This window comes from Lontra canadensis, unplaced genomic scaffold (assembly GCF_010015895.1).
Source record: "Lontra canadensis isolate GAN:19392208 unplaced genomic scaffold, GSC_riverotter_1.0 scaffold117, whole genome shotgun sequence".
NCBI lineage: Eukaryota > Metazoa > Chordata > Mammalia > Carnivora > Mustelidae > Lontra > Lontra canadensis.
This window is the reverse complement of record NW_022631111.1, coordinates 2091463-2234809: the sequence shown is the minus strand read 5'-3', so window position 1 is coordinate 2234809 and position 143347 is coordinate 2091463. Positions and strand designations below refer to the sequence as shown.

At 45.9% G+C, this 143347-nt stretch overlaps 2 protein-coding genes, 1 non-coding gene and 2 pseudogenes across 4 annotated transcripts; 1 reads left to right on the top strand and 4 right to left on the bottom strand.

Moving 5' to 3' along the window:
• Positions 1–35456: 35456 nt before the first annotated feature.
• On the top strand, positions 35457–38346 carry LOC116857080 (annotated as a pseudogene).
• A 3901-nt stretch (positions 38347–42247) lies between these two features.
• Positions 42248–45914, bottom strand: TMEM177 (transmembrane protein 177). The gene is made up of 2 exons (XM_032840909.1): positions 45877–45914; positions 42248–44331 (listed from the first exon to the last, which is right to left on the bottom strand). The coding sequence occupies exon 2, from the start codon at positions 44307–44309 to the stop codon at positions 43374–43376; it is 936 nt and encodes a 311-aa protein (XP_032696800.1). The 5' UTR covers positions 44310–44331; positions 45877–45914; the 3' UTR covers positions 42248–43373.
• A 4297-nt stretch (positions 45915–50211) lies between these two features.
• Positions 50212–50315, bottom strand: LOC116857089 (annotated as a pseudogene).
• Positions 50316–61332: 11017 nt separating this feature from the next.
• CFAP221 (cilia and flagella associated protein 221) lies at positions 61333–141135 on the bottom strand. Of its 2 annotated transcripts, XM_032840912.1 has the most exons (24): positions 141015–141135; positions 139313–139498; positions 137023–137123; positions 130090–130176; positions 129871–129969; positions 128143–128243; positions 114466–114569; positions 100538–100697; positions 97295–97415; positions 97099–97210; positions 96792–96900; positions 94408–94495; positions 90314–90403; positions 89036–89134; positions 85648–85753; positions 83464–83597; positions 81232–81312; positions 80553–80660; positions 80110–80241; positions 72204–72362; positions 70779–70870; positions 65818–65910; positions 63367–63462; positions 61333–61557 (listed from the first exon to the last, which is right to left on the bottom strand). In XM_032840912.1, the coding sequence occupies exons 2-24, from the start codon at positions 139449–139451 to the stop codon at positions 61449–61451; spliced, it is 2520 nt and encodes an 839-aa protein (XP_032696803.1). In that variant the 5' UTR covers positions 139452–139498; positions 141015–141135; the 3' UTR covers positions 61333–61448. The 2 variants fall into 2 exon arrangements, with proteins under 2 accessions (XP_032696803.1, XP_032696804.1); XM_032840913.1 differs by lacking the exons at positions 137023–137123; positions 139313–139498; positions 141015–141135 and having other exon boundaries at positions 129871–129914; positions 130090–130169.
• LOC116857097 lies at positions 75787–75893 on the bottom strand. Its single transcript, XR_004380694.1, has one exon. It is a non-coding gene; the product is annotated as a U6 spliceosomal RNA (small nuclear RNA).
• Positions 141136–143347: the final 2212 nt, after the last annotated feature.

Below are 143347 nucleotides of genomic sequence, written 5' to 3'. Positions count from 1 at the left end.
CTCTCCCTCCCACTCCGCCTGCTTGTGTTCCCTCTTTCCCTGTGTCTCTCTCTGCCAAATAAATAAATAAAGTCTTCAAAAAAAAAAATAAAAAGAAGAAGTTGGGTTTAGGGGTACCTGGGTGGCTCATTGGTTAAATGTCCGACTCTTGATTTGGGCTCAGGTCATGATCTCAAGGTCATAAGTTTGAGACCCACCTTGGACTCCACACTCAGCATGGAGTCTGCTTGAGATTCTCCCCTTCCTCTGCCTCTTCCTTTGTCCCCACTCTTTCTCTTTCTTTCATAATAAATAAATAAAATCTTAAAAAAAATAAAAAAAGAAGTTGGACTTAAACCAATCAAGCAGTGACAGTCTCCTGGTGACTCTCTCAGATCTAGTCTGATATAAATGGGCACACTAGGATTGAAGGAAAGATGATCTAGTCTATGTCTGGGGGATAATTTTCTCCCTCCTTGCTAGAAATAAACTAGTAAGTATATTGATATTGGCAGTCTTTTTGTGACTCTGGGGGGAGGCTGACTATCTTGATACCAACGGTTCTGACATCAGCTTGTGTACTGCAGTATAATCCCCCAGATAGAAATACAAATCCCACCTGGAGTCAGTGGGGACTGCCTGTGGACCTCAAAAGTTAAAAAAGCACAGTTCCCGGGATACCTGGGTGGCTCAGTGGTTTAAGCCTCTGCCTTCAGCTCAGGTCATGATCTCAGTCCTGGGATCAAGCCCCACATCGGGCTCTCTGATCAGTGGGGAGCCTGCCTCTCCCTCTCTCTCTGCCTGTCTCTCTGCCTACTTGTGATTTCTGTCTGTCAAATAAATAAATAAAATCTTAAAAAAAAAAAAGCACAGTTCCCTGCAAGACTTTCTGCACTTCAGATGCCCGCTGCAAGTGGGGTCCCAGCCATTTGCATTTCTGACCAACTGGCTATAGATCTGAGGGTTCCCATGACACCCCTCAGTTTTAATAATTTGCTAGAATGACTCATAGAAGTCAGGAAAGCCCTATCCTTATGATTACAGTTTGATTACAGAAAGGATAAAAATCAGGAACTTGGGATAAGGTCTGGGAGGGTCCCAAATATGGAGGACCTGTCCCCCCTCCCCCCATGGAATCAGAGTGCGTCACTCTCCTTGCACATCAGTGCATTCACCAACAAGGCAGTTCCGCTGAACTTGAACTTGAACTTCAGCATCTGGAGTTTTTACTGGGGTTTCATTCCATAGGTTTCATTCCATATTAAACATTGGCCACATGATTGAATTCAGTCTTCAACTCCCCTCCCCTCCTTGGAAGTGGGGCCGGCTCAAAACCCTAACTCAGCCCCCATCCTGGGCCACCTTGTTGGCCTAAACTCAGGTGTGATCCCAGGCGCTTATGAAAGACAAAGACAATCCTATCACCCAAGAAATCACAACCCTTTTAGAAGGCCTGTGCCAGACAAGACAAAAAAAAAAAAAATAAAAGAAGAAGAAGAAGAAGAAGAAGAAGAAGAAGAAAAAGAAGAAAAAGAAGAAAAAGAAGGAGAAGGAGAAGGAGAAGGAGGCCTGTGCCAGGAACCTAGGACAAAAAACAGATGAATTCTTTTTTTTTTTTTTTTTAAGATTTTATTTATTTATTTGACAGACAGATCACAAGTAGGCAGAGAGGCAGGCAGAGAGAGAGGAGGAGGCAGGCTCCCTGCTAAGCAAAGAATTCGATGTGGGACTCGATTCCAGGACCCTGGGATCATGACCTGAGCTGAAGGCAGAGGCTTAACCCACTGAGCCACCCAGGCGCCCCAGACTAGATGAATTCTTGGTTATATGCTACTCACCTTCAGACAAACCTCTTGGAGGAGAGCATTGAGAGCAGACTAGGAGAGGCACAAAGCCAGAGCTCTGGTTAAACTACATTTGGAGTCCACCATGATTTGGATTCTATGAAATATGAGTTAGCGCCTTTCTCACAATTTTAGGCAGTATCAGTTGTTTTTGTCACCTGTAGCTAATTGATCTTGTATTCCTTATTACACTCTCAACTGGAGCAAACAGAAAACCCATCTAAAAATAATGTCTACAATACAACTTTTATTATTCCATATAATGAAAAATCTCCAAGCTAAACCCTTGGAAAGGTTTTTTTTTTTTTTAAGTTTATTTATTTATTTATGTAATCTCTGCGTCCAACATGGGGCTCAAACTCATGACCCTGAGATCAAGAGTCCCGAGCTTGTCCAACTGAGCCAGCCAAGTGCCCCTAGAGTTTTCATTTTAACTATGGGCTGGTATTATTAAGTGAGATGTGTGAGGTACTTGCCTTGGATGTAAAATTTAAGGGGATGGGAAAAATTTGGTAATAAAAATAAATAGTATTTCATGCAATATATTTTTTAAAGATTTTATTTATTTATTTGACAGACAGAGATCACAAGCAGGCAGAGAGGCAGGCAGAGAGAGAGGAGGAAGCAAGCTCCCTGCAGAGCAGAGAGCCCAATGTGGGGTTCGATTCCAGGACCCTGGGATATGACCTGAGCCGAAAGCAGAGGCTTTAACCCACTGAGCCACCCAGGTGCCCTTTCATGCAATATTTTTAAAAAATGAAAATTAACAGACACATTCATGATGGACAAAATATCAAACTTTTAAATAAAAGTGGGATCAGAATTACTGATTTTTTCTTTTGCCTCAGGCTTCCTTGTTGCTTAGCTTGGTATTGATACTTTCCTATCTATTTCACAGTTTGATATTTTGTTCATTGTGGGTTTTTAAAAAGATTTTATTTATTTATTTGAGAGAGAGAAAGAGAGAGTGTGTGCAAGCGGGGGAGAGGTGAGAGGGAGAAGCAGGCTCCTCGCTGAGCATGGAGCCCAATGCAGGGATGGATCCCAGGACCTGGAGATCATGACCTGAGCTGAAAGCAGATGCTTAACCCACTGAGGCACCCAGATGCCCCTCATTGTGGTTTTCTTTTCCCCAAAGATTTTATTTATTTTATTCAAGAGAGAGAGAGCAGAAGAAGGGGGAGAGGCTGAGGGAGAAGGAGAAGCAGGCTCTCCTCTGAGCAGGGAGCCCAATGTGGGACTCGATCCCAGGACCCAGAGATCATGACCTGAGCTGAAGGTAGAGGCTTAAATGACTGAGCCACCCAGGCACCCCTCATTGTAGATATTTTGCATTAACTTTCATTTTCAAAATATTGCATTAAACATTATTCATCCTGACTGCTGAGATTTCTGATACCCCCTTAAATTTTGTACCTCAGGTCAATGTTTCACTCACCTCACCCTTATCCCAGCCCTATTGTCACTATTTCATCCTTGGAAGTTGATTTTATTTATTTATTTATTTATTTATTTATTAAAAGATTTTATTTATTTATTTGACAGACAGAGAGATCATAAGTAGGCAGAGGCTTTAACCCACTGAACCACCCAGGCACCCCGAAGTTGATTTTAGATCTCAGATATTTCCTTCCTTGTTACAGAGCAACTGCTCCAATTCCGAGAACAACAACATCAAACAAAAACAGAATGTTTCTGTCTGTGCATCTTTTTCAGAGAAAGAATTTTCCCAGACGCCTCCAGCAGTCTTTTCCTATTGGTTAGAATGGTACCACATGACCACATCCAAACCAATCACTAACAGGGCTGTGGAAAGCCCATGTTCGGCTTAGAGAAATTGCCGCCTGGTGCTGCAGAGTGTCATGGTCCCTGAGCACATGGCCTTGCAGAAGCTAGATGCCCAATCAAGCTCCAGGCTTGACCTCAAAGAATACATACTGTGTTACTTAGCTCCGACTGCGGTAACAAAATCCCACAGACTGGCTGGCTTAAACAACAGAAATTAATTTTCTCACGGTTCTGGAAACTGGAAGTCTAATATCGAGGCTCTGGCTGATTCGGTTTCTCAAGGAGCTCTCTTTCTAGCTTTTGGACAGCTACCTTCTTTCTGTGTCATCCTGTGGTCTTTCCTAAGTGTGCTGCTGGAGAGGAAGAGGGAAATCTCTCAGGTCTCTTCTTACAAGGACATGGATCCTATGGGACCAGAGCCCCGCCCATATGACGTCATTTAACCTTAAGTACACCCTGGAGACTCCATCTCCAAATGCAGCCATGCTGGAGGTTAGAGTTTCAACATACTAATTTGAGGGAGACAACGTTCAATCCATAACAGGTACTATATGAAGTCCAAACACAAGCCTCACTAACTTACGGTGTTAGAAGTCAGGAGAGGTGTCGCCTTTGTTATTATCATGGGGGCAGGGAAGGGAGTAGTGATCAGAGAGGCACAAGGCAGCTTCTGGGACCCAACTTACGTTCCATTTCTTAATATGGATTTCAGTTACACGGGCATGGGGCCATCAGGCTGTAGGCTGTGGTTTCTGCATTTTTCTGCATGTGGATTACAGCAGTGCTTCCCGAAGTGTGGTCCTGGGCCAAGCAGCATCCCCATCACCTGGGAGCTTGTGAGAACTGCAGAATCTCATGTTCCACCTACTGAATCAGAAACTGTATTTTAATAAGACTGCTGGCCAATGCACTCATGCTCTGAAGTTTGGGAGAACGATATTAAACGTCAGTTTTAAAACTTCTTGCTTAAAAGTTTTGGTTTCGGCTCAGGTCATGGTCTCATGGGTTGTGGGATCGAGCTCCATGTCCCTCTCTTTGCTTAGTGGGGAGTCTGTGTGAATGATTCTCTCCCTCTGCCCCTCCTTAAGCTTACTCCCTTTCTCTAAAAATGAATGGATAGATATTAGAAAAAAATACTTTTTTTTTTTAACAGAAAATACAAGAGCTTTGCCAGCAATGAGGAAGGTGGGGGAGAGTGGACTCGGGCAAAAAACAAACAGCGATGGCCTTCTGTCCGATACACATGCTCTCAGGCTAAATGATAAAGTTATTATGGCCATGAGCTGCGCCTGGCTCCTTTCTGCCCCTTCACAGCGCTGACCAAGTGGAAATTACCCTTCCCTATTCAGTGACAATTGTTCCTACTATTTCTCTCCCTAGCTGTATCTATTTTTCACTTCCCTTCTGTCTTAGTCTATTCGCTGCTATAACAAAAAGACCTCAGATGTGATGATTTAAACAGCCTACATTTATTTCTTACAGTTCTGGAGGCTAAAGTCCAAGACGCAGGTGCTGGCAGACTGTGTGTCTAATGAGTGCCTGCTTCCTGATTCATAAAGGGCCATCCTCTCCCTATGTCCTCACGTGGTGGAAGGGCAAGCTAGCTCTATGCGGGTCCCTATTACAAGGACACTAATCCCATTCATGAGGGCTCTCCCCTCATGACCTAATCACTGCCACATGCCCCCCCCCTTAATACCATCACATTGGGGATTAGGTTTCAACATGTGGATTTGGGGGGTGGGCGGGGAACGCAGACACATTCAGCCCATAACCCCTTCCTCGTCCTTTCACAATCAGTTTTTCTGTACCCTTTCGGGAGCTCAGACAGCAACCGGAGACTGAAGACATCTTGGATGTGGACCTGGTCTTATGGCAAGGATAGTGTGAAAGTGGGGAGTCAGAAGGCAATTCCTTTGAAATGTGACTCCCATTCCTTCAATAATAGCAAAGAACTCTCCAGAGACTTTGGAGAACTGGTAAGAAAATCTTATCCTTCTCTTTAAAAAAAAAAAAAAGAATGGGGCACCTGGGTGGCTCAGTCCGCTCAAGTCATGATCCCGGGGTCCTGGGATCAAGCCCGCATCGGGCTCCCTGCTCAGCAGGGAGTCTGCTTCTCCCTCTCTCTCTGCCTACTGCTCTGCCTACTTGTGCTCTCTCTCTCTCTCTCTCTCTCTGTCAAATAAATAAATAAATAAATAATCTTTAAAAAAAATAATAATCTTAAAAAAAAATCGTGCTCTCCGTGAGAAACATGGAAGCCAAAGACTCCAGGTAACCAGTCCTATGGACTGTAACCAAACCCTCACCCACCTCGGCAGAAGTCATCAGATTGAAAACAGAGCCCTGGTCCCTGGTTGAATGGCTCATCTCAGGGCCAGCTGCAGGGGAGGGGTGTCCCTGGAGGGGTGTGTGTGCCACACATGGCTAAATCTTTCACTCACACAAATGGTGGGGTGGGTTTAACCACTCAAAATCTACATTCACCTAACTGGGTCCCGAAACGCTACTTTGTAAGGGATGTTGGTTCTGTAAAAATATATGTTTTGCCAGAAGGAACATAAACTGGGATTCTAAACTCCAGAAACATGGGCATTTTAGGAACTGCACAGTTTATTCCTTTTGCTCTGATTAAGGATAAAAATGCTGCATATGAAAAAAAAAATTCTGCGTTCTGACTCCTGCCTATGATTTGAGCTCTCTCAGATCCATCTGAGACAACCTCTCCCCATGTTGGTGCTAGAGTCCCTGGCCACAGCCAAAGGAAATACTCAGATTTTGCCAGGCAGGCAGGAACACAGAAAGAGGCATCTAGTAATTTGTATCAGGCATGTCCTCCTTTTAAAGTCTTAGGTCGGAGGCAAAGGTCTACACTGGGGCCACAGGGAGAGGTTCCAGACAAAAAGGAGTATCATCAGTGGAGGCCCACATAAAGGTTCTGGAGTAACTCAGGACTACTTCAGGGAGGTGGCACGGCACCACCAGACCCCCAATAATGATGAGCAACAGTGTCCCCATGGACATGTGACTTGTGTGGCCACATAGCACCCCGGGCTCAGAGCAGCCCTGTCACTGTCTCAAAACTCTTCATGAATTTGAACAAAGGGCCCCATATTTTCCTTTTGCACTGGGCTGTACACATTATGTAGTCCGTCTGGAATATGACAATGGCCAGCAAGGGGAGCTGTCTTATGCCTCCTTACCCTGAGGTCAAAGTGTCCCATAAAGAACCCAGTTCAACTTGTCCTGTGTCTTCCTATCTCCAGAACCCACTGCCTTCTTGTTCTCCAGCTCACTGCTTCTTGCCATCTCTGGGTCTTGTTTCTAATTTCTGCTTTACATCCCTATGTATTTTGTTCCTGCTGCTGCTGCTGTAACAAATTACGGTACAACTGGCTGCTTAAATAACATGAATTTATTATCTTACAGTTCTGCAGGTTAGAAATCCCATGCGGGTCTCACCGGGTTAAAATTCAAGTGTCTTCTTGATACTATGAAAGGAGAATCCATCCATTTCTTGTGTTTCCCAACGAACTTCTTGAGGCCCCCTTTTTTTCTGACTGACAGAGCCTCTCTCCATCTTCAAAGCCAGCACCGGTGGTTGGAGTCCCTCTGTCATTGCAACACCCTGGCCTCCCTTCTCCACTTTCAAGGACCCTTGGGATTCCAGTGGGCCCTCCTGCACAATCCCTCTATTTTAATGTCAGTTGATGAGTGACCTTAATTCCCCTTTGCCATGCAACCCAATGCACTCATGGTTCTGGGTCTTAGGATGTGGACATCTGGTCACTCTTCTGCCTACATCACTATCTTTATCCTTCTTTCTCCAGCCTGGGGTCCCAGTTTATCTTGTCCCTAGATGTGCCTTTTTTTTTTTTTTTAAGCGCCTTCATCTAGCCATAAAGAGGAATAGATGCAATAAGGAAGGGGAGAGAAAGAAAGGGGGCATGGAGGGAAAGGAATAGGTAAACATTCTAGTAGTCTCTCAACTTGTGATTTCACATTTTCCAATTTTTTCACCACCTCTCTTCTTTTCTTTAAAGTAGGTTCCAAATCAGACCAGGGGGCTTGAACTCATAACCCTGAGATTGAGAGTCATATGCCCTACTGACTGAGACAGCCAAGGAACACATCACCTCTGTTGTCTTTTAAATACTGCCATGCCTGATACGTTGGAAGATCAGTACAACGTTAAAGTTTGGGGGGAAAATTACTTTGAGAAAGTGGTAGGAATTCTATCCATTGAGCTGGCACAGTTAAGACCCTAAAAAAGGTCTTTTTTTTTTTAAGATTTTATTTATTTATTTGAGAGAGAGAGAGAGCAAGAGAGAGAGCATGAGTGAGAGAGAGAACATGAGTGGGGTGGGGGCAGAGGAAGAAGCAGACTCCCCTCGGAGCAGGGAGCCTGATGTGGGGCTCAATGCAGGGCTCGATCCTGGGACTCTGGGATCATGACCTGAGATGAAGGCAGACACTTAGTGCACTGAGCCCCCTAGGCACCCCTAAAAAAGGCCTTTTAGAAGGAGGTTATAAGAGAGACCCTTGATTCACTGCATTGCCCTTTCCACTTCTGGATATGAAATCTATCCTCTGGACCAGATGGATGGTCCAAGACCCTCATGTTTCCCTGGAAAGTCTTGATTCCATCCCTCCTTTCAAGGGCAGGACCTCCCTTCCTTTGGGGGGGTGGGGGGGAACTCCAGGGTAGGTATGAATCGGCCCCCCATGCCTTCCTTGTACTGCATCCTTCCCCAGCTGGTTTTTGAGCGTTGCAAACAAGAACTCTTGGGCAGATTGCAGAAAGAGGATCCTGGCTTGGAATGCATTGCCAGCTGGTCTCGTACCCACATCTTTTCAGTAAATTTCTCTCAAGCATATGTACACATACAAATACGCCTTCTGTTGAAGGCAATGAAATAATCTCTCACTGTGGAGTCTGGAAAAAATATGCTGAACCATGAAACTGAAGCCGTGCTTTTGGTCTGGGCATGTTTTTTTCATGGGGTAAAGACCGTCACCACCGTCTCTGAGCAATGTAGGACGCGTAGATATTCTGCAAATTGGTGGGACCCCTGGAGGTGTCCTTTTGAATGTGGATGTCCCTCCTGGGCCATGCTCATCACCTTCCCTGGCACCCTGCCTCCCCCAGCTAAGGAGGTCCCACAGTCAGCCCTGGCACTGTCCCCTTTCCCTACCTTCACAGCACAGACCATTGCTAGAAATCACCATACAGGTGTGTTTATGTGTGGTCTGTCTCTGCATAGGAATGCACATACCACCATCTGCTTTGTTCACAGATGAATCCCCAGTACTGAGATCTAGATGCTTGGTCCATACCGTCTTTGTTCTGGCTCATCAGTTATTTGAGCCTGTCCTGCCCACAGGGAGACCACCAGCTGGTCCACTTGGGTTACCCCACCCCTCCGGCCCGGGCAGTGGCTTCTGACCCATCAGCTTCTCCTCTTGGGAATCTGACCTAAGACACTGGGAAAGGCTTTGTCAGTTAGAGCTCACTCCATGGGAGACCTGGGGCAAGGCTAACTCCCAGGGAAGCAGCGGAAGCTGGTGCTGCCAGGGGTGGGAGCCAACAAGGAGGAAGCCGAGAGTCTGCCCCAAGGGCGCGTGCAGTCCAGACAGAGACAACAAGCCACAAGAGCCTCCAAGAACTCCACTCCATGGGCGCTCGCAAAGGAGTCCGCTCTGGGCTGGGGGGAACACAGAGGAGCAAACCGCTCTCCACTCTGGGGCAGTCCAGGCTGGCTGCCAGAAGAGAGGCACTTGGATAGAAACTTGAATGATGGGGTGCCTGGGTGGCTCAGTCGTTAAGCATCTGCCTTCAGCTCGGGTCCTGATCCCAGGGTCCTGGGATAGAGCCCTGCATTGGGGTCCCTGGTTGGTGGGAAGCCTGCTTCTCCCTCTCCCATTTCCCCCTGCTTGTGTTCCTGTCTTTCTCTGTCAAATAAATAAATAAGAACTTTAAACGAAAAAGAAAGAAAGAAAGAAGCAAACAAACAAACAAACTTGGAGAATGAATGGGAGTTTGCCAGGAGCAAGGGGATTTGTGCAAAGGAATCTGGGTTCAAATCTTACCACTACCACTGTGCGAGACCCTTGCTCTTGGTTTCTTGCTCTACAGAAGGGTGGTAACAGCCTCCATGCTGCAGGCTTATAGAATTTCAAGTATGGTTCTGGGAGTTCAGTTGCAGGTAGCTCTCATTCAAGTGTCCCGGGGCCCACACTTCCTATCTTCTCTTTGCCCTCATTCTCTCCCTATTGCCTGGTCTGGCTTCAAACCTTCCTCCTGCTCCCAAGCTTGGGCCTGTGTCAGTTTCACAGTTAAACCCTCAAGGTCTCGCCCAAGGCCCTACCTGGACTCTCACCCAACATGACCCTTGACTAGTAGCCTCAGCTTGCCTTATCACCTGGACCTGGATCTTAAAACATTTTTTTGGTAAGATTTTATTTATTTATTTGCCAGAGAGAGAGAGAGAGCGAGCACACAAGCAGGGGTGAGCAGCAGGCAGAGGCAGAAGCAGGCTCCCGCTGAGCAGAGAGCCCGATGCAAGACTCGATCCCAGCACCCTGGGATCATGATGGGAGCCGAAGGCAGACACTTAACCGACTGAGCCACCCAGGCGCCCCTGGACCTGGATCTTTGTTTGCTGTGCCCCACCTGGCTGTTGGCATGTTTTGTGCAGCTCTACCTATCCCCTGGCTTCCCAACCCCGCTTTGCTGCAGCACATTCGAGTCCCCGAGCAGCCTGGGTCTGAGGAACAGGGTGGAGAAGCAGACCGAAGAAGTGAACATTCAAGTGGCATCCCATGATAAAAGCTTCAGCTGCCAGTTTTGCTACTTTGGGGAAGTCACCCACACTGTGTCCCCAACGTCCTTTCCCCCTCTAGTTCTCTCAGGGCTCTGGAAGGAGGATTCATGACCTCATGTCTCAGAAATGCTTTGAAGATGAGAAGCACTGAGCATTTTCCCAACAGCCCTCAATTTACTTTTTCAGCATTCTCTCTGGGTTGTCAAGCCTTTGTAGTTATTTTTATAAATAGCAATCGCTGGCTGCTTCCATTTTTACCCAGGAAACTCCACCTCCAGCTGGAACTGGCTACCATCCTACAGCACATCAGCCATGGGACTGGATTTGCCCCCATTTCTCCTGCCAACGCCTTCTTTCCATATCTCTTCCACTCCTTCAGACTCCCCCTTCTCTGTCTCTTGTGTGTTTCCAACATCACCGGTCTCCCTGTGACTAAGCTGCTGGTCTACCCCAATTACTCCCCTCTCCATGCAAAGCTCAACTTCTCCCGTAGGGCACCCAACATCCTCCATGATCTAAGAGTGGCTCACCTACTCGGCCACACCTCTTGCCTTGTCCCCCACCAGACCCCCTGAGCTCCCCTGCTCTTCTCCCAAGCTCCAGGCTCAGTCACACCCCCGACAGAGAGAGAAGCCAGTTCACAGAAAAAAAGAAAGGCTGGTGGCAGGCCTGCCCCAGCATGGAAGGACAGTGGGCTCCTTGACTGATCGATGTACATTGTGTAATGAAACATTTAAACCCTACAAAAATAGAGGATAATAGAAGGAAACATCTGGCTTATGAATGAAATGCTACCTTTATGTCTAGGAACTTTTTTTTTTTTTTTTAAATTTCCAGCTTTCCCCACCAGAGAAAACTTCAGTTTTAAACTTGGTGTTGGTATTTCTAGGAAAATCTTTATGCTTTGGTTAGATATGTGTGTATATATATCTAAATAATATATAGTATTGTTTTGTGTGCTTTCAGACTTCATATCAGTATTACCTTACTGTGGGTATCCTTACGAGATTTACCTAGTGATATTTTAGTTGCATATCCAACAAGCTAACTCTTGCTTTCTTGCTGATTCAAGTTCATCACCATCCTAACAGTGGTCATGTCAGGGGTCAGAGCGGCTTCAGCTGCAGAGGACTATTTTATCATTGACATTCTTCAGAATACCAGCATATATGCTGGTAATGAAAGCTGACTGACTTTGACTGCTGTCTCAGTTCAGCTCAGGCCGCAGCAACAAAATACCATAGACCGGGTGGCTTCAGCAACAGATAATTATTATTCATGGTGCTGGAGGCTGGAAGTCCAAGATCAAGGTGCTGACAGTTTTGGTTCCTGGTGAGAGTCATCAGCTGTCTTGCAGATGGCGCCTTCTAGCTGTCTCCTCACGTGGCAGAGACAGAGAGAGAGAGAGAGAGATGGGACAGCTCTCTGATGTCTCTTCTTAAAAGGGCACTAATCCCATACTGGAGGCCCATCAAAACCCAATTTCCTCTGGGACGCCTGGGTGGCTCAGTTGATTAGGCGTCTGCTTTTGGCTCAGGTCATGGTCTCAGTGTCCTCGTATTAAGCCCCTCCTTGGGCTCCCTGCTCAGTGGAGAGTCTGCTTCTCCCTCCCGCTCTGCTCCCCATATTCTCTCTCTCTCTCTCTCTCTCAAATAAAGGCATCAAGTCTTTAAAACAAAAACAAACAAACAAACAAAAACACCTACATACCTCCCAAAGGCCCCACCTCCAAATCTCCAATACCAGCACATTGGGAATCAAACATATGAATCTGGGAGGGGGATACAATTCAGTCCGTAGAAAATGGTGTTATTGTTTGTTTTGCAGTTCTCTATAGACAATGTGCCCCTTCTTGCCTGCACCCAGGCAGATTATTGCCCCACTCCTGCCCCTCTGCGTGCCACCATGCATGATACCAACACGTTCCCCTTTAAAAACCTTAGGAAAGGTTTTTAAAGAACATGTTTAAAGAGCACATGACTTCCCCTGCTCTGCTCTGCCCCCCATCACTCCCCTATAAGATCTGCCCCAGCGTAAGCCTTGGCTTCCAAGGCTCTCTTCTCCTTGAGCATCATCTGGGTTTCCGCCTCCTTCCTCAGGATCTGGTGAGCACCTCTTGGTCTTTCAAAGGCCAGCTCCAGCTTCCCCTTCTCTGCAGCATCTTTCCATGTGTCTCCAGCGCAAGGGAGTTCTACCCTTGTTAGAACCACTCCTGGTAGCGTGTCCCGTACTCCATCTCCAGGAGGTGAACATATTTTGGAGTCAGACAAACCCAGTTCCCAAATCAGCTAGCGGCTGTTTAGCAAATGACTTCTCTGAGCCTCAGATCCCTCACCTGTAAGATGAGGGAGGATGATGGCCATGTCAAAGGAGAGTGGTGAGGATTTAAGTAAATGAGATATCATATTGTTCAGTGCCAAAATTGGAAGGCGGGTTGAGGGAAGCGGGAAGGCATGACAAGAACGTCAAAAGCCCTATTTGTAATCAGTCTTGGCCCCAACCAGGTGAAAGCTGATAAAACTCAAGATATGAACCGGGTGAGGGATTGCCTTTGCAGATCGAAATGAAACTGTCAGGGGGCGTCAAGAGGGCCGTGGGGACACCAGCTTCTCCTAGGGGCTAGGCCACACCTAGGGTGCAGACACATGGCAACTGAACTTTGATGACTGTCAGCCCATCATTTACGTACGTATGTAACTCAAAAGTAAGACAACCGTTTCTTTGAAAAAATCACTGGTAATCCAGATTCCTCCCGTCATGCTCCTCCTCAATGAACGCTCATTCCATAGCCACTGTTCAAAGAATGCCCCTGGTTCCCTCCCCAGTTTGATGGCATAAGGCTTGATCTCCTTGCTAAAAAATAATATTTATGTCTTACCTTTGCTCAGTCTTTTCGTATGTTATGTGTTATTCTCACAACAGATCCATGCCGGGGTTTCTGTGTCATAGCTTGTTTGTTAGACCTGGATGGTGTAGGACAGCAAGCGTGCACTTCCTTCTGACGGGCCTGAGGTTGACTGTCAGGTGTCTGGACCAGGTGGGATTCAGGTGTGGATACTTATCCTTGGCTCGGCACTCAGGGCCGATACTACCCCTTGGGTTGATGTCCACTCCAGAACACTCTGCTCCTCCTTGGGCCAGTGGGTATCTGGGGCCAGTTCTTCTCATGGTGTGTATCAGGAGCATGAGCAGAAGCGTGTGATGCCTCTTCGGGGCTTGGGTCGGTGGCTGCCATTCTGTTGCTGTGTTCTACGTTCCATGGGACAAACAAATCTGAGTTCTCTTAGTCAGCTCGGGCCACCCTGACAAAACACCACAGATCAGTGGCTTAAACAACAGAAATTCCTTTCCTTGCGGTTCTAGATGCTGGACATCCAAGATCAAAGTGTCAGCAGGCTTGGTTTCTCCTTGGCTTGCAGATGGCCTCCTTCTCTCTCTGTCCTTACGTGGTCTTTCCTCTCTGCAGCTTTTCAATCCATGGAGGAAGCTGTCCTAAGGAAAAAAAAAAAAAAAAAAAAAAAAGCCGAGCCATATTTCAGATCTCAGGGGACAAGAAAATCCAAGCCTTGCTCCAGGAGCATCAGCATCCCAGGATGTGCATGTTTCTGCCCAGAAGAGCAGCTTGCTTTCTGAAAGCTGCTGTTCCATTCCACATTTTATGGACTGCCTGTGCGCCAGGGGCATTAGGAATATTAGCCCAATGACCAGCTACCAGCATGACGGCATCATTACCCTCATCTTAACAGATGAGAAAACAGATTCGGTTGAAGCAAACTGACTTCACAGTTGCGACCCTGTGGGGCACAAACATGAAATGGGTTTTTTTTTTTCCTCCAAATCTTTTAAAGATGGAGTATAGCGAATCTCCTTTCATAATCTTCAGTAAAATCTTGGGCTGATCCCATACTCATAGCTTTTGGGTTGCTTTCATGTACTAAAAATATCCTCCCATCTTGTCTCGTTCCTTTAAAAAAAAAATCTTAAATTTTGGTGCTGATGTAATGCTCCCTGCCTGTCCCTGTCCCAGCACCTGCTGGCCTGCAGGGGGGAGGCTGGGAGTGCAGGGGTTGGGAGTGGGGGGCTGCTTTTCACACCTCTCCTCACTCCCCACCCAACATTGGGGACTTGGAGAAGGGGTGGGGAGCAAGGATAAGAGTCTTTCTGCTTCACTGGGCCTCGAGTGTAACCTCTACTTCTGTGGCTTTTGTGGCTTCTCTATTGCTATTCTCAGGATGGCAGGGGTCCAACAGTCATGTCTCAAGAGGAGTAACCGTGGGCCCCTCCCTCTGCCTCTCCTCAGCTCTCTGACAGCTGGAGTCCCTTTGCCTGGGGTTGGCTTTCTTAGGAGAAGTGCTGGTAGGGAAGCCCAAGGAACCCAGTGTCCCAACGAAATTCACGGACCCCTCTTGGGCACACAAGCCACTGCACTGTGGCCTCTCCATCTTGCCGCCAAGCCTCTCTCCAACCCAGGAATGTGCTTCTTGCAGGCACCCCCTCCCCTAATCTCGAAGGGCAATTCTGTCTCTGTGCCTCCCTGGACTGAGGAGAGGAGAGCAGAATATTCCCCAGCATAGTGCTGGGGAATCTTGTGATCGCTCACACCGTCTGAGGTCGCGGGAGGGCTCAGGTGTGGCTGGGTCCGGCGGGGCTGAATTGGAACGTTTAATCCTGTTCAGTGTCCTGTATTTATTTTTATTGCGGTGAAATTCACAGAACATTGACCATTTTAAAAGTGAAGAATTCAGTGGCATTTAGTACCCTCAGAATGTTATGCAACCATCATATAGATCTGGTTTCCAAACATTTACACCACACCAGAAGGAAATGCTATCCCACTAACGGATTACTCCCCATTCCTCCTTTTCCCAGCCCCTGACAGCCGCCAATGTGCCTTCTGTTTCTGTGGTTTTACAGGTAGAGTGTGAATTTTTAAAAAAGATTTTATTTCTTTATTTTTGCGAGACACAGAGAGAGAGAGAGAGAGAAAGAGAGTGAGTTGTGGGGGAGAGGCAGAGGGAGAAACAGACTCCTGGCTGAGGAGGGAACCAGACTCAGGGCTTGATCCCAGGATCCTGGGAGTATGACCAGAGCTAAAGGCAGACACTTAACTGACGGAGCCACTTAGGTGCCCAGGTATAATGTATTTTGACATCTTCTGGGGACTGCTTTCCCAGAGATTAGCTGGCTGACTCCAGTAGCCACTGCTAGAAGGCTCCTGGCACCCAATGGATCAGACTACCTGAAAATTCAAAGACATGGTGGTATGGGGGGCAGTATTTTTAGCCAATCATTTGCCTCCAACAACCATCTCTAAGGGGTCACAACTGCTCTCACCTCAAGTAGTTAAAAGGCAGATCCGTAGCTGAAAAGATCTGTTAGGCAACAGCCATTCTGCGAGCATTTTCTGTGTTTGACACACGGCGTTCAATGCCATCAGAAAATGGAAAGGCTGAGGTGTGTGGTCCCTGCACCTCAGTTTCCTCATCTGTGAATTCAGTGACGTACTACTGACGCAAGTCGTAAAGCTATAAAAAGGAAAAACCAAGGCTTAGATAAGATGACCTTTAAGATCCCTGTGTGGCTGAAAGTCACTAAGAGGTTTAGGTTTTCTCTCCATCTGGTTTTATACACTGTTAGGGAAACAAAACAAACAAATGTAGAGACTGTTAAAACGAGTCAAGGACCAAGCTGAGTCATAGGACTTCAACTCTGGTGGTAGTCCAGAGGGCAGAGAGGGTCTGTCCCTGGGAGAGAAGGGGGACAGTTTGTATAGGGGGTCTGTGAGAAGCAGGCACAAACAAGGCGAGGCAGGGGCTCAGTGCGGCCGTGCTAGCCATCACCGGTGTGTGCATGTCTGTGTGCGCGTGTGTATGTGTGTGTGTGACACCTTGTGAGAGGACTGTTCAAGCTTAAAAGACACTCAGGGAAACAAAAGACACTCAGGAAACATACCAACCAAATGCAATGTGTGGACCTTGCTTAAATCCTAATTCGAACAAACCGACTGTGAAATAGACATCTTTGAAACAACTGGGAGAATTTGAATTTGAATTGGGCGTTAGATGACCAGAAGGAAATTTTGCTCATTTTGTTAGGGATGCTAATGTGTGAACATAACATGGGAATGATTTAAATATGCTTGTTATAGCCTTAATTTTTTGGAGATACATCCTGAAATCATTTAGCAACATCAGGATGTCCGGGTCCCCCCCCAACCCATAAACATAAAAATAGATGACGGAAGTATGGCAGATTGCTAATCATTGTTAAATGTACGTGATGGGGGCAGGGTGGTTCCCGGGTGCCTCAGTCATTTAAGTGTCCACATCTCAGGTCAGGATCCCAGGATCCTGGGATGGAGCCCTGCATCGGCTCTCTGCGCAGCAAGGAGTCTGCTTCTCCCTCAACCTTTCTCCCTGCTCATGCTGTCTCTCTCTCTCTCTCTCTCAAATAAATAAAATCTTTAAACTAACTAACTAAATAAATGTACATGATGGGTGTTTGGTGTTTACTGTACAGCTTCTCTAAGTTGAGATCTAACCAGGAGGCAAACAGCCCCTGAGCCTTTAAGGCACAGAGACTCGAGGCCAACTACTGGTTACACAGGAGCTGGGAGACTGGGGAGGCCAGCTGAGCACCCAGAGATTAGAGTCAGCCACCACCAGCCCTGGGTTGGAGGGACAAGACGAGAGGGTGCTCTCATGGGGAGCTGCTTAGCAAAGTAGAAACCCCAGCAGGCCTTTTGTGGGGGAAGGGCAAGGGAGCCACGGAGTAGCCCCACCTGCTGTGAGGACACTCTCCAAGGTAGAAAGGGAGAGACAAACCCTGATTCTCCCTTCCATCCATGTTCCAGCCTCCTGCAGGGGCTCCCTCTCAGTCAAGCCTACTGTGCCACCAAATGAAGTCCCTGGGGTTCAGCCCCCTGCAGCACAGAGAAGAGTAGGGTCAGCACAAGGGGCATGGGTCTGAGGGCAGACAGCTCAAGGGCCCCCACATTGTTCTCTCTATGTCTGTGCATGTTTTGAAAAACAGAAGGAAAGAAGACCTCTAGCCTAAAACATTGCTTGCACAATGACAGCTCATAAAGACCCCTTGCTATCCTGCCAGAGCTCTGCACAGCAGGGCTCTTGGGGAAGAAGAGCCATTAGTTCCATTTTAAGGCATCTCCCAGTTGCTCAGATGATGCCATTCCAGGAAATAAACTGAGCGTATTGACAAAGAACCCAGAAGGAATCAACTGTTGTCACTGCAAAAACCATTGATGTTGAGGAGCCATGAAGATTTGGCCTACAGTAACCCTGCTGGTGACCCCACAGTAACCCTGCTGGTGACCTACCCCAAATACATTTCCCATCTTTCCGCTAATAGGACGTTGATTTTGTTCCTGCTGGCATTGGGCCCCCTAATTAATTTCTCCAGTTCTCTTGGAGTTACTGCTAACTATGTGATTACATTCTGGCCAATACGATGGAGGTGGAAGTTCTTGGGGAGGGTGATCCTTCCAGAATAAAAGGGCAAGTCTCTTTGCTCTGTCTGCCTCTTCTTGTGTGAAATATGCATGCAATGCCTGGTGATGTTGCAGCAGTCTTGTGACCATGAGGACTAAAGTTAGATGTTGGAGGAACAGCTGCACCAGCCCTGGACTGCCCCGGCTTCTTGTTAGATGCTTAGAAGAAATCCCTCCTCCTCAAGTCACTGTTTGCTGGGTCTTGTGTGACTTGCAGTGGAATACATACCTTAACTCAAAGCAAAGAAATATGCTTTTACTCAACAAAAGTGAATGAGTTGGTTACCAAGGCAGAGGCTAGCAGCATTATCTCTATGTATAACATCAGGCACACAGCAGAAGCTCAAGAAATATATGCTGGTAAGTGCCATATATGCCACTTTATCAAAGGGGTGACAGTCTGTCCCCTATGCCATACCTTGTTGGTGCCGATACATGGGTGGGTCAGTGTGGACAATGAGTGGCCGCCTGAGTGGCAAATCTGAAGAGTATAAAGGCTTCTAGAGGTGATGCACTTCTTCCATCACCTCAAAGGAAGCCGGTGGCAGACATCCAGGAAACCTGATGTTACAACAGTGATCTGGACACAAGGAATTTCTTCCTGAACATTCTGGGAGAAAGGCAAATAGTGTATATGTAAGGAAAATATATGTGTGCTCATCGCCCAACAGATAACAGGACTCTGAGAGGATAGGTGTGGTACACATACCCTAAGGTGACCCCTCCAGGAATCACACTCTGTATAGTCCCCACCCTCTCCCAGTGGAACCTGAGACTTGCTTCTGAACAGTAGGAATACGGCAATGTGGTGGACAGTCACTCCTTTGACAAAGTTACATTATATGGTGAAGGTGATCATACACACACACACACACACACACACACACACACACACGGCCCTGAGCAGACCGGTGTGAGAGAGAGATTCTTTCGTGCTGACTTTGAAGGTGGAGGAAGGGAGCCACTTCTCGAGGAACTGTGGCCGGCCTCCAAGAGCTGAGAGGGGCTCTTTCCGACAGCCTGCCGCAAAACGAGGACCTAAATCTATGACTAAGGAGACGTGATTCTGCCAACAATCTGAATGAGTCTGTGAGATCTCCAGGATGGGCAACAGTGCACGCCCAGGCTCTGAGGCCGCACCAGCAGAGCCTCCAGATAAGAAAGCAGCCCACCAGCTCCTCAGGCGCAACCTGTCAGTCCCCTCCCTGCAGACCCAGCTAGTCTGGGCCCAGAAACTCTGAGATAATAAATGTGTACTGTTTTAGGCTACTAAGTTTTGGGGGGAATTTCTTACACAGAAATAAACAACTAATACGCGGGGATAGAGAATAAAAATTCTTGGGTCAAAGAGTGGAAGCTGGGAAGAGTCTTCCCGGGACCCAGCTTGGGGAGGGAGATCTCGGAAGAAGTCTCCCTTGTTCCTTCGCTGATTTGTCGACTCCTCCTTGAGGGCCATTGCTAAGCTCCAGGCACTAGGTGACAATAGGAAGCTGTTGTGTCTCCCGTCCCATTTCTTCTTCCCCACACAGTCCCAGCATCGAATGCCCCCTCTCCACGTGGCGGAAAGGATAAAACGGGGACTCCATGTGTTCGGTTCCCATGACGACCTGGGCGCAGGGCCAGACCCTTCACATACACTGACTCATCGATCATCACAGCGCCTCTTAAGATAGGCATTAATATAATCACTCTACAGATTAAAAACGCTGAGGTCACACCGTGTAGTGCCGGGAGTCCAAGAACGTGAGTTGGCTCCTCCCATTCTAAGTTGGGTTGGAATTTGCTGCAGGGAAAAATCAGGTCATCTGAGCGCCTGTGGCCTACTTTATCAAGCAGCCTCCTCTTCCTCCTCCTCCTCCTGCCCTTCTTCTCAGAAGCACATTCTTAAAGAGTTACAGTATTCTGCATTAAAAAAACTACAATCTGGGAGTCGCTTTGTGGAAATAAGCTAAAATGGAATAAATATCTCGTGGGCCCTCTTCACTTTTTTCTTTGTCAGCACATTCTTCCCTGTCCGTAAAGACATTATTAGAATGTTCCCTCAAATGCTTTCTAAATTTGAATCTGGTGTCAACCCTTCTCTCCACTGCATTCCACCACATTGCTGTGAGCGCTCCGTGAAACAAGAGGGTAAAGCCCTGGGCCCCCTTTTTTTTTTTTTCTTTCTTTTTTTTTGTACAAAGCTTCCTATTCTCTTTTCACTTAACCTGTGTATTAGTCAGGATGCTGGCAGGAAACAGCATTCACGCTGATGGTTCAAATGAAAAGCCATTTAGTGAGGGATGATTTACAGAGGGTGTGGGAACTGGCCAAAGATGCTGAGACATCCAGGAACCGGCCAGAGCAGGAAGCCCTTCTCGCCTTCAGAGCCCAAAGGGAGAGCAGAGAAATTGATGGGAAGAGAGAGTCCAGACAGCCCAGAGAGTGCTGCATTCTTAGAGGTGACTGACCAGTAGGAGCTATAGTCCTAGAGGAGCAGAGGCGGGAGAACGGGGAAGACACATCACAGCGTGTCTCTCCTCCTGCCCTTCCATCTCCTGTTCGCATCCTTGCATTGGCCGAACCCACCCTGCGCCAGAGGGCAAGGGAACAGGGACACGTCCTGGGGTGCAGAGTGAGGCAGAAAATGATTCTGGAAAGAATGGAATTCTGGAAAGGTTCTGGAAAATGGAGAAGAACTAGCATATTGTATTATGAGCACTATCCCATGTCATTAAATATCCCTTGAAGACTATTTTTTTTTTTTTAAACAGGCTCCAGGTCCAGCATGGAGCCCAACATAGGGCTCAAACTCATGACCCTGAGATCATGACCTGAGCTGAGATCAAGAGTCAGACACCGAGGCCCCTGGGTGGCTCAGTAGGTTTAAGTGTCTGCCTTCAGCTCAGGTCAAGATGAGTCCTGCATTGCATTGCATTGGGCTCCCTGCTCAGTGGGAAGTCTGCTGCTCCCTCTGCCCCTCCCCCTGCACATTTTCTCTTTCTCTCTCTCTCTCAAATAAATAAATAAAACCTTAAAAAAAAAAAAGTTGGTCACTTAACCCGCTGAGCCACCCAGGTGCTCCTGAAGACAGTGTTCCTAATGGCTACATTATAGTTCATCATTGGGTGAGTCTATAATTTATTATTAGTAGTTATTAATATTAGTAGTAGTAGGGGCACCTGGCTGGCTCTGTCTGTAGAGCATATAACTCTTGATATCGGGGGTAGCGAATTCAACTCCCATGTTGCACATAGAACCCACTTAAAAAAAAATTAGTAATGGAAGTAATAGCAGCAGTAAATTGGAGGGTACTAAGAGTGGTCTCTGTCCATTAACAGCAATGGTGTCTTTGCTCATTATTATGTTTCCATTTTCCATACCTTCCATTTTAAGTGACATAATTCATGGAGGTGTCTCCACAGCTGGAAGGCTTGCAGCCTAGGTGAGAAACACCAGCCCAGCCTCCCACCCCAGAAACCACCTTGGGCCAGCAAGATCTGACCTTTCTTTGCCCAGTTGCGTGCACGTGGGAAGGCTTGGTGGTGCTGGTGGAGGGGGGGGGGGCACCTGAAAGCACTGTTCTTCAGAAATTGCAGGGTTGAGGGAGGATGGATGGATGCCCAGGGGTGGTTTGGACGCCCACAAAGGATCCCACTCCCTAGAAGACAATTAAATGCTGGGACACTACCACATTGGCTTTCCACCCACCCTTCTCCTCCTGGGCCTTGGGCTGTGGCCAGCTTGCTCCCCCTGCTGGCCAGCCAGGGCATCTAACAAGTAATGGTGGCCAGCCGGATTTCGGCTGGTCCTGTGCATTAGCCTCCCTGGGCATAGTCAGCAGTTTGTACCCAGGCTCCACAACCAGCCCCCTTGAAAAGTTCGCATGGGATTTTGAGCATCTGGGGTATGTTTGGACCCACTTTCCTAGAACAGAGAGTTGTCTTAGCTACAACAGGATATCTTGGACACTGGTGGAAATTTAAATTGGCACACATAGGGAGAAGTTTCAATTTTTTGACTCAACCTCCCCTCCACCAGGAAGCCTTCCATGACCACACCCACCAATCCCCCAGTGTAATCCGTACACTTCTTTCCCCTTTCTCAGGTAACATTTTTGTTTGCATCTGACTCAGGTGAACAAGAAAAGTTATTTTATTTTACTCTGATGTTTTACATTTCTCTGGAAGTCCAGTTTCTCCAAGAGATTGCAGTAACTTGATTTCGATCACTTCAGGGTGTTGAAAGGAAAACCACAGGTCCAAAATTGTGTCACCTGGGCCAGACCAAGTCACCAAACCAGGCTTAAGACCTAAACTGATTGCAGTTTCAAACTATTCCAGAAACTAAGTTTGAAACTTTCAATCAGGAATTTTCTAATGAGGTAATCGGCACAAGAAGAACTCCCCTCCCCTACCTCCCACTTCCTTCCCCCTAAGGGAAAATGACCTAGCCAGAAACAATCCTTCCTTTTGCTAAGAACGTTCTTGCCCCACCCTCCTTCCTATAAAAACCTCCCATTTTGTACAGCTTCTTGGAGTTCCCCTCTATGTGCTAGATGGGGTCATGCCTCTTTGTTTAATAAAGCCAATTAGAACTTAAAATGTACTTGATTGAGCTTTGGGGTTTTTTTGTTTTGTTTTGTTTGTTTTTAGATTTTATTTATTTATTTGAGAGACACAGAGCACGATTGGGGGGAGGGGCAGAGGGAGAAGCAGGCTGAGCTCCCACTGAGCAGGGAGCCCCAGGACCCTGAGATCATGACTTGAGCCCAAGTCAGACGCTTGACCGACTGAGCCACCTATGTGCCCTGAGCTTTGTTTTTTGAATACAGGTTTCTCTCTGTCCTAGAGGGAGGTGGAGGGAAGAGGGAACGCTTCTGTGGCTGAGGCCTTAGGGGACAGGGAGCTACCAGGCTTCTTGGTCTGTGGGCACTGGATTTTCTGAAAGAACAGCTAAGGAAAAGATAAAGCTAAGCTCTTTGCAATTTATCCCCTCCCCCCACTGGTGCCTCCCAGGGAAATGACAGCCAGGTCCCCCCTGCTCTCACATCCTGTCACCCCACCTGGTCCTGCCACACGCCAGGGTATCCCCTCAGGAAGCAGGGCCCTGCACATCTATCTCTTACCTCCTCCCCTACAATTCGTCCCCTTGACCCCTCCTCTTGCCCACCCCAGGGACTCTAAGCTAGGGCAGGAAACCTTGTTCTCCTTCCCCAGCGGTTTACTCCCTGGTCTTTTGTCCAAGCCCTTAGTGATTCTCTGCCCTTAGTGGTCTGGGAGGCCTTTTGAAAACAAAAGCCAGGAAGTGACCGCTTTTATTCTGCCCTCTCTGCTCGCACACACTTTCCTCTTCCCAGAAGGGAGGATCCCAGCTTAAAGGAAGAGGTGAAAAGAAGGCGGGGAAAAGGGGGTGGGGAATGTTGGAGAAACCACCTAATGTTTCAAAAACATCATGCCAGCCCGCCTTCTGGCACTTGATCTGGCCTCACCTGTCCTCACCCATTATGTCCCTGGGGAAAGGGGATTGCACAGGGTCTGCTGTCTCAGGTAGAGGGGGCCAGAAGCCCTTGTATGTCCAGCACAGGCCCGGCCTGCAGACCCTCAGTCTGTCATCTGTGAAGTGCCTGTCATTGGGGAAGATCTTCAGGAGGCCAGAAAAAGTGAAGAAGGGAAGCAGAAGGGGCTCCACGCTAGAAATGCTCTGTCTCCGATGCTTTCCTGCTGGGCCCCACTGACTCATGTTCCACATTTTGCTTCTGAATAAGCCAAGAACTATGTTCCCACTTCAGCATGGAAGCAGGAAAGTGAATCACTCTGATTGCGGTCCTAGGCCTCAAACACCTGCTAACACTCAAGATGAACCAGATCCCAGACATGTCCCGGGACGTTAGCTTCAAATAAATTGGCTGTTGTTGGCATCAACACCCCCACAGCGAGGGGAAACCAGACTTCATGGTGGTAATTTTTTTTTTTTTTTTTTTTTTTTTTTAGGAGAGAGAGAGCTGGAGTGAGCCTGCACGTCCAAGCTGGGGGGAGAGGCAAAGGCAGAAGGAGAGAGAATCTCAAGCAGACTCCAGGCCCAGCATGGGGCCCCAAAACAGAGATCCATCTCACAACCCTGAGATCAGAACTTGAGCTGAAATCAAGAATCTGACACTTAACTTAACCCACTGAGACACCCAGGCGCTGCAACCTTTGGTAATTTGTGGAGTAACACCTGAACTTGTCTTTGATTGGACCTACCCTGGGTTCCTGAAGGAACACAGACCCTAGACTTGTTGTAATATAAATCCATAGCCCCAAGCGGTGACAAGACTCATTAATCTGTTCTAAGTCTCCCAGACACTCTATCTGTTCTTCTCTACCTGTCACACAATTCAATAAACTCTGTTTTCTGTTTTGATTTCCATTCTGTGTGAGGCCAAGGACTCTCTCGGCTGGTCCTGTGGGACCCTCCCTGGGGCTCTTAGACCCAGCCTGACTGCATCAGTTTAAATGTCCGGGGAAGTCTTGGGGTCCCAACACACGGGAACTGAAGACTGCATGCTTCACGCCTTGAAAGTCTGCAGATTCTCACTGTGTCTGGCTCTCTCTTTTCCTGCCCTCCTTCCCTGGCCCGATGATGATGCGAGAAAAATGCTCTAAAGTCTTGATATACAAGGGAAGCCTTTCTAGCTTTCCTTCTAAGTTCACAAGACTGTACATAAACTTTGTTCAAACCCCAAAGCCTGATTTATGGCCCACCGGGCACGTGTCATGCATCTGATTTGGGAATGAGTAGCCTTAAGAAAAATGTTCTTGTCCTTGAGATACCCATCAATGCTCCTACTTCCTGCATTCTTTTATGACCAAACTCTCGATCCCTGCCTCTATGTGACTCTGTAATCTCTCGAGCTTTTACAAGTTGTACAAAGTATAGAATCCTGTCATAACTCTTCTTTCTCTGGAGTCTGTCCTTTCCTGATGAAGAACCTGTTTCCCGGGGAAGCTGTTTTGACTCGGGCTTCCATAGAACAATCTTTCTGACTTTTAGAGATTCTCAAAGGTTTGTTCATTTTGCCTCAACAATGCACACCGGCTTCCCGCCCCCATCGGCTTCCCGCCCCCATCTCCTGTTTCATTTCCACCCCTGGCTCCTCTCCACCCTGAAGTCCGGGTTCCCCTTGCTGTTCGAGCAGAATTTCCTGAGTTCTGCGCACCAGCGGCAATCATGGGAGATGCTTGCAGACAGGGGAGTGAGGTAGACTTGTTAGGAGGAGAAAGAAGGAAACCAGGAAATCACCTGACAGATGATCCAACAAAATGACAGCAGAAACCAGTGGGGGGTTGGGGGGAAGGGGAGTGGGAGGTGTGGGGATGGGGATGGGGGATGGGAGGCTGAAGGTGCACAGATAGGGGAGAGGAGCCAGTGTGTGGAATCAGGCTGGGTTTCCCCACAGAGTTTCAGGGTCTGTAGGAGCCATGCAGAGAAGGTTGTGGATGTTTCAGGGGAAAAGGACGGCTTGTGCAAATATCTGGAGGTGAGAAAGAAAGACGCTTCTAGTTCCAGACAGTTGGATCCCTGAAGCGAGGTGTTAGGGGAGGCATGGAGCTGAGGCAGAGGAAAAATCTCAACCTTCCTTCACAAGACCCTACACAATCTAGCCCTTTCCCCCTCCTATTTTCTCTCCCGCTTCTCCCTCCTCCCTAAGCCTGCTCCTACCACGAATATGCAGGGTTCGCTCCTGCTGGGGGGCCTTTGCCCTTGTCCTTCCCTCAGCCCGGAAAGATCCTTCTTACATTCCCCCTCCTCATTTTGTTTGGGCCTTTGCTCCAAGGTCACCTTCTCGTGTTAGGCCTCCCGGGGCCACCCTATCTGGGAAAGCACCTGTTCCCCCAACCCAGCCTCTCCCATCCCTGGTCCCACAGCAGCCCTGATCACTGTCTTGTAGGCTCTATAATGACTTCTTTCTCATTTCTTGTCTGTGTCCCTCAGTAGAATATAAAGGCAGGGATGGTATCCATTTCTGCGTTTCCAGTGCCTGGAACAGAGCCTGGCACATAGTGGGTATTCAGTAAACGTGTGCTGACGAATAGCTGATGGTAATGGTGTGCCCCTCCCCCCACCTCCGTGGTCACCATGAGGTCAGAGATGATACTAGCCATCTATGGTCTCCCCAGGTCCCATCCTACTGGGACAGGCAGAACCCTCAACACTGAACTCTGCAGCTGTCTGCCCGTCCACTGTTCCCAGGATTTGGTCCCTCTGGTTGCATTTAATCTATGAGCACTCATTTCTGCCCATGTGCTCTCAGACAGCTGGGATATCTGGACAAAACCCCCGCCTGGGCTGCCCAGCCTCACTCGGCCATTTATTCCCTGCAGGCTTCCTTGGCTGGGGCCTGTAGGGTGAGTGGAGGCCAAAGAAAGGATGTGCTCTAGGCCTCCAGCCCCTCTCCCTGATCCTGTCCTAGCCCTCCAGGCCTGAGCCTGGCCCCAGCCTTAGAGGTCAGAGGCTGGAACATTCCAAGGTTTCCAGCGAAGCTGGGGCCCTCCAGGAAGGCTGTGAGTGCTTAGCCAGTCCTTCCCTTTCTGAAGCCAGGAGGCTGAGCTTCCTGAGGAGGTACACAGGTTGGGGGCAAAGCCAAGACTCAAAACAACATGCACTGCCCAAGGTCTTTCCGCTTTTTTGTTATACTGCCTGTAAACCCTGCAAACCCCCACTCTTCTGAAGGAAGACAGGACAACTTATGAATGTGAAGTTCAAAACACAATATATATGATAGTTCGTAAACTGATTAATGTATCTTAGAAATCTAGACTTTTCCCCAGAGCCTTGCCGGTGACTGTGTATACAGCGGTGCTCAGTTGATGCTTCTGGTTTGGGTTGCTGCTGTCAGGCCTACAGGGTCTTCCCTTCCAGTGCTTCCTCCCTTCTCCCCTCCTTCCCCCACCCGCCCCCTCCCTATTCTATGTGAGCCCCGCCCCCCACACAGAGGTGTTCAGTCAGGTGGCCAGAATGCATGATGGGAGATACTGCCCTGCCTGCCAGGCATTCACAGCGCAGTTGGGAGAGCCTGACAAGGAAGCAGACGCAAGGCTCCGTGTGAAGAGTGCACCCAGGAGCCCGCCAGGCTGCCATGGGAACAGAGGGGGGTTTATAACCACAAGAATGAAAACAGCTCCTTGAATCTGTGGGTTGCTTTCAGCTTTTCAAAGAGCTGGGTGTGAAGGGAAGCGGGGGGAATGAAGACATGGAGCTCCCCCCCACTTCCTGCTTTGTTTGGAGCCTGTGGACTGTCCCCTCTGTTGAGCTTCTGCTCTTTCCATGGGGGGTGGCGGGGGAAGAAGGAAGACACACAGAGCTCGCTCAACCCTAACACAAGGCATTAGTAGCAGCTCTGTGTTAGCAAGATCATTTCTTTTCATTTCCACACCATCCTTTCTTGATGTTTGTTTTTCAGAAAGGCATCGCTGAGGCTGGAAAGGCCTGAGCGGGAAGAATTGGCAGGACCACTTCCAGCAAGCAGAATTCTCACCTCCTGCTAATGAGCCCCTCCACAACCCGCTTCTAGTTGAGTGCCCAGATTAGGTGACTTGTCTAAGCAGAGTGAGTTTAACCCTTGTGGTGGCTCATCTCGTCAGTGTGGCATAGCAGCAGGAAGGGGTTAAGTCGTGGGGTTGGAATAAATAACCCCAAATCTGGGCCTTAAAACCATGCAGGTTTCCTTTTTGCTCTCATTACATGTCCATCCGGGGTGGGTGGGGTCTGTGTCCCACGCTGTCCTCACTCAGGGACACAACATCTGGAGGCTGGCTGGGGAAGGAAAGATGGAGACACCTTGGATCTCAAATGCTTTCACATGTAAGTGACCCTGATCACCTATCGAAGCCACTGGACACGGTGGGTCATGGGGTCAGGGCTACGTTCAACGTGGGAGCGTTGGGACAGAACCCAGTCGACAGCTGCACAAGTGACCAAGAGCCTAACCCACTCACAGCACAGACTCCATCACTGTTAATCTCTGAGGGTCTCCTGGTTCTTCAGCTTTCACTGTGGACTCTTGTCTTGCACCCCTTGGATAGGTTTAACTATCCAAGAGATAATGTGATGGAGCAGTGAATTAACATCATCTTTATTTAGGACAGACTTCCAAATGTTTCCTGGGGCGTGGGGTGTGTGTGTATGTGTGTGTGTATGTGTGTTGGGGTGGGTATGGTATGTGTCTGTGTGATGGGTGAGGGTTTGGGTTGTGTGTGTGTGTGTCTGGGTTATGTGTGTGTTGTGTGAGGATTTGTGATGTGTGTGGGTGTGTCTGGGTGTATGTGTGTGGTGTGTGAGGATTTGGGGTTTGTGTGTGCATTCCTGGGTGTATGTGTTGGATGTGTGAGGATTTGGGGGGGTGCCTGTCTGGTGTGTAGTGGTGAGGGTTTGGTGTGTGTGTGCTCTGTGGTGAGGTGGGTATGACATGTGTTGGTGTGTGTGATGTGTGATGTGTGTGTGTATGTGTGTCCTCTGTGGCTCCAGCCACAGACAGAGGTCAGGTGAGGGGACACATGGTTCCTGCAGGATCCCTTTGCCTCAGGAATGGCTGAGACCATTTTCCTCAGAAGGGGAAGCAAGCCCTGGGAAGGGCCCACTCCTCAGGTATCAAAGAACATCAACCTAAATTTTGGCTCACCCAGGGCGCTCCTCCCACTTTGGGGTCCACACAAATCACCACCAGGAGAAGCTGGTGACGAATGGAGCTTCTTGCGTCCCATTGGCGGACTGTCTAGTCGGCCAGTGCTCAGGGAGGCCTGGGGATCTGCATTTCATGAGCACCTCAGGCGCTTGAGAAGCTTCCCTTTTGAAAGCAGATTTAATTTCATTCCACCTGGAGGAAGTTTTACCAAGAGCCCACTTTTCAGGAGACGCCTCGGGCCAGCATCAGATCCCCCCAGGACAGAGCCGTGAGTCAGTGACCAAAACGTTCCAGTCAGGGCTCCAGGGTGCCCCGCATGCTTCAAATCCCTCACCAAGAACCCCCCAGCAGGGAGTGGGGCTTCCTGGCATCTCCAGGAGGCTCTGCTGCTTCCCAAAAGGGTGCTGCCGTCCCGGATGTAAACACCCCCTCACCCCCCCCGCACCCCCCAAACTCCCCGTGATCCCTACTTCCCCAGTGAGGCTACAGCTTTGGTAGAGAGCCCTGCACAGTGCTCCAGGGATCCCATCCTGGCCCCACCAGCAATCACTGGGTGTCATGGGCAAGTTACATACCCTCTCTGGGCGGCAGCTTCCCAGCTGGGCCCGAGAAAAAATACCTGCCTTCCTTTCTTTAAGGGGTTTTGTGGGAATTTAAGGGGATCGCATGAGCTGATAAGAGGCAACAACATGGCCCAGAGCAGCAGTTCGCACATGGTAACTCTACTACTGTTCCATGGGGGCGCTTCCCTGTGGGGCTGGGCAGAACTAGGCAAGGGGAAGACTCCTTTTGAGGGGCCTGGGGAAACATGGGAGCTCTGTCCACCTGGGTAGGCACCGAAAGCCAACCGTGCTCACTCTGCTGAGGTGGCCCGGGGTCGGGCCAGTCAGGGGGACACGGGCCTGGTCCTCTCATGAGGGGCCACGAGCCTGTGGCTGTGACACCACAGTGGCTTCTTCCTGAGGCCGCAGGGCCTTCGGCTTGCTGGGCCTCCATCACTGTCTCTAGGCCTCCCGCCTGCCCTTCCCCTGGGCTGTCTTCCGCAGGTTAATGGAACCCCTGAATGATTGAGCGAGCCTCCCCTTGCTCGACTGAAGATCTTCTTGCGAGGCAAAACAAAGTTGATTTCTACGTATGCCAGCATTTTCCCCGGCAGCTGCTGCGGGCGTTGGCAACAGACGGTCCTGACATTCGTTTGGCTGGCACGCAGGGCCTTGGGTATGGGATCCAAAATGGGTCGCACAGGAGTTGGGAGGTGGAAGAAGCTGTGGGGTGGCCATTGGAAGGAGGCACCGTTGGGCCAGGGCCGGGATGGGGCAGCTGGGGCCCGACTGCCTGTGGGGCCTCCCAGAGCCTCACTTGTCTGCAGCCTGGGACAGCCACACGTTCCACACATTCGCCCTCTGAGCCCAGACCTCTGGGCTGGGATACCTTTCCTCTCCAGGGACCAGCGCCAGACAGTCAACGTGTCAGCCAGCCAGGATCAGAATCTGGGGATGGAGGCCTGAGGGTAGCCCCAGCTGTTGTCAGGAGCCATGTCAGAAGGGGCTGGGGGCCCCTCTTGAGGTGACCTATCCAGGGGACAGGGGACAGGACTGAGAAGTTTGGGCTGAGCTGTGGTTCCCAGGCCAGGGCCTCCGGGGTCTCCTCACTCGTCACGCTCCTTCCTTCCCCTCACTCCTCAGTCATGTCCTCGCCAAACACTATCTGAACACTGACTCTCGGATATAGGAATAAGGAGGTGGGGACAGCCTCAGAGAGGTCCCAGGCTGATAGGGGAGTCAGACACATGAGTAAGACCGGGCCGGAGGTCAGAGGACGCTGTGGAGGGCAATACTGTCACAGTGCCCAATGTGGGCACTGTGCAAAGTGCTTTACAGATATCAACTTAAGATTCTTTTTTTTTTTTTTTTCAACTTAAGGTTCTTAAAACAACCCTAGAAAGCAGACATTGTCATATTTCCCATTTCCAGACTGGAGAAACTGAGGTACGGAGAAGGTGAATGACATGCTCAGGAGAGTAAGTTGTAGAGCCAGGGTATTTTTTCTTTTTTAAAGATTTTATTTATTTATTTGCAGGAGAGAGAGAGAGTGAGCAAGAGAGAGCAAGAAAGCACAAATAGGGGAAGTCGCAGGGGAAGAGGGAGAAACAGACTCCCCACTGAGCCCTGCGGGGCTCAATCCCAGGACCCTGCCTGGAATCATGACCTGAGGCGAAGGCAGAAGCTTGACCCACTGAGCCACCCAGACGCCCCTACAGCCAGGTTCTGAAGCCAAAGGCTGCCTGGAGAGGCACCCACAGATTTGCCCCCTGGCCATGAGCCTCCCACTGGACCTGGGTCTCCCGGGACCCTGATTCAGCATCTCTCCTGCCTCCACCAATCAGCAGAGACATGCATGCTTCAGGACTGCAGCAGGGCTGCCCCCAACCAGTGGGGACCAGAAGGAGTCTCCCAGTCAGCGGGGGTTTACTCTGAAGAGGAGCAGCTCATTGGTCTGAAGCCCCGGAGCCCAGGTAAGGGAGGGAGAAAGCTATAGTGAAGAGAGTTGTGACCTTGGGCTTTTCACATGTGGATGCCCTTAGGGAAAATTCAACCCTGACATTGATTGGAGGTCGTGGAAACTGGAGCTAGCTGGTGAGCAGACGATGTCCACCTGATTGTGACCTGTCCATGCCCGGCCAGCTGCTCAGTGTCCAGGCATCAGACTCTGGCAGGACTTGTCTGTGATGACAACAGTAAAGTCCAGAACCAGAGAGGATCTCGTTAGAAAGCAATGAGATGCTGCCGTGTGCTGTGTGGATGCCCATTCCCTGTATCCTTCCATGTGGGCTCTGGCTCCATAGTCTGTTCCTTTGGCACAGGTCCCAGGGGATTGCCCTCCACCCCCTGGCCAAGCCTGCAGGGCCCAGCAGCCCACTCTCTCGGCCATCCCGTGCAGCAGGCAGGGGGAGGCCCCAGGGATCCGGATTGGAAGAAGTCTGGAGCTGGGGTCTTTGAGTCCAGGTGACTCCAGGCCGTGCAAGGGCTCAGTGTGTGCTCCCCAAGCCTGCTGGAGCTGAGCGTGGCTGAGAGTGCACGGAGGAGAGGGCTGAGGCAGAGACATAGCTGAGGAAGGACTGGGCAGCATCCCGCCTCTGGACCCCAGCTGCTCACCTCCCTTGGCCTTCACCCTGAACAACCTGTGGATGGTTTAGAGAACACTGTTGAGGTCTCTTTACGCATGCTGCCTCAGTCTGGGAGTTCTCAAGCATCCCATGGGCTGCCAGGCTTCCATCGCAGCCACCACCGCCAAAACTCTTTCCAGGGAGGTGGAGTCAGTAAGGGAGGAGGGACATCCCCGGAGACAGGAGGAGAATGGGACTCAGCGCCTGCCAGCCCCGCAGCAGAGACAGGAAAGGCAAAGGGTACACCGCAGACATCCAGCTGCCAAGCGGGAACCAGGGGACATTCCCAACCCTTGAGCCCTGACATTCGTCTCTTACACCCCTAGACCCAGCCTGCCACCAAATTGCATCAATACTCCCTCCTAGATGTAGTCTTGAGTTTTGCTTCTTCCCATCCCCACGGCCACCGCCCAGTTCAGGGCACCACCGTCTCTGTCTGTCTGGAGAACCACGGTCTGAAGCAAGATTCTGAGCCTCACGCGAATCAGAGCTTACAGGGGAACCCAGAAGTTTGAACCCTGCCTTTGGGTTAGTATCACCTAGGTACCCTCCAGTTAAATATAGGCGTTCAGAAACAGGTTCCCGTCTAGAAGCTGCTTTTGAATTCTGTTATGCTGAAATACAAGAAGTAACAATGACAGCAGCGAGTAAGGTCCCAGAGATCATTAGGTCAAGCGAGACCAATGATGAGCTCTGCATAATTTTCTTGTAATGAAGTGAGGCGATGGGAAGAAGGGATTGGGTTACCTACCGGCGTGTGTGTGTGTGCATGCAGGTTCGTGCGGCATGCACACAAGTGTGTAATCCACTCCTTTTTCTTTGAAACTCCGAAGATTAAAATAGTTTCTTTGACACTCTTAAGATTAAACTACATGTTGCAGTGATAGATTTTTTTTTTTTAATATTTGGGAACTCAAAAATCCTCTAGGCTTTCCATCCTTTTAAAAAAGTTTATTTATTTGTTTATTTATTTATTTAAAGTAATCTCTACGCCCAGTATGGGGCTTGAACTCATGACCCTGAGGTCAAGAGCCTCACGCTCTTTGACTGGACCAGCCAGGTGCTCCCAAGGCTCACCATCTACATTTATGCTTGAGATATTATGTGCCGTATTTGCCTTGAAATCTTCGATTATCAGGAGTTTGATTAAAATTCTGAAGAAAAAATCCATTTTCTTCTGCTCTCTCTCGATGTCTTAATCTCAGTTCCTAAAACAGAGTGTGTTGACAGCATAGTTGTCTAAATGCTGCAAATCTGCAGCCATTTTCACTTCCAGGAGGTTTGAATAAGGGATTGTTTCCCCCATGTTCAAATAGTTCCTTCTTCTGTAGAAAGTTCGTTTTTAGGTTGATGTCTGAGGGATGCGCTATCATAACTCAGGTTAACAATTCCTTGTTCTATCAGCTGTCCGTTGGCAGACAATAGTAGTAAAGACATTCAAGATGCAGCGAGCTTGTAAAGTACTATTTTCTAGAAGAAATAGGAGGCATTTTCATCTTTATTATTGTACTTTTGATTAGGCAGTTTGATGATATAAAAGTTTATGTCCCCTATAAATCTAGTCAGAAATCATTTTTTTTTTTTTTTTCTGTTGGTTAAGCTGAATAGCTTCTAGTAGGATAGAGTACTGGGTACAAAGTAAGATAAAAGACTACAATAAAATGCTAGCTCTTTTTTTTTTTTTTTTAAGATTTATTTATTTATTTATTTATTTGACAAACGGAGATCACACATAGGCAGAGAGGCAGGCAGAAAGAGAGGAGGAAGCAGGTTCCCCACAGAGCAGAGAGCCTGATTGGGGCTTGATCCCAGGTCTTTGGGATCATGACCAGAGCGTAAGGCAGAGGCTTAACTCACTGAGCCACCCAGGTGCCCCTAAAATGCTAGCTTGTAAAAGAAAACTGGTTTAGGGGCATCTGGGAGGCTCAGTCGGTTAAGCATCTGTCTTCCACTCAGGTCATGATCCCAGGGTCCTGGGATCAAGCCCTGCATCCGGCTCCCTGCTCAGCAGGGAGTCTGTTTCTCCCTCTCCCTCTGCTGCTCCCCCTGCTTGTGCTCTCTCTCCCTCTCTTCTCTCTGTGTCAAATAAATAAAATCTTTTAAAAAAAGAAAGAAAACTGGTTCACGCACTAAATATTTTGTGCCTTGGTCTGACATTAACGTGATGTATCTTTATTATTTTTATTTTGTAAAGATTTTTTTATTTATTTGACAGAGAGAGAGAGAGAGAGAGACAGTGAGAGAGAGAATACAAGCAGGGTAAGCAGGAGAGGGAAAAGCAGGCTTCTTGTGGAGCAGAGAACCTGATGTGGGGCTCCATTCTAGGATGCTGGGATCATGACCTGAGCCAAAGGCAGATGCTTAATGACTGAGCCACCCAGGCAGTCCCATGATGTGTCTTTAAAATGACAAAAAGAACCAGCGTGGAATCACAGAATCACATCACATTTTCCATCATTTTCTGTTACATCAGACTGCTAATTGTCTTTTAAGAAGTTTGATTGAATCACTGTCTACATTTACTGTCACAGGTGACAGTCTGTCATTGTTAGAGATTTCAATAATTAAAATAGGAAACAGAAGCTTACATTTGTTTTTTGTTCCTCTTTTAAGTGGGCTCCAGAGTGGGGCTGGAACTCACAACCCTGAGATCAAGATCAGAGCTGAGATCAAGAGTCTGACATGCAACATACTAAGCCACCCAGGCGCCCCAAGTAATTTTCTTTATAAAAATTATGTTCCTTGGAACCATGTTGTGATGGTTTTTGTGTCCTTTATACGCTGGCCGTCTGAACCTGAGTACGGCTGAGGGGATCTTTTCTAATTACACGAAGGTACTTCTTTCCTCTGTGCTGGGACCTGACCCGGGACAAGTCTGTACGACGCACTATGTAAGTGGAGGACAAGCCAACTGCAAACTGACTAAATGTGCGCATCTCTTCAGGACAGTCATATGATTTCAAAGTTTGTTTTGAAATCTGCAAGCATCGAGTGTCAGTCGGAACGGAAGACGAGGCATTAATGAACGTTGACTCGCATGCTTTATGCATACTGCCTTTTTAGATTTTTCCATTCTCTGCTATTTTTACCATACTGTTGCATTTACATTTCCTACACACTAACTTGGTGTGATTAAATAAAATTGCGCCACACGTCTGAAAAGCCGAGGGGTCAGCAGGCGGGTCCTTGCGCCTTCACTGCCTCGGTCCCACCGTTTACTTGTCAGACGGTCTCTTCTGCAGGACTGTGGGCTCCCCAGATCCTCACAGTGCACCTGACCGAGTGACTAACCTTGCTAGTTCAGGTCCTCTGGGGAATAGACAAAGAGGCAGAATTGGGGGGAAACGCCTGTGAAGGGCATAGGGGGGTGGGCATAGAAGCTGGGGAGAGGCTTTGAGCCACTTTGCAGGTCTAACACCTGTAAAGGAGCGGGGAATGGAGGAGGACTGGGTCTCAGACTTCAGAGCAGCTCTAAGAAAGACCTGCCCCGGCCCCAGGGGAGTCCTGGAGCCACGGTCACCCATCGGAGGAGTCACCCAAGTCACTGGACTGGGCCTGCCATAGTAGTGCCACCAGTCCCGCCACAGGCTGAAAGCAGCCCACGAGGCATGGCCTCAGTGAGAACGTGGCTGTGGATCTAGAGAAACAACAGCTGCGGCTGTCAGTCAAGTCTGCTCCCTGCAGATCTGAGAGGCACATTTTCATGACGGCCGTGGCAACTGACAGACAGAAGGTTGGCCACACCCCAAGGACACAGAGCCAAGAGCTCTGATGCCAGGATCTGTCACCTTGACACAGGGAGAGAGAGCAGGTCCATGGGCCCCTCTGAGTAAGCCTTCATGCATTGAGTAAATACATACAGCAGGCAGTCCTTACCTATACTGAATGCAGAGTCATTCAAAATTCCACCCGAACAGGTTTACTTTCTTATTTATTTTATTTTTTAAAGATTGTATTTAATTGAGGGAGGGAGAGAGAGAGAGAGAGAGAGAGAGAACAAGCAGAGGGGAGGAACGCAGGGAGAGGGAGAAGCAGACTTCTCCCGAGCAGGTAGCCTGATTCAGGGCTCGATTCCGGGGTCCTGGGATCGTCACCTGAACTGAAGGCAGACGCCCAACCGACTGAGCCACCCAGGCACCCCCAGATTTACTTTCAAGTTTGTGAATTTCCTTCCAGGTCTTACCATGGTTACATTCTTGCTATCACCATACAAGTAGTACTTCACATTTTCTCAAGGTTTGATATTCATAACTAATATGTCTACATTTCTCTGCGAATCTTCGTAATTACACTTTTTAGTGTCCAAAGAATATTCAACAGATGGGTGTACTACAATTTCCTAGGTCCTTGCTGTACAACATTTCCCTTATTTTGATGTTTTTTTAAAAAATTACCACAGTGAATGTTGTTATGTACATCTTTGGGCATGTACTATTTGGTTTCTGTTGGGTTATAGCTCTAGGATAAATTTTTAGGTTTCAAGTTACTAGATCAGAAGATCAAGTTTTGTGACTGTATCAAGTTTTGCCAAATGGCTTTCTGAAGACATTACGTCCATTAATCCTGTACATTAGTTATCTATCACTGCACAAAAAATTACTGTAAAACTAAGTGGTTAATACAGCCCACATTTATTGTCTCACTGCTTCCGTGTGGGTCATGGATCCAAGCATAAGCTGTGTGTGTTGCTTCATGGTCTGTCACAGGCTACAGTCAAGGTGCAGTCTCTGAGGTTATGGTCTCTTCTGAATGCTTGGCTGGGGATGGATTATCTTCCAAGCTCACTTGGTTGTTGTCAGGATTCGGGTCCCTATGGGCTGTTGGACTGAGGGCCTCATGTCTTAACCAGCTATTGGTCAGAGGCTGCCCTTAGTTCCTTGCCATGTGGCAACTTGCTTTATCAAAGCATGCATCTGAGAAAACAATAGCGTCTGCTAGCAAGACAGAAGTCACATTTTGTAACCTAATCATGGAAGTGACGGCACCTTAATGTTGCTGTATTCTCTTGTTTTGAATCAGGGGAGCAAGGGGAGAGGCTGACAGAGGTCAAGAGCACCAGGAGTGGGGGGGCACTGGGGGCCACCTTGGGAGCTGTCTATTACAAATGTCACCAAGAGCACATGCTTGTACTAATTTTACAACCACCACTCTAACACTGGTGGTTTTAATATTTTAAAATTCACGTATTTTAAAATTACCAATGTGTTAAGTGTAAATGACTATCTCCCATTTTAATGCCCTCTTCTCCTGCCTGCTATCTACCCTAGGATCACATGGGTCCTCTGCTCCAGGGGGCTGCCAAGGAATTTTCCAGTTCTCAACTGATAGCAACCAAGACAGCTAAGGAACTGCCCTAATTGGGACTTTGAGAAGCTCTCAACACAGACCTGTATTAGGCAGCAGTGAATTCCCTGGGAAGGTTCTAGTCTTAAGGAATTGCTGGTATTGGGGCAGCAACTCCAAGACCTTGAACACCCTGGCACCTGACCCACTTAAAAGCACAGAATGTAGGAACCAATTTTCTTTCTTTCTTTAAAAAAGATTTTATTTATTTGTCAGAAAGAGAAAGAGAGAGCACAGTAGAGAGAGGGACAGAGGAGAAGCAGGCTCCCAGCTGGGCAAGGAGCCTGATGGTGGGACTCAATCCCAGGACCTGAGCTGAAGGCAGACACTTAACTGACTGAGGCACCCAGGTGTCCCAGAATCTTCTTTTAAAGCTTACTATAATGGGCATCTGGGTGCCACGGTTGGGTGTCCAACTCTTGATTTTGGCTGGGGTCATGATCTCAGCGCTGTGGGATCATGGGATTGGCCCCACGTTGAGCTCTCCACTCAGCACAGAGTCTGGTTGTCCTTCTCCCTCCACCTCTGCTGGTCCCCCCACTCATACTCTCTCTCTCTAATAAATAAACAGAATATTTATTAAAAAAAAAAAACTTACCATATATACTGGGCTCCAGCTTCCCATCAGCAGAGGGCAAGGCGGTGTGGATAGCAGCCCCAGCACCCTGTCCCCTGTCCCCCTCGCCTGCTGTAGCCCGATGAGTGACCCCGACGAAGATCACCAGGTGTGTGGTGGTGGGAGATGGAGCTGTATGTGAAACTTCCCTACTGATCAGCTACACAACCAATGCATTTCCTGGGGGATATATTCCCACTGTCTTTGACAACGACTCTGCCAATATTCTGGTAGATGGAAAACCGGTGAATCTGAGCTTATGGGATACAGCTGGACAAAATTAGGACAGATGAAGTCCCTTATCCTATCTGCACACAGATGTGTTCTTAATTTGCTTTTCTCTTAATTTGCAGGGAGTCCTGCATCATTTGAAAATGTTCAAGCAGAGTGGTACCCTTAAGTATGATGTCACTGTCCCAACACCCACGTCATCTTGGTGGGGACTAACCTTGATTCAAGGGCGACAAAGACACGATTGAGAATTTGCAGGGGAAGAAGATGACTCCCATCACCTACCGTGGTGTTTGACCACAGCTAAGGAGATCGGTGCTCTAAACCACTGGGGGTGCTCAGCTCTCCTGCAGTGAGGCCTCAGACAGTGTTTGATGAAGCTATGCGAGTGCTTCTCTATTGACTCCTGTCAAGAAGAGGAAGGGGGCACCTGGGTGGCTCAGTGGGTTAAGCCTCTGCCTTCAGCTCAGGTCGTGATCTCAGAGTCCTGGGATCGAGCCCCATATCCAGCTCTCTGCCCAGCAGGGAGCCTGCTTCCCCCTCGCTCTCTGCCTGCCTCTCTGCCTACTTGTGATCTCTGTCAAATAAATAAAATCTTAAAAAAAAAAAAAAAGAAGAGGAAGAGAAATTGCCTGCTGCTGTAACTGAATGGGCCCTCGGAACCTTTGTACACTTTGATCAAAAATGGTGGAGCCTTCGCCCTTGGTGCCATGTTTTTTTTGTTGGTAACAGATTTTGTTACCTTTTCCATAAAACCATTTTGAATCAATCAGTAATTTTGAGGTTTTATTTGTTTAAAATGTAAAGACTTTAAACTTACATTATATTAAAATTGAGCCCTAAAATAGCAAGCTTTCTTAAAGCCTTATTCTTTTTCTTTTAAAAAGATTTTATTTATTTATTTATTTGTCAGAGAGAGAGAGAGAGAGAGAGCACAAGCAGGGGGAGCAGCAGGCAGAGGGAGAAGCAGACTTCCCAGTGAGCAGGGAGCCCGATGCGGGACTCAATCCCTGGATCCTGGGATCATGACCCACGTGGAAGGCAGACGCTTAACTGACTGAGCCACCCAGGCATCCCTTAAAGCTTCATTTTTCAAAAGCCTCTATTCTTGCCCAGATGAAGCGTTGCCAAAATACCTTGTGAACTAAAATGCGTTGTTGTGCTGAGAACACTGAGCACTAATCCTTTCAAGACCTTTGTCTTTAAGGAGATACTGCTGACTGGGTGGCTCAGTTGGTTAAGCCGCTGCCTTCAGCCCACATCATGATCCCAGGGTGCTCGGATCGAGTCCCGAATTGGGCTCTTAGTTCAGCGGGGAGGCTTTTCCCTCTCCCTCTGCCTGCTGCATCCCCTGCTTACGTGCTCTCTGACAAATAAAATCTTAAAAAAAAAAAAAAAAGTTAGTGTATTCCCTGCTGCTGAGACTTTGAACAGACCTCTTATTCCTGGGTCCCACTGAGGAAGTATGGCTCTGGGTGTGGGTGCACAGGAGTGGGTGTGTGCTGCGTGTGACATGATCAAAGAATGAAGACAGTATTTTGACAAAATATGGAGGTTAATTTACACTACGTTGTACATGTTACAGTTAAACTAAGTAGAAGTGTCACAGGTAAAAATTTAAAAGGGTAATTTCTGTCAAATGCAGTAAATGATAAAGACAGGTCATTATTACCAAAAATAAAATAAAGCTTACTATATACTCATGTTGGGCTTTGCATTTTGCAAACTTTATTTCATTTTATCAAAACAATACCAGGAGCTACATGTTAACATCCCCATTTAATAGAAAGCTCGCGGGCAGAAATGTGGAATCACTTGTTCAAAGTCACTCTGCTAAAGTGGGAGGACCAGCATTTGACCCCACAGCTGGCTGCCGAGTCCTCTCCTGCTTCCCACGGTAACCTTGTCTTCAGCCGGGGCCCAAGGGCTCTGTAACCCATGGCGCTTCCACCCCATTCCCACCTCAGCACCAAATCAGATGGACTGGGCAGCCCCCTCCTCTTCAGCTAGCTGAAAGTGTCTCCCCTGGAAGTTCCAGAAACATCTGCTCAGTGGCCATTTTTTCCTGACAAGGGGTGAGGTCAGAAAGTCTTCTCTAACCTGCACGGAAAGTCTTCTCTAACCTGCACGGAAGAAAGGCTGTAGAGGCCACAGCACAAATTTCCACGACAAAACCCTCAGGATTAACAGGACAGTGTAAATGAAGGCCTCCCAACAGGGATCTGGAACCAGGGTGCTGACTTCAAATCCTTGTTCTGTCACTTTCAAAGCTTTATGGTTTGGGGCCCATTTCTTCACCTTTCTGTGCTCTTTCCTTGCCCGTAAAATTGAAATGACATTACCAACTACCTCTTCCAATCTGGGGCTAACTGAAAAAAGATTCTAGGAAGCTTGCAGTGTCTAGTGCACAACAGAGGTCCCGTGGGCATTACTGTAGGGCTCTAGTAGGCGGGAGGTCTTGCTGGGTGAGGACCCAAACATCTATTCCAGCCCAGCCTGGGGTATAAGCCTGCCTGGAGATGTGGGTCCCACGTGTATGCGCCGGCTATAGGCACAGCTGCACGGGGCACAGCGCTGTGGCTCCTGGACAAGGCAGTGGGGCCTGCTAGGGTCAGGAATGGGCAGAGCCAGTGATGGCATAAGACTCTGGGAACCCCTTTCCTGTGTTCCGGCTGTGTCTGCATGTGTGCGTGCATATGCAGGCACAGGGAGGGGCACGGAGAGCATTTGCGTTGCGGTAGCCCTGTCAGTTAGCCTAGTTTGGAATCCTATGGAGGACTGCTCTGGGGTGTTGGGTATCTTTGCATATTCACACTCAGAGAACTGTGAACATGTAGCTGGCGGGGGCGGGGGGGTACTCAGGAGAACAACGTTCGCCTGGGACACAGGGCAATGCTGACGACTGAGGCACGCAGCTGGCATCTGAGGAAAGATGCAACTTGTACCAGCTAACCCCCTGCCACCTAGCCCATCTGTGAAGCCATGGAGCATGTTTTTGAAGCTTTCTGGGAACAAACCGCAAATCCATGTGTGGGGGCACAGTATATCATAAAACTTGAAGGTTCCCCTTTTTCCTAAAGCTCCTTGCGGGGGGAGGCTGGTGGCCCGAGTGGGAATCTGTGCTCTACTGGAAGTGACCAGAAGTGTCCTGTGTCCCCCCACTGGAACGACAACCCCAGATCCGGGCCAGGCCCTGCCCTTGGAGAGTCCCAAGTTGGGAAGCCAGGACAAGGTCACATAGGATTCAGATGGCCTTGCCCACGTGCACAGCCAGCCGGACGGTCACGGCTCAGCCTCTAGGGTGCCAGGCCCGGCTGCTGTAGCTTCAGAGCCTTGCTCGCTTCTTCAACAATGTTATGGAAGGCCTCAGTCCAGAGCAGTAACAAGACCCACCACCCTGCCCTTGCAGACAGCATGTTTCAGTGGAGGGGAGGCTGAGTACTATCTGCCGGGTAACTTCTTTACAGTAAGCTCTGAGGGGGGCGGAGAGGTACAGGGCATGGGACAGGCACGAATGGGGAAGGTTCGGAGTCAGGTGGTTGAGTACTCCTGCTGGAGGAGCTCTGAGGACCTGAGACAAGGGCAGGGTGGGAGAGAGCAGCCCAGACCCAGGCACTGAGGAAGGAGGGGGCCAGCAGTGAAGCAACCATGGAGGTTATGGAGGTTAGGCTCCATATAGCTGGGGGGTGGGGGTGGGAGACAGGACACCAGATGGCTAGAGAGGCCATTAGGCCAGGGCTCAGAGAGGCGGCTCTAGCCAGAAAGCTACGGGACACCCGCAGAGGGTTGTCCGCAGGATGGAACCCAGTCAGAACTGCATGTCCAAGAACTGGGAGAGGTGGGGACAATGGACTGGAGGAACCACCTGGGAAACGCCTGAAGCCATCACCCTGCTCCTGCAGTACTGAAAGTCACTGGCATGGGGATTGGGGAGCAGCTGGAGCTCCTCAAATCCAGACCCCAAGCTACACTTCTCTGGCCAAGATCAGTCACACGTGGCAGCAGCACTTGGATGACAAGCCAAGGGGTCTCCTGCAGTGGCATTTCCCAGAGTGGAGACTTGCTCACCCACTCAGTAACTCATCTGTCCACCTCTGCATTCATCAAGCAAGTGCGCACTGCCATCCCGGGATCTGAGGGATGGGGTGTCTGCCCAGGCCGAACACTGGGTCCCACATGCCGGTCAAACGGAGCCAGAGCACTGACCTCCAGCCACTGTGACTGACCCAGCAGGAAGACCTGCTACCGCACCCTGCTCACTGCCTGTTCGGTCTCCGGCAGGAAGTGCGTGCCAGGGCCGAGTGGGCTTCCTGGTACTGCACTGTGCCCTTCCCTAGGAGTGGCCCCGTCTCTTCACCCTGAATTACACCGGCGCCAGGCCTGAATGCTTCCATTCTTCCGGGGAAAACACAATTGGCAATAAAAATACATGAATGGCCAAGTGAGTCTGGCTTTCTGGCCACAGCTGCTCTTACCTTCCCTGGGAAGGGGTCTCCCATCCAGGGATTAAAAGTGGGGTCTGATCTACCTGCCACCAGGAAGCCTTGAAGGAAACGAACAGAGTAAGGGTGCAGCATTCCCCTGGGCTACGGGTGTGACACTGGGCCCAGTCCATCTCACCCACCTCCACCCTGCTTCCTCCCTGCCATCCCCCTCGGAACCCCCCAGTTCCTCTCCTCTCCAGGTACTGGCCATGCTCTGGACTACATCAACAGGTGCCCTCCCTGCAAGGCCTTGGTTTTGCAATGGTTCGTTCCTTCTTCTTCCTCTGGCCAGAGTTCCTGCCAAGTCTCCCATGCCACAGGTCTTGCCAGGTTCCAGCAACGCTTTCTCTCCCTTTCAGGCCAAGGGGCTCTGTCTGAGCATGCCATCAGGCCTGGGTAAACCTGCTCTGAAATCCCACCTCAAGCTCCCTCTCCTAGCCTCTCAGGGCCATGCTAGCTTCTCACCTGGGCCTCTAAAAGCTTTACTTTCTCCAATGGTGGAAGGAAGTGAGATGAGACCACCAGGTGAACTACATGGTGGTTCTTCACTGTAGGAAAGTGTTCCCGTCCTATAAGCACTGCTGGTGGGGAGATGTGGCCTGACTCCCACAGCCTGCTGGAATTCTAAGAACAAGGAGGGACATCCCATCATTGATGGCGTGTCCTCTTGGCCAGGCCCTTTTGTTCATAGCTCACACAACCCCCAAATCCTGCCAGGTGATTTACAAATACCCCCATTTTACAGCGGAGTAAACGGAGGCTCAGATTCAAAAGGGACTCGCCCAAGGTCACTGGAATCATGGACAGGGGTAGAATCTAGGCTGTTTCGTTTCAGAGTCTCTGATTCATTTGACACTGGGTTCTGGGGCCGGAGGCACCAAGAGCCCCCAGAGTCAACAGCAGGGTGGTGTCTGCATGAGCCCCATCCATCCTTGTGATGAGACCCTCAGGAACGGCCCGCGGTGAGTGCTGCCCTCCACATCTGCAGCACGGAGTCCCGGCGGGTCGTGTAGGGTAAATGTTTGATGCGGAACCAGTGTCTGGGAACGATGTTCCCGCTGGGCGTATACAGCTTCTCTCCGTGACTGCCCAAGACACTGCGCAGGGCTACGTTGCCCGACAAAATCTTCTCATAGAACTCCACGCCCCCTCGGGCATAGGCTGCAGACAGTGCAGCTGTGCGACGGTCCAGCCAGCCTTCCAGGGCATGAGTGAGAGAGTCCGTGGAGAAGGCATAGGCCACGAAGCCCACCACTGCTGCCACCAGGTTGAAGGCCGCCCGTAAATTCATGGGGCCTCCGTAGAGCCCCAGTGCATGCTTGGCACCCACGCCCAGGGTCCAGGTTCCTGCTAGGCAAGCTGGGGCTGGCAGGGCCTGGAGGACGGCTGCACCGCTCTCCAGGTATACCACTTCCTTGGCCAAGGCAAACTTCTGGGCCTCATGGGACAGGGTCAAGGCATCTCTCAGCCGGGTGCCTGCTGGGCTTTGCCAGTTCACTCTTTGCCCGTGCACCACCACTGGGTGATCGGTGTTGGTCAATGTTCTCCCCAGGAAGGTGGCTGGGATGCCCACTACAGCCCCCGCAGGGAGTCGCGGGAAGCCAGCACTCACGGGCTGGAAGGTGAACGTGGTGAAAGCCTCGTAGCTGTGGCCTGAGGGGACCCCGATGTCCTGGAGCACCTCTTGGAAGAGTCCCCCCAGCTCTGAGGAGAGTGGGGCTGGTTGGCCCTGAGGCCAGTATCGGTACAGCCACTGGATCACGGGATCTGGGAAGAGGTGGTATGAGATCTGGGCCCCGAACAGCCCTGCACAGGAACCCACCAACAGGCCTGTCCTGTGTCTCTGCACAAATGCTGCAGCCCGCCACAGGGGACCGGCCATGAGTGCTGGCACCGTTGTATACCTAGGCCAAGAAAAAGAGAATCAGCCAACGGTTCCCTGGGTGAGCTGGCCGACTGAACATAGCCCAGGGCCACATCCTTTTGAACAGAGGCAATACAGGCAGGTGGCTAAGAGCATGAGCTCTCAAGCCAGAGTTCAAATCCAACCTCCATCTCTGTGTACCACCTTCCCCGTCGGCCAAACAGGCACCCGACAATGGCATCCTTGGGGTGGTTGTGATGAGCGTATGAATGAACGCACATAAAACAACTGGTCTGGCACAGCAGCAGACACCCCCTGTGATAATGCTGTGATTGTTACTTTTATTCCCATGGCTAGGCACGGCATGAAGTACAAACTGCCTCACTCCACTCTTCATCCCACTCTGAAGTCCTACGATCCCTAATTTATAGGTGAAACCTAAATTCAACTTATCTCCTGTACGCTAGACACAATTCTGAGAACTTTATATATACTGTCCAACAACTGAATCCTGACAACTCCATGACCTAATTATATTGCTCCTATTTTTGAACATTGGAAACTGAGGCAGAGATAGATTAATTGGACGAAACCCCAAACTAGCTAAGTGGCGAAGTTACAAGCTGAGTGGTGGCTCCCCTCCAAAGTCATATGCTGAAGTCTTAAGCCCCAGTCTCTCAGAATGTAACTGTATTTAGAAATGGGGTCTTTAAAGTGAGGTCATTAGGGTAGGTCCTAATCTAATCTGACTGGTGTCCTTAGAAGAACAGATTAGGACACAGACACTTAGAGAAGAAAGACCATGAGAGGGCACAAGCCAGAGGTGACCATCTACAAGCCATTGAGTGTGGTCTCAGGAGAAATGTCATGCTGACACTGTAATCTTGGAATTTGAGCCTCCAGATCCCGAGAAAATAAAATCCTGCCATCCAGTACTTGTCCTGACAACACTAGCTAACACAGGCACACAGGCTATCAGAGAGCTTTTCGTTTCAGAAAAAATTTTAATTCTAAATTACAAATATCTACATAAGTAGACAAAACAGCACATTAGCCAGCTTCAACTCATGGCCAATCTTGTTTCCTCTCTTCTCCCACCCACATTCCTCCTCCAACTGGCTTATTTTGAAACACATCCCGGGTGTCCTTTTATTTCATCCATAAATATTTCAGCAAAAATTCATAATTATTTTACTTTGGTTGAAGCTTACTGTCTTCCTGCCTGCTTGTGATAGCGGTTTAATTAGCACGTAGGTTGCTGCAAACAAGAACGGGGGTACCGCCTGGCCTGTTTTCACGAAAATTCCTAAAGGGGCACATCACTTGGGCCTATATTCCCAACCAAGGGACTAAAGCTAGGAAAGCAAGGGTCCTGGACAAAGTCCCGACGCCCCCAGGCCCACCAGCGCCAAGGCCCTCCTCCAGGCTGGGTGAGGAGGGGCTGCGGAAACTTCGCCGAGGGCTCCCCGTTGGGCGTCGAGCAGCTCGGTGAGCCCCGCAGCTCGACCACGAAGCTGGAGAAGACCCTGGGGAGGAGTCCCGTCCCACTTCCGCGAATCCGCGCGCGCGCGCAACCGGGACTCACCTTCTCCGCCGCAGCCTGAGCTGCCGCGACACGTGCGCGGGGCGGGTCTGGCGCAGAGCACGCCGGCCTGCGCTCTGGGGGCGGGGACTAAAGGGGGCGGGCCGGGCGCAGAGCAGCCTCCAGTGGGGGCGGGCCTCCGGGGGGCGAGCCCGGGGGTGGGGAGGGACCGTGGCACAGGGACTAGCCCGCTGGTGGCTGGTGTCGGAGCACCTTGCGGTGGGGCTGCGAACTGCCACACTCTCGCTTCAGGATGACCAAAGCGGGCTAGGGCTTCCTTGTCTGCACTCGAGAGACCGCCTTTAGGAAACAGCGTATCTGCATGGGTCAGGAGGTGGCTTACGGCTAAGCCCCCATCGGAGCCCCTGCCCACGTGACTACCGGGTCGGTGGCCTTTTTATTTTTTATTTTATTTTAAAAATTATTTATTTATTTATTTGACAGAGCGATCACAAGTAGGCAGAGAGGTAGGCAGAGAGAGAGGCAGAGAGAGAGAGTAGGAAGCAGTCTCCCTGCTGAGTAGAGAGCCTGATGCGGGGCTGGATCCGAGGACCCTGGGACCACGACCCGAGCCGAAGGCAGAGGCCCCAACCCACTGAGCCACCCAGGCGCCGCCTGTGGCCTTTTCTGTCTGGAAGCGTTCACCGCCAGTGAGCTGCTCTGAGCTTTATTTTATTACCATAGCAGCTGCCCCTCCAGTTCCTCGCAAATGATCCACACGGTACAGTCCACAGAGCAGCGACGCGCCTGTCACCTCATCTTCCTAGCAGCGCTCCAGTTAGGTCAGGGATCATCACCTTGCGGGTGGACCAAATCCAGTGCGCCACCTGTTTTTGTAAATAAAGTTTTATTGGAAGACAGTCATGCCCATTTCTTTATAGTTTCCTGTGGCTGCTTTATCCCAGAAGGGCAGAGTTGAGCAGCCAGGACAGAGACAGGCTGATACAGAAAGCCTAAAATTGTGACTATCTGGCCCTTACAGAAAAAGTCTGTGGACACATGAAGTACATTATTCCCATTTTACAGATCAAGAAGGGAGGCATTTAGTTTGAGCAGCTCATAGGCACCTAGCATGCACCTGAATGGCACAGGACTCCTGTCCCTGTACATTTCCCGTTCCATCTCCTGCCTCCATACAAATTCAGCCTAGTGGGTCTTGCTAATTCTCCCAAATGGGCCTGGCCTCTGCGTCTGACTCTCTCTTCCATCCAAGCCCTGGAGTAAGAGGGGAAAAGAACTGATCTTCTGGGTGGAAAGGTGAGACTGTGAGGGAAGATGAGATGTAAGGAGATCCAGAAGCTTGTGGGTATTGGGATGGGGCTTCCGACGTCTAGCAGGCTGTGGACCCTTGGGTCTCCAGACAAGCTACCAGCTCAGCCCTTTCCACAGGGCTCTTGACCACAAAAGAACCAGCTATAATGGTCAGTCGGAACCATACCTGATTCAAGGTGGAGAGACCTTGGGGCTGGTGTTTCCTGTCTCAGGCTTGGCTCAGCAACTCCTTCTGGAGCCATAGGTTGGTCCGGCAGAGATAACTGTGCTGACACTAGAGAAGAACCGAGATCTGGTGTGGCTGCCCCCAGATTGGGCTGGTGCTTCAGCTCAGAAGCAGTGCTCAGGGAGACTGCAGCCTAGGGAAAGAGAACTTTCTTAGGAGGCAGGGGGCTCTTGCTCTTTTGTAAAGGATGTCACCCCTCCGGATCTCAGTTTCCTCATCTCTAAAGTGAGGATAATATCGGTCTTAAGGTATCCTGTTACATCCTAATTGTGAAAGTTTTCTGGATAATCTTATCTATATAACTAAAGACAGTGAAGGGAGGCACTTCAAATCACACGTCCATGGATGGCATTTGGCGGTCTCCCTTTAATCTTGGCCCTGGAAGTCTGTCATAAAGGGGCCTGTGACCAGATGTAAATCTAGCAATGGTGAACAGCAAGGATGCTGGAGCCGGACTGCTTAGGTTAGATCTTGGCTCCATCCCCTACTAGCTGTGTGACTTTAGGCGAGTGAACCTCTTGGGGGCCCAGTGTTCTCATTAATAAATTGAGATGAGAGTGGGGTGCCTGGGTGGCTTAGTCGGTTAAGCGACTGCCTTTAGCTCAGGTCATGATCCCAGAGTCCAGGGGTTGAGTCCCGCATTGGGGCTCCCTGCTGAGTGCGGATGTGTGTGTGTGTGTCTGCTTCTCCCTCTGCCTGCTGCTCCTCCTGCTTGCGCTCTCTCTCTCTCTGTCTGACAAATAAATAAATAAAATCTTTAAAAAAAATTAGATGAGAGTACCATCTACCTACTAGGCTTATTGTGGGGATTCAATGAGTTCATGCATATATAATGCCCAGCACAGTTTAGACCATAGAGCTATTAGCTTGTATTACTGAGATCTGTTTGGGTTCTGAGACTCCACGTCTGGCTGCTCATTCATGTGTCTGTAAATAGTGCTATAACCTGCTTTCATATGTGACCTCAGCTAGATTTGGAATGTGGGATAGTCCGCAGGGCAAATGATGCGCTTTCTCTAAACAAGACAAGGGCATAAAAAAAACAATGGAAAGGAGAATGTTATAAAATAAGAGATGTGAAAGACTTAGCAGTTAAATGCAACACGTGGCTTTTGTTGGGATCCTGAACTGATAGTTGACTGTAAAAAAAGACACCTTTGAGACCACGGGGAGATCTGAATATAGATTGAGTGTCAGGTGATGTTAGTGAAGTGCTTATTTTGTTAGGTGGGATGAAACACGAAATTTACGTAAGCCAAAAAGTCCTTACAGTTAGAGATGCATAACGAAGTGTTGATAGGTGCAACGACATGAGGTCTGCTCTTTAGTTCAAAATATTACAGCCCAAACGAAACCACAAGTACCACCACAAAAACCAGGGTCTGAGAGGAAACAACATCAACAAAATGATGGTAGTTGTTGAAGCTTCCTGACGAGTTTAGGGGAGAGCTCATTATACTGTGCTCTACTTTATGTATGTTTGGAAATTTCCATAATAAATTTTTTTTTAATGTGTGTAAGGAGGTGGTGATTAGAAGGTAGGAGGCTGGAAATGGATGCTTCAGAGGTGGTATCCATATTGGTGATGGCAAGGTCAGGTGTATGAGTGTTGGAGTCAATGACTGTGATGGGGTGGCAGAGATTTCTGAGAACTGAGGCAGTGTTTGAGTCATGTTTTTAAAATTTTCCATATTTTATGAAGTTTTACAATTTGGGAGCCTTGCTAATCCTGGAAAGACTGCCTCTCCTGGGAGTAGCTATTTCCTAGAGATAACAAACGACACCCCCCACTTCTACCACAAGCATGCCTTTCATATGACAAACCAACTAATCCAGAGCCATTACCCCCGACCACCTCCTTCAGCTCTCACACGACAACCCAATATTTTCCCTGTTCTAAATAATCCCAGAGTAAGGTACTGGACAGCTAGAGGCCACCCTGTAAGACCAGAGCCTGCCAAAATTAATCAAACTATCCAATCCTAAACTTCTTCCAAACTCTCCCCCTGCCTCACCATTCCTCCCCATGGAAACCTCAACAGAGAAAGCTCTGGGCCCTGCTTTCTACTTGCTCCTCCTTCTTCCTGACTGAGCCCGGTACTTCCCCCATTGCCCCACATGGCATGGCATGTTCTCTCCTCTCGGTCAGTGTAAATAGTAAGTACTTCTTTCAGTGGCTAATTTTGACTGAGTATCTCATGTAAGTGGAAACATGCAGTATTTGTCTCTTTGTGAAGGGGAAATTTAACTTGGCATAACGTCCTTAAGTTTTGTCCATGTTAAAGCATGTGACAAGATCTCCTTTCTCTTTAAGGCTGAAAAATATTCCATTATATGTATGCACCATATTTAGTTAAATACATTCATTGGTTAATAGACATTGATTGTTTCCACCTTTTGACTGTTGTGAATAATGCTGTGATGAGTATTGGTGTACAAATTCTCTTTTTAAGACCCCACTTTCAAATCTTTTTATTTAAATTAACATATAATGTATTATTTGTTTCAAGGGTACAGGTCTTCAAATCGTTTATATGAACCCAGAAATGAATTGCTAGATGAAATGGCTTTTTTTTTTTTTTTTTTTGAGGAACCGCCATGTTGTTTCCCACAAAAGCTATACCATCTACATTCCCATCAACAGTGAGCGAGGGCTCCAATTCTTCTACATCCTCACCAACACTTGCTGTTTTCTGGGCATTTTGATAGCAGGCATCCTAATGGGTGTGAGATTGTATCTCATAGTTTTGATTTGTCCTTTCCTAATGATTAGTGATATTGAGCATCTTTTCATGTGTTTATTGGTCATTCATATATCTTCTTTGAAGAAATGTCTATTCAAGTGCTTTGTCCACATTTTGATTTGGTTGTTGTTTTGTTATTGATATTAAACTGATAAGAACAGCGACTACACTTGATCTTAACCAAAAGGCCGAGAAGCGATGTGTTTTGTTACTTTTAGGAGTTCTCAATAAACTCTGGATATTGATCCCTTATCAGATATGTGGTTTGCAAACATTTTCTCTCATTCTGTTGGTTACCTTTTTACTCTGTGGACATTGTCATTTGATGTTTTTTGAGAAGTTTTAAGATTTTCACCAAGTCCAATTTGTCTATTTTCTCTTGTTGCCTATGCCTTTGGTGTCATATCCAAAAACCATGGCCAAATCCAGCATCATGAAGCATCATGAAGCCCTATCACCATATGGCAACTATGCTTTCTTCTGGAGTTTTACATTTTTAGGTCTTACAATTATGTCTCTGATCCATTTTGAGTTAATTTTTTGTATACAGTGTTAGATAAGGGTCTAATTTCATTCTTTTGTATGTGGATATCTAGTTTGCCCAGCACCATTTGTTGAGAAAACTGTCTTGTCCTCAGCGAATGGTCTTGGCACCCGTGCCAAAAATCATTTGACTGTATATGTATGAGTTTACTTCTGGACTCTGTATTCTGTTCTATTTGTCTGCCATTATGCTAGTACCATACTGACTTGATAACTGTAGCTTTGTAGTAAGTTTTGAAATCAGGATGTGTGAGTCCTTTCACTTTGTTCATCTTTTGCAAGATTGTTTTGGCTATTTAGGGTCTCTTGAGGTTCCCTATGAATTTTAGGATGGGTTTTTTCTATTTCTGTAAAAAAAATGACATTGGGATTTTGTTAGGGATTGTATTTAATCTGTAGATTGCTTTAGATAGCACTGACATCTTAACAAGATGAAATCTTTCAATTCATGAACATGGAATGTGTTCCCATTTATTTATATCTTTTTAAATTTCTTTCAGCATTTTATAGTTTTCATTATGTCTTTCACCTTTTTAGTTAATTCCTAAGTACTTTGTTCTTTTTGTTGCTATTGTAAATGGAAGTATTTTCATAATGTCCTTTTCAGATTGTTTATTGTTAGTGCATAGCAACTGAAATTTATGTTTTGACATTGTATCCTGCTACTGTGCTAAATTCGTTTACTAACTCTGACAGGTTTATTTTTTTTTTTTTTTGGTGTGGAATCTTTAGGGTTTTTTACATATAAGATCATATCATCTATGAGCAGAGATAATTTTACTTCTTCCTTCCCAATTGGATGCTTTTTCTTTCCTTTCCTTGCCTAACTGAATTGTTCTGGATAGAACTTCTAGTACTATGTTAAAGATAGTGAAAGCAGGCATTCATGTCTTTTTCTGGATCTTAGAGGAAAAGCTTTCAGTCTCTCACCATTGAGTATGATGTTTGCTGTGGGTTTTTCATATGGCTTTTTATTACATTGAGGCAATTTACTTCTGTTCCTGGTTTGTCAAGTGAAGGAGTGCTGGCAACGCTGACTCCATCTTTGGCCTTCCATCTTGGTATAGGTGACGCCACTTGAGATAATGAGTAGCAAGCCCATTGAGCACACAGGTGGCACCACTTAGATAACTACCCTGGGACCTCACCACCAAGCCCCTCGCTTTATAAGAGCTGTGGGTTGCAGTCAGGGCCTGGCAGAGAGTGGGTGGAGAATAAAAGCTTGGAACCACCTGGACTGGTCGTGGCAGTCAGGTTTCTGGAGGCCCGTCCATAGTTACTGGCAGGTAAGTGGTATGGAGTGGCTTGCTTTGTCTTTTGTTGTTAAAAGTGCCTTCTCAGTCTAGAGGATACATTACTGACTCTCTTCCACCTTCTAATAATTGAGTGTTTTTTTCACATAAGTGTGTTAAATCTCGTCAAATTTTGCTCTGGTTGAGATGATCATTGCCTTTTTTGCTTTATTTTGTGAAATGGTGTATTATGTTGATCTATTTTTGTATGTTGAGATGTCTTTGCATTGCAGGAATAAATCCCATTCAGTCATGGTGTATAATCCTTTTAAATGTGGTGCTGAATTCGGTTTACCAGTATTTTGTTGAGGGCTTTTGCATCAGTGTTCATAAGGGATATTTGCTGAATTTTCCTTGTCGTATCTTTGTCTGGCTTTGGTATCGGGGTGAGGCTGACCCTCACAATGAGTTAGGAAGTGTTCTTCCTTCTCATTTTTTTGGCAAAAGTTTGAGAAAGATTGGTATTATCTCTTCTTTAAATATTTGGTAGGATTCACCGTTGAAACTATCAACTCTGGAACTTTTCTTTGTGGGGAGATTCAATGTCCTTACTTGGTACTGGTCTACTCAACTTCTCCATTTCTTCATGAAAAAAACTTCTGTGGGGCCTTTTGGGCATGATAGGAATACTTAAAAGTAGTTTGTGTCTTAATTATTATTGGTTAAAATAGCAAGCTTAAATATCCCATGTCTTCTAAGCCTAGAACCTCAATTTACAAATACTATCTTACTAATAAACCCAGTACTTTTTAATATATAAAATAAGAATTTTTTCTACTTGTTCTTTGATTAAGTTTCAATTAACTACAGACTTTACATATTAAATCTTCCTTAATTATACCACACCAGTCCTGTACTTAATTGATCAAATTCCCTTAGATATTTCAAAGCACATTTTCAAATTTAATTTAGCTGATTCTTTTAAATGTACTACCCCCAAAATGTAGCCTTTCAAATCTAATAAGCAAAATCTTTCTACACCCTTAAGCAACTCTTGTAAATCTAATAAAACAGTCACATAAATGTAACAGATTCTCTGACGTGTTTTAAACCTCTTAAACTGAAGTATGTAGGAAACTGTGCAATGAAACTTGTTATTACAGATGACCTGACCAGGACCAGAGTATCAATTGAGGGAGAATCTTTTGTTTACCCTGACACGACAAATGTGGTCTCCCAACCCAGGGGCACAGAACCATCCTGTCAAGTCATTCCACGCTGCCGTGTTCTCAGTTGATCTTTGAGTGGTATATTCTTGCCAAGGTCGGGCTCAGAGTGATTTCCCAGAAGATTCATCATGAGTTTGTTTTGATTAGGTTGAGTCTCTGTGTGGATAATCAGACTTTCCAAACCTATGTGTGTTTGTGCGTGTGTGTGTTCTTTTTTAAAGATTTATTTATTTAGAGGTGCCTGGGTGGCTTAGTAAATGAAGCTCAGGTCATGATCCCAGGGTCCTGGGATAGAACTCTACATCTGGCTCTCTGCTCAGCCGGATGTCTGCATCTCCCTCTCCCTCTGCCCCTCCCCCGACTTGTGCTCTTTCTCTCTCTCTCTCAAATAAATAAATAAATAAATAATAAATAAAGTCTTAAAAAAGATTTTATTTATTTATTTGAGAGAGAAAGGAGGGGCAGAGGGAGAGGGAAAGAGAATCTCAAGCAGACTCCATGCTGAGCTGGGAGCCCAGCATGGGACCTGATTCCACAACCCTGAGATCATGACCCAAGCTGAAACCAAGAGTCGGATGCTCAACCAACAGAGCCGTGTAGGCGCCCCTGCGGTTTTAAAAAATTTTTAGTAGTAAATCTTCCATAATTTTTCATTGTTTGAGTAGAATGGATGAAATTCTGAATCCCCTGCCAGGATTCCCATTAATCTTTTAGCTGTTTGACTTGCAATGATGAAATTTTGACATTGACCAAAGCTTGAATATAGTAGACACGCAATTTGGCTTTGTCAACATACTGTAAGCATCATTAAAAAGCTGTATGTGCCTTTTCTTTTTTTTTTTTCCTTTTCTTTCTTTTTTTTTTTTTTTTTTTTTAGTTGCCTCATATGGTTGTGCAGAGAACTACTGCTTTCTTTCTAATGTCATAATTGTCACAGTTTGCTCAGTGGGAGTGCTTTTAACCAGCTCCTTTATCCCTTAATTGCCCTGGATAATTTTGGAGGCAAACTTTCTGGCAACAAAGTGATGCTCCAGGGGCGCCTGGGTGGCTCAGTGGGTTAAATCCTCTGCCTTCGGCTTGGGTCATGATTCCAGGGTCCTGGGATTGAGCCCTGTGTCAGGACCTTTGCTCAGCAGGGAGCCTGCTTCCCTTCCTCTCTCTGCCTGCCTCTTTGCCTGCTTGTGATCTCTGTCTGTCAATTAAAATAAATAAAATCTTAAAAAAAAAAAGGGATGCTCCAGACCTATTTGAATTATCCTTGTTCCAAGATACAGAATCAGAAACTTTCTGAGGCTCTTTGGTTCTTGCTGGCAAATGTATTTGAGACCAAAATCCAGGTGCTCTGGACACCTGTTCCACTACTCTATTCGTTTTTTGTTTTGTTTTGTTTGTTTGTTTTTTAAAGATTTTATTCATTTATTTGAGAGAGAGAGCGAGAGCACAAGCTGGGGCACACACTAGCAGCACACAGAGGGAGAGGGAGAAGCAGACTCTCCATAAAGCAGGGAGCCAGATGCGGGACTCGATCTTATGACCCTGGGATCATGACTTGAGCCAAAGGCAGCCACTTAACCATCTGAGCCACCCAGGTGCCCCTCCACTACTCTATTTGATATTGGGGGTGGGTGGGCTACAGCACTGCAGACTACTTAAGAGACAGACCCAGAAAAAATATCATGGAATCATATTATTTTCAACTTAATGCCAACCTGGATACTTAAATACTGCTTTTTAAAAAATATTTTTTTATTTATTCAGTGGAGCAAGAGAGTGTACATTAGAGTGAGAGGGGGCAGTGGGAGAGGGAGAAGCAAGCTCCCCGCTGAACAAGGAGTCCTACACGGGGATGGATGCTAGGACCGAGGGATTAGGACCGAGGGATCAGGACCAGAGTGGAAGGCAGACGCTCAACAGACTGAGCCACCCAGGAGCCCCTTAAATATTGTTTTAATATAAAATATTTTCTTTTCAGAGGTACCAGCTTCCCTTATTGCCACACTATAAACCCATGGCTTCACTGCTTCTTGAGTTCAGTTGCTCAGGGTCTATCACTGCTGCCTGATGCCCCATTCTGTTTCATAACTATGCAGCTTCTGTCCCTACACTACGTTGTTCAATCTCTCTTTAACTTCTTGGTTCAGATTTTAGAGAGAAAGGATCAGATTAGCTCAATCTTTTTTTTTTTTTGAAGTAGGCTCATATAGTACTTGAACTCACAACCCTGAGATCAAGACCTGAGCTGAATTCAAGAGTTGGACACTTAACCAACTAATCTCTTGGGTGTCCTAGCTCAGCCTGTCTATTAATGGCAGATTATCTGTCCCTGGTCTCCTGTTGACCTACAGCCTTTGGGAAAGGTGCTTGCATGTTCTGATTGGATTCACTGTTAGTTGGAAGAGGAGGGGTGCCATGGGCTCTCCACCTTGGAAGTAAGTGGCTGCCTCCTGGATAAAGGTACCTTTAGTATGCACTCTAGAAGAAGTAGTTCTCCTTGCCTTCATAATGAATTCCTCTCCATGATGCCATTTACTGGGTGAAGGGGGAATGGTTTATAATCTGACCAGGAAAGGGAAGGTTGCAAGGTCTGGACAGAGACCCGAGATAAAGTCCTCCATCTTTGAAAGGGACGAGAGTGACCACGGAGCCAATGGGTCTATTCCCCACTTTCAAGGAGGCCCACATCGCCACCATCTCCCTCTTTTAAATATTTACCTGAGCCCATATTCCCAAACCCTGCTGGAAGAGTTAGTGTTCTTTAGTGCTCTTTAGTGTTCTTTAGTTCATCCCCTCACCAGCTGGAAGGTTTTCTTCCATGTGCAGTTCTCAGCTTAGCCAGTGGAGCATGGGACATGGATGGTAGAAGGTGGCAAGGGAAATTGAGGAAGGCAGGGAGGCAGGTAAGGACTCAGCTTCACTCCCTTGCCAAATAAATACTGAGATGCTAATAGCTAATATTTACTGTGCACTGTATCGTCAGAATCATCTCATTTAACTCCACAACCACTCTGTAAAGTTAATATTGCCATTTTCCCCATTTAATAAAGGGCAAGGAGATTGCACAAAACTTGCCATATTTGCAGAGATACACCCATATTTATCTGGGTGGGGTTAGATGAGGTTCTACATCCTTCCGATTCTGATGTTCTAGATTCAAAATTCACCTATTATCTTCAACTCCTATTTTTTCTATAGTGAATACACTGTATAAACACATGTCCATGAGAATGTAAATGGATATTAGACCCATAGTTTTCATATTTCTTTCATATTCTTGGATTCAACAAATATTTATTGAGAGCCTATATTGTGCCAAACATCTTGTTTCATGCTGGGGACACATAAATGTGGCCACTGCCCTTGTGGGGTAAATGTATTGTCTGATTTCTTTAGATCCAAACTGATTTTAGAGCTAGAAAATTTGCTAGTTTGTGCTTTTTCCATATTACATATTTTAAAGAATAATTAAGTGAAACATAAATATCATTTTTTAAAAGATTTTATTGATTTATTAGAGTGAGAGAAAGAGCACACAAGCAGGGAAGAGAGGGAGAGGGAGAGTGAAAAGCAGACTCCCCACTGAACATGGAGTCCGATGTGGGGCTTGATCCCAGGATCCCGGGATCATAACTTGAGCTGAAAGCAGACACTTAACCGTCTGAGCTATCCAGGTGCCCCTAAATATCATTATGTGACACTTAGAAACCCCAAACCTGAACATTTAAATAAAAAGGAAAGATATATAAAACTATAAAATTTCCATTTCCATTGATTTTTTTTTTTTTTTTTCCATGTGGTAGAGAGAAACATGGATTCAGAATCAGGCAGCCTGGGTTCTGCCCAAACCTGGTTCTTCTGTTAATTGGGCAAGTCCATGAACCTCTTTGGGCCTCAGTTTCCCCGTATATGTCATGAGGATAACAGCTAGTCTGTGTGTCTCAGAACATTGTGAGGATCATTGAGAAAATACTTGACAAGCTGAAAGTCCTAAAAAAGGAAGCAATTGTAATTACTTGTAAAATGAAGTAACAGTATTGAATTATCCTGAGGTTTTGTGGTTTAAAATTTCTCTGGCTTGAGAGAGAGAGAGCTGAGATAATCTGAGTGAACACAAGAGAGAAGGAGCTGGCAGGTCTTGAGAGACCACTGTTTAGCCTGAGCTCCTCACTCATGCAGCCAACCTTTGACTGTGTCCACCATCCCCATAGAACCAGGCTAACTGAGCCCACAAGGAAGCCCCCAAACTTCATGTGGTTCTGAAGCAACTTTTTCTATGGAACTGATCATAGAAGACAACACATAGAAGGCTTTCTTGCCTTTTCCCATCTAAAAGTGGTCTGAAAAAAGGAAGAAAAGCGCATACAATATTATTAAATTTTTGGAAACTGGTTTGTTTCCTGGTGGAAATCGTAGGCTACAGTGTACTGGGGAGGCGGACGAGGCCTTTCTTGAGGCATCCACCAGGTGGCGGCAGATCTCCAACACAGTCACACAGTCCTCCAGAGGGTCGTAAAATGACCCTTGGAAGGCACGGAAAGAAACGAAATAAATTGGCCCTTGTTTATAGGTGGGGGAACGGAGATGGGTGTAAATAGATGCACTGACAGGAGCCCAGGTTCAAAGCCATGTAACAAGCCCTGAGCAGCAGGAAGGTTCACATAAATATTACAGCGCTGGGCGCCCAGGAAGGAAGGGGGAAGGAGTAGGTGGAGCTAGCCGGGGGCTCCCTGAGGGCAGGCTGGACGCGTGGGACAAAGCAAGGTTGACCAAGTGGTGTTGAGACTGTGTGATGAGGGCAGCGATTCCCTGGAGCAGCAAGGCGGGGCCCCTCCCCCCTCCGTAGTGGGAGGCCATGAGGCGCGCGGAGGAAAGATTTAACCCCTACCCGAGAGGGCGCGGCGTGCGGGGCAACCCGAGGCCAGGGGGCGGGGTGGTGGGGGGAATCTGAACTGGGGCTGGAAGGCCGGAAGGGGGTGGAACAGCCCCTCAGGACCAGCGAGGGCCCAGGCGCAGGGTGTGTTCCAGCAGGCTGTGTTTGGGGAACTGCTGAGAGGCCTGAGTGAGGAGGAGGAGTGCAGGGCGGGAAAGTAAGGTTTTCAGCCCTACAGAGGTTTATGAGAATTACCGATTCATAGGATAAACCAGAAACTAAAGAGCCTGGTTACCTACAGGGTGGGTATGAACAGGGTAGTAAGATGAGGAGGGACCGGCCCTTCCCTGAGCACCTTTTTCGTGTGGCTGTGAGAACCACGGGAATGTTGTGCGAACCCTGTGCCCATCCTAAATATAAATGAATAATTAAACCCAACTAGGATGTTGGGGAACCAGAGATGGAATAGAAACAGGAACAAACGAACCTAACTGCATCCCAAATGCATGGCAGAACCACATGGACATGTATGGAGGGGAAAAAAGAGCCCTAACTTTGGAAAACTGTATTTTTATTGAACTCTATAATGCTAATGACAACAAGAAGGCAAATACTGTCATCTAGTCAAGATTTTGGGTTTCAGGCGCCTGAGTAGCTCAGTTGGTTAGGCCACTGCCTTCGGCTCAGGTCGTGATCCTGGAGTCCTGGGATGGAGTCCCATAACCGGCTTCCCCTGCTCTGTAGGGAGCCTGCTTCTGCCTCTCCCTCTGCTTCTTCCCCTGCTTGTGCTCTCTCTCTGTCAAATAAATAAATAAAATATTAAAAACAAACAAACAAACAAACTACAAAAAAAAAAAACCCCAACAACATGGGTTTCTCACGGGAGATAGGTGAACAATTGGGCCATCCCTTCACGGATGTGCTAAAAGTGAACAAATAAACACACTGTAGATAATGAGAATGGGGTTAATCACTGTGGGGGGGAGGGTTACAAAGGAGTTAAAATGAAGGCTGAAACAAACTGGTGATTAGAATCAGAAGTCTCAGAATCAATTCATGTTCTTTTTTTTATATAGTATTTTTAAAAATATTTTTATTTATCTATTTATTTGTCAGAGAGAGAGATATCACAAGTAGGCAGAGAGACAGGCAGAGAGAGAGGGAAGCAGGCTCCCTGCTGAGCAGAGAGTCCATGCGGGCTCGATCCCAGGACCCTGAGATCATGACCTGAGCCAAAGACCGGGGCTTAACCCACTGAGCCACCCAGGTGCCCCTCAATTCATGTTCTTGATAGATGTGGAGAGTGAGCTACAGAGCTATGTATGTATGTGTGTATAGTGTGGGTTGGTAAAAATACAGAGGTGTCCCAGCTCTGTCCACTGAGAGAGCCTGGAAACAGAGACCCAGGAACAATGAACACCCAGGGATTGTCTCTGAGCATCCTTCATAACAACATCAGTAAAAGGAGTTAGGGCTAGAAATAGTTGACTCCAGGGCTGAGGCCGAGAAAATATAAGATGAACCTGGAATTTTTTTTTTAAGATTTATTAATTTATTTTAAGAGAGAAAAAGAGTGCGCAGTGGTGGGGGAGGGCAGGGGTAGAGGAAGAGGGAGAAAGAATCTTAAGCAGACTCCATACCCAGTGCAGAGCCCGATGCCGGACTGGATCCCAGGACCCTGGCATCAGGACCTGAGCTGAAGGCAGAATCTATTTTTCTTTTTTAAAGATTTTATTTATTTGGCAGAGAGATAAAGCGAGAGAGGGAACACAGCAGGGGGAATGGGAGAGGGAGAAGCAAGCTTCCTGCTGAGCAAGATGTGCGATATGGGGTTTGATTCTAGAGCCCTGGGATCATGACCTGGGCAGAAGGTAGATGCTTAACGACTGAGCCACCCAGGCACCCCTACATTAGTCTTTCTTTGTAGCACTTCTCATATCCTGATTTTATACCACAAGTGTAAAATCTGGTTTTTGTTGATGGTGTGTCCCCTTTGTCACAGGGCAGGCTTGGGGTAGTATCTCTTGCTGGACCTGGATCCAGGCCCAGCTCTTGGATGGCCCTCAGCAACTCTTTTGTATTTTGTGTGTCTTGTGTGTATTTTGTGTGTACATCTTTGTGTGTGTGTGTGTGTGTGTGTGTGTGTGTGTGTGTGTGTGTGTGTGCCATACCCCAGGCCACTCTTCCCTCCTCCACCTGGAGAACCACTATTTGTCCAGCTGTGATGGCCGAGTCTCTGTCCCCACAGCAGTCCCCTCTGTCCCCCGAAAGCAGGCTGCGGGACATCGAGCTGGGGCAGTCAAAGGCCTGGACTCCTTAGCAGGTCATCAGGACCAGTCCTTTGGGCTGAGTAGGACTCCCCAGGGTGCTTGGCCTTATCCTGGAAGGAAAAAGGAACCCCTGGAAGGCGAGTGTGATCTTTCTGTTTTGGTGGGATGGGAGATACAAATTGTGACCTCTGAACAGTAAAAGTAATGTGACCTCCTTGTGTCCCTTAAGCAGATGAGGCAGGACAATTCGGTAGCTTAAGACAGGAGGAGGAGGTGGCAGTTCTGTTGTGGGTCTATTGTGGGTGATTTGAGAATGAAGTCCTCAGGCAGAGGCAGGCAGTGTCCCTGTCTCTCACTGCCCCTCCTGCCCAGCACAGCTGACGTCGCCAGAGTTCTGGGCGCCTGAAGACTCCCTCCCTGATTCTGCCCAGCCTCGAAGTCACACAGGCCTTGTGGGTTTTCACCAGCTTGACGGGTCCCCTGGCTCCTGGGACCCTTGGGATTCCCTTCCCTGGGAGGATGTGAGGACTTGAAGAGCTGGCCCGCAACAGGGGGCCTGGCACGCAGCAGACTCCAGGGAAAAAGGAACTGTCGTCCCCGTTTGGACCACACACGACTCCCACGTCACTTACTCCCTCTCCTCCTTGGGCAGCCAGCCCAGCATGCACTCGCACAGCATCTCTCCCAAGACTGCTGGGTGCTGAACGCTGTCAGCAGATTTGGCAAATACAAATGTAGGACAAGCCTGTGCCCTTGCGTAGATGCCTGGGAAGTGAGTGTCCTCACCAAGGCTGGGACGCTCAGGGGCGAGGGGCGGCTTCCATGCAGAGGTGAGAGAGCAGACTTGCTCCGCACCTGCCTTTCTCTGCCCTCTCCCTGCCCGCCTAGCCCCCCTCCCAGCACCACACTGCGTGCAGAAGGCTCTGGGGCTCTCCACATGGTGGGTGGCCTGCGGCTTGCTCTGGAAGTCTTGGTGCCAGCACTGAATTTTTGCACCAAGGAGCCTTCCAACACTGCCATCCCACTGGTGACGTCTTATCTTTCAAAAGAAAAATGATTACTTACAAATATATACATCATCCACCTTTCAATTTTATTCTCTTAGAGAGTTTAACTCCACAAATGACCGGAACGTCAATGGACACAGCGACCAGCAGAAAGCCAACGAGAGGAACTGACCTCCTGGGGGGTTTTATCCTAGAATCAGGTACGAGTTGAGAGCTTTGCCCCGTAGAATCTTCATCTCCTCCAGCACCTTTTCTCCTGGCTTCTCCATAGGCTGTGCTTGCTCTTTGATCTCTCTGTATATCAAACACCCGACAGGGACACATGAGGGCACTTGGTAGCAGCTCAGGTTGCCCACCCGTGCCCGGAAGCTGGCTCAGGGTCGTGGGCATAGTGAAGCCTGGAGGACTTTTTTTTTTTTTTTAAGATTTTATTTATCTGAGAGAGAGAGAGAGAGAGAGAGAGCACGTGCGCACGTGCGCACGACCACAAGCAGGGGGAGGGGCAGAAGGAGAGGGAGAAGCAGGCTTCCCGGTGAGCAGGGGGCCCGATTTAGGACTCGATCCCAGGACTCTGGGATCATGACCTGAGCCAAAGGCAGACGTTTAACCGATTGAGCCACCCAGGCACCCCTGAAGGACTTGTTTTATGTTTTTATATAGGATTGATATCACATATATCTATTTCAAACTATGTTTGATGATAATTTTGTTACTAGTGAAAACACTTGGCTGGTAAGTGATTCAAACCTGGCTTCTGATCTCTGCTCCATGAACTTCTTAGGGTGGCCAAGTTCCCTAACTCAGGTTCTGCTTCCAGATGGACAGACAGTGGTAGTTCCCATCTGCCAGTGTTGTCAAGAAGGTGAAATGAGAAATCACTCACATGGTGTCTTCTAAAGGTTCAGTCAGCATTTGTTGCTGCTTCATGTTTATGAATAAGGTAGGCCTGTAACAGCTCTGACTCTGAGAGTGGCTCCAGAAGTGGGGGAATCAGAGGGCGGGTTCTGCACCTGGATCAGGTGGCGGCTGATGTGGAGCCCAGCCCTTTGCTGGGTGTGGCAAGGGGGTTTCCGGTAGAATATTCCAAATATCTGGGAAGGAACTGAGGAGTGCATTTGGTTGGAAGGACAGATGTCTTAAGACTGTGAGGTCAGCTCTATGATCTGCCTAGATAGAATACAGTATAAACTGAAGTGCTTCTGGAACGTTTTCTAAACAGGGTGAAATGTAAAGTTCTGGCAAATGCCTGGCAGTTTAGAAAAAGCAGAAATACCTGAAAATGAAGAATTAAAATGTTCCCTCGGGGTGCCTGGGTGGCTCAGTTGGGTAAGCGTCTGCCTTTGGCTCAGGTCATGATCTGGGAGTTCTGGGATGGAGCCCCACGCCAGGCTCCCTGATCAGTGGAGAGCTTGCTTCTCCCGCTGTCCCTCACCTGCTAATGCTTTCTCTCTCTCTCTCTCTCTCTCACTCTCAGATAAATATACAATTTAAAAAAAAGAGAAACCAATTTTTTGAGGGATAATGATGACATGTTTGCTTAGCTCTCCGGCCCCTGAGGGAGAGGCGAAGGGAAGCACTCATGTTTGCCAAACACCCAATTCACATCAAGCAACTGGCTGGCTGTCCTTGCACTGGTGTCTCATTTACTCCTCACACTTGTGAGGCCTGTGAGGGAGACTTTATATCCTGCATGGCGCACATGAAGACACCATAACTCAGTTTACTGAGGTGTCAGGAACTTGGCTGGAGAGCTCACACGGCATAAATGGTGGGGCTGAGCCTTGGCCACAGGTTTCCTCCGGGTCCGGAGCCCGGGGTTCCTGATGCCGGATGAGACTTGTTCAGTTATCATTAACAAACAAACTCACCTCTGAAATTAGATGATAAGCAAATGGAAAAACTGGGTCCAGTTCTTAAACGTTTACCTGCCAACCACACTTGAGAGACCGTAATTGTGCATCAAATAAGATAGACACACCCCTCTCTCTTTTTTAAGCCTGAGGTATTTAGGTTCAGATGACATGACAATTCCTGTCCTTCATGTAGGGCCAATTCTATCAGAAGGCTGCCTCTTCCTAAGGAAGGCATAAAGCATCCACTTACTTCTCCTTTTTGGGGTCCTTGTGGTCCAACATAGGGAATTCTGCTTCGATCATTTCCGGAGTCAACAGAACTTCTATGTTCTGTTCGCAGAGCTCACTGAAAAGGAAGAACATGCTTAGCTGGAAAGGGTTTTCCTTCCCCAAATAAAGCAGAGAAATATTGTGATCATTTAAGAATTATGCAATTCTTTTGGCTTTCAGTGTTAGTTCTACCCACTTTTGTCGAGTCTATGTTAAAAGAAGCATAAGGCTGATAAACTGCTTTGACCAACAATTGTAGGAATCATAACCAGAGAGTAAAAAGCAATTCTTAAAGTGGGGTTGTAGAATTCATATTCTCTACAAGTGCATGTGGTATATTTACCAATACTGACAATATCTTGGACTGTAAAGAAAGCCTGAATGATTTCAATCTCTTGAAATCATTCACAGTATGTTCTCTGGCCACCATGAAATTTAAATAGAAAGTGATAGTGAAGAAGATCACTATTTTCTTCACTAAAAAACCCCCAAAGAACCTACAACTGCTTTAATATGATTTTAATATATTTAAATAATATATTTCCAAATGAACTATTGGTAAAAGAAGAAATTAAAGGGCTCGAGGTGACTTTTGTCTTGTGGTCTGCTATCTGCTGGAATGGGGGTCAGCAAGCTTTTCAGTAAAGGGCATTGTAGGTCATACAGTCTCTTTTGTAACTACTCAGCTCTGCTTTTGTAGCATGAAAGGAACCAAAAGAAATAATGCATGAATGGGTGTGGTTATGTTACAATAAAACTTTATTTACAAAAATAAGTGGCAGGCCAGAGTCAGCCATGGTCCATAGTTTGCTGACCCCTGGCCTGACCCCTTTAACCTAACCATCAGGTTAAAGCGTGGTTGCTGCATGTGTGGGTTCTAACTGGAGGAAAGTAGAGAGACCATGGAAGTGATACACTCACTCCTTCAATGGTCATGATCAGAAGTGGAATATCTCCCATCTCGCATTCCCTGGGCCAGGGCCTTGCCAAATGGGTGACTTTATTGCAAGGGAGGCTGGGAACTGTCACTACTACTTTCAACAACCCTATTACTTTAGAAAAAGAGAATGGATTTTTTGATAATGGCTCAGTTATGAGAAATGCTTCCAAGATCAACCAAGTCTTCAAGTTTAGAATTAAAAGCAGGTGCACAGGGGCGCCTGGGGGGCTAGGTTGGTTGAGCATCTGTCTTTGGCTCAGGTTGTGATCCCAGGGTCCTGGGATTAAGCCTGCCTCTCCCTCTCCCTCTGCAGCTCCCCCTGCTTGTGCTCTCACTATCTCTTTCTCTTTCTGTCAAACAAATAAAATCTTAAAAAAAAAAAAAAAAGGCAAGAACACCATTCAGCCATGATACCCTGCCTGAAGTGGCATAGCAAGGTTCCATTATGGAAAGTACCCTTGGAAGGCACAGACACTGTTCCAGTCCCCTGTGACTGAAGACTAATGATTGCTAAGCAGCCACATGTTGGTGCTTTGCGGAATCAATTTCCTGTGAGTAGTTTCCTGTCTCTAAGGTGGGGATAATAGCAAGACCTCATCGTGGGGAGTAAATGAGACTGCGGGCAAAGCCCTGTGCTGGAGTGCTTGGTAAATGTTCTGATTGTCATCAGCATCAGCATTATCTCCTGCAACTCTGACAACTTGCAGGAAATAGGTTCTACTATTATCATTTCAAAGATGGGGGAACTCGGTCACGATGGTCCCCACATCCGTGCCAAGCGGAGGAGGGGTCAGCTAAGCTGCGGCCTGCTGGGCACCACAGCCCTGCCAGACAGGACACGTTCCTCTGAACCTCACACAGACATGTACCATCCGTCCTGGCTCCAGCATCCTCGCCAGTGTCCTCACCAATGTCCTTGCGCACTGGTTCCAGGAGAAGGCGCTCTCACCTTCCCGGGTTTGGAGCTTCAAATACTCAGGTATTGCCAAGTGTCACTGCGCATGGACAAGTCTTAGCCCCGGAAAGAAACCTCAGATATTTAGGACTTCACTAATTGATGATTTACATGAACAAATGCTGAAATCGGCACAGCAACAGGAGATTCAAGGCTGTTGGACGCTCACCAGTAAAATGAAACATGAGCCCCTTGGTTTGGGGTCTATAGTTTTTTATGCCTCTCCATATCCCACCCTCTTTCAAGGACTAACCCAAGTGCACGTGACCATGAAGCCTTCCCAGCCCACTGAGCACCACCTCTGCTCTCCCCTCCCTTGAGCTCCCTCCGATCAGTGAATGTGAGGCTGCAGAGACCATCTACTCCACACCACGAACTTAGCCTGCCATCCCCTAGTTAGGGCTCTGGCTGCGTGTGTTAGCCCTAACTCATTTGGGTTGCAGACCTGGGCACTGCGTGCTCTTTTGAAATCTCTCGAAGCACCTGGCGCATTTTGGTAGAACAGACTACATTAGAAAGCAAAGGTGAGAAAATACCGTTCAGCGGTTTCCAGTCTATCTTCTTCTGGTAGGGCATCGAGAACGGCAGGGACATTTTTTGGAAGCATGACTAGGTTGAAGGAATCACAGCTGTGGAAGAACCGCACAGGCAGGGGAGGATAAATGCTCACATTCGCAGTCTTGGGATCTTTACACCATGTGCTAAAGTGCTTGTACTTTCCCACTGGGCAGGACATTCCCCTTCTGTCCCTCATTCCTGAAAACCCAGTGTTTGCCTGTGGACAAAGGCAGGGGGTGTGATAGGTACTGGTCAAACCCTAGAGGATGTGGCCAAGTAAGTCATTTTCTGGGCTTTAGGAACAGAACTTTCAAGCTGGTGGTGCCTAATATTATTTCTTGGGGGCACAGGGCAGTACTGGGACTGTTCACTTTTCTTAATAGTTTCCCCTCAACTTTACAGTCTTCCTTAGTTGTTCCATTCCATTTCAAACCTTCCTCCCCACCCCCTGATATATGATTTGGTATTATAGATTTAGAGCTTTCTATAAAATCCTGAGAATAGAGCACATTAAGATAATTAAAATAGGTAGAAAAAATATTAGTTTAGAAATTGGCAGCAAACTTCTGTTTCAAGATGGTAGAACAGATTTGCTTTTTTTGGTCTCAACTACTTAAAAACTTCTATTTTTTTAAATTTTATTTATTGGTTTTTAATTTTTTAGAGAGCGAGAGAGAGCATGAGCCGGGAGGGGCAGAGGGAGAGCAAGAGAGGGAATCTTAAGCAGTCTCCATGCTCAGCGCAGAGCTCCATCCCATGACCCTGACATCATGACTTGAGCGGAAATCAAGAGTCAGATGCTTGTCCAACTGAGCCACCCAGGTGCCCCCACTTATGACGTTTTAAAGGAATAAAAAATTGAACATATGACAAGAAGAGGAGAAAAAACCTACATGGATAAGAGTTTTCAACAGTTTTCTGGACTAAATTTTGGAAGCTGGGGAGAGTGTTGTCTCATGAAGAAGAGTACATAGTGACAGACAGTAGAACACATAGGAAGGAAATGGAGCTTCCCCCAGATCCTAGAAAGATTGTGAGTGGAGGCTAAGGCAGGAGGCAGATGCAGAAAACAAGGGGTTTTGGCTTGTGCACATATATCTTTGATGGGGCACCTGGGTGGCTGAGTCAGTTAGGCATTGGCCTTTGGCTCAGGTCATGATCCCAGGGTCCTGGGATCAAGTTCCACCTCCGATCCCTGCTCAGCAGAGAGTCCACTTGTCCCTGTTCCCTCTGCCCCCACCCACCCGCCCCCAGCTCGGGCTCTCTCTTGCTTACTCTCTCTCAAAAAAATAAAATCTTAAAAAAAAAGAAAGCATGTTATTGTTCTACCTATTATTTAAAAAAAGATTATATCAATAACAGAAGGGAGGGAAACCCCCAAATTGAAAGCAAACTGAAGCAAATATTTCACATGAATTCCATAATCATGGTGGAAGGAAAGAAAGAGAGAAAGAGGAAGAGAAGGAGAAAGAAAGAAAGGAAGGAAGGAAAGGGAGGGAGGGAGGAAGGAAAGAAAGAACAAGGGAAAAAAAGCATTAATCCAAGAAACTTATAAATACTGTATTTGACTATATAATCATAGTTTTGGTGGGATGTACAATAAACTTGGGGGAACCTACAAACAAACCTGACCTCTATTTATCATGCTTGTTCATTAACATGGCTATAGGTGAGACAACTGTGAAACTATTTTGGACTTCTATGAAATTGATTAATGAGTAAATGCGTTAGGAGCCAGGGATCTCACAGTGGAAGAAGGGACATACAAACACAGAATGGAGGAAAGCAGGCAGTAGCTTTACGGATGCAGGGTAGAACTGTAAGCACCGGTGTGAATTCATCATTTCTGAAATGTGTGTATGTGTGCTTATGTGTGTGTGTGTGTGTCTATGTGTGTGTGTGTCTGGCTGGTCTGCTGGGGAAGCCAAGAAACAAGCCACCCAGTAGCAATGTGTCCACCTTGTATCCAGCTTTTGGTTTTCATACCATTCTTCCCGAAAGGGAACCTGACAAAGCATGCGGGTCCTACCTGCAAAGCCCACTGCTGCTTTAGAGTGGGGTGGTCCGGGGCATTCCTGCCCAGCAGAGGTACTAAGAAGTGGAGAGCCCAGACCACTCCCCAGAGAGCAGACTAGTCTGGGAAGGGAGCCTGGCCGCAGCCACGTCTTTTTCATGAGACCAAATTAATCCAAGTTTTAAAATCTGAGCCCACGTTCCTCGTACTTTTGCATGTGTGTTAATACGTTCTGAAATTGAAACGGTGGAGACCGTAGATGTTGGTCGGACACTTCGTGTTGCTTTCCTTGGTTTTAAAGCTTTTCTTGGCAAAGCAAAACTCTGATGGCCCTAAAATGGTTCTCAAAATTCTTCTGGGCAACACTGTATGTTAATTAATTGAATTTACATAAAGGAAAATTTAAAAAATTCTCCTGGACGTTTCACTCGTCTATAAAATCTGAAAGCCGGGGCACTACTGGATTAGATAATGTCTTCGGCTGCTGCTGATTTGCAAGATTTTTATGAAGGTCCTAGAGAAACTCAAAAAGTTCTCACTGAGTTTTTTAAAGAGCAAAAAAGCCAAGTGAGCTGTTTTGATTATTATGAATTCAAAAGTGACTTGGAATAAACAAATAGTAAATAACTCTATCGTGTGGTTTGACAGCAAACAGATATTCTCGGGGCAAAGGAAACATCTCATAAGTAATAGGTAATTTATTCAAGCCAGAGGACTGCAAGGTTGAAGTATCATTAATGGATTTGTAGGAACTTAAGAAAGAATACCATTCTTATTTTGTAACTGCTTTTAAAAATAAAAACAGGGTCTAGAAGCTTACATCCTGGTAATCTATGAGAAGGAAATGTAGAATCCTCTCTCGATTTTATCATGTTATGCAATTACGGGTTATCTTGAAATGAATTGGCCCAACAGAGCGCTCAGGCACAGAAGTTGAAAGTAACAGCTCCTAGTTGGAGCGTTTTCTTTAATTCATGTAGAATTCATGTTTAATTCATGGTTAATTGAAGCCCAAGGTAACTGCTGCTGACTGCTTTTTGAAAAGAACAGCCTCAGGAGATTTTTCCAAGGACATAGCTTGGGAAAAAAAGAGGACCTTTCCCCCCCTTAATTCTTGAGAGCTGTGCGTGCCAACAGCTGGTGGCAACTTTTGGCCATTTATCCATTTGTCATTTTGCTTTTTCAGTCTCTTGACCTTACCCCACAGCCAGCTCTGTCTGGTTTATGGGGCTGAAGCGTCCTCACCCCACTGCCTAAGCAGGCCGGGTGGCAGACTACCGCCATCTGGTGGCAGCAGAACCACCGCAATGCTTAGTGGCCGGGGGTTGGGGTGGGGGCAGCCATGGCTGTCCCAGCTTCGCAGACCAGAAAGGTGCTGTTCAAAGGGCTTCAGTGATAAGTGACTCGCCCAAGGACCCAGAGCGGGGGACGCCGCTCATGAGGAACAGAGGCAGTCTCCCAGGCCCTCCAACGTGTTCATTCTCTCTACCGTGCCACTATCTTCCCTGATTCTAGAGCTTTCGGATTTTAGGACTGTGCTCAAGTGAAGAACAAAGATGCCGAGCTTCTTCTAGGTGGCTCCAGGAGGGATGAAGCAGGGATGGAACCCACAGAAAGGGAACTCCCGTTTTTCTGAGCTCCTGCCAGGTCCCAAACACCCCCGGGGAGCGGGGGGAGGCGCTTTTTGCTTGTCTCTTGTTAAATCTCCAGGCGGAGGACAGTAGCTGAGAAGCAGTAAGGAAATAACCCAAAAGCAACGGCCCCTGGCAGGGCATAGGGAAGGGAGGCTGAATGTTGCTTAATTCAGGGGGAGCTTTTCTCTGACAATGAGGGAAGAAGTAAAATTCAGTGTTCTCGAGTCACAAACGTGCTTTCAGCGATGCCCCTCAAATTCCCCGGGGGTGGGGGTGAGGGATAGATGGGTAGTGTATATAGGGTCACACACGGGACACCCAGTGAGCTCTTTCATTCCTACTAAAATGAGAATGTCCATCCCCTTGTTTTAATGGCCAAGAGGACTGGGAGAAGAGGCCAAGGAGTGGGGCTGATGTCACATAGCTCCCGCAGGGTTGGGCACTCTGGGGAGAGAGGGGCTTGAGTTCCTGCCTCAGAGGATCCAGGAGATGCTGGTGGGAGTGGGGGTTCCTGCTGATCCCATAGGGGCAGAGCTCATGTTTCCTTGGGGTGCGCCTCATTTTGGTTCAAAGGACCTGAAGGAAAGGTGACTGCCGATGGCCACTGTTTTGGATACGAATCACCTCCACACACCAATAACCTGTTTAACTATGTTGGTAAGGACAACAGACCAAAGAAGCAAATTCAGAGGCTCGGGAGTGGGTTACTGACTGGCCAGAGTCCTAAAGAAAAGGCCTCAGACTCCTTGTTTGAGATCCGAGGGCTCTGAAGAGGAGCTAAATGAGCAAACTAGCAAAAATGTGTTTACTCTACATTCCTTCTTTCTTTGCTCCACCAATATGCTCATTGGTCTGTTTCTGCCCCTGAGCTCCGTCTGTGTATGATGGTAGCTGGGGCCTCCCAGGAACGGTAGGCTGAGGCGGAGAGAGAAGGAACTCCCCTGAAGGTGTATATGGAGGGCGCAGAAGGCTAATTTTGGCAATTCAAGAACATTAAAAATTGACCATGACTATTTCAGTTGAATTATATGGATTGGTGGTCCACGTTTACTGAAACAGGGATGATCAGCCGCTTGTGACATTCATTCTTTTAAGAAGTAGATCTCAATGAAGAGAATTCAGAATGTGTGAGTCTGGGATGAATTATCGTGTTTCTCCACCTAGCGAACTTCCCTAAAACCCTAAAAGTAGAATTTGAGACCATATTGGCAGTTAACTTTGAAGATCACAGCCTCTGTAATCTGTGGTGCCAAGAGACCTCCAGGAGACGGACAGATGAGCTGTGGCTTACCTCTGGGCTGTCTCGGTCTTCGAGGTTTCGGGCAGGGAGGAGAGGGCCAGGGGCTGGAACTTCTTCCAATGCATTATCCCAGGAATAATGTCCTGTAGGAAAAGCCGGGCACAGGGTCCCACATGTAAGGGTACTGTTTGGTGCAGTCAAGTCTAGGAAGGACTTTTGTTTCATTCAGTGGGCTTTTTGGCAGTCTTCAAAGCTGAGCTCCAAAATGTATACCTTCCTTAAGTTCAACTGTTCTTCTGAGGCTTAAAGACGACTTCCCTAGCAGAAGACATTAAGCAATGGGAACTAAAGTAGGGATGAAGGAGAGATTTTCCTCCCCCTGATTCATCAGGCACACAAAGAAATGGGGCCTGGTGATGGAAAACATATCGGGCCTTACAATCTGTTTTGTGAACGCGATGCTAGAGTGATATTCAAAGCGATGTTCGCTCATCAGATGGCATTCCTGGCAGGGCCCAGTGCCTGCAAATGCACAGACATGCAAGGGAGGGCGCTGTCAGGGGACCACCAGCTGGGCGGGGGGTGGGGGGCACCGCCAGACAGGAACTGGTGGGAAGTGAGTCTGGAAAGACAGGCAGGGCACAAAGGGCCTGTGGGCCAAGCTGATGAGTTTGGAGCCAGCTCCATCGGGCTGCGGGACCTACTGAGGGTTTTTAAACTGGAAGATGATGAGACCTGCTTTGTGTCAAGGGAGGGCTTCAGCGGGGGGGGGGCACTGCACAGTGGGGTGAAGCAGGAGATTCACCTGCTGTGGAGGGCAGACTCGGGGATCCTGTGATGGGTGGAAATGGGGAATGAAAGAGAGGGAGGGATCCCAGGGATGTGGGTCCCGGCACAAGAACATGTAGTTCAGAAAGGCGAGTGGGTAGCCGAGGAAGAGGAGGCGGAATGAGGTGTGGTCAGCAGAAGCAGGGCAGAGAGAATGACCTGTTAGGGACTTGGTGAGTTTGCAGGGCCTGAGGGCCACCCCTAAGAGAGGTCTCTGGCCGTTCAGATCAGGCCAGTTATCTAAAGGGAGAAGGAATTCTCTGGAACCTCTCCCAGACTGTGCATTGGTCCCATCACCAGCTTGTCCATTCTGATGTTACGCTTGTTGGAGCCGAAGAAAAAGGAGATGAGACCATGGGGTTTCACCTGGCACGTGACCATTTTTTTTTAACATGGTGGGAACAGGACTAAAATGAGTATCAGGCACAGCTTTCAAGGGCAAAAGAGAAGAAGAAGGTTGAAAGAAGGGCCACGTGCTGCCTGTACAGGGGATACGGACAGGACGAGAGCAGAGCCGAGGCTGGTGGTATGAAAGGGTACCATTCTTGTTCTGTGACTGGCTGCAGACCTTCCCCCCAACTCCAGCTGCGCCCACCCATGCTTGTCCGCCCGCCCCTCCCCACAGCCCAGGGCCAGCTCTGCCATTACCGTGTGATGGAGAAATTGCTTTTGGGTGAGAGGAATGCTGGAGCCCCTGTGGGACTCCCTGACGAACTTGTACTTGGGGTGAGGGCACAGATGGTAATCTATCAAGGTTTCTGCATAGGTCAGAGGGTGCTTCACAGCAAATAGTCCTGGGTTGGGATTCTGTAGGAGAGAGAGAAAGAGAAAAAAAAAAAATTTTTCTCTTTTGTTTACAGGTTTCTAAGCCCAGCCAAGCCAGGCAGGCGACAGCAAATGTCGTCTGTGGCTCCCGCTAGCACTAACACTCTGGGTCCCTGTCAGCTTGTCTGGGAAAGAGCTGCAGCTGAAGAGAGCGTTTTTCAAACTGGACAGCAGTCACGGTCGTTCATAAATGTCACTCTCCTGCTTTAAGAGTCTCAGCACATGCCACGTGGATTTACGAAGTTCCCATGGAAACAAATACTGCTGAAGTGAGGGCTTAAAACCGCTTAAAGTTCTGTATTTATTTCTACATTTGATGAATTAGGGGACTTTATTAACTAAGCAAACTAGTTTTAAACAGCAAAGAAGCTTCTGGTTTTGGAAAACAAAAATAGCTTCTTAAAAACTACAGACAAGACGAAGAAGAGGGTGACATTTGATGATCAGGAAATGTCAACATTTAATGTTGTTTGGGTAATGTTTTTAATTCAGGAAGGCTCTATTTGGATGCAGTATCTGGTTTTATGGGAGAGCCTGTTTTATCCTAATTTCCCAACAGAACTGACGGAGAACCAGAGCGACTACATCAAAATATGAAAATAGAGAGTCTTTTAATGTCCCTTCTGGGGTTAGTCCAGCAAACCCCACTCTTGTCCCACACAGACCCACTAAGTTGGCATTTTGTTCTCTTTGTTCATTTGTATGATTTTTAAAGGCTTTTTTAAAAAACAACAACAACAACAACAAAACTCCACATGGTTTATAGAAACCCCATCTCACTGCCAAGAGAAAAATGTCTCCCACAATGAAGAAAATGCAGCTAGACTTGGCAGGAGCACTATAGCAATGGAGAAATGAGCAAAGCCCTCAGGGAGGACTTGCACTTGGTAGAAGAGTTACAGTCCACACACACACACACACACATGTTTGACGGCAGCAGATTCTTTTGGGGTTCCTCAAAGCACTGTGTGTGGTGGGGACTGAGACAGAGGAGAATGTAAACATTGCATTCTACCCCTTGGAGCTCAAGGGAAGACCCTTTGCCCAGATCGGGGCTGGAGGGTGGGAAGGGAGCCAGGCGAAAGGTGGGGGCCCTAGGGGAACCAAGCAGGGGAGGTCTGAGAAGATACAGGAAGGTGGGTGAGGAGGAAGGAGGGCAGGGAGGGTGTGACGGGGAGAAGGGAGGAGACATTTCCCATTCCAGTGTATTACAGAAGGAGAACCCAAGGACAGAAGACAGAGCAAGCCCTCCCCACCCTCCCTGGGAAGACCAGGTCCTCTACATAATTATAGCAGAAAGATGTCCAGAAGTAGAGAAAGGAGACCTTTGGCCTCCCCCAGCCAGGAAGTGGGGGAGACTGGCAGGACTGAAGAAGGGAAAAAGGAGCACAGCTCCACTTCCTGGGTAAGGGGAGTGACTGGAATGTAATGTATCTGATAATTGCTGACTCCCACTGCCAGGAGTCACACCCCCCCTTACCCCAACATATGAAAGGCCAATCAGGAATGTGCCTAGGAAGGGAACTGGGGCAGGAGCACCTGAGACTCCAGCTGGCCAGAGTCACTGTGAGACCAGGAGACAGTATGATGGGGGAGGGACTGGCTGCACCCTATTTGGATGGTGATGGGGGTAAGAGGCACAACACCAGGGAGGGGGAGTGAGTTGTGTGGCTTGCAGAAGTGTCTCCTATGCAGAGGGTGTACAAGGGTGCTGTGTGACCAGCTCTCTCGCTCTGTCTTGGGCCAAGTGTATCGATGAAATATTTTTGGAAATGACAGTATTACTGTTTTTAGTAGCTGTTATACCTCGGATTCCCTTGGGTGGCCATGGCTGCCAGAGTAAGTGGTCTGAGTGGTCATCCCATAAGGTTTTTAATTTTTCTCAAACTAATGCATGCATGTGGTAGTGACTCAGGCTGGAAGGATCTGGAAAGATGAAAAGCAATGGGGCTCCTCCTTCTTATCCCCAGGCACATATCCCAGAGGCCATTTCTTTCCATTATTTCTGAGTTTAGTGTCTCTGATGGTCACTACTCTAAAACATGATGCTTATTCTTCCATTTCTCTATTTTCAACCTCAGACAGACGGTATCCATTGACTCATTCCTATGCAAGGTAAGGATTTAGTTCATGTACACAAATGCTCCTTCCAAACTTCCTCCTTCCAATTTTGAAAATCACAACATTTTTAGTTCTGCTGTGAGTTATCTTTGTGACTTGAAATAATGCACTACTACCCCTATTTCTTGCTTCATCATCTTTAGTTGAGTATTTCAACTCCTCCCCATCATATGAAATGAAAACATGACCATTCCCAGGCTTTCTTATACCTTTCCCTGCTCTTCCACAATTTTGCTTTTGTGTTACGGAGATTGTTAGCATTTGCATTCTGGAACCACAACCAAGACCTCATGCTTTGTTCATAAGTTGTCTTTGAGAGTTGGAAACTGGTCAACGGGTTTTATTTTGTCTTAACTATGTAAATATGCTTCTTTACCAGGCCAAGCAGCAGCTCAGATTAGTTTTTTGTGAAGGTTCAATATCAGGTCACTCATGGAGAAGTGTTTTAGTAGCAAGGCTAAATGGATTCTATTTTTTTCTTTTATTTGCCATTAACCCTTTTTTGTTTGTCTGTTTGTTTATTTAGAGGGGTGGTGGAACAGAGGGAGAGGGAGAGAGAGAATCTTAGGCAGGCTCCATGCTGGGTCAGCGTGGGGCTCAATCTCACAACCCTGAGATCATGACCTGAGCTGAAATCAGGAGGCTTAATCAACTGAGCTCCCCTATGATTAACTCTTAAAAATCATACCAAATTTTAGTTTGGTTTAGATTGGTTTCCTATTCGGAACACATACCAATTTTTAGTTGAATTTCTCCCTCTAGAGTTTATAATGGCCTTTTCTTTTGCTTGGATGATGAACCTTTATAAAATTCTTGAATATTTCCATCCTCTCAACTGCACTATTAGTGTGTGGAGTCTACCCTTCCCTCCAAATCTCTCTCCCAGAGCTCTTTACCTTTCTTCCTCTAGGCTGAATTCAGGAATATCGTTCCAAGACTTCACTATAATGCTTTTCCAGTTCTGACTGGTATTTCTCTCCCTTTGTTTTTCTTTCTTTTCTTAGGATTTCCAAATTCCTCCTTTTCTATAGATACAATAATTTTGTTTGCAAATAAAGATAGTTTTTCTTCTTCCTCTCAAATCTAGATGTCTTATATATTTTTTTCTTACCTTGTTACACTGACTATAGTTACAATCTTAATAGAATTAGTAAAAACAGACATCCTTGCCTTATTCCTGATTTTAGGGGGAAAGCATTCAGTCGATTACCATTCAGTATGATGTCAGCTCCAGGTTTGTTTGGTTGGTTAAATACATTTATTGTACATAAATTTATTGCAAACTAAAAATATGGAATGCTTCAAGAATTTGTGTGTCACCCTTGTGCAGGGGCCATGCTAATTATCTCTGTATCATTCCACTTTAAGTATATGTGCTGCTGAAGTGAGGACAGCTCCAGGTTTTTAATAGATGCTCTTTATCAGGTAGAGAAAATTCCCTTCTGTACCTCAACTGCTGACAGCATTTATCAGGAATGACAGATTACTTCTATTTTCTGTTGAGATGATCATATGGTTTTTCTTTTTGAGTCTGTTAATGTGGTGAGGTACACTGAATTTTGAGTGTTAAACTAATCTCATGCTCCTGGCATAGGTTCCTATTTGTTCCTGATACATTATTCTTTTTGTATGATGAATATGATGAATAGGATTTGTTAATATCTATCTATCTATCTATCTATCTATCTATCTATCTATCTATCTATCATCTATCTCTATGCTCACAAATCATGAAGGATACTTGGTCTATCCTTTTCTTTTCCTGTAATGTCTCTCTCTGGCTTTGGCATTAGAGTGACTTCTGATAATTCTGACTTCTAGAATGAGTTGGTAAGTAATCTCTTCCATCTTCTGGAAGAGTTTTTGTAGATTTGGTGTTATTTCTTCCTTAAATAGATTGCAGAATTCCCCAGTGAAGGCATCTGCTCCTGGAGTTTTCTTTGTGGGAAGTTTTATTTTATTTTATTTTATTTTATTTTATTTTATTTTTTATAAACATATAATACATTTTTATCCCCAGGGGTACAGGTCTGTGAATCGCCAGGTTTACATACTTCACAGCACTCACCATAGCACATACCCTCCCCAATGTCCATAAGCCCACCGCCCTTCTCCCAAACCCCCTCCCCCCCGCAACCCTCAGTTTGTTTTGTGAGATTAAGAGTCACTTATGGTTTGTCTCCCTCCCAATCCCATCTTGTTTCATTTATTCTTCTCCTACCCCCTTAACCCCCCATGTTGCATCTCCACTTCCTCATATCAGGGAGATCATATGATAGTTGTCTTTCTCTGATTGACTTATTTCGCTAAGCATGATACCCTCTAGTTCCATCCACATCGTCGCAAATGGTAAGATTTCATTTCTTTTGATGGCTGCATAGTATTCCATTGTGTATATATACCACATCTTCTTTATCCATTCATCTGTTGATGGACATCTAGGTACTTTTTTAACCACAAATTCAATTTTAAAACAGATATAGAGATAGTAGAGTCATCTACCTCTTCTTGAATAAGATTTAAAAGTTTGTGCCTTTTAAGGAATTTGTTCTTTTAACTTGTTGAACGTACTTGAATATTAACTTATTATCTTTTTGATATTTATAGAATCTGCAGTGATGATAACTCTTTCCTGGTATTTGTAATTCATGTCTTTTACCTTTTTTTTTTTTTTAAAGATTTTTATTTATTTATTTGACAGACAGAGATCACAAGTAGGCAGGGAGGCAGGCAGAAAGAGATTGGAGGAAGCAGGCTCCCCACTGAGCAGAGAGCCTGATGCGGGGCTTGATTCCCTAACCCACTGAGCCACCCAGGTGCCCCTGTCTTTTACCTTTTATCCCCCAACTAGTTACATCAGGTTTATTCATTTTATTGATTTTTCTCAAAGAAACAGTTTTTCTTTATTGTTTTTCTTTTCTTTTTCTTTAGTTTCAATCTAATCTTTATTGTTTCCCTTCCCTGCTTAGTTTGGGCTTCATCTACTCTTCTTTTTTGAGTTTAAAGGGATAGCCGAGGACATTAAGTCCCATCCTTACTTTCAAATATAGGTATATAGCATTATAAATTTCCCATTAAATTTTTTGTGCTTTCATTTCCATTAAGAAAAAATACCTTCCAATTTTTCTTTTGATTTCTTCTTTGGACTAGACTTTGACTTTCTTCTTTGGCTGTTTTGAAGTATTTAATTCAGCTTCCAAATTTGGGGGGGGTTTCTAGATATCTTTATGCTATTCATTTCTGATTAAATTTCTTCAAAGCCAGAAAAAATACTTCATATGATCTGAATATTTTCAATTTTATTGAGCCTTGTTTTATGGCCCTGAATATGGTCTATCGTGGCAAACCTGTGTATACTTAAAGAGAATCTGCATTCTGGGAGCACCTGGGTGGCTCAGGGGTTTGGGTATCTGTCTTCGGCTCAGGTCATGATCTCAGGATCCTGGGATCGAGCCCTGTCTAGGGCTCCCCTGTTCAGTGAGTAGGGGAGTCTACATCTCCATTTCCCTCTGCTGCTCCCCCTGCTTGTGTGCTCTTTCTCGCAAATAAGTAAATAAAATCTTTAAAAAAAAAAAAGAATCTGCATTCTGTTGGTTTTGGGTAGAGTGTTCTAGCAATGCCAATTAGGTCAAGTCAATTGATAATGGTATTTAAAACTTTTATATCCTTACTCTTTTCTATTTACTTTTTCTATCAATTATTGAGGGGGAGGTATTGAAATCAACTATCATTGTGGATTTTTGTGTTTTTTTTTTGAAGTTCAACTAATTTTTGTTTCATGTATTTTGAAACTATTAGTGGATAAATTAGGTGGATTATTAGGTGGAATTGTTGTGTCCCTTTGATGAACTGCCCCTAACCTTAGGTTTTTAAACCTTAGCCATGCTCTCAGTGTTTGTGGAATTAATGAATTAATAAATAACTACTGATATTTTCCAAGGAAGGATGAGTGTGACTGGAAAATTCCTGTAACTCCTCTAGACCTGTTTCCTCACTTTTAGAATGGGGAGGGGATGGTAATGGTGAATCTGGGGGATTCACAAAAGGTTGAAGAGTGTTTTTCAAACCTTGCTGTGGGGAACCCCACAGTTTTGCAGGGACACCCTCCTCAGGAGAACCCCCTACTCACTGCTATTCCCAGCCAGTAAGCAAGACTCTAGGTATATTACATATTGACTTTCTATGTCAAGTTTCAGCTGATTCGAGGGCTCTGGCACTAAATGAAGTTCGAAAAGCCTTAAGTTAAACATCCTGTGGGTTATCCCAGCTCCAAGACTCTGAGTCTCTGAGGACCACTCCCTTAGCCAAGGAGAATCTATGAAAAAATGCTCCATAATGACCAAAGCCAACATCACAGATCTCAGGAGGAAAGCAGCACAATTCAGAGGAAGAGCCCCTGAGCCAGTCAACCAGCAAACAGGCAGCTTTCTGTCTACTAGCTCAGAGCTCTCCCACTGACTGGCCAAGAGACCCTGGGTGTGACTATCAGCATCTCTGCCCACATTACAGATACAGATTCTCATTTGGAGATTCTCAAAAGGAGACTTTCTTAATCAGTATCTAAGGTTCTTAATTGTGTGTATGTATGTGTGTCTGTCTTTAAAAATGCAGACCAGAACCTGGGCAACTACTGTGGCATTTCACTGATTAGCCCATTGTTACAAAGAACCTCATCAGATGCCCTGTCTGGGTTCCATTCATTTAGGACTTGGGTAGCAGGAACTATAAGGGTGGGAGTGGGGACCCCATGAGGGCAGACAGGAAGAAGTGAGGGCCTGGGGAAGGAGGGAAGCGCACCAAGTTCAGCAGAGACTTATGCAGGGGTGCAGACAAGGGGGGTGGTTATGTTGTTGGCCTCCCATATGCTTGGACTTAATTTGGAAGAAAATGGGGAGTCAGTGAAGAATGCGGAGCAGGACAGTGGCATGGTTAGGATATGCTACAGGGAAGTTAATTAAGTGTGGCCACAGAAACAAAGTGGAACCGACAAATCTGGGAATCAGAGGCGCAAGTATGGAAGGGGAGCGCTGCCCAAGGATGGAATAAGGAACCGATTAAGCTCTGACTGATAAGGTTTAGGCTGATTTTACTTTCTCTTTCTGTTGTGTTTTGTTTTTGTTTGTTTCTTCTTTTTTTAACACTATATATATGTGTATATATATACACACACATATATATAATAATTTGTAATAATAATATATAATTATAATTTGTAATTATATTATACAATATATTATATAAACATAAATATAAAAATATATAATATAAAATTATGATTTAATATATATTAAAGTTTCTAATGTATGTAGTTCAGATAGCTTCAGATATACACACACACATATCATATGTATAATTATATGAAATTAGAAAGGACCATAAAACTATTGCCATAAACATAAATAAATGCTGGAATTGTTAAAAGGACAGAAACACTGATATTCTCCACATGATAAATGCTGGCAAGCAACTCCAAAGGTGAGATACCATTTCACACTTGTAACTCCAAAGACAGAAAAATATTGCTAACTAATGCTTCTGTTTTCTCATAAAGTAAGTCTTGAGATAGACGCACATAGAACACGAGAGACTTCTGCCAGTTGTCACTTACAAAAATATAAAGCGGGTCATAATTTGGAGACACGGCTAAGGCCTCTGGTGGTTTCATGCCCAAGACTGAGGTTTTGCCAGGAAGCTGAGGTGCGGCATCCTGCTTGGGTAGGGTAATGATTGTGGCTTCATCCTGTGAAGGGACCAAGTGGTGTGTTAGCCTTCTTTTTTTTTTTTTTTTTTTTTTTAAGATTTTATTTATTTATTTGGCAGAGAGAGAGATCATAAGGAGGCAGAGAGGCAGGCAGAGAGAGAGGGGGAAGCAGGCTCCCTGCTGAGCAGAGAGCCCAATGTGGGGCTCCATCCCAAGACTCTGAGACCAGGACCTGAGCTGATGGCAGAGGCTTAACCCACTGAGCCTCCCAGGAGCCCCGGTGTGTTGGTCTTGATGCCAGGACAAGAAGGGAAGTGTGAGAGCAATTCTTAAAGGGGGAGATGTGTTACCTCGGCCCCTTGCTTCAGAGCTCGGGCAAGCTTTTGAGGTTTGTAGCTTGTTGACGACTTCTGGACACAGAAAGGCTGATAGCCTTTAATTTTGTACAGCTGAGGAACCTGAGGTCAAAGAAGACAACTGATAGAATGTTCTTAAATACCGTCACTGATTAAAGGGATCTAATTCCCAATAAGCATACGTTGGAGTTTCCTGAAGGGAGAAGTCCCAGTCCCGCCCCGGGGCCCTGCTCTGGGTCCCCGAATAAATGCTGGGCATTTGCAGTAACTCTCCTCTACCACAGGGCTTACCTGTGGAAATACACTGAACACTGGTTGGTAGATTTGAAATATTTACATTTTCAAAGCTGGGAGTAGCTATACGTCAAGGAAGGCCAACTAACTTTTGTTCACTTCATCTTGTGTTCCCTGAAGTTTCTAACACATGTTGTTCGGATAGTTTCGCGAATGCATAATATATCGTATATCCACAGAGTAAAGATCCTGGTTTCCAGAAACCACATATGTTATACCTTGCACATACCGTAAAATAGCAGCAGAAGAATACACACAGAATGCTATGGTGTATAATCTACAACAGAACAAAACTAATAAAATGGTACAATTCAAGTTCAAGAATATTTTGTTCATGTCACAAGAAACTTATTAACTGATACCGTATGGCGGGTCTGACCTGCAGACTGAAGAAGGAAAAACTCTGCTTGATTTGAGTTTCTTGAGATTTAATTGGAACTGGTCCAAGGCCATCAGGAGCCTAAAATGTGGGAATTCAAAAACATTGACACATGATCAACACCGAGCAAAAGTCGCTGTGCTTCTGCTGAGAAACATTTGGCAAACTTTCCATGACCTCAGTTCCACCCGATGTGTGGGGCAGGGAGGCTGTGCTGACCAACCTCTCCTCCTTATCTCGCAGTGTATGGAATCCTTTTTTATTTTCTACTGTTGTGGTTGCTGCCATGTGTCACCCAGAATCCTCTGCGGGCTTCAAAGGATTCTGGAGTCCTTTGACAGAAACAACTCTTAAGGGTCAGCCCTTTTCAGGAGCTGCCTTGGCTGAAGGGAGCTGCCTCCCTCAAGGTCGTGTGCCCCTCCTAGGGCAGCCTGCCACCAACCACAAGTTGAAACAAAGGTAGAAATGCCAGGTCCTCTCCCCCGATTCCAGCTTCGGGGCTCCTCATGAGTCCAGCTGAGGCCTTAGTCCAGGATGGCTGCTCTCCTTCTCCCTGTCCAACCCAAGTCCCTTCCATGGGGGTTCATCTCCAAAGCACTACTTTCCCGCATGATGTCTACCTCGGTCCCCCAGAGAACCTGGAACAGCGCCTGACATACTACGGACCCCTCAATAAATACTGTATTTTGCCTAATCTATCATCATTAAATTAATATGATGCATTGCTAATACACATTGCTTATATGACATTTATTGATTTCAAAGCTGCTAAATATAAAAAGAATTGATGAAATAAAGTATAGAATGAATTACAAAATTCTTTATAGACAGGAGTGCCGAGTGTTCCATCTTTCATCAACCACAAGCCACAGAAGTCTTTGTAGAACAAACTAAGGCAACAAATGAATGTGTAAGATGGGAACTACTCAAAAATAATGAGACAGGCTACACAACACAGTGATCTACTCATCACTATCATCCTTTCCGCCCTGTCAGTTGTTATTATTATTTAGAGAGCGAGAGAAAGTGTGCTTGTGAGTGGGGAAGGAGAGGGGCAGAGGCAGAGGCAGAGGCAGAAAATCTTTTTTTTGAAGATGTATTTGTTTTAGAGAGAGAGTGAGTGGTGGTGGTGGAGCGGAGTAGCAGAGGGAGAGGGAAAGAAGCAGACTCACTGCTGAGCACAGAGCCCCGCATGGTATTCAATCTCATGACCCTGAGATCATGATCAGAACCAAAAGCAAGAGTCGGGACACTTAACTGACTAAGCCACCCAGGCGCCCCTCCACCCCACTAATTATTAAGTGTGTTTATCCATGCTTGAGAATCACAGATTTATTATTTCCTAGGAACTACACAGTCTGATGTCTTAGGTCATTTGATGATCTAATGAAGAAAACCCATGGAATTTCTAAAGTTGGTCCTGCAGTTCTCGAGTAGATTAACTTGTGATATGTAACATACAATGTAGGATGTGCATGGCAAGTTTATTCTTTGAAACGAAAAAATTAATTTGCCTGTGTGCTTTTTTTTTTTTTTTTTTTGAGAGGGAGAGCATAAGATGGGAGGGTCAGATGGAGAAGCAGACTCCCTGCCAAGCAGGGAGCCAGATGCGGTACTTGACCCTCGGATGCCAGGATCAGGACCTGAGCCAGAGGCAGTCGCTTAACTGACTGAGCCACCCAGGCGCCCCGCGTGTGTGCTTTCAACATCAATTTAAACATGCTGTTTATTGCTAACTACATGAGCTTAGGAAACATTTTATTACCAGCCATGTGGACATGGCTTGTGTCTCCGTTTCTTCCTCATCAGTAAGGTGATAAACCTATTGCATAAATTTGCTGAAGAGTAAATGCACTGATACAAGTGCACTTCAGATACTTTCCATCCGCCCAAAAAGCAGAAGGGTCCAGCTGAGCAGAGCCCACTTCCCTAGGCCGGGCCCTCCCGGATTCTCCATCTGCCCCTTTGCTCTCACGCCCAGTTCTTGGGCTGTCAGGAGGGGCTTTTGATGGGTTCCAGGCTGGAAGGCATCCAGCCCAGGTTACCACGGAGCTCGGCACAGGTAAATCTAGACGATCTCAGGTTTCCCAGTGATCGCAAGTCCCTGGGCACAGGTGTCCCAGGGAGCCTCTCAGGAGGAAGCAAAGGGACAGAGCCTGAGGTAGGTCTTGCCACCATCTAACAAGCCTCTGATCATGCCCGGCCCCCAGCCCACAGCCTAATGGCACCCACCAACTCGTTGGAGCTCTGAGGAGGACTGTAGGACGGAAAGGCGAAGGGCAGCACTTCCTTGGGGGATACAGAGAAACGGCTGGAATAATTATCTTGACTGATCTGATCCAGGAGGAATCTGGAGGCATTCTTGTCTGGGGGAACAGAAGAGCATTTGGGGGAAGTTCTTACAGTGTTTTTATATGAAACCACCGTCTTCAGTTTCTGCCATACACTCGGTGGGCACTTGTCACATGCCAGCTTGGAAAGAATATATATGTCTATGGGCATCCGGGCCCAGTTCTAATTTTCTTTTGTTCTTTACCCCACCCCTTCTCCTTTTTAAAGCTTTATTTTTTACTTTCAAAAAAACTACAACTCCCCGTGAAAGGCTCTCTAACGAATCTTCTTTGTCCTTATCAGTCAAGAAAAAGATTGCATTAAAAAACACATGAAGACATTTTACAGGGGTCCATACATAATTCACAGATGAATTTTACAATATTTTAAACAAGTGTTTCTTCATTAGAAACATCAATACTGGATGTAATAATAACATAGGAGAAATTTTTTGAAAGTATAATTAAAGAGCGAAAAAAAAAGGTTATGAGAAACAAAATACACATCTGGATCTTGAAGGGGAGGAAGATGAGGAGCGGGTGCTCAGGACCTGAGCCTGGGCCACCAGAGCTCCTTCTTCCCTTGGGGCCTTGGGGGTCTTGGGCCCAGCCATCATTAGGGGCACTGTCTGAGGTGAGGAGGGACAGGGTCCTGCTGGATGCCATGCCCAGCGGCTGTCAAGTGTGTCTGCAGGCAAGGGCTGGACAGACTCCAGGTCCTCTGCAGGAACCCAAGTCCCACACCTGCTGTCCCCCAACCCACCCCTTTGGAAGACCCTCCTGTGGTGAATCCCCGCCCTCCCCTTTTTGTGATGAATAGTGAGTCCTTGCCTCTGATGATGGATTCAATAAACAGCCTGGGTCAGGCCAAAAAAAAAGGGCAGGGGGAAAGGGATTAAAATGCAATAAAATGTTTTGGAAAAAAAAATCCATCTAGGTCTTGAGGGAGAGGAAGACTGAAGAGTCAGGTTTGGGGGCTCCCACTAGGGAGGGCAGGCAGGGTTTGGAAGGATTGGGGCCTGCCCATGTATCTGCAGATGAGCCTTGGGGAAGAGAAGATGATGATGGGAGCCCAAAAGCCACTGAGAGTGTTCTTCCAATAGCCTGGTCAACCCAGGCATCCAAGGACTGGAATTCCTTCAAGTTAGCAAAGATTGTATGAGGTCAAAAGCTTTATGTGCGAGGCAGCTGGGTGGCTCAGTCAGCTGAGCAGCCAACTCTTGATCTCAGGGTTGTGAGTTCAAACACTGTGTTGGGCTCCATGCTGGGCATGGAGTCTATTTGAAAAAAAAAAAAAAAAAAAAAAAGCTTTATGTGCAAATGCTAGGTTGTGACAACACTAGATATAGCCAGTCAGTTAACAAGTATGAATGTTGACCATCCTGGTCTCTCTGGTAACAGGAGAGAACTGAGGGCACAAAACAAGAGGTCAAACCATGGCCAGACTCCACAGATGTCACAACTTGGCTGGGTCGGCCAGTCTGGCTAACTCTCACTTGGGTAGGCATTTCAGCCAAACCTGGCCTGGAGGTCTGATTTATGTCCTGGGTAGGCCTGATGGTCACCCTCCCCCAAAAATGTCCACATTCCGTCCCTTGCAGCTATAACTCTGTCACCTTCCTTGCCAAAAGGGACTTTGCCGGTATGATTAAGTTAAGTATCTGAAGATGGGGAGAGTGTCCTGGGTAGTCCAGGTGGCCCAGTGTTGTCACAGGACAGATATGAGGAGGAGGCAGGAGGGCCAAAGTCAGGAGAGGTGATGTGACAACTGAAGCAGGGTGCAGAGTGATGTGGAAAGGCCTGGAACAGACTCTTCACTGGAAATTCCAGAAGAAGCCAGCCCAGCTGACACGTTGGTTTTCAGACTTCTGACCTCCAGCAATGTGAGATAATACATCTGTGTTGTTTAAAGCCATTTAGGTTTGTGGTGATTCATTACTGTGGCCATTAAAAAAACAAAAACAAAAACCTAATGGATGTGATTTACAAAAATATTTTACCTCCGCCCAGCTAACACCTTATACAGGATGTCATGCGCAGAAGCCCTAGGGTCGAAGCTTTGCTGCACTTGGCAGCTGTGTTCTACCTGTTATTACTGACTGTCTTCCTTGGCTCAGTTTTCTGCGTATGTTCTCTTTGTCCATGTTATGAATAGCACTCAGCATACTGATTAATCTTCTGTGAATCATGACCTGGAATTAGAAGGGATGATTTCAAAGTATGCACTCATTTTGCCTTTCAATTTGATTCCCTTTCCTCAACCACATCTAAGTGCTGAGGCCCACGCTCTAAGTCAGAATTCACAGGGATCGTGGGCGCACTGCCCTAGGTAGAGGCCACGGGGACTTCAAGGTCTTGGCCATGCTGACTTGCCTGAATACAAAAAAGAGAAGACTATGTTGTCATCTGGCCTTGTTCCGCCCAATTTATGAGCCCTGTTCTTCTATTTCCAGAGTGGAAAGAACGACCAGCTCCATGCTGCTGCTTTTCAGTGTATCTGAATAGCAATGCTTCCGCCGTGTTATTTTCGGAGCAGAGGGACCAAATAAATGGGTGGTTCTGGGGGAACTGGGCTGTGGATTATGGGCAATGCTAACTGTCTACCATGTGCTTTGCACTCAGAGCGCGTGCTACGGAGGGGTCTGGTGCCCGTGCTCTGAGCTGTGGCCAAAGGGACCATTCCTTCCATGATTAATAGCCCTTTCCATCCCATAAGGGGCTCTCATTTAACAAATTAATAGTATGACGTGCTGATGCCCTGGTCAGTTCTGTTCAAGGCTTATCAGATGCGGTTGTTCCTGCTTGCACCCAACTGACATTCTAACTGTGTGTGTGTGTGTGTGTATGTGTGCGTGTGTGTGCACGCGCGTGCTCACATACCCGAGGGCATGATGGGGGGAGGACGTGGGGAGGGGAGTGGTCTGGCCACTGCTGCAAGGGTAATGATGGAAGACCTCACTGAGAAGGTGAGGTTTGATCTAAAACTGGAATGATGAGGAGAGAATGATCTGAGGAAGAGAATTCAGAGCAGAGGAAATAGCAAAGAGGAAGATCCTGCTTCAGGAACAAATGAGACAGGTTTAAGGGACAGAGAGAAGTCCAGAGTGGCCTGTGGCCTTGAAAAAAGTTTTAGTTTCATTCCAGTTGCAATGGGAAGACTTTGGAGGGTTTTACCGGAGGAGGGGTACCCTCACCTTTTGGCTTCGGGAATACTACTGTGGCTGCTGTGGGGGAGACTGGAAGCAGGGAAGGCAGGGTGAGTCACACTGGTCTAGGCAGGGGATGACAGGGCTGTGGCTGAGTTGGAGAGGTGACAGGAAGTCATCAGGCTGGGGACGTATCTGCACCTTGATCTGACTCAGATCAAGTGAGGAGTGAGGGAAAGTGAGGAGTGAGGGGAGTGAGGGAAAGACTGAGCCATTGCTCAGAGCAAAGCACGCAACAGCTGACAATACCTTTATCACCCTGGAGGGCTCAGCCCAGAAAGGCCAGGTGGTCGCATTCATGGAGAAGCCAGCCTGGCCCGTATCGCTGCTGTTTGCCCATTGTCAACAGCTGTGTCCTCCTCCCTTGGAGCACAGCTTCGCCCTCTTTCCACCACTTCCTTCCCCACGCTGAGCTCCTTGTGGCAACCTCTGTTCTGCACATAGCAGCCCACCCAGACAGAGTCTCAGCAGGGATAGGGTCCCTCAGGACCCTGGAGGCTGGTGCGCAGGTCACTGATCAGTGAGCTCTGCCTCTGCCCTAGACTGTCCTCAGTCCAGGCTGAAAACACTGCTTGATGGAGAAAGTTTATAAACTTTTATAACATTCGCCCAGTTAATGTTCACAACAACTCCGAGACAGGTCTTACTGTGATCCTCAGTTATGGAGGAGGAGGAAGCTAATGGAGGTTATAGAACTTGTCCAAGATCAGAAAGCTCATTAGTGGCATCAAGAATTAGGGGCAGGGGATCCTGGGTGGCTCAGTCATTAAGTGGATGCTTTTGGCCTAGGTCATGATCCCAGGGTCCTGGGATCAAGCTCCGTGTCGGGCTCCCTGCTTAGTGGGAAGTCTGCTTCCTTCTCTCCCTCTGTTCTTCCCCACTGTTCACATGTATGCTTTCTCTCACATTCTCTCTCTCAAAAAAAAAGAAAAAGAATAATTAGAGGCAGGCAGCCTGGCTCCAGAGTCCAGGTCTCGAGCATGGCTCTCCCCTACTTAAGGAATGGCTCTCCTCCGCAAGGCGGCTGCACTCGAGTGGCTGGGACATGGGATCTACTAGCAGCATAAGAAGCAAGAGGCACCTTGGCTTGGTGATGGCTCGGTGGGCTCATGCTGGCCCACAGGACAAGTATGCACATGGAGGGGAGATGGAATGTCTCTTCAGGTGAAGCATGACAAGGTTTGTAGTAGAGAACGGGCTGGTGTGTTTGGGAGATGAGGACTGGGACCACACAGAGGATGGAGGTAGGGAGCGGGGTGGAGGGTGGGGCTAGGCTAGAGAGGTATGGCTGCAGCTGGACTAGGGAGTCACTGACACCTTTTTTTATTTTTTTTTATTTTTTAAATTTTTTTTTAAGACACCTTTTATTTTTTATCCCGATCACAGCAAGCCATTGGAGGCTCTAATGGGTTGGGTGGAAAGCCACCATGAGGGTGAAATGAGATGACACATCTTGAAGGGAAAGCCATAAGCCTGGATGAGACTAGATCCCACAGGAATTCGCGATTGCTCTCTCTAGAAGTAACTGATCAAAGTCCAACTGTTCTAGTGTTACCACATGACAGGGCAAGTCTACTCTTAGGTATATATCCAAGAGAACTGAAAACATGTCCACAAACGTGTACACGAATGGAATGTTCATAACATTATTATTCATAATGACCAAAAAGTGAGAATAACACAAATGTTTCAGCGGATGAAAAGATACAATATGGCGTATCTACACGATGGGATGATGGGATAGTATCCACCCATAAAAGAGAAATGAAGTACTGGTACAGGTTATCACATGATGAACTTTGAAAACCAGCTAAGTGAAAGAGCCAGTTACAAAAGGCCATGTGCCCTATGATTCTGTGTGTATGAAATGTCCGGAAAGGGTGAATCCATAGAGACAGAAAGCTGATCTCTGGTTGCCAAGGACTGGGGGATGGAGAGGGACTGCTAATGGGAACCAGGTTTCTCTTTGCAGTGATAAAAAATTATTCTAAAATTAACTGTCAAATCACTATATTTTACACCTGAAACTACTATAACATTGTATGCTAACTACACTTCAATAAAATTTTTTAAATGTTCTAAAGTTAGATCGTGGTGATGGCTGTAGAACTGTGTAAATACATTAAAACCCACCAAAATGTATACTTTACAAGAGTGAATTTTACAGGAAGTGAATTATATGTCAATAAAACTGTTAGAAAAACTCATTCGATTTTCTTGTGCTGAGGACTAAGCCAATTAAAATTTCCGTTTGGTGCTGGGACTTACCTTGCGTGCAGCTTGCTGAAAGCGCTTTTGTGCCCTGAACCTGTTGACCCAGGTATTATTAACGAGTGGATCAAAATTAGGATGGAATTCCTTGATTTTCTGTGAAAATAGAACACAGGCATATCTTAGGTTTAAATTTAACTCCAGGTAGGAGCACTTAATAAAAACATTTTATTTTATTTTATTTTTTAAGATTTTATTTATTTGTCAGAGAGAGAGGGAGAGAGAGTGAGCACAGGCAGACAGAATGGCAGACAGAGGCAGAGGGAGAGGCAGGCTCCCCGCCGAGCAAGGAGCCCCATGTGGGACTCGATCCCAGGACGCTGGGATCATGACCTGAGCCGAAGGCAGCTGCTTAACCAACTGAGCCACCCAGGCGTCCCAATAAAAACATTTTAGAGCCCGATCCTAAATCAACTTATGACTTATCTGTTCCACCATGGAATGAGCATTTATTCTACACTCCTAGTGTAACGTAGCAGTATAGGGAATACTTCTTGGGTTGGGGGCCAAAAGTGGAATTTGAGATTTGGGTTTTAATAAATTGACAGTGTAGGGGTGCCTGGGTGGCTCAGTTGGTTAAGCATCTGCCTTTGGCTCAGGACATGATCCTAGGACTGGTCCTGGATCCAGCCCCCCATCAGGCTCCCTGCTCAGCTAGGAGCCTGCTTCTCCCTCTGCCCTTCACCCTGTTCTTGTGTTCTCTCTGTCTCTCAAATTGTCTCATCGTTAAAATTAAAAATTGGGGTTTTAACCAGATACTATCACATGACAGAGGACATTCAGGGGAAGGAGCCCCTGTCCCCATTTTATGTTTGAGGAGACTGAGGTACAGAAACTAAGAGGGCTTTTCCCAGGTCCCAAATCTATAAGAGAGCTTGAGAATCTCTAACTTCTGTCCTCCTGTTGTGTATCCTTCCCACCAAGGGCAGGAGGCAAGGAACATAGGCTCAGGGACCCACCAGGAAGGACCTGCAGACAGGGGCTTAGAGAGCAAAGGGAAACAAAAAAGAAGACCAAGAAAGAGAAAGTAGAAGGGCATAAAGGAGGAGCCAAAGAATTTAATGCTGTTAATTTTAAGGGAAACATCATGATTTTTGATACTTCACTTGCAAATATATAGTAAAAAAACACTCTGAAAATATAAATTAAAATGCAAATTAAAACTTAGTAAATATCTCTTGGTAAAAGCATTTCTATAAAATTGTTTAGTGTTTTAAAAATAAGAATATAAAGGGCTATTGATAATTAGCTCCCAAATAAAGGAAAGTTACCCACTTCTTCTAGACTACGAACAACCCGTTTCTGGTGGACTTCTGTCTTGGTGCGCTGAAATTCCTCATCCAAAACAGGATCTCCTCGATCTACCTGGGTTTTTCAATCACCAAAAATATTGAAATTGAAGACAAACACACACAACTGTATATCTCTTTAAAGCTGATAGAAACCTATCAAAGGATCAGTCACAACCACACACGAAGTTCTGGCTGGGAGTGGGTGACAGAGCGTTAAAGGGCTCATTATAATCATACTCACTGTTTAAACATAGGGGGTTCTAACAGCTGAGTGGACCCAGAACTTTCTTTCCATAACCAGGGGACAGTGGCTCTGGAAATCATTTCCAAAGCATTTAAAACTCACCAGAAGGATTTTATAAGAAACCATGTAACCACGGGAGTGTAGAGATTTCATTTTAAAAAGAACTTAAAGTTTCAAGCTCCTCCTCAGAGCTGATTATCCCAGTACGGGGTTTAACAAAGGTGCCTAAGTCCTCCCCTCTCCTGGGATCTGCCCTTTCCCTGGAGTAAGTGTCTTCTCCCAGGCTGCTGCCCTTCCCCAACTCCTGCTTCCCCAGGACCCTGGAGCTCTCTGGCCCATTACCCAGGAGACATGGCACACTCCCCCAGAAACTGGCTGGCTGGGCTTGGCTTGGTGTCTGCATAAACCTGCCTCCATGGAAAAAGGGACTGTGTCCACAGCAAAAGCTTGTTAGTTTTTACCTATCTGTGGTTTTTATTACTTGTTAAATTACTTCCAGATCTAGCTTGGCTTGTATGTATGCTGTTTGTCATAATTTTTAAAGACTTAACTGGAAGCAATCTATTCCGATCACCATATTAACAGAAGAAACGAGAGTTTGTTATTGACACCAGGTGGTGAGCTGTCTAGCTCTGATTTGCACATATCAGGGAGCTGAGTCTGAGACTGAGACTATGGATGTTAGCCTCAAAAGACAGATTTTGTGGGAAGAGACCCAGACCTCCACAACCACTAAAAATAAAATAAAAAAATAAAATAAAATAAAATAAAATAGCATCTTAAAGGAGGGATTAGCAAATAGGTTGATAGCTAGAAGAGAGAGGAGGGTAAGGTCTTATATCAAGACTCTACTTATTATGATGTGTTTTGAAATTTACTGTCATCAACCATCTCCTGGGTAAAAGCCCATCATCCTGCCCACTCCCACTCCCTCCACTCCTGCCCTCCCCACACCCCCATCTCCCCTCTCAGCTCCCTTGTCTCAGCTTTCTGCCACATGGCCTGGGCCTTCAGGTGTTCCTTGCCACGGGGTCACCCGCCAGGATTCAGCTGCCTGATGAGAGCTCCCAGACACACAGAATAGGGTCCCTCAGCACTTGCTGTCAAACTATACTGGGGCTCAGGGGCCCAGTGAGTGATGTTAAGCACATGAAGTCTTCTTTCCTTCTCCCCTTGGCTACCCTTGTGACTACTAGCTCCTCTCTGCAGGCCACTCTCCAACCAGTGCTCATGGCTATCTCTGCAGCTGGCCTGGCCTCCTGGGGCACCCAGAAGGACAAGGCCACATGCAGCCTTCAACGGCCCTCTCTCGGCACGCGAGCCTGACACCATGTCCTTCCTCAAGGTCGGTCTTCCCCTCCGACCAAGGCCTCTTCCCAAATTTCTTTAGCCTTTTCCTCTGCGGTTGTTTTTTGCCTTCAGCGTACAAATGCTCTGGAGTTTTCCAACTTAGAATCCTCCTCTTTGACACCACATCCCCTTGGAATGGTCCATGCCCTGATTCTTCGCTTCTGGTCATCTCAGCTTCTCAAGAAACCAGCCAATCACTTCCCTGCATTCCTCGAGCCGTGGCCATTTGGCTTTTCATCTCCACCTCTCTCCCGGAATGGCTATCGCTATGGCAAAACAGGCCTTCTAAGTGGTCCAACACACCATGTACTTCTCGGGCCCCACCAACCTGGATCCCTCCCCGCCTGCTTTTTCAGTGTTACCCGGTTCTCCTGACCTCCCTGACCATTTCTCCTTCTGGCTCCTTCGCTATCTGCTGCTCTCCTCTCAAATCATGAGGTTCTCTGGCTTTCCCACCTGGAGCTACCAGCTTCTCGCTCCATTAACTTTCCCCAGTCTGTGGCGCTGTTCTGTGTCTACTCTCCACCTCTCTGCTGAGGTATACTTGTTCCTGTAGCCACCACCAGGATGCCCTCCAGGCCCTCCATGTGTAACGTGTCTTAAGTTGAACTTCTCTTCTGTATTTGGGATCTCATTTAAAATCGCCAGCACGCACCTAAGCGGGACGCCTATGAACCATTCGATCCCCTGCCCTTCTTTGCCCCTCAGTGACAGCACTTGGCACATTTTAAATCATCTCTTAATATTTCTGTGCCCCTTGTGGACTGTGCCTTTCTGGAGGGCAGGGACAGTGGCTCATTCACTAGCAGAGTCTTACAGACAAAGAGCACTTGTTAAACACGCTTGCAAGGCAAATACACAGTTGAGTTCCCTGGCGACCAAAGGCTGGCAATCCAGCCTTTGCTGTCACACTGCCCTGCCTGGTTGTGCCACATTTGTGTCACCTTCATCTCTAAAATGGTTATAAAGTATCATCCCGTTGTGGAGTGGACAGAACACTCAATGTTTTGTTTTTAAAATCCAATGCAGAGAAACAGAACCAGAATCAAACTAAATTTCAATGTCAATCTAATACATGCCTTCCCTAAATGCTAAGGTTTACTGATGCAATCATTTTACATTCTCTCTTGTAAAAAATAAAGAAAAGATAAATTTACTCGAGTATCTGATTTGGAATCCAATCAGAAAGAAGCTCTAGGAAGAAAAATGTATTCTGTATGAAAAATGTATTCTAGGAAGAAAAATAGATTCCTATCCAACAAGATCCATGTTTTTCCCTAATCCCTCCCACCCAGTGTGGCCACTTCGTGTAGCACTGACCATGGGAATCTCACAATCCCAAGCTTAAATATATGTGTTATGGTGGAATTATGTCCCTCCAAGGCTCATATGTTGAAATCCTAACCCGCAGTCACCTCAGAATGTGACTGTGTTTGAAGACACTGTGTTTGAAGGTGTAATCAAGTTACAAGGAGGTCACAGGGTGGGACCTACTCCAGTGTGATCGGTGTCTTCTATAAGAGGAAGTTTGGAAAGAGGAAAAAAATGTGAAGGCACAGGGAAAAGATGGTCTGTAGGTCGAGAAGAGAGATCATTCCCTCATGTCCCTTAAAAGATCACGCACCTTGACCTTGGGCTTCCAGAACAGTGAGAAAACACATTTCTGTTGCCTACACCTCCCAGTCTGGTACTTGTTACCACAGCCTGAGCAGACTAGTACAACACAGGATGGTTCCGACAGTCCTCCCAACAAAGTCCCAGCCCCTGAGACAGGAAGCCCGAGCCGAGCCTTATCTCCTCTGGCCCATGAGTGTCCTGTGCTTCAGTGACTATGGGCCTGTCCCCAGCGCCCCCCGCATCTGCTCTCAGGGAACAAGGTCTCTCACACACGGTGAGCCCAGGGATGTGGCACAGTTCCACCATTCCCGTCTCTACCCTCCCCTCCCTGAATCTGCAGGTGCCGCCTTGACAAGCCAGCCATGGCCCCCTCCCCTCAACCAGTTTGTCATTCTCTCTGCTCAGCCCCCCTTGAGGGTCTCTGGCTTAGAACTTTTTTCTGGCTCTGGCTCTGGCGTCACTCCTGGTCCCTGTCTGTGGGTCCCTCTTACTCTCGTGCTCTGCAGATCACGGGGCAGGAGTACGCCACACCCAGAACTCCAACCTGAATTTGAGGCATTGCCCTCCCTCTGAATTAAATGCCTTTGTCCTCTTTACTGCCTTTCAAAATCATACCATGTCTTGGAGGAAGCTTTTCAATTAGATGAGCTCTTTCTCCTCTCTGGCCTCTGACTCCCCACAATATTTATTAGAGGTTTCTTGTGACATCTACAGCCAACCTTGATTTATGGTTAACAATTAACTTGTCATCAGCCTCCTCGCCTCCCAACGGAACTATGTGTTCCTTCTTCCCATGTGGCCTCTTGCATATAGCAGGAATTCAAACTATTTAGCGCAATCAGTATCATTGAATTAGTGACTCTGACCTTATATTTGATGTTTTCTCTTTGCCGCTCTTCAGCAAGGTCTTTTCTAAATTTAAAAGACATATGATCTCTACCGAGGTGCACCTGCCTGGGGAGGAAACAAACAAACAAACCCAGCTACCATGGTCAGTTTGGGGGTGGAGTGTCTTTGCTATTCTCAACAACCGAAGGGGGTGTGGAGATACTGGAGGAGGGCCATGGGGGAGAGAAGTTGTAGAGACTACAGCAACAGTCTGGCCGTTTCTCCAAATGCTAAACATAAGATTTACCATATGACCCAGCAATTCCCCACCTTAGAGAACTGAAAAGATGTGTTCACACAGAAGCTTGCATGTAAATGTTCACAGCAGCCTTCTTCACAATAACCAAAAAGTGAAAACCATCCAGATGCCTGTCAACTGATAAATGAGTAAATAAAATGTAGTCAATCCATGCAATGGAACATTACACGGCCATAAAAAAGGAACAAAGTCCTGACAGATGCTATGACACAGATGAACCTCCAACCTGTGTTAAATGAAAGAAACGAGTTACAAAAGGCCCCCTATGTATGTAGGATTCCATTCACTTGAAATGTCTGGCATCAGCAAATTTATAGAGCTAGAAAGTGGACCGAGGGCAGGGAGGAGAGAGGGAATGGGGAGTGACTGCTTAATAGGTATGGGGTTTCCTTTTGGAGTGATGCAAATGTTTTAGTGTGGCATGATGGGGACTGTTGAATGAGCCTGTGAATACAATGAGAACATCTGCATTGTACATGTTAAAACGGTTAACATGGTGAATTGTGCGCTTTGTGAACTTTAGCACAGTTTAGAAAATTCTGGTATGTAACGTATTGATCACGGAGCCTGGCACATGTTCAAAATAAACAGTTGCTATGATTTTAAAAGGGGACGGGGTGTCTGGAGAACTGTTTGACGGAAGGAGCCTGGAGAGACCTGGAAGCTAAGTACAAATGGTCTGACCTTTGTTTGGATGGCGGAGTCTTCCTCTCCGAAAACCATCCAAACAGAAGCCCAGATGGAAAGGACATTATTGAGACCACTGGGTAAACGTGCAGAGAGGCTGGTGATTCTAATATTATGGTGTCAGTTTTAGATTTCTTGGAAGTGATGAGGCTACTGTTGGAGAATATCCTTGTTCTTAGGAGCCACGTGCTAACGTCTCTAAGAGCAAAGCTCCGTGATGTCTGCAACTCACTTTCAAATGCTTCAAAAGCAGGTGTGTGTGTGTGTGTGTGTGTGTGTGTGTGTGTGTAGACAGTGCAAGTGTATGTGGCATAATGTCAACAACTAGTGAACCGATGTCTAGTGTATGTGGGTGTTACTGGCAGGTTTAAATTCTTTTTCTGATAAGAAAAAGCCGGCAGAAAATAGTCAGTGAATGACAGAGCCTTCAGAACTCAATTGCACTGTGATCTCAGGCGCGCTACAAAAAAGCACCGAAGGAAGTTAAGACCCCAGTGTTGGCGGCAGTCAATGCATTACAGACTTTTTTTCCCACTTCTCTCCCCTTAAAAAATATATATGTATTTTTCAGCTTTTCTACAATGACAGTGCGGCCATTTTTTGTAACAGGGAAAGAGTATTTTAAAAAATGATCTGCAGTGACTTGGTGTACTTCGCATTTAACCAGGGCCAGACCGTGACAGAGAGGCTGCTGTGGAAGGAAAGATGCTTCTGTGAGACATGGAGGGCACTGCCCTGGGCAAGCAGGGTGGCGGGATGGGGGACGTCCATGAGGGCCTGGGAAGCTGGCGTGTGTTCTCTCCGTCTGAGAAGTATGGCTGTGGGGCATGGGCAAGTGGTCTCTCCAAGACTCTTTCTAAGGGTTTCTTTTTTAGCTCAGCTCAAGAGTTTTTAAAGTTTAGTGGGGTCTGGGCACATGGATAGTTCTGGTATGATCCGGTAAAAACCTGGGGACAGGGATGTATTTTGACCACAGAAGAACAGGACAGAAGTCTCACAGCTGAGCTCTGGAACCTCCACCCAGAGCCTCCCCCACTCCAGCCTGCACTGCTGGGATCCCCAGAGGCACCTGGGCAGACACCCCAGGGCAAAGGGGCTGAGGCAGGGAGGGGGGCGAGATTCGGGGCCCCTAAAGGAGAGAAGGATGCTGGCAGCAGTGGTCAGTAGGGAGCAGTGTCCTGGTGTCTCCCACAGTTTGCTCTGTCTCTGCCACTATCTGGTCACACTTAGAAAGAGCATGGTTTGGTCATGGTGATTTATGCTAAAGAGAAACGTCTTAGGTCCAGTAGAGGAGAGGAAATAATGAAACTTTTCGAAGGGCACAAAGCGATTACATTTCATCATGTCTCATGTATAAAAAGCCATTACTAAAAACGCTGTCCTCTCCCTTGACATAAATAACTGCTCAATATTTACCACTTAAGGTGATTTTCGATCTCTTCGTAAGTGTCCTGTCTGACTTTCTGTTCAAAGAGTGCTTCCTTCATCTGTCTTGTTTTTGAAATCTCATTGCCTTGGTCCAAAACTGAGGGCAAGAGCAAACAATGATTATGTCAGTAATCAAATCAGCATCATTTGCCGAGACAAAAACACGTTTCTAATGGCAAAACATAACAGCAACCTAACTGGGTTTTGCTGTTGTTGTTCATAAATAGTAAATATGAGGAACAATAATTCTTCCCTATTCTGCCAGTGGCTGGTTTACAACGGATCAGCTAGTTACCTTCTCTTAATTCTTTAATCTTCAGTTTTCCTGGTTCTTGGTTTAAAACAGTTGCCACGGCATGTGGATTTGATAAATCTACCGGAAATCTCAAGTTCTGATATTCAATTTCCTGAGACCAAGATCAGGAGGGATAAGTCATTATTGTGCTTTTCTGTCATTCCTTCCATCATATTGAGCATAACGCCTAGGTTACCTTAATCTTCAGAGGCTTTAGTTTTGGTGGCAGCTGCTGAAAATGTATGCGTGTCACTGCCTTTTCTGGAGGACGGTCCACTTTCTTAGAAAGAGCATTTAATCTTTCAAATTCTTCTAATCTATAGTTTAAAACAGATATTAAATTACTATATAATCCAACAACTCAAGGTTCCTACTGTTTTTTAGGATTTTGGGAACAGGAGAGGGAGAAGCAGGCTCCCCACGGAGCAGGGAGCCCGACACGAGGCTCAATCCCAGGACCCCAGGATCATGACCTGAGCCAAAGGCAGAGGTTAAACTGACGGAGCCACCCCAGGCACCCCAAGGTTCAGTAGAGGAGAGGAAATATTTTTTAAAGGCTTTTTCAGTAATGTCTCCACCCAACATGGGGCTCGAACTTACAATCTCGAGATCAAGAGTTGCATGCTCTGTGCTAACTGAGCCAGCCAGGTGTCCCACAAGGTTCCTATTTTTAGATTTCTTCTGATAATATCATGACTTTCAGTCCAGTAGTGAAAAAATCTACACTGAAAATAAATCTGTGTGCTAAAACAGTGGTCTACTAAAATGAATGCAATGTCAGTGTACCACACTATAATCATACAGGCCAAAATCGTCTACTAATGGCAGCTCCTCCTTACCTTCTCAAAGAACATAACAAGTAGATAACATGACAGGCTAGAAAATGCTCTCCTGCTCTAGTGTGATTTCTCGGCTATTGGTTTTCAATAGCTGAATCTACTACATTAAAAAAAAAGTTCTTCCACTGATGTATGTTCCTAGTAAAAGAATGACTATGCCCAAGTGACTCTGATTAATGTTTGAGATCTTTTCTGCAACTGAAAAGTCTTTGGACATATGTAGGTCCAAAGACTTTTTCTGTAGACAGGGCTACTAGCCTGCCTACAGAAGCTCCTGGAATCATATTATGGGATGTACTAGAACTACTTCATGTTTGGTGCTATGAAGCATTTCTTTAAGTGAGAATATGTGAATGCCTGTTTTGCAGGATTATGTATGTCCCTGATATTACAGAAATAAGAATACACTGACATTCATTCATTCTGATGGTCACAAACCAACTGCTGAACATCTCCTGAATGGACCCCACTGCACAACACAGGAGACATGCCAGCCATCTCAAACTTAACATCGCCTACAAAAGAGAATCCTGAAATGTCAATGGCCTGAGGGAAGTGGCCTTTGGTGACATACACATTGACCAACAGGCTGTGGTGGGCACAGTGGAGGCTCTGGGTTAGGGAGCCAGCAGGGGCCCTCCACCCATATTTCATCAGAACTTTGACATCACCTCTGCTATAAATATAGGGGAACAACAAAAAATTTTTGAAACTGTTAAAAAACAAAACAGAACAGGTTCCTTAAAGGATCTGACTGCTGACAATGGACATGAAGGGGTCTAAGAAAGTGATACATTTTCCTAAGGAGTTACTCGTGGGACCTGAGTAAGTCCCTCCCACACTTCATTCTGAAAATAACAACAAGAAGCTGCCTGTGACACTTTTCAGAGAATGCCATAGCCCGGCTAATTCTTTTCCTGCATGGAAAAAACTCATAGTTTCTAGTACTATCTGCAGTCTGGGGAGACATGCAGGTCTTGAGATGGAGTCCTTGTAAACTTCAGGAGTGCACTAAATAAGATATTAAACTCCAGCTGGGTGACCAAAAAAAAAAAAATAGTTTAGAAAGAGGGGATGGCTGCCATTTGCGTGGTGTTTCTTCCATACAACGCTCTTGTGTTTTTAAGAACACATCTGTGGGAAGCAAAAATCCCACTCAAGTGATGTCCTTAAGAAAGTCATTTGTACATCGCAGCATGTGACATGACATGGCAAATCTCATTTTCTTGGCCAGAAAATAGCAGAAAAATTACTACTGTCTTTTATTTATATCCAGTGTTACTTGTTTATTGCTGGCATGATTTTCTTTCTCCTACAGTACCTGCAGGATTTGGGTTCGGAAGGCCACCCTAACATCCTACAGTTGATTCAGGCTGCTTTGAAGTTTTCGGAAGAAGATCATGATATAAATACATAATGAGTCATGGAGTTAGTTCATGTTTTGATATAAGGATGTTACTCTACATAATAATATGCCGAATGAGGGTGCTATGTGAGGTCTATCTATGTGTGAGGGGAGAGAAGGAATGGCCAGCTATTTCTTTATCATTTTCAAAAATCTATAAGGATTTTCCAAGGTTAAGATCAAAACTGTGACAAGTTTTCCTTCAGCTTTTATAAGTATCATGCATATTGGGAAAAACTTACCATTTTAACCAGGTATGTAGGGATATAAAAATACAAACTCACATTCAAACAGAAATAGGGGTTTGGAAAAAAATTTTTATGAAGTAAAACTTAATCCCATTTCACACCTTTACGCAGACTTGAATGCTGAGGGTTCTTAAAAAACAAAACCCCAACGAAACCTCCCATGTGGCACGTTCTCATTTTTGCCCTATGCTGAAGTCACCTGTGATCCACGACTTCTTTTGGTCCCTCTGCTGGGCGCATCTTCAGAGTATGGACCATGTCCCATGGGGCTTTGCAGTGGACACCGCACACAGCAGGCCCTCAGTTCATTATAATGTTATAGTGAAATTTTGAAAATGGTTATGCTGCTCCTGTCTTATGGTTTACATTTGAAAGAGTGGGGGCACCTGGGTGGTGCAGTCAGTTAAGTGTTTGACTCTTGATTTTGGCTCAGGTCATGATCTCGGGGTCATGGGACAGAGCCCCATGTTGGGCTCTGTGCTCAGCGTGGAGTCTGCTTAAGAGTCCTCCCTTTCCCTCTGCCCTTCCCCATAGTAGGTGCTCTCTCTCTCAAATAAATAAATATTAGAAAAAAATTTGGAAGACCAAAATACATAGGGTCAGAGATATACATACATGTGATACACACATATATAATACACACATATGGTTAAAACTGGTCATATGATCAACCAGCACAGCAGCAGGGTTCAGTGAAGGCAAGTATCCCTCCATCTACCTTTTCTTGATCATCTCTTCCCTCTTGGCAGGAACAGCTACCGCCACAAGCCTAGAGCTATTCTATGCATTACTGTTACGACTTCAAAGAGTATTTTCTGAAAGTGCATCATTTTAAGTACGGTTTTTGGCATTTTGTTACAAAAGAAAGAAAGAATGGAAGACATGGAGACTCAGATCTTTTTTACAAAGTTTTAGGAAGAAACAAAGACATTCCAAAGCAACCATACGGTAAAGCCATGTTGGGACGGCACGTTCCAGTGAAGACACATTCATACGGCCGAGAGTTGAACTGTGAGATCCACAGCTGCATTTTTATCTGTGCAATCCCGTACTTGAATGGTGTGAATTTGACCGTCACGTTCACCTTCCCATTAGCCGGGATTATTCCTGAGGGGAAGGAAATGAGACAACACAATTCTTTTTCCTGCAAAGTCCCATCAAAGAGGTTGACACACAAACACACTCCTCCCCTGGTAAGTCAAATACTTCTATTATCCTTATATAGCCTTTTCATTAAACCCATGTGAATCGACTTTGCATGTTTACGTTGATCTTATTTGCCAATGGCTACGTTAATTTTTTATAATAATTATTTGACTCTCAGTTATAGAAATATATACACATCCATCAGCGTTAGTGAGTCAGACATGAACTCCTAGAACTATGATCTCTAAGCCAATTATCAGATGTCAGTGTTAACACTCTAAGCTATAAGAAAAACTAGGAACACACATAACAAGTTTATGCCCAAATAATTCAGTTCCTTACATTTGGGCGTCATTTGAATCTTTCCTTCCAATCTTTGGGATGGGCTACTGCTCTTTCTGAAGTCAAATATCCCACCATGTCTTGTTCCTCTTTTGTATCTCTGGGGTCAGTGGGGCTTGGAGCATAGTAAGTGCTCAACAAACATGGGAAGAAAAATAGAAGAGAGAAAGGAAAGGAGGGAGAGGGGGAGGCAAAGAGGAAAGATCAATGTACTAGGTAGAGGAAGGGCTACTGCTTGCTGTGATTCCCACTGAGGGCTCTTTGGTTTGCCTTCTAGATGACTTCTTAGGCCCCTGTGCATCTTTTGTTTGCATGGTCCCTATAGAAGATTTACACAATTCCCTCATAAATGCTTGGCGCTCCCTCCTTCCCATCTATGTCCTCTGAATCTTATACCACTGTCTCCCCTGTTCTCTATGCTCAACCACATGAGCCTTTTATTTGGCCATCTCAGCATTCACTAAGCATTTACTCTGTACCAGGCAACATGTTAGGCACCTGAGGAATAGGAATAAACAGAACGAAGTCCCAGATCTCACAGAGTTCACTTTCTAGCTGGGGACAGCAAGAAAGCAAACCAAAAATGATTATAAAATGTAAAATCATGTCATGAATACCAACAAGAAAAAAAAAGCAGGGTGTGGGTGAGGCAAGTGAAACGTGATGTACTATTTGAGAGAGGATGAAGAGAAGGCTTCTCTGGTGAGGAGATGTTGCAGCCAAGACCTGAAGGTGGAGAGGGGCCTAGGCACTAACTCTCCCAGACTGGGCTGCTGCTGCCTCAGGGCCTTGGCACCTGCTATTCCCCTTGGTCTGGAAAGCTCTTTCTCCAGATTTTCTTTTAGTTTCTTAATCCTACTTTCCGAAATCACTGTCTTGGCATCTGCCTTACCCTAGACTCAAATGCAGTTTTACCAGCATCCATTACAATGTTCCCAGCTCAATAAATATTTGTTGAATGAGTAAATGAAACTCCTCTTGACTCCCCATCCCCGGAAGCCTTCACTCCCCTACACTTCTGTCAGCCCTGCAGTACCCATGTGCCCCCTGAACTGTTGCCTTCTCAATTTAGAGCTCTCCCACTTGACTGCAAGACCCTAGAGCTGACACAGGGCCCCAAAGCTTGTTCACCTTCCCAGACCCCTAGGGCAGGGCTTCAGAAATAGGTATTTGCCAACTTCCTGAGAGCAGAAGTCCAAATCTTTTTCTTTTTTCTTTTTTTAAAGATTTTATTTATTTGAGAGAGCGAGCGAGCGAGCACAAGCAGGGAGGAGCTGGAGAAGCAGCGAGACGGATAAGGCTCAATCCCGGGAACCTGGGATCAGGACCTGAGCCAAAGGCAGATGCTTAACTGACCGAGCCACCGAGGCACCCGCAGAAGTCCAAATCTTGCAATGCTACCCACTAGTGACCCAAGAGCTCGCGGCAGGGGACAGCGAATCAGCAGAAGAGCTCAGTTCTGTGGGCCAGCCTAGGATCGGCGGAACAGAAACTGCTGCATACAGTTTGGGACATTGACCACACATGAGGTCAGAAAATACACTGTCTGACCTCTGGTTTGCTGGGGGGGGGGGGGGCACTTCAGACTGCGAACATTCTAGTGCTTCTGCTCCAGCTCATTAACTTAAAAAATTAACAAGCTCTGGAGCAAGGATTAATGTTTGCCTTGACCTGGATGATTTGTTTTTAAGTGCTCCCAGCCTGCAGCTAATAGCTAAAGCACACTGGAGGCGTAGCCCAGGCGACCAGGTACACCGCTTTTTCCATCAGCGCGCTCTGTTAACGGAACTTGGCGGCAGCTGTCAGAGGCTAACTGCTCTTAAAGGTGTGCCTCACAGAGGCAGATTACTGCTTGGCAAAACTAATGCTGGGAGAAGGGAGAGAAAGTGTCACATTTGAAAAGTGGGAAGGCTCCCCTGCCCCCAAATTACGACTTCCTTTCCAAAAACCCAAACCACGATTTTATGGCTTCAGTCCAGTTTTGTCTGGGGCCGATTTTGGATTGCAACCCTTAACATCAGCAGGGGTCATGTGAAGTCACAGGGCAGGGAGGCTGGCGAGGCAGAGGGAGAGAGGAAGGAAAAACAAATCAGTGAAAGCCTAAGAAAATCCTAGTCTATCGATAAAATGGGTATAGTGAAGAAAATGTAGCGACACTGAAAAATGCTATGATTAATGGTTGACTGGGAAATTCCACTGGATCTTTGCCTTGATGATAATTATGTAAAGTATGCATAAATATGGCCAGTCACCAAAAGGAGATGGAAAAATAAAAGTACGGTGTTAGGGCAGTTAGGCCCGGGGTGGGGAATCATTTTTTAAACATTTCTTCTTTTATGTTCATATGGCATCATTACAATATTGTTATACTTTTAAAATAACTTTTTCTTTGAAGTCCTCAGAAAGCACAGATCATCTTCCCTAAATTATCACAGAGCCCTATAAGCCCCATGCTTGAAGTGTTAGTAAGTACTGGTCTTAATCTTCCAGGATTTAGGGTTTTACGAGCTGAGTGTTGTTGGGTTAATTCTTAATCTCTCTAAACTTTGTGTGGGAATTTAATAGCTGTGTAGTTTAAAAATTGTCCATGAACAAGCTATCGATGATCTCAGTGTTTTGGATTCACTGGATTACAGTGGGGTTGGGGGGCTTCAAGAACGTTCCTCTCATCTGACTTACCACCACGAGTCACACACTACCCACTGGGACACTCAGAGGCCACCACCACCCCCAGGGTGTGCGGACAACACAGACCCTGACTTGTTGGGTCCTGTACGAGCTCTGTGACTTGGCTTGTTACTTTAACTGTGGCTCAGTTTTCTCATCTGCAAAATGGGACAAGGTTTAAAGAAGAAAAGAATGTACAGGTCTGGGATAATATGTACTTATTACAGAGTGTGTGTCCTATGAATGTGTCCTTCCCAATGTTTGTGCCAAGTAAAATGAGTAATAATTTATTGTGTATTATATTAGTAGTAGTATGTCAAGAAGAGGGAGCCAGCTGGCTCAGTCAGTGGAATGTGTGACTCTTGATCTCAGGGTTGTGAGTTGGAGCCCCACACTGGGCATGGAGTCTATTTAAAGAAAAAAAAAATTAAAAATCCAATGTCAGGGAAACCAGGTTAAGCATCTGGCTCTTGATTTCTGCTCAAGCTGTGATCTCAGGGTCCTAGGATGGAGCCTCACTTCAAGCCCCACATCAGGCTCTGCCTCAGTGGGGGGGTCTGCTGGAGATTCTCTCTCTCCCTCTCCCTCTGCCCCTCCCCCCCAAAAATAAATCTTGAAAAAATAAATAAAATAAAATGTCAGGAAGAGGAAATAGTTCTTGGGAAAACTTACATAGTTGACTGCGGAACAACATGAGGGTTAGAGGCAATGACCTCCTATGAAGTCGAACATCTGTATGTAACTTTTGCCTCCCCCCAAAACTTAACAATGAAAAGCCTACTGTTTATCCGAAGTCGTACCAATAACAAACAACACACATTTGTATGTACTTTCTATGTGTTATATGCTATATTCGTACCATAAAGCAAGTCAGAGAAAAGAAAATATAAAGAAAATCATAAGGAAGAGAGAATACATTTATAGTCATGCTGTACTTATTGAAAAAAATCTGAATAGAATTGGACCTGCATGACTCAAACCTGTGTTGTCAAGGGTTAGCTGCACCTGACCCATTTGAGTGTTAAAGAAGGAAGACGCAATTGCCTCATGATGCCAAGCCTCTGGGATGAGTTTCCCAAAACCAGGTGATTCTACAAGTCAAGAAACAAGGACTGAGCTGCCTCTGGGAAGGTCAGCTTTAAAATTTAAGCCATGGGGGGCCTGGGTGACTCAATCAGTTAAGCCTCTTCTTAATCTATCCCCCTCAATCCCCCAAGTCCCGTCCCCCAAATACCCCTTCCCACCTGGCTCATGAGTGCACGCATGCATGCTCTCTTTCTCAAAAAAAAAAAAAAAAAAAAGACAAAAAACTGAGTCCTCAGACTTTCTGGTAAGGGCTAAAATATGAGTCCCAAGACTTTCAGTTACCAGTTCATTTCTAGGTTTCCCTGGGAAGGACCAACTTGCTAAGCCGCAACAGATACTGACTGTTAGTTACTCCAGCACTCACTCTATTAAAGAATATATTTATGTGACAGAGAGTGTTTGCACATGCAAGAGTGGGGGGAGGGGCAGAGAACCTGCAGCAGACTCTGTGCTGAGTGCAAAGCTGACACAGGGGTGGGGAAGGGGGGTGGGTGGAGGGGGGTCCATCTCATGACATCGAGATGGTGACCAACTGAGCCAGCCAGGTGTTCCTCTCAGTGCTTAATCTTTAATTCCCTTCCCTCCAGCTAGCCTTGGTGACTGAAACCAGAAATAATTAGTAAAATGGAGTCTTTTGGGATCTCCCTTTTCCTCCCTGTCCACCAAATACCCAAAATGCAGAGACATGAGGAGCAGGAGCAGAGAGCCTGGGGGCCCTGTCTATGCTAGTGGGAAGCTGCAGAGCAAGCAGTCTGAGTAGAAGGACGCTGCGGAGAGCCAGGCTAGCCCGGCAACTCATTTTCCGTCCAGCCTGTAACCTGCTGGCCGGAAGCCGTGAGTGCCGCCCTCATGTATTACGACGCCCCTCTCCTGGGCGCTGTCCAGCAGCGCAAAGACAGCTCAGGGAGGCCAGAGAGACTGCATGGGGATGCTTCTGGCTGAATTCATGAGCTGCCTGAAGCACCTCGCACAGCACCTGCCTTCTCCCATCGCTCACAGGGACACCAGGAGCCTCCCCCTGACCACGTCCCCAGCCTCACCAACCCTTCAGCAAAGCCTGTCCATGCCACCATTTGTCATTTCCATGGCCGGCACCCATCCGGGCCAACCTGGGCTTCCTTCCTAAGGGGACAGTCAGCTCCCCGTTTGTGCTACTCCAACTCAGTCCCCCCTCAGAAGCATAATGAGGTCAAGCCACCACCCCCTGCTGAGAACCCTCTCCTGTCTCCCTCCCAGCTCAGAACCAAACCCTAACTCCTACCCTCCTCAGGTCCCTGAGGCCTCTCCAACTTGGTCTCCTTTGGGGCACGCCCTCTTCCCCTTGGGCGCACGGTCCAGACACTCTGGGCTTTGGGACTTCCCTCAAACTTGACCCCGACAAGCCTATTCCAACCTGATGGCATTGGGGACTTCCTCTGCTTGAAACCCTTTTTCCTAGCTCCTGACTGCTGGATGACAGCAATCACCTGGTCCCATCCCCCACTGTCACAACCATTTCTACCCTGGGCAATGTCCTCTCTGGGTGCCTGTGTCTCTCCGCCATACTGGGACGTCAGATCCGGGGGCAGGTCTGTTTTGCTACCCGGGCAGCCCAGCACCTATCACAGCATCTGATGGACAGCAGGCACTGAGTGCTTAGTTCTAGAATAAATGCCAATGTGGGGCCACAGGACAGGATTCAACCCAGCAGCATTTCTGGTAAAAGATGGTCAAGTGAAGCCATTTGCCCTTGACTACCCTCCTGTCAAACTCACCAAAACAAGAAAAAATTGTGCAAAATGGAAGAGAAGGAAAATCTTCTGTTAAACCAGGGAAATGACTATACTTCCAAAGCCTGAAAAAGCAGATGCTCCCCAAATACTGTACAGTAAGGTGTGGGAATGAGCAGAGAGCCAGGAAGGATTTCCCAAAGGGGAAGGGGAACAGCCATGAAAAAAAATACATCTACCTCCTCTTTGATTAAAGTGGCAAAACAGGGAATGTGGCTGGGCCCTGGAGAAGGGGGGATGAGGACAGAAGAGACCGGACCTCAGCATCCTAGAATAGCAGGGAGGGAGCTGAAGAAGTATTTACCTTGCCCTGACATTTCTATTGTCTTAGACCCAGGACCCGGAGGCTGGAGGTGACTTGATGGGGATAGAGGGGAGCAGGCAACCCCGCAATGGCAGTGCGCAGCACAGATGATCCACCTGGCTTTCGTGAGCCCAGGGCAGCACCAGGAGGTTTTCTGTCAGGATGTGGGAGCCCACGGACTGTGGCCAGACCCTGGCTTCCAATTCCAGCTCAGCCCTTGGACAACCCACTTAAACCACCCCATGCCTCGGGTTCCTCACCTGCAAAGCGGACCTACTCATAGCGTCACCTGATGAGTGTGATTGGGAGTATGATAGGAGTGGTGCTGGGGTCTGGCACAGGGTAAGGGCCACACAAGCCTTAGATACTACTATAATTATTTTCATCATCATCATTCCTTTCCCACTTTATTCTTCTTTTGGCAGCAGGCCCTACTCAAAGCTGAGTAAAATGCTGAGTAGAACCAACACAGGTATTATGCATGAAAACTGTACATTCAAGGATGAATATGCTTTGAAGAAGGAAAGGGACATAAGCAAAAGCAGGTGAAGAACACACAAGAACATCACAAGAGGGATGACCTCAGAACTCAGGTGGTTCACCAGAGTCTTAAAGAAATGACAGACAGCCTGACCCTCCCACAGCGAGAGTTACTAGGTTCAAGGAAGTGATGGTGGAACATACTAGAAGGAGATAAAGAGAGTTGGTGGGTTTGGGAGACACACAGAAAAAGGAAATGGAAGGGTCACTGAAGTAGACACTGCATGAGAAGGAACAACAACACACACACACATACACAATGTACACGCATGGACACATGGGTAGAGCCATGGCAGGAAGGAATGAGGAATCCCCACAAAATTCAATTATTTTAAGGAAGATAACAGATACCAAGGGCAAAGGGTGACCAACACGTACACATAATTTATGTTCCTGAACAAGAGAACAAAGCAAATAGACTAAAATACGTAGTTTTAATAGTTGAAAAATTTCCTAAAATAACCAAAGTCCTTTTTCTTCAGATCAAAAGGATATACCACATTCAAGGAAAACAAATGATAAAGAGAAACGCCTGGCAGATTACTTAACCTCAAGACTGAAACAAACACAAAAACAAAGAGAATCCCAAGGGCATCCAGAATTCACCTTGGGCAGGTAAAGATTCTGGCCAGCCTTTGACTTCCCAACAAATTCTCAAAGCAAGGGGCACTTGGGTAATGTCTACAAAGTTCTGAGGCCAACAGTCTTGGTAAACCAAGACTCTTCGACCCAGTCAGGTTGTCCTTCAAGATGACAGGCTGTAGAGACATGGTCAAACATGCAAGCATTCTTGGTATGTAGCCTCCAGAAACCTCTGGTATCAAGCTGCTGGTTTCACATTCCAGACAAGCCAGGGAAAGAACGGACATAAAGAACTTAGAATGGAGGAAAAGTGGATCAAAGAATGGAGGTGGACACCCGGGTTCCACTGAAATAGAAACGAAGTAACTGTGGCATTTCTGGTCACAAGACAGAATGCAAACACTATCAGCTCAGATAAGGGAAGATAAACTTACAGAAGGTGAAGCCATTAAGGAGGGAGAGAGACACAGAGCGTGGACGCTCCCTCCCACTGTCGGCACCGCCATGTTTCCGGCTGGAGTTGAAGCATGCAAGACAGTAGCTCTGACCTCTTGATGTTTTTAATACTCTTATTTGTAGCTGCAAATTTTAAGACTATCGCTTATATCAATGTAGTTCATCAACTCCTTTGGCTTCATCTGTTTGTTTTTTTCAATCAGTATCAAGTCATGAAACATATTTTTATAACATACTTCATTTTTATAAAGCCACTTCTTAAAGAAATATTTATGTTTGCTCAACCCCCTATCTTCCACACTCCTTTCCACCCAGAGCTCTTCTTTGTTTAACTCTGTTGTTACTGTTGCCTGGTCTGGGGCATATCACCCTTCCTGGACCATCCCCGTGGGGAACCCCAGAAAGGCCTGCTCTCCTGCAAGCGAAGCTGGCATTCCCTTTCAGTCTCCTGGAAGACAGGATTTTCCAGCAGGAGGAAGGGTTGGCTTAAGCCATCCCTGGCCCCTCCCTGGGCCTCGCTGGGCTAGTACCCCTGGATGGGCAGGAGAGATCCAGAGCTCAGTCTAGGTATAGGAATTGGCCTCTGGGTGAAGTTCACTGAATGCTGTTGATCAACCAAGCTCAAACCAGCCCAGACTGACAGGCCATCAAATGGTCATCTCAAACAGGAGATACCTAGGGATCCCAAAGGCAAGAAGAATATACAAGGCTGGGTGGAGAGCTCTTATTAATCTCCCTAGCTTTTCTCTCAAAAAATAGAATTTTTCTAAACTCTTGGTCTATGATACAGTTCTGTTTGTCTTCCTCTCCTCTATTTCAAGGTGTCCCCGTTTTGTTACCCTTCTAGCTTAGGGGAGGTGGGTGAGAACTCGAGTCTGGAGTCAGACAGACCCTGTTGCCTTGGGCAGGTCATCTGGCCTCCCTGAGTCTTGGCGACATTGGCAGTAAAAAATGATGCTACTATTTCCTGCCTCGTAGGGTTGTGGGGGGCAATGGGGCGGTGCTTGTCACGTGGTTAACAATTAGTAAATGGGAGTGATTCTTAGCATTATGCCCACAACTCTGTGTAGAACCACCATCACTCGTCAAGGACATACCTAATGTCCGGCAAAATGTAACATCGCTTCCAAAGTGACACAGCTGCTTCAGGGCCTGTGTGAAGAACCGCCACTTGCCTCTCTAGCTTTTCCTGCTTTCTTCAGTATGCTACTGCAAATCAGTTACATATGCCCTTAAATAAGGGGCATAAGGAACCCATTTGCATTCGGTGTATTAACTGTCCTTAAATGTTCTCACTTCCTCATTATTCAGTTTGGTGCTTTAGAAAGCCATAAAAACGTCTGATCTCTTGATTTTACTTCTCATTAGCATTCTATTCCAACCCGGCTTACGGCCTCTGGCTTTTTTCAAATTGGCAAAGACATACCTGGATGTCTCCATTTCTCTGTATAGCCATGTAATCAGCACTATTTTCTGGGATGAGGCTATCCATGATGGTCTTAGCCACCAATAAGAAACATTTTATGGGGGCCTCTTCTGTGTGCCAAAGATCCAAAGGTCATACCATCCTCCCGACAACCCTGACCTGTCCCCTGCACAGTTTGTGCTGGGGACCAGGGGTCTCCTGTCTCACCCATTCATAGGTGTATAGTGAGGCAGGGAAGAGAAGCAGGGCAAACTTCCCCATTCATATTCTTGTCTGGAAGGAAAGAGTTTGCTCATGGATGCCCAAAGGCATCTGGACCCTGTTGGTGAGGCTTATTATATGATAAAATACCTCAGTCAGGGAGGAAGGGGGCTTTGAAGAAGAAAGAGGCAAAAAAGTGGGTTAACAGTCACTTTCTTTTGAAACCTGAAGAGGTAAATGCTGGGGGGCGGGCAGCACATTGGCAGGTGTTGCAGGAGAATGAATGAATCCAACTGAGATCACATGATTGGACTAGGTCAAATCCCTATACCTCCCCCCAACCCAGAATAGGAGGTATACAAAGGTGCCTTGGACTTTGATGGGTAGGGGTCAGTGTTTACAGTGTCATAGTGCTCATCTCAGGGAAAGGGAAACTCCTTTAGTGGACCTGGGCCTACAGGTAATGCTTATAACCAAAAAGCAGTCTGGGTCCAAAGCAAGGCCACAGGTTCTAGGATTACTCCCAAATCAATATAAAATGGTCATAAATTTGCATTTCATAAGAAAATGCAAAATATAAAATTATGTATAATGGCTGATCTAGTCCTCATAATTGGGGGGATAAAAGAGAACATAAGTATTAAGACTTTCCATAAGAACTCTGGCCAATAGTCCTCAGAAACACTTAACTGGCCATTTTAGGCTACAATTTGCCATTGATATGAATTGCATGCATTCTTCTTGATGTATGTGACACCAAGCAAATGGCCAGGATCTCAAAGTGGTCAAAAGTAAACAAGTTCTACCATTTTTTTCTGGCATTTGGCTCTTCTCCAACACTAATAAAATCTTGGCCAAAGTCATGTATCACTGGCTCTTCCAAAATTATTGACAGAGCGTTCTTGATGTTTTAATTGTATATGATTTCTTGTCAGCAATATAAAGCCCAGAAAATCCTTTACTTCTTTTCCCCAATTTCAGAAAGATCTTGGCCCCATCAATGGAGCCAGCTTCTGGCAGCTCTAGGGCACACATGAATCCTAAGGATGCCCAGTGGGCAAGTGGCCTGTTGAGTTAAAGTTGGGGGTCCTATGTCAGAGTCATATCTTATAAGTGGAATTATCCTATTCAAATTTTTTCATTTGGCAAGCCTGAGCACAGAATGCCTGGAAGGCATGAATAAATGATGCTTCTAGTTCTTAGAGAAGATGTTGCTGTATAATCCTGTGGACCACGCATGTCTCCATGGCCTTTAGATAATCAGTTACTAATATTTGCCCAAAAGAGTGTCCTGCACTAAGCCTCATAAGGAGGTTGAAGGGTCCAGCCTAGGAGATCATTTTGTAAAGCCACATCAGCAAGGCCATCCACACGATGTAGAACGTTTCAAATCGTAAAGGTGGGGTCCGCAAAGTTTAAGAGCCCTGGTTTGTTCTCATTTGTTTTCATTCATTTGCTAGCTCCCTCCCTCACTCATGCTTTCGCTTGCATCAAACTCTTCTGATTTTCCTCTTGGATCACTATCCCGGACCCACTTCCCCTCAGTGTCCCCTGAAGGCCTATGTGTTCAGGGCTCAGTGCTCTGTCCACCTCTCTTGTCTAGCCACACCCACTCCCCGGGTGACCTCCTCTCTGTCTCATGGCTGTCCACTTCATTAGTACCTAGGTGACGTGGAAATTTCTGTCTCTCGCTCCCACCTCTCACCTGTCCTTGGGTTTTGAATAGGCTGTGTTTCAAAACCCTTTCAGTAGATTAATATTCTATATCTTGGGACATAGTTCTTTGTAGAATTAGGCCTTGGCCATAAGAACCTCTCACTTCCTTCCCAATTCCCCTTGCCTTTTCCTTGCCACTGACACCAGCTTCAGGCTCTCAAGACCTACATGATTTCATTCCCAACACAATGATTTCCTGGTCTCCTGCCTCTACCCGCCCCAGTCACTCCTGCACACTGCAGCAGTACTGACCTTTAAAAAAAACAGCTCCTATCACAATTGCTCAGAAATCTTGGTGGTTCCCTTCTGCCTATGGAGTTTTACAGAATTACAGACCATCAAGAGGGGCAGGATCATATAGATGAACCTAGTCTAGTGATTGCTAAACACCACTCTAAGCAATGTCCACATCAGGATCACTGGTAGGTGCTTGCTACCAGTACAGAAAACCAGACGCTTCCCAGAGCTATTAAGTGCAAATTACCAGGGATGGGTCCCTTGGCTTCATAGTTGTCATAAATGCTCAATGTCTTGGGGTACTGCCCTGCTCTAAGTCCCATCTGCTGACTCCCCTCTACAACATTCCCACCAGTCTTCAGTGATGGTGAACTAGCTACATGATAAGAGATCAATTTCCTATTTGAGCATCTCTGATGATGCACCAGGAGCTGCCAGGCCCAAGGCCATTCCTTTTTATACTACAGTGATTATTTTTTTCTTTTTAATAATTTTTTAAAAGATTTTATTTATTTATTTGAGAATGAGAGAGCGAGAGAAAGAGAGAGAGAATGAGCAGAGTGAAAGGCAGAGCAAGAAAGAAACAGGGAACTTGATGCAGGGATCGATCTTGGAACTCCGGGATCACGACCAGAACTGAAGGCAGACACTTAATTGACTGAGTCACCCAGGTGCCCCTACACCATAGTGATTCTTGTTACTGACACAGCTGGCCTGTCTCCAGTGCCTTTTTCTTCTCCCCATTCCTACACTGACTTGATGCTCTTTCCCCGGTTTATCTGGATCTGTCTTAGCACCTGGCTTTCAGGGACATTCCCAGAGGTCCAGTGTGGTCTGATGGCCCAGGGAGGGACAGGAGTCCCTCCTCTGTCTTGCCGTCATCTCTCAAGTAGAGTCTAGACTAAGATCACAGGAGCTAGTTCACTTTACCAACTTACCTCATAGGTCAAATTCTTTTTTTTTTTTTTAATATTTATTTATTTGACAGAGAGAGAGAGCCAGTGAGAAAGGAAAGACAAGCAGGGGGAGTGGGAGAGGGAGAAGCAGGCTTCCTGCCTAACAGAGAGCCTGATATGGGGCTCAGACCCAGGACCCTGGGATCATGACCTGAACGAAAGGCAGTTGCTTAATGACTGAGCCACCCAGGCGTCCCACATCATAGGTCAAATTCTTATAACCTCTTCAGAGTGAAGGTGGAAATTTAGTTTGTATTTTATGAGGCAGTGCACCAGCTTCCGAACCAGAATCACTGGTTTCAAATCCTACCTCTGCCTCTTACTCCCGAGTGTCCCTGGTGCTTCATTTCTATGTCCATAAAATGGAAATAATAATTATACCAACCTTACATGGTTGTGGTTAGATTAAATATACAGGTACTTCAACATATATCAAATATATCTATATCCGTCACCTGGAACAGTGCCTGGCACATAACAGTCACTAAGTAAGTGCTACTATTATTATTCTACAAAAAGGCCTACAGTGAGAACACCGACTATAATTAAAAGCAGAAATATAATCTTGTTTAGTATAATTTTGGTAACCACTTATTCTCTCTCCCCTTTAGAGCCTAAAAGTAATAAAGCTTCTCTCCGGAAAGAGAATCAAGTACTGTTTTTGTTTTGCTTTTTGCAATATAAATAGTAAGCTACATTGCATTTCAGAAATCTTAGAATTGCTCCTGGTTCTCTAGGAAATAATCTATATACATCTCATAATTTAGAAGTTATTCAAAATTTCTGCTTTGAACACTCATATATGAACTCAAAATCAGGAGATTAGTGGATACCCAGACATTCAAGAATAAAGCTATTTTAGGGTTCACAGCAGAACACTGTGGATGGATATTTAAAGCCCACACCCAAACATCAAAAGAGACAGAAACTGGAAGCAGTAATAGCTTTAGAGGAGATTTTTCTTTCAAAAGTTCTGAGCAGAACAAAGATCTATGCCCTTTGGGGCAGGAAAAGGCAGATTGTCCACACCATGTGTGTAGTAAATTCATGACAGCCTTCAATAACATCCCAAAAGCTTGGTAAGAGATGCAATTCCCATTTTATCTGAAATTGAGTGAAACGGATACCCCAAGGATAAACCAAGGGCCAAAATTAGAAGAGGAAAGGATTAACTTCCGATTTCAAGTTTTGATCTTGGAAGAAACTTACCTGGACACTGTTATAAATTATCTGCACAATACAAATGATCCCAAAGTGTCCTCATTCTCACGTGTCCAATCCCAATTTACAATATGTCAGACATGTCAAATCTGTTACTGTTACACATGTGAAGATACCATGTACAAGTGTAGCTTGTTCTCTTTTAGACCTTGAGACCGACTCTCCAAATCCCTTTGATCTGAGAACCCTAAGGAAATCAGAAACTTGAAATCTTGACTCTCCTTACCTGATATTGGATCAATAGTAAAGGCTTCATGAGACTGAATCAAAGTGATATGAAACTCGAAATCGACAGGGCAGCTGCACTGCAAAGGGATAACATATTTTTTGCTGTAAACAAAAAAAGGAAAAAAAGTTATCTTGATAATGAGTTCTTTTGATCGCAAGGAATAGACACTCAAGTTACATAATAAACGACCACAACAGTGAAGGCTGACACAGCAGCTAGAGTAACTCCTGGGTGCCTCCCGTCACACACATGTCCCAAACATTAACTCCTTGAATCCTGTGAGTTGGTGTTGTGATCATCCCCACTTACAGACAAGGCAAACAAAGCACCAGAAAGGGTAAGTGTCCTGCCCAAGGTGACCCAGCTAGTTCATGGCAGAAGTGGGTTTCAAGGCAGGTCAAGTGGGCCCAGTTTTCGTACTCCAAATACCTCTGTCCATGCTGCCTCTTGAGTACTGTCAGGTTCTTTCTGTGGACACCCACAGTTACAGGGAAAGGGCTTCTCTGCCACCCAATGGGCCCCAGGGAACCTAGGGAACATGGCATGAGCAGGCTTGACACAGAGAAGCCTGGGAAGCCCCAGGCCTTTATGGAGCTTGGACCTAGACGGCTTTGAAGAAACCACCCTTCCAGCTGTGTTGGACTGAAATGTGCCAGAGACTTCTTATTTGGTAAGAAGGCCAACAAGCAGCAGAGGACCCAGAAATGCTCCCTCACCAAGGACCCGGAAATGCTCCCTCACCAAGACTAGTCCGACTTCTGAGTGTGCTTGAGTTTGTCCCTTATGGTACTGCAGGAGCTACTATAGCTGGGCTGTTACTCAGAGGGCCCTGAGCTTCTCATCATGTCTTCTCCTACTATCAGGCCAAGCCCAGGTGGGCCAGAGTTTGCGGTGAGTGAGGCATGGAGAAGCTGAGCTTCTAGCACTTGGCCTCCCCACAGATATAGAGCTGGGGTGGTAGGTGATCCAGCCTCTTTCAGCAGCTGGACATTGAGCTGAGCCCTGCCCTCTATCCCTGTATTTCCTTCTGCCTCCTCCCTTCTCTACCTCGTAACTCCTGTGCCCTCACAGTCCATCTTGTCCTCCTGCCCAGCGGTTGGTCTCCACGTCTTGACCTTTCAGTGAGAGCCTTCCTGCCAACCCTTCTCCCTCCCATTTCCCAGTCTGTGTGGGAGACTGAGACTACAATCGGGCTGAGCAGAACTGTCAGGCCAGCTAGCATACTGTCTTCTGGGTGGTGCCCATCCTGACCTTGTCTGTCTCGGGGACTTTTCCCACCAGGACCTGATTCCTTACCTGTCCCACACCTGTCTACCTGGGAGACTCTGAGTCCTATGAAGGCAGAGCTGAGTCTGCTTGCTTCTCCAGCCTAATCTCAACAAAATTCCAGAACCCTGCATCTGCTGGACATTCAACAAATATTTGTTGGAACAAAGTAAAATAACTCTTTTTCCATAGTAATTCTGGGGATACGGTATAGGTCAAATGTGGTTTTAAAAATTACGCCAAGAGCATTTTTATTTGGCTTTAAATTCACTACCTTTTTAAAATTTGTGGACTATTCTGAATATAAAGAAAGAAAGATATAGAGAGTAATATAATAGAGATCCCTTTATCCACTACCAAGCTCTCAAATCTGCTTTGGGTAAACCAAAAATGTTTAAGTGTTTAAAAATGTTTATGGATAAAGAAGATATGGTCCATATATACAATGGAATATTACACAGCCATCGGAAAGGATGAATACCCAACTTTTGTATCAACATGCACAGGACTGAAGGAGATTATGCTGAGTGAAGTAAGTCAAGCAGAGAGAGGCAATCATCATATGGTTTCACTTACTTGTGGAGCATAAGGAATAACATGGAAGACATGGGGAGATGGAGAGGAGAAGTAAGTCGGGGGAAATTGGAGGGGGAGATAAACCATGAGAGACTGTGGACTCTGAGAAACAAACTGAGGGTTTTTGTGGGAGGATGGGTTAGCCTAGTGGTGGGTATTAAGGAGGGCACGTATTGCATGGAGCACTGGGTGAGGTGCATAAACAATGAATCCTGGAACACTGAAAAAATAAAATTAAATTTAAAAAATGTTTAAAATAAATGAATGAATGAATGAATGAATGTGTTAAAAGAGTTTAAAAATAAAACATTGCCGAACACTTGAAACTCCCTGTACACCTCTCCCCTTCCTCCACTTTGTCCCTCCCCAGGCTGACCCCTACCCTGTCTCCACTGTCCATCATTCCCATGCATTTTTATAATACCATTACACATGTAGGTACTGACAAAATCTATATTGTTTTCAACAATATCGTTCTAAAACTTGCTAATGTTGTTCAGTGCTATCTGTCTGATATTTATCCATGATATACAATTTTTTAAAAAGATTTTATTTATTTATATGTCAGAGAGAGACAGAGACTGAGACAGATAGAACACAAGCAGGGGGAGCAGCAGGCAGAAGGAGAAGCAGGCTCTCCAGTGAGCAAGGAGCCAGAAGTGGGACTTGATCCCAGGACCCTGGGATCATGACCTAAATAAGCCCAAGGCAGACACTCAATAGAATGAGCCACCCAGGTATCCCCATGATATATGATTCTTATCCATGACACATGATGTACTGTTCATTCATTTCACTAGTGATGAATATTCCATTCCATGACTATCTCATTCCCACTTACCTATTCTCTTGCTGAAGGACATTTAGGTTATTTGCACTTTTTCACTATTGTGACGTGGCAATGACAATCCTCGCTTGGGGTTCCTTGTGCCTCAGTACCAGAGCTACTCCAGGTATACCCCAGGAATGGAATTGCTGGGTAGTAGTAAAGTAAAATGATCAACTTTACTAGATATGGCCAAAATGCTCTCCAGGTGGTCAATGTGAAGTCTAAATGGCTCAGACACAGTCTCTGAAGATCAGGCCAATGACTCATGACTCACAGCCACATAAGCCGGATGGCGCTTGGGTTGGTAACCCCAGTGATCTGCTCAGAGTTGCCTGGCGAGGTCAAATTGGCTGCTCAAGGATGTTCTACTAAGAGCTGTATGTTTGCATTTTCCTGAACTAAAACCAAAAAAATACTGCTGGGACTTTTTATATATGCCCAATTTTAAACTAATTTTAGAGCTCTGATAATTCCCATAGAAAAGGTGTCAGGATATTTGTTTAGCGACGATTACGTGAAGCCAAGTTCCTGATGCATTAACCAATCTGGAAAAACAAATGATTCCCTAAAGGCACAGAATTCCAAGTAACCTGATTCAGAAGGAGACACAGCAGTGCAAGTAACACAGATTTGCTTTCATTACTGCAGCTTGTTATTACGGGTGCCGAATCAGCAAAGGATGATGGCCATAATTGCGAATCAAGCACAGTCTAGATGAATTTGGGTCCCAAGGAATTTTGACAAATATGAAGGTTAGTTTACTTAGAAATTTTTCATATTTGAAAATACCAGAATCCCATTAGATTCTAAGGGGACTTAGAGATTCTAAACACCCATGTTAATTACCATTAAAAGTGATTTATACTGAAGAATCATGAATATACACATTTTACGCCTATGGTTCCTGAGACACAAATAGTACCCTGAGTTCTTCTAACTTATAGGAAGCAGCAAAATAAAATATCAAAAGCATACAGAAGCTGGTATTTTTGAAGTTAACCACAACTTTTATCCTCATTACTTTATTATTTAAACATTTTATCAGTTACGCTAAGGTCATGTATAAATATGAAGTACTTTAAAATGATGTATAAAAATATACCCAATACTTTAAAAGAATTATTCCCTATTTTGAATAAAATCCAACCCAAAACTTTTACTTATTCTTTTACTATTTTTTATTTTAAATTAAATTAATTAACATATAGTGTATAATTAGTGTCAGAGATAGACTTCAGAGATTCACAGGTCTTACATAATCTCCAGTGCTCACTACATCACATTTATTTTATTTTTAAATTTTTTAAAATGTAATCTCTACAGCCAACATGGGGCTCAAACACACAACCTTGAGATCAAGAGTCACATGTTCCACCAAATGAGCCAGCCAGGTGCCTCCCAACCCAAATCTTTTAAATACATTTTTTTAAGATTTTATTTATTTATTTGACAAAGAGAGAGAGAGAGAGCCCAAGCAGGTAGGCAGAAGGAGAGAGAGAAGCAGACTCCCAGCTGAGCAGAGAGCCTGACCCAGTGCTCGATCCCAAGACCCTGGGATCATGATCTGAACCAAAGGCAGACATTTAACTGACTGAGCCACCCAGGTGCTCTCATAGTTTTTCTTTTTAAAAGATTTTATTTATTCACTTGAGAGAGAGAGCGCATAAGAGGAGGCAGAGGGAAAGAGGGAAGCAGACACCTGCTGAGCAGAGAACCCGATGCGGGGCTCAATCTCGCAACCTTGCAATTAAGACCTGAGCCAAAGGCTGATGTTTAATTCACTGAGTCACCCAGGTGCCCCCAACCCAAACCTTTTAAATACTAGACTTATATCATGATTATATACAAGTTGTGTGCCTATTAGAAGAGAGTAAACATTTGACTTACGGAAATTAGATATTATAAAATAACAATATAAATTCAAATTTTTTCCTTCACCCTTCTCTAAATGCATGCTAGTAAGGGTCAAATATCCCACGGGTTTCCAGTTAATTATATAACATTTGTTTTACCTTAGTCTGATGTTATTTTTATCATTCATTCTAAAATTTAACATTATATTTGTCAAGAAGCTAATCAAGCCTTTTTTGAGAGAAGGAATGATCTCGTGAATTTGTAGATAACATAAAATCAGATTTCCTCCTTAATTCCAAAATCTCAGTATGCAAAGAGGGGGAGGAAGCCCTTTGCCATATACAGGATCTGACTCCTTTGGGGAGAATGCAGGTTAACTGACAGCAGTATGACTAATGCTAACTTATGACAAGATGCTGGACTCAGACCGCACAGTAAATTAACCACTCATTAGCTGTGATGCCTACATAAAAATCCGAGGGACACACCCTCAAGATAAAGGGAGGTCTCCCCACAGAGACATGTGAATAATTTAAACTATCACGGAGACGTATGAATAATTTAAACTATAACATTGACTGTCACATGTCAATTTTATAGGACTTTTGCTCTGTCAAGTGCTCACTGATGAAGGATCATGGTTAGATCCAAAGATGTGGGCAGCAACAGTGTATCCATGTCACAGTCTTTCCCTTGCAAATGTACAGGAGACTCATGAAAAAATTGCATCTGGGCACACTTTGGGATCACACGCTGTAGCAGCTTTAAAACAATTCTGTGAACTCTTCCCACACTCCTTCCATTGACAGGGGGGTCTAGGTCTTCTTCCCTGCAATCTGGGCTCCAATTGCCAGAATGTGTTGGAAAGGATGCTGTACTCCTTTCCTGAGGCCAAGTCTAAGAAAAGGCTCACTCTGCAACGTATTGCCTGTGTTGTAAGAAAGCCCAGGCAGCCTGGGGAGAGAACCTTGGGCCGGCTGAGGACCCAGATAACAGCCAGCACATGAGTGCAGCATCTTGGAAAGTGGATCTGGCAGCCCCCCTCCCGCCCGACACACACGTTGATGAGCTTCTCCACGTGGTTCACGCACAAACAAAACGAGGGATCGCTGTTCTTTTAAACCATTACCTTCTAGGGTGGTTTGTTACAAAGCAATAGAAAATGGACCCAAGTGGCATTCTCTCTGTCTTGTTTCTTCTTCAGTAAATGACCACCTTATCCCCCATTTCTAGTTGCAACCTTAATTTGGCAACTTTAAAGCCCTTCTCCTTTTTTTTTTTTTTTTTTGTACTAGCCCTTCATAGGTACCTGTCACCACTAGGCTTGTATTTTGGTTAACCCTCCTGACGCTTGATATGTACTATTACTATGCCCATTTTATGGATAAGTGAACTGACCTACAGGGTAGTCCAAAGGCAAGCAGTTCATAAGAGATGAGTGGAAATTAAAGGTGGGACCCCAGAACCTGAGCTGTTTACTGCTATATTTCATTACCTCTCTTTGGTCTCTAAAGGAATAGCTAATGACATCTCATTGTTTGCACTATAGTCCTCTTCTCTATTGACATTCTCTTTGAAACTGAGCCCTCTGTGCCTTATTTGTTGAGCTTTGTAGTAGGCCTTTCCTTTAATTATCCCACAAGCAAGAAAAGCCTAGAAAATCCCAAGGCCTGTTCTCAAATGTTACCAACCTCCCTTCAAGCACTACTGCGTACATAGAGACAAAGGAAGAAATCTGGGGGCTGACTCGTTGTTTTCCTTTAAGCTGTGGATGTAAATTGTGACCCAAAAACCAGAAAGCAATCAGACAAAATGATTAGTTGCCTGATAAGCCAGACCTCCAACCCCCTAAACAGGCAATGATTTGAAAAGATATAAAGAGTTGAGGGTAAATTACGTTTCAAATTTCAAAGTGTGCCCTTTTATCTAAGATAATTTATGTTCTTATGAACTTTCATGTGCTGCTTATCTTATTTTCAAAGACACAATTAATCTCACCGGGATTCGAGCCTCAAACAAGAAGCAGAGGGGACCCACGATCCTTAACGATATAGTCAAATAAAGACAAACAGAGATTTACATAAAGAAATGTTCAAGTAACAGGCATTTACTTATTTTTTACACTGAGAGAATTAAACACTACCCTCATTTTAGCCTAAGCTTAGACCAGTATTGGAGGTAAAGAGCAAGAAGTAGTCAAAGATTCAGGGAGGGTCGACATCTGTCTCTTGCTGGCCTGGCCTTTGAGCGCCTTTCTTGCCTCTGGTTCAACTCTTTCCTCAACCTAATTGCTTAGTCCTCCCTGTTGCAAAAACTCCCCACTCCCTGCCTTCCCTCAGGCCTCTATAGTTTAGGAAAAGGTGGAACCCCAGGGAACAACCAGAAATAAAGGGTCACCTCTGCATTCTTGGTAAAGGAAGGTAAGGCATTTCTCTAGGGGCTGGAATAAAACTGAATTCAGAAAGTTAGAGGTGACTGTGACATGCTTGCCCTCACATGTCAGAGATAATGCAGAGATAATACGTGCCCTATTCACATATATATATATTTTAAAACCACTTTAACAAAATATGGTAACACATACATAACATAAATTTACCATTTTAACTATTTTTTAGTATACAGTTTAGTGGTATCAAACCATTCACACTGGTGTGCAACTATCCCCACCCTCCTTCTCCAGAGCTCTTTTCATCTTGCAAAAGTGAAACTCTGTCCCCAGCAATGCCAACTCCCCTTTCGCCATTTCTCCTAGCCCCTGGCAACCCCTAAACCTTCTACTTTCTGTCTCTGAATTTGACTACTCCAAGTACCTCATATGAATGGTTTCATACAATATAAAATATCTTTGAAAAACTAAATGTCAGGGGTGCCTGGGTGGCTCAGTGTGTTAAGCCTCCGCCTTTGGCTCAGGTCATGATCTCAGGGTCCTGGGATCGAGCCCCGCATCGGGCTCTCTGCTCAGTATGGAACCTGCTCCCCACCCCACCGCCTGCCTCTCTGCCTATTTGTGATCTCTCTCTCTCTGTCAAATAAATAAATAAAATCTTAAAAAAAAAAACCCAAAAACTAAACATCAACTTCACTTAAAAATGAAATAATTTTTATTTTGTTCATAAAAATAATTATTTCTAATATGTATTATAAATAATACATATTAGAAAAAACAGCACCTCACAACTCACTTGAGTTGCAGATAATGTGGGATAGGATGGAGTAAGAAGTGAAATTCATGAGTGGCTCCTTTGAGTAAGAGCAGGGCCCATGGCTAAGACCAGAGAATAGGGACATCTGTCATCAGGAAGAAAGTCACGTTCAAGGGAAAGGAAGCAACTGAATTGTGATGTGAGGGTAGAAGAAAAGCCTCCTGCAGGCTGATTTCTTCTTTTATTGAGAAAAATACAGCATTTATTTGGAGATAAGAGGATACACTAAAAACTACTGCTGGCTTTTTCTTCTTTTAAAATAGGGGGCACAAGGAGCCACACGCTAACTGCATTCCAGACATACCTCCTCAGAGCTGAGGGACCTGTCACGTTGCGCCTGACACCGCACGGAGGGGACCTGGCTTGGTCTTGCGGCTTAGCCACTAGCAACTATTAGAACAAAAAGCTCACAGGAAGAGTAAGACATGAATTTTTAAAGCAAAGTAATTTGCATTCAAATAATTTCGATCTTGAAATGGCTGTAGATAAGGAATTTCCGTGAGCTATTTCAGGCATGTTGAAGAAAAAGCAATTATTTAAGAAAAGAGTCACAATTCAGTTGACTGTTGCTAGTTACTCTGCTCTAAGTATTCCGACAAGCATGAAATAATCACATTCTAGAAACCATGTTTGTTTTGTCTTGTTTTTAAAGATTTATTTACTTGGGGGGCGGGGCAGAGAGAGAACATCCAAGCAGACCCCTACTGAGCTTGGAGTCTAACGCGGGGCTCAGTCTCACTATCCTGAGATCAGGACCTGAGCCAACACCGAGCTGGACACTTAACTGACTGAGCGACCCAGGTGCTCCTCTAGAAACCATGGGAAGAGCGCACAGGTATGTGTACACTGTGTGTGTGTATGTGTGTGTGTGTGTGTGTGTGTGTGTGCGCGTGTGCACACGCATGCGTGCAGGTATCAGAGACCTGGATGCTGAGCATGGAGAACTGCAGCAGTGGTGACAGATGTGGCCTCTTGGACAGGGCTTGGTGGGAGATCTGTCTGCTGTATAAACCAAGCAAGGAGGAGACATGCCCAGAAAACACTTTCCATTTAGGAGTGTCTCTCCAACACCAAAAACTACAGTGTTTGTCTTTGCTGCTTCCAGGAATGTGCTTTAGGGAGACACAGAAACTCTTTGTGTTATATTCTTAAATATCAGAATTGGGGACTGGCACCTGGATATTTTTTGTAGAATTTAAAATGTAGTTCATTTTTTAAGTTCTTACTGCTGGGGCACCTGGGTGGTTCTGTCGGTTGGGCATTTGCCTTCGGTTTGGGTTGTGATCCCGGGGTCCTGGGGTCGAGCGCCGTGTTGGGCTCCCTGCTCAGCGGGGAGTCTGCTTCTCCCTCTCTCCCTGCTTGTGCTCTCTCTCTCAAATAAACCTTTTTTTTTTTTTAAGATTTTATTTATTTATTTGACAGACAGAGATCACAAGTAGGCAAAGAGGCAGGCGGTGGGGGGGAGCAGGCTCCCTGCTGAGCAGAAAGCCCAATGTGGGGCTCCATCCCACGACCCTGAGATCATGACCTGAGCCGAAGGCAGAGGCTTAACCCACTGAGCCACCCAGGCACCCCTCAAATAAATCTTTAAAAAAATGTTCTTACTGCTTAGTTCATGATAGCAGCTTGGTAGTTTCATATAAGTCACAAAATGTATATGCTATGGAGTTTAAGGAATCATTCCAAGAACGTATTCAATGCCTACAGGAACCTAAGCAACAGAAATACCCCACCTTTCGTTACTACCTCTATGCACGCATTCATTTGTTCTAGGTGCTGGCCAAACATTGGTGCCACTCTGTCCCTTAGCCCCATGCAAACCAATCAAGCAATTTTCCAAATCAAATTTGTACAAAATCTAAGGGAGAAAAGCAGAGTATTACAATATTCAAACCAGGCCTTAATAAGGTCAATACTGCTTCCCACATTTTCAGTTTTCTAGCCTTTCCATCACTTTCCCTAGGAGTCAAAAGTCTAAAACTCAACATTTTGTTAAAAAAAAAAAAAGTGTAGGCCTTCCATTGAAAGTTTCCTTTGGTGACTGTCTCAAGTTGGCACCCACTTCTGCTGAATGAAAGGGGGAAGCAGTTATGCCCTTCCATTATTGATATAGATCCCTAAGGTTTAGGAATGGGATGATTTTCATTTCCTGTTAAAATTCACAAAAAGAAACTGGCATAAGATATTAGGTCAGCAAAGGGGTATTAAATCAAAGCAATTTTAACTATAAAATATGATAGAATTTTTCATATAGTAAAAATTCAGGCTGTTATCAAGTGCCTTTTTTCCTCTGAATTTCAATTTTGAAATACAAGTTCACTGCTGCTCGATAAACTCAAAGTAGGGGCTGAAATAAAGCACGGGTGTGTTGATGAGTTCAAGTCCCCCTTGTCAGAATATTTCCATAAAAAGTCGCTGCTCCTTCGTGTCAACTTTGACTCTGAGACATAAAAAAAATGAGTCCCTAGCATAAGGACAGTGTTTCCCCGGATGAACTGAAAAATGTGAATTTATTCTCTTTGAGTAGGGAGGGCTTCAAAAATATCCTTCTGAAGATCAATGTTGTGTTGTAGTCATTCTGACCCCTTCATTCTAACCCAGTTACAGCTGGTTTGTGGGGCCTTCAAGCAGAGGCTCTTTACTCGCACAATTAGAAACAGGGCCCGGTTGCTGTCTATGCCAGTCACCCTCACTGTTGATCTTTCCCTCCCAGTGCTACTCACATTCTCCTGTGGCCCACATGCTTTCAACCATAGGGCAGTGAGAGAACTAGGTTTCATTTGGACATCCTATTCTGACCTTGGGTATTCCTACACTTTCTGAAATGAGCCATGAGGTTCACTGCCTAAAGAAAAGCATCCTTTGGCAAATTCTTAAACTTAATGATGTAAACGTTCCAGCCCGGGTTTGGGATGGTGTAGCCAGGGACCTGCTCTGCTGGCATTGTTAATGTGACCCTGTGGTCTACACAGAATCTGCAGCCCCGAGATGGACTCTTAGTTCCACTTGCTTTGGAGAAACATGACTGCCTTGCCCATGGGACAAACCAGACCCAGAGTGAAAAATGGGGAAGTGACAGGGAGTCCAGGAAAGGGCCCAGGTGACTTTCATGTAAGCTTGTCTAGAGCAGACTAACCAATTGGACAACAGTCATCTTGGCGCAAGGAAGACATGTTGATGCCGCATGGAGAGAACTGGTCAACTGACTGGGTTTGTTACAGATTTTGACCGGTTATTGGGTACCAGGTAGACACTGCTAGAGAAACTACAGAGCTTGATGAATCTATGTGAATCTTTTTAGAACCATAGGAATGGAAAGATACCAAATTTCAGCACCTAATAAAAGCATGTTCTTAGTTACTTGCATCTATAGGAAGGGGAATATTGCACTTTTTAAAAGACTTTAATTATTTATTTGAGAGAAAGAGAGAAAGCGTGAGCAGAGGGGCAGAGGGAGAGGAAGAAGCAGACTTTTTGCTGAGCAGGGAGCCAGTTGTGGGGCTCAGTCCCATGACCTTGGGATCATGACCTGAGCTGAAAGGAGATGCTTAACCAACTGAGCCACCCAACCACCCCTGGGGAAAATTGTATTTTGTCTGTAATACTCCCTAAAATATAAAGTGGTTATGAAATTTAATCAGCTATGGTGGTTAGACTAGTTATAAAGCAGAATTTCAACCTCCAAAAGGGAAAGAGAACTAAAAGTCCTCTGTACCCCACAGTGTTTGGTTTAGAGATGTTGGACAGAGACCAGAATGCAACTTTTTGTTATTTACAGAAGCTGTCAAAATACATTTTACCAGATCTTAAGCCACCATGGTTGTTTAGAGGCAAATGTCCACGTAGAATTTTATTTCAGCAAGGAAAATTTACAACTATCAAATCCAGCCAGTTGCAAATGTTGTTGATGAATATATACAAGTACACTTCATGATCTTGTGGGAAAGGCTATCCAGTCCTCAGAGAGGCCCTATCCAGACCACAGTTACTTCTCCCCAGAAGCAACCTCAAAGTAAGAAAGCAGACTTGGTGGTATTAAATGTAGATCTTGTAACTTCTGGCAATTTTGTCTGAATGGATTCTACATGCAGAGAGAAAACACATTCTCTGAAGCTAACTTCTGTTAGATTTGTGTTTTCCCATAACCTTTGTCCATCTCCATAATATACAGGAATTTTTCTTTAGTTGTAGATAGAGCTGCTCTCCTCTGACATTCACAAATATAAGTGCCACTGGAACTCACACACTGCTGGTAGAAATTAAAAATGGTGCAGTCCCTTTGGAAAGAATTCTGGAAGTTCCCCAAAATGTTACACATAGAGTTCCCACATAACCAAGCGGTTTCACTCCTCGGTATATACCCAATACAAATAACCACGTATATACCCAAATAAAAACATACACACAAATGTTCACAGCAGTATTATTCAAAGTAGCCCAAAAGTGGAAACAACTGGGGCACCCGGGTGGCTTAGTCGTTAAGCATCTACCTTCGGCTCAGGTCATGATCCCAGGGTCCTGGGTTGAGCCCTGCGTCAGGCTCCCTGCTCAGTGGGAAGCCTGATTCTCCCTCTCCCACTTCCTCTGCTTGGGTGTCCTCTCTTGCTGTCTCTCTCTCTCTGTGTGTCAAATAAATAATTAAATAAAATCTTAAAAAAAAAAGTGGAAACAACTTGATATCCATCAACTGATGGATAAATAAAATGTGGTATGTGTACATAATGGAATATTAAATGGCAATAAAAAGGAACGAAGTACTGATACCGGGAAAACCTTATGCTAACTGAAAGAAGTCAGTCACAAAAGACCTCCTAATGTATGCTCCCATGTATATGAATGTCCAGAATAGGCAAATTTATAGAAACAGAAAGTAAAGTAGAGTTTGCTTGAGACTAGAAGTTTGAAGGAGAAATGAGAGATGGGTAATGGGTTTCCTTTTGGGGTAATGAAAAAAATGTTCAAGAACTGATTGTGGTGATGGCTGCCTGTACTAAAAATGATCAGACTTTATGTTTTAAATTAGTGAATTTTATCATATGTGAATTATATCTCAGTAACAGGTTTTTTTGTTTGTTTGTTTTTGTTTTTGTTTTTTAACATATAAAGGTCAAGAGAAAAGGACCCCTCCTCCCTGCCCTGCTGCAGACCTGCCAGTGGGCCGCTCTCCCCAGCAGAGGCACAGTCCCTGACCTGCTCTTCTGGAGCTTCACAACTGCCCCTCAGCTCTTACCCCGTCACTCAGTGTTGGAAGCCCACCTTCAACGTGGCCGCCAGCCTTTCCATTCCAAGCTTCTCATCACAATTTCTCTATATATTGTCTACCTTTGCCGATGTGTGAGTCAACCTGTCTGGATCTCACTTGTACATTACTTAGGTCAAAATCTCTGGTGATGATGATGATGGCACTGATGATGGCTGATAGCTAATTTAAATCAGTAGCTACATGCAAAGCACTGTTCTTACTATTATTAAGTATTAAAATATTCTAATATTGCATAATTCAAACATTCAAATATTGTTAACTATTGTTAAGTTAACTATCGTTAAGTTCTACTTTAACCTATTTAAATCCTCAGGACAATTCTCCCAGGTAGGCACTCTTTTTAAAATATTTTATACATATATATATATATATATCTGAAAGAGAGAGCTTAAGCAGGGGGAGCAGTAGAGGGAGAGGGAGAAGCAGACACCCCACTGAGCAGGGAGCCTGATGCATGGCTCAACCCAGGACCCCAGGATCACGACCCAAGCCCAAGGCAGATGCTTAACCTACTGAGCCATCCAGGGGCCCCTTGTTTTGCCTTTCCAACTATAAGTCCAGTCTAACTCAGCTACAAGCATAACCTGCCATTAGGAAAAATACAAATCTAAGTTTCTATGTGCATATACCTTAACTTTTCATGACCTATAACATTTTGGTAGTTCATCTTGGTAACTCACCTTTCACCAAGGAAAACGTTGGATAGATTTATAAATGAGGGAAAGTCCAATGTATTCATGACAGGATAGGCATGGATGGGAATAAGCAAAGTGTCATCTCCCTAAAATTAATGGAGGGAAAAAGTCAAGTTTACTATACTGGAGGCTCTAATTTTCAAAAATGAACTTGTAGATACTTTCTTATGTTGTTTGCTATCACTAAAAAACATTTCCTTAAGAAACCTGAGTGCTTACATATAACACCAGAAATATTGAGCTTTCCCAACTATAAACAAACTGTAGGAAATTTTAAGTACATTTCCTTGAAGTGATATTCACTATTATCCAGTAAAGCTAAAGATAACAATGTCTTCCTATAGATACAAAGACAGTAATCTACCTACTTCTATTTGAGAAAGTTATAAGCAAACCTAGTCTGTAGGAGCCCAAAAGAAACAGAGAGCAATGAACCATAAACCATGAACTGACATTGGGCCCAGAGGGTTGCAGGCCATCCCGCTTCATGTTTGACCTCAAACAAAACCTCTCCAAGCCTTGTTTCTTCCTTTGCAAAACGGGAATACTTCTGCCTTTATTTTAAAGGTATTTTTAAGGGGTGCCTGGGTGGTTCAGCCAGTTAAGCATCTGTCTTTAGCTCAGGTCATGATCCCAGGGTCCTGAGATACAGTCCTGCGTCAGGCACCCTGCTCAGCGGGGAGTCTGCTTCTTCCTCTCCCTCTCCCCCTCCCCTTGCTCATGCTCTCTCTCTCTCTCTCTCAAATGAATAAATAAAATCTTTTTTTTTAAAAAACTAAAGATTAAACAATTTTTAAAAATAAAATAAAGTTATTTTTAAGAATTAAGGCAGATGATGGCCTGAAAGAGATAAGAGCATTACATCCGTTCCGAGTATTATATTAGCCTTACCCCTGAGTAGCAGGAGATGGGCCCTGGCCCTCTGTACCATGCCTGTCTTCGAGACTCATCTTCTTGGTGCAGGTGCTCCTGCTGAAAGCCATACCCTACCTTTGTTTTCAGTTTAGCTTTTCAATTTTCTTTTTAAAGATTGGAACTCATAGGTTACTAAGGCATACTTTTAGTTCCCCTTAAGGCTTCTTGACTTGCAAGAACTGGGCCTAGGGGAGCAAAGGGACATATGGGGGTGCTGCTAGAAGAGATGGATTGACAGCACATGGAGCTGGCCTTGGCTGGAGGTCACAGGATGAATTTGGTGACCTCGAAAAGGCTCACAGGGACCCACACAGCCCAGCCATCTGAGGTCAGGCCACCCAGGCTTCTATCTCTCTGCAGGCCCCAGGGGCTGCCTCTGAGGACATTCCAACATGACACCATCCAGTCCCTGGGGCTCGTAATCACAATTCGGGGATCCTGCTAATTTGGAAGCCTAGCACTTCAAGGAGTTTGTTTAAGCTATTTGACAAAGTTTTTTTTTTTTTTAATCAACTCCTACAGTTTCATGATAGAGTTTCCAGGTCAGGGCAGGCTGGAAACTGAAGCAAATGATGTCTCATGGCTCTGCCCTGGTTCTTGGTTCTTGCTCTTGAACCCAGAACCCAAGTCACCAGACAAGGACCCTCCATGCTACTCACACTGGCTGCCCAAGGAACACATGGGCTGGGTGAGAAACCACACTTATCGCTCCATTTCCCTCTGTTCTTCCCTCAGGGTATAAGTTTTGACATCGTCCTGTCCCTTACCCTCCAAAAAAACAATCTTAAGAAAACTTACCTTACAGTGAACCCGAATACAATCATAATAGTATCGCCACTCATCTGGAGAAAATGTAACGGTGACTGTGAGGGACAAGCCGGGGACGAGGTGGTGTTCCTAGAAGACAAGCGGGCTGTGGTGGCAGCATACTACACATGCGTCCCAAGCAGACCCACCACACGGAAAGTCACAATCCAAAGAGAGCCCCATGGAGAACAGGCAACAGGCCGTGCTTACCGTTTTCACATACTTAATCTGAAAGTATTTGGTTTGAGGGGGTAAAATATGCACATGTACGTCTTCATTGGAAATATTGACCAGATGCTGTGAGAGAAAGAGAAGCGCTTAGGGAAAACATTGTTTTAGCTAGCTGCATATCTCATCATCTTGTTCCTAAAGGGATTTGAGGAGACAAAATTTATTGTTTCACTTTTTAGAAGATTTGAAAGCATCATACACCATTTAAAGAATAGTAAAACAAACACAGCACCACTTACAATTTTTTTTTGAAGTAGGTTCCACACCAAATGTGGGGCTTGAACTCACAACCCTGGGATCAAGAGTCACATGGTCTACCAACTGAGCTAGACAAGTACCCTGAAAACAACACCCGTTAAAGGATAATAAAGCATACCAAAGTGCCTTCTGCCCAGATTAGGGAACTTACTAGAGCCTGCAGCCCCCAGACAGTAAACTCCTCTACAAAGCCCTCATTCCCAATTCTGACCAGTTACCACGTGTGCCTTTTTGTTGAGCTCTGTTAACCTCAAAAACAAAACAAAACAAAACAAAAAAGCCACCAGTTACTCTGCCAGCAAAAAAGTGGGGTTATTCAGAATAACACAGATTTGCAAACTAGGACAAGAAGGCTGCTGCAAAACCATAGACAAGTCCCAGACCAAGGGAGATGCAAGAGGGAAGGGGGTGAGGACTATTTATAAACAAAAGTCCATTGGAGTAAACTGGGAATTTGAAGTGTAGGGACTTTTCACTGGTTGATTGTGACTGTCTCTCACTGGCTGGGCTGTTGCTAAGGGAGAAGGAAAATCTTCCTTCCTCCTGCGGGGGTCAGTGAAGTAGTACCTAAAGTATGGACTTGCCAGGTACATCTCTTCCTACGGGGTCTGCAGTCACAGAGGAGTAGCGGGGTGTGACAGCCTCCCGACTCCATTATGAACCAGGTTTCCTATCATTTATGAATTTTCACAACTCCATTTCATCCTGTGATCCAGCTAAAAAGTCAGCCACCCACCAACTTCCACAACTACTTCAAATTACATGCCACTGATCCTGGGGGCCCGGCGACACTACGGTGGTCAAAAAATCAGGAAAAAGAGTGTGACTAGGGCAGCCTTCAATCCATGCCTGGGGCAAATGGAAAAGAAGTTGGAAGTCAGGAAAGTCAGGAGTTCTCCGATGGTGGATGGTGACCGGAGAAGGCCCCTACTGTGAGGCAGGACAACTTGCTTCATAAAATAACTGGGTCTCTAAATAGGAGTGTTTTCCTCCTCTGCTTGAGATGGGACCAAGAACCTCGGGATCTGGGGATTGGGGCTTCACCTGGGCCAGGGTACAGTTAAGAGGCCTTTGTTTCCAAAGTCCAGGCCAGAGGCTGGGCCTGTCATGGGGCCCATTGCCCAAGGCCTCATGGTCACTGAAGCCCTAAATTAAAATTCAGACATTACTTCCTGATGAGGTTACAGTGGTGTTTGGGTTTGTTAAAAACTCTTATTTGTCACCTGTGAACATTCCTAAAGTGACCCTGTTTTATGCCCTGTTTTGGCATATCTTTTCTTTTTTTTTAATATGCTATGAGCCTTAAAAAAAAAAAAAATTCTCCAGGCTGCTCTGGACCTCCAAAGGGCCCTGCACAGGGGCAGTCTTGGTGAAGGTGTGGGCTCCTGGAGCTCTACCGACAAGATGGTCCTTCAAAGAGAGATGTGGGGAGGAGGGATAGGTATGCTGGGACCCAGGATGCCTGGGGCCTATGCCCATCACACCCAGAATCCTGAGGTGGTGGGACCTGCCTGGGATGGGTAGGTAGCCATAGAGCCCCAGGGCCTGGAAGCCTTGACAAAGAATTCTGTCCCCATGCTTGTCATCAAGGGGGACCCTGGAGTTGGAAGCCTTGAGTGAGAGTCCAGAAAGAACTGGGAACAGAAGTGGTTATATTGGCTGTCACTTAAAAAAAAATTTTTTTTTTTTTAAATCCAGTAAGGACAGGGCAACAAACAAGGGTGTAGGGACTGCTTTTAATATGCATCCCAAGGGTGGTAAACCTTAGAAGAAATCAGTAATCTGTACTCCAAGAGTGCTTAGTAGACACTGTGGGAGCCTAATCCAGAATCCATACTCCAGAGGTGTGACTCAGGCCATTTCAATCCTTCTCACCTGAACTGGCACTAGAGGGTCTACAATATCAGGATAGGTGTATTTACCAGAACTTTCATACAGGCATTCCTGCTCTTAAACAAAAGGGATCTGAGAATCCAGTGAGCCCAGAACCCAGGATCCTTTAGCATGACCTTCAAAGACCCAGGACTCCCTTGGGTCTTGTGTTTTGCACAGCACAAAAAATCCTGTCAGCTGGTTGGAAGGTAGGCTAAGCTTCCTTGCAAAGAGCTATGGTTGGGCCTTCCTGGAGATGTCAGGTATGGTCATTCTTTTTTGCCTCCTTGCTGGTGAGTGTCGTATGCATGGCAGAATTTCTTCTCGGACCTGTTTCATAGCCGCAGATACACCTGGTAGCAAGGCTGCTGGGAGGGGACCTTTGACTCCCACCTCCCTTCAGGGTCAGGTTCTCAATATCTACCTAATATCTAATCACTCCGTGGATTTAGGTCAATTTGCAACAAGCAGTGTCACGGGCTGGAGACCAGAGGTCTTGTGCTCAAAGCCACTGAGCGGGTTCAGGTGTTCCAGTATCCCTGAATGGTCCCAAGGGAGGAGACAGGCGCTGGCTCTCCTGAGACTGAAGATACAGCCAGCACCTGTGGGTGAGAGCTGGGCCACATCCTGATTAAAAAAAAATATAGAAACCTGTCGCTTTGAGATTGAGAGCCCCTGGTGTTGGGCTCCACACTGGGCATGGAGTCTGCTTGAGATTCTTGCTCTCCCTATGCCTTTTCCCCACCACTTACCCCTCGCTTGTGCCACTCTCTCTCTTAGAATAAATAAATAAAAATAAAAATAAATTAAAGGGCACCTGGGCGGCTCAGTTGGTTAAGCCTCTGACTCTTGATTTTGGATCAGGTTATGATTTTGGGGTCCTGGGATCAAGCAATGGATCTGGCTCCCCACTCAGCAAGGAGTCTGCTTGGGGGCTATCTCTCCCCTCTCCTTCTGCCTCTCCCCCTAACTGGCTTGTGCACGTGGACTCTCTCTCTCTCTCTAAAATGGATAGATATATAATTAGAAAAAATTTTTTAAAAGAATCAAACAACATATATCCCATTCATTATAATAAAAGATGTAATATTTGGCTATATGTTGGGGGGTGGTGTTAAAGGTTGCAATAGGGAATTGAAAACTAATGCCATTATTTCAGAAAGCCTAAAGAAAGTGTTAATTTCTAACAACTTTGTTTTGGGCTGGCAACATCAACACTGGTTGTCTTGTGAGAAACCTAATTATTTACTTAATAAATATAGTTTTCCAGACAAAATCTTTCTGCAGAGGGAAAAAGAATTTGAGAGGTCTTTGTTTTGAGAAACCTGGGAACCATTCTTCCAAATTTTAAAGTAAGTCAGAGCATTGATCTCACTATGAATCCAAGTAAAATGCTTTAAATCCTTTAACCAGATCTGGATCAATCTCGAATGTTAATGAACAATTTACTGTGGTTTTTAAACCCACATTCTATCATTCCATTCTTGGGCAATTTGCATAGTTTCCTGTAGCAAAACCAAGATAAAAGCAGAGCTGGATTTTCCCCTTTCTTTGGCAAGAATCTCAAGGTAATTGCCTTAGGCTTCCGCTTAACTTTGCTGGTGGAAACAGGAGGCTGGCCCTCCCAAGATCTCCCAGAATGTTATTAAGATGAAATCATTTTGTACTTTTATCTGTGCCTGTTTGTTTTCATGTCTGAAAGAAGCAGTATGATTATATAGACTTCACATTGTATTTACTTGGGAGTGTGTGAGTCTTCACCAAGTCACTCTCTTCCAGTGAAGTGAACTCAGGGTCATTCACAAGTGTTTACTGAGTAACTTCTATGTGTTAGGCATTGTGCTGTATCAAAGAGATGGTCCCTGTTCTTCAACAGAATGAAGCTTTTATCTCCCTCCCCAAACCCTACAATCCAGGTAAACTAGATTGTACACTAGTGTCCAAATAAGGAGCACGCACCCTGGACCTCTCTCAATGTCTTCTTTTATGCCCTGAATACCTTCTTCCCACTTCTCTTTCCTTTTGGGCTATCTCAAGTGGTTTCTCCTCCCACAAGCTTTTCCTTTCTTTTTTTTTTTTTTTTTAATATTTTTAAGTAATCTCTACACCCAATGTGGGGCTCAAACCTATAACCCAGAGATCAAGAGTACCATGCTCTACTGACTAAGCCAGCTGGAAGTTTCCATAAGCTTCCCCGCCCCCCAATATTGTTACTTATTAGGGAAATGCAAATAAAGCATGCAAATAAAGAAATACAAATAAAATAGTGAATTGAGCAGATGGCTTCTCCTCTGCTGTCCTGCCTGCCACTCCCTTGTGGTGCATTCAATAAGCTTCTATCACCTTAAAAAAAACAACAACAACAACAGTGAGTTGAATGGTGGCCTCAAGAAGGTATGTTCACATCCTAATACCTAGCCCCTGTGGATGTGACTTTATGTGGGAAAATGATCATTGTAGATGTTATTAAGTTAAGGATCTTGAGATGAGATCTTCCTGAATTATCCAGTTAGGCCTTAGTCCAATGATGTATCCTTTTAAAAGAGGAGAAGTCACAGAGCCAGAGAAGGCATATGAAGGTAGAGGTAAAGAGTGGAGTTACATACACACAAGCCAAGGAACACCTGCCAGAAGCTGCCATAGGCAAACAGATTCTCCCCAAGCACCTCTGGAGGGAGCACAGCTCTACATACACCTTAATTTTGGACTTTGTCCTCCAGAATAAATTTCTATTTTTTTTAAGACCCTCAATTTTTGGTTATTTGTTATAGCAGCCCCAAAAAACTAACATACCTACAACCCAACAATTCTACTCCTTGGTATATATCTAAGAGAAATGAAAATCTGTCACATAAAAATACGTACAGGAATGTTCCTAACAGTGTTATTCATAATAGCCTCAAAGTTGACATCCAAATGTCCATCAACTGATGAATGGATAAACAAAATGTGGTAGAGACGTACAATGGAATAGTATTCAGTCACCAAAAGGAATGAGGTACCGATAGATGCTACAAGGTGGATGAGCCTGGGAAACAACGCTAAATGGAGGAAGCCAGTCACAAAAGGCTATGTCATGTTACATGATTCCATTTACATGAACAATCCAGAATAGTTAAGCCTATGCTAACAGAAAGCGGATGAGCAGTTGCCTAGGGTAGGAGTAGACTGGGTGGGGGAATAAGAGGATCGAGGGTACTGGAGGGTAGGGAGTGAATTGTTTATTCCTATATTCATTATAAACAATGAACAATTATGAAAGATAATTATTTTAGATCTACCCTATCACCATGGAGACAGCAAACCTAACACCAGAAAAAGTAGGCTCCGAAACCACTTACTAACCTTGGTCTTTGATGCTCTGTTCTAAGAAGTGCATGCTTGTAGGTTGACCGGCAGATTGTCTAATAGACTGTTTTAAAACCTTACCCTCTTTCTGAGAGGAAACGCTTGGCACCTAACAGGTTTCTCTCTGGGTTTATTCTCTCTTTACCCACTTCGATGCACTAGGATGCACAGAAACGGCATCATCTGTTTGTTGGGGACTGCTTGATAGAAACCTAACTTTACCTCCCGACAGCCTTAGCATTTGTCAGCTTCCCCCCCACCTCTAAAAGTAGAGACTTTTGTAGTGGCTGGTGACAGAGCCAGAGGCGGAACATAGTGTACAAAGCTGGAGTCTCAGGGGGCTCATTAGGAGGGAGGCTGCCTCTGCCCCCCTCCAACCACGCACAGAGGTCATTTGGTTCAGACCTAGAGCCCAGCAGGAGTAGTTCTGAGACACCTGCTCAGTGTGACTTTAGGGGACTGAAGTGAGGTCAGCGAGGTTATAGAGCTTAAATGTTCAGGTCCCAGGCTCCCGGGTGGCTCAGTCGGTCTGACTCAGACAGTGTCTGACTCTTGATTTCATCTCAGGTCATGAACTCAGGGTTGACAGGCTATGGGCTGGATGTGGAATCTGCTTAAGATTCTCTCTCCCTCTGTCCCTCCCCATCCCTCTTAAAAAAAAAAAAAATTCAGGTCCTCTAAGCATAGGAGTTAGGAATGCTGTAGCCACCCCAGGCCCACCCATTCTGAACCTGCAGGTCAATGAAGGGGACCCTTCCATGGTGGGCTGTAGTCCATCCTTTCAACTGCCCCTCCTGGAGCCTGTCCAGTAGAACGGACCCTTGCCACCCAGACCTGGCTTGAATCTCTCGGGCCAGAATGGCTGATTTAGGCATGAGCACTGGACCCGAGCGCATGAAACAGAAAGCTCACTGAAGCCTCCTAGGAAAGGGATACCCCTCTCCCTGGTTGTGTAGGCTTGGAGGAGAAGGCACTGGTTTGGAAGAAGGCAGCTTAAAAGTCAAAGTCAGTCTCTATCACTTTTACTAGCTGTGTGTTCTTGAACCAACTATTGAACCTTCTGGAATCCTGGTTTCCTCATCCATATAATGAGAATAATATTACAACCTCCACAGAGCTAGGGTAAGGATGAAATCCAATCAGAGACGTGATCACCATGAGACAGCAAGCACAGTTCCTAGCCCCTAAGAGTGGGTCAACAATGACACCTCTTTGGAAAGAATGCTATGAGGAGCCCTTGGCAGGGGGAAAGTAGCTTGTCCAAGGACACTGGTGTGGCTTTAAAATTTCTCATCCTAGACCCAACTTTCTGGTCCAACTCACATCTGTGCTTCTGCAGATAATGCTGCTCTTTAAATGAATGAGTTATATAAATGGAGAACATTCATGTCATTTTGTTACTATGATTAATTACCCCACTTAAAAAATACCTACCAGAATCTGTTGGTGGTGTTTTTCTACTTCGTAGCCTCCAAAATGCAATATGCCAGGTTTTGCCTGTATGACCTTATTATTCACAACTTTCGCATAAACCTCTATAAAAACAATGTAGGTAAGTACACCATGAGATGAGACATAAGAGAAAATATTAGATAAATGAAGATCCTATTAATGTGGGCTTTCTTTAATTTAGGGTATTTTTAGCATATGAAAGTTTCAGACAGAGGATACAGCTGTCAACAAGATCAATGATCTATTCCAAATGAACTGTACTGCTTCTCCTTCTATATGTACACATCATTTGGGAGATAATTATCATCACAACACAAATTCACAGGTATTGTTTATTACCCACTAAAATAATCTGCTCTTCTCATTTTGTACAAGTCTTCATAACAAAACATGAGTTTGCAATAGCACACACCCTAACTTTGCTGCTCTGGGTAACCCTGATGTGACTTATTATGTAACAAATACACAGTTCAAAGACTCCAAGTGTTTAGTTTCATCACTAGATTATTTACCTGTTATCACTGGATTTCCTCCAAATAGAATTACAATGTGATAGAATAATCGTAAAGCTCTGAGTCATTATTGCTCTGGACAGTAAAGTCTCAAACTGCTATTAGTGTAATGTGAATATCTTTTTTATTTTTTTCTTCAGTTCTGAGAACAAGGTTAAAACAGCCGATCTCACAAAAGTGTCCGGATCTATAATACTTTCCCCAGCTCTTCATGAGGCAGGAGTTGAGACGTGTAGAGGAGGCACAGAGAACCCATGGCAACCCGCTAGGCATTTGTTCATAATCTTTGTTCCAGCCCTATGCAGTGGGTACTATTTCCATTGTGCCAGTGAAGGAGCTGAGACTCAACAAAATTAAGCAACTTGCCCATGGCCAGGAGTTAAAAATCAAACCCAGGTCTGTCCGATTCCAAACACTGAACTGCCTCCCTCAATACGAAGGCGCTGTTCAGTTTCTTACACATAATGACCTTTCACCTTTGGCTATTGCCAAACGCACATGAGCCTGAGACACCCTCCCCCATTGCTTAGCCTGCTGTGATTCTTGTAAATATCTGGAGTGCATATGAAATGATTGGTGGTCTTCTCTTCACCAGGTGACCTGACACTGTCATCAGGTTTGGGCCAAACCAAAGGGCTGGGATGGGGTCAGGATGATGTTTCTGGGGGATGGGTGATCACTGTGGGTTATTTGATCATATTGAAATGAACCTTCTTTGCTAAACGTGTTAAATGCTGAACATTTGCTTTTGTTATTAGGGCTGCAAGATAGACCCAGAACCGGTATTTTTCTGTTGATGCCCATAAAGAGTCAAGTCTACTAATTTGCACTCAGTAAGTTCTATGGTGATGAAAAAGCCACACCGAAATACCACATTTCAGCATCTGTGATGGGCCTTGAAAGATGAGTGAGGAGCGGCCTAGTATGTTGGTAGAGAGCTGGAGATTGGGCGACCGTGACAGAACAACACCTCTCTACCCAGCTGTGCCGCCATGGATAATTCCTTTGACCTCCCTGAGCCTCAACTTCCCCACCAGTAAGATAAAAACTGAACGTTGACATCGTGTGGATTAAGTGAGAATAACGTAGGCAAAATGATTAGCCTCTTACATACTAGCTACAGGATTTTACTAGGCTTTCCATGTGCATGGCAGGGAAAGGATGCACATGGAAAAAGGCAAGCAGGTATAGAGTGCATGTGGTCTTGAAGAAGCAGGAGTAGCTGTGTGGTTGGAGCTGGAAAAGAGCAGTGCACAGCGTGGGGATGGTTCTCGGTGGGCGGGCTTGCATCCACAGCAGAGGGGGCCAAATGCCAAGTGAAGGAAATTGCAACTCTCTTCCCAATGCAGGGGAACCACTGAACGTATCTGAGCAAGATAGGGGCAGGGCCAGCGATGACTGCACAAAGAAAACTGACTGTCAGGGTGTGAAGGTGATACAGAGGAGAGCACTAGGATAACCCAGTGACCCTGCTGAGGATGAGGAACTAGGCAGTGGGGACAGATAGGTAAGCTGTTAGAGGAAGCAATAGAACTTGGTGACTTGGTGACTCATTTACATCAAAAGAATCTATCACGAGTGGATGGACCTAAATAGAACCATAATAGCTTACTAATAAAAGCTATTGTGAGCCCATAAAACAATATAGCCCATTAAACAATATAGAGAAATCAGCACCAAAAATCCCATTGTGCTTTCTGGACTTTGGATCCTCCGGTAAGATGTAAATTGTAAAGCAAATCTCTTTTCTACTCACTTACTTGATTCTAAAAGGTGATTAGGCACTTCTCTTCTTTTCTTGGGCTCCTCCACTAGCCTCTTCAAAAGGAGGGGGGATACATTAGTAAATGGTTCTTCGGCATTGCCCAGTTCTCTGCTGGGGGTTTTCACCACTGCCATTTTATCATGAAAAATGGAGTCTTCTCTTTAGAGCCAAAGGTCATTTCCTGGGGGTGGGGGTGGGGGGACCAAACAGTAGCAGTATGAGAAACCACACACATATTTTTTTTTTCTCAGTCTTTGACAAATGTACCTCTGTGACTGTGTGTTCCAGGCCCTCCCTGCCTCCGTTCCTCTCCTGGCCACTCCATTCCCACACAGAGATGTCCCATTAATCTTGTGTCACACATCACAACCCAATATCACGCCTTTGCTCAAAACCCTTCTGTTGTCCTTCATTCTCTCTCCTCAAAAGCTTTTCCCAAAATGTAGTCCTGAGATGCTTTTGAGCTATTAGGAGGGGTATATGAATGGAAAAATAAATCAAATTGGAAAAGCCTCTTCTGAGATTTCTCCAAATCGGTCTCTTAGTTGCATGTGACCATGAAACCCTTTACCATTTGGCATCCTGGGGCCAACTTCCAGGGTCCGTCTCTGGAGTGATGAGAAGTTGGAGCGGCCAGTGGACCTCCTCCAGCACCACAGAAGGCATTCCTAGGAGCTCTGCCCTAGGATCTAGGGTCCTGGTTCACGGGGACCCTTTGTCAGACTTGCTTTTCCTTATCATGTTAAGTTCCACTTTCTTCATAAAGTCTATGCTGACCCCAACACCCTTCCACATTGTTCAGCAATTAACGCCTCTACTACTCATTAGGTCTTAATGATTTATTGCCTTGTACACTCTTTATAAAGCCTATATATCTTGCCATCTTCTACAGCTAAGTCTCTAAATTTGGGGTCCTTGTACATGCTTGGGGGGCTGCTCTGCGATGTCTCTGAGAGTGAATGTAAAATCATATGTGGATCTTTATGTGCTTCTTTCTCTCTCTCTCTCTCTCTCTTTTTTTTTTTTTCCTGGAGAAGGCTCATAACTTTAGATTCCCTGCAGTCCACAGCACCAAGCAAAATACAGTACCACAATGAAGACAATGTTTAATAATAATTTTCTGGAAGTTTCTTTTTCCCCTTCCCTCCTCCCACCTCCTCTCACTAGCATCTCTGAAGATTTCCCCCTCAGCACAGCCTCCCCCACATCAGTGTCCTTCCCCTCCATCCCTTCAACAAAACCTGCCTCTAGTTCACTTTCAAGCTCCCTCTTCGTGGCTGCCTCAAGTTCCCTGCCTGTACTTCGCAGGAACAAGGGCTAAACCATTTTCAGGAGAGCTCCTATTCCAGTTCACTCACTCCGGGGTGAACCCCGTCTCTTTTCGCACGCCCCCGTCCTTGGTCCCCTTGCCCCATCCTCTCTACCCGGGAGGCCCTCTCACCCTAGCCAAACGCCTGCTCCCCTCGGAGCCCCTTTACTCCGTCTCCTGCTAGGGGTCGGGGTCGACCCCAGACCCACGCAGCACCCCCATCCTCACAAAACCCTTTAGGCCCGATCTCTCTCTCCTCTGCCCCCAGCCCAGGCTGACTCGCAGCGGGACACCCGCCCCCCCCGCCCCCCCGGGTTCAGGCTGCCTGAGCAGCTCAGCGGCGGCCCAGGGGGCCAAGTCCGCGCCCCAGGTCCCAAGCCGCTCACACAGGAGATGGTTCCGGGGCGGAATTCGGCGGGCGCCCATGCCGGCGTCTGCCTAGGCGTCGGCGTCTGCTCCGAGCGTCGCCATGACGACGCGGACAGGCTCCCGGGGCTGTGTCTGCGGCCGGACGCGACCAAACTCCCCAGGGATGTGGGGCGGAGGTTGCGGGGGTTGGGGTGGTGGGGAAGGCCCTGCGGCGGCGGCTCGAGGTCCGGAGGCCGCAGGTGACTTCTGGGGACTCGGAGCAGTCTGTGGGGGCTGGAGAACAGAGAGAGAGAGATTTATGAGGTGCGAAGGCAATGGATTCCCGAGGGGAAGTGAGAAAGTCGGGAGACAACGTAAACTGGAACCCTGAGAGAGCCGACCGCCGAAGGGCGGTGGGCCCAAAGGGGCGGGGCCTCCCCAGCTCAGTGGGCGGGGCTTCCCGGCACACCTTCATTCACGGAATCGCTTAATACTTAAATATAGTTTGTTCTACATTTTCCGTTATGGTAAATTTCCAACACGTAAGAAAGTAGGCAGAATAGTACGATGAACCTTCAACACCTATCTGTAACGATGGTCAAATCACGGTCAATCTTGTTTCGTCTGCACCTTTCCCCTACTACCTGTATCATTTTGAAGAAAATCCCAGGCATCATTTCATCCATAAATATTTCAGAAATAAACCTCCAAAAGATAAGGACTCTTTAAAAACGTAACCACAATGCCAGTGCCTTAAAAAATTAATTTAATTGCCCCACGAGTGTCATAAATGTCACGTTTAGAGTTGCCACGATGAATCAGAATTCAAATAAAACCCACACATTACAATAGACTGATAGGTCCTTTAGGTGTCTTTTAGTTGACAGATGCTCCCTCCTTATCTTTTTGTTGTTGCAAGTTATTCACTGAAGGAACTGTTTCTGTTCTGATACTGATATTTAGGAGTTTAAACCACAAACCTGGACTTGCTCCCTAGACTTCCTGCCGTGTCTGCTCCGTCCTGCTCACCCATGGACACTATTCCTTACACAGATGTTTCAAGCTTCTCTCTTCCCAGGAGTTGTCCCTGTCTCATTTTTTTTTCATTGTATGCCTTAACACTTGCTTGATATTATTTATGGCTTCGTGTTGATAAGAAATTATAGTAGGAATCCAATAAGAGTATCTGCCTTCCCCACACCCACATCACTTGTGCCGTATGTGGTTCCCTCCCCCCTCCCCCCCACACACATTGGGAATATTCATTTTTCCCATCTTCCTATTCTCCAATCCGTCCCTGCCGCCAGTGTCACTGATTAAAAGTCTCCCCATCTTTCAAGGCTAGTCTGGAGATATCTTCTACCCTCCCCGTAGTCCTCCCAGTCAGAAGGACTGTTTCCTTAATCTGGGTTCCATACGCTTTGTTCTAGCATCTTTTTCGGCACTTATCTTTTTATATGTTGCACCCATTACTGCTTGTGTGTCTTAAACTGTGAAATTCTTTTTTTTTTTTTTTAAGATTATTTATTTATTTATTTATATGACAGAGAGAGACACAGTGAGTGAGGGAACACAAGTAGGGGAGTGGAAGAGGGAGAAGCAGGCCTCCCACCGTGCAGAGAGCCCAAGGCGGGGCTGGAACCCAGGACCTTGGAATCATGACCTGAGCAGAAGGCAGACATCCAATGACTGAGCCACCCAGGTGCCCCTAAACTGCAAAATTCTTATCAGGAGGGCACTGTGCCTTATCTTTGGATCTCCCACAGATCTTTGTTTATAGTGATTATCCAGTAATTGTTGGCCAAGTGGGTGAAAAAAAATCCATTTGTTTATACAGGGTGTTGTTTTAGTTCTTTCCCTTTTGTTGCCCCAACAAGGTTGTAGATTTCAGAATAAATACTTTGTTTCCCACAGTCCCAGACCTTTCCACGCCAGCTTAAATCATCAAATGCTTGTTTCTGTACACTAGTTAATGGGTATTGGGTAACACATTTTAATTTGTCCTAAATTTTTTTTTATAAAAAGTGCTGAATTCCCTATTTTATAGGTAAAGATAGACATAAAAATAGATATGGAGATATGGATATAGATATAATATGTAGGTCTCTGTATAATTCACCAAATTGCATATTATAGCGTAGTGGACACTTCTGGTTGTCTACTCCCACCTTCCAGCTTTGCTCAGTCTTCTCCCAATCCCAGTTCCCCAGATCCCCACTCCCAGCAGTAGCTGCTGATTAGTCATGGAACTCCCCATCAACTTGCCAACAACTGATTTACCATTCAGTATGTAACCAATTCTGGCCACAGAGATATTAGGGAAAGACTTCTGGGAGACCTCTGGAAAAGGCTTCCTCCTAAAAAAGAAACACA

What these genes read in the sequence shown, in the direction of transcription:
- CFAP221 (XM_032840912.1), bottom strand. Translation starts at nt 139,451, where the DNA reads ATGGCAGTGGTGAAAACCCCCAGCAGAGAACTGGGCAATGCCGAAGAA. An exon ending in AACACCACCAACAGATTCTG is followed by an intron (nt 130,177 to 137,022) that starts GTAGGTATTTTT and finishes TTTCTCTCACAG; the next exon opens with CATCTGGTCAATATTTCCAA. An exon ending in ATCGAAAATCACCTTAAGTG is followed by an intron (nt 94,496 to 96,791) that starts GTAAATATTGAG and finishes TTTCCTCCCCAG; the next exon opens with GCAGGTGCACCTCGGTAGAG.
- TMEM177 (XM_032840909.1), bottom strand. Translation starts at nt 44,309, where the DNA reads ATGGCCGGTCCCCTGTGGCGGGCTGCAGCATTTGTGCAGAGACACAGG.